General features: G+C 42.4%; 1 protein-coding gene, 2 long non-coding RNA genes and 1 pseudogene across 8 annotated transcripts; 1 reads left to right on the forward strand and 3 right to left on the reverse strand.

The window, feature by feature from the left end:
* Positions 1–32,014: 32,014 nt before the first annotated feature.
* On the reverse strand, positions 32,015–59,454 carry LOC140641171 (uncharacterized). Its single transcript, XR_012037678.1, has 2 exons — positions 57,691–59,454; positions 32,015–35,351 (listed from the first exon to the last, which is right to left on the reverse strand). It is a non-coding gene; the product is annotated as an uncharacterized lncRNA (long non-coding RNA).
* Positions 59,455–65,871: 6,417 nt separating this feature from the next.
* FEM1C (fem-1 homolog C) lies at positions 65,872–91,494 on the reverse strand. Of its 2 annotated transcripts, none has more exons than XM_072840600.1 (3): positions 91,227–91,494; positions 89,685–90,288; positions 65,872–70,616 (listed from the first exon to the last, which is right to left on the reverse strand). In XM_072840600.1, the coding sequence occupies exons 2-3, from the start codon at positions 90,226–90,228 to the stop codon at positions 69,307–69,309; spliced, it is 1,854 nt and encodes a 617-aa protein (XP_072696701.1). In that variant the 5' UTR covers positions 90,229–90,288; positions 91,227–91,494; the 3' UTR covers positions 65,872–69,306. The 2 variants fall into 2 exon arrangements, with proteins under 2 accessions (XP_072696701.1, XP_072696700.1); XM_072840599.1 differs by having other exon boundaries at positions 89,685–90,415; positions 91,227–91,492.
* Positions 90,832–98,245, forward strand: LOC140641170 (uncharacterized). 5 transcript variants are annotated; one of them, XR_012037676.1, is made up of 5 exons: positions 90,832–91,057; positions 92,083–92,306; positions 92,621–92,805; positions 96,364–96,543; positions 97,901–98,245. It is a non-coding gene; the product is annotated as an uncharacterized lncRNA (long non-coding RNA). The 5 variants fall into 5 exon arrangements; XR_012037677.1 differs by having other exon boundaries at positions 90,834–91,057; positions 92,621–92,775; XR_012037674.1 differs by lacking the exon at positions 92,621–92,805 and having other exon boundaries at positions 90,846–91,057.
* A 487-nt stretch (positions 98,246–98,732) lies between these two features.
* On the reverse strand, positions 98,733–99,423 carry LOC140642014 (transmembrane protein 230-like; annotated as a pseudogene).
* Positions 99,424–127,067: the final 27,644 nt, after the last annotated feature.

Consider the following 127,067-nt stretch of genomic DNA (forward strand, 5'->3'; position numbering starts at 1 on the left):
GTCAGGTCTGAGTGCAGAGGCCCTGTACCTGAGAATGCCCCCGCTCCCGGCTCCCATCCATCCTGATGGAACATCTCAGACCCTCCTGCCCCTGGGGAAGGCTCTCTATCCCATAGGGAGGCTTCCTTCTGCAGTCAGGGAATGGCTGGTTGGCATCTCCCCGGAGGGAATGGATCACACATCCTGCCCCCTTGTCATGTCTCCCTGCACAGTTGGACTGTTTTTAGAAATGCATTTCATGGGGCGCCTGGGTGGCTCAGTCTGTTAGGCACCTGGCTCTTGATTTCAGCTCACGTCATGATCTCAGGGTCATGGGGTTGAGCCCTGTGTCTGGCTCTGGGCTCAGCGGGTGGTCTGCTTCTCTCCCCCGTCCTCCCCTGCCCATCCCGCCCCCTGCATGCGTGCTCTCTCTGAAATAAACAAATCTTTTTAAAAATGTGTTTCATCGTTATTTAGCTTTTTATATCTTCTTTCCTGTTCATTCATTCCCACACTCATTTTCATTCAACAGACCCACATTGAGCATATAATAATATGTACCTCAATGAAGTGCTCAAGACCCAACAATAATAATGAAAACAACAACAATAATACAATGGTGAGCAATGAATAATGTATAGAATTGTTGAACAACTATGTGGCACACCCAAAACTAATATAGCATTGTATGTGAGCTACTCTTTCATAATAAAAAAAGAAAATAATAATAACACAGGTATGCCTTATTTTATGGCACTTTGCAGATAGTGCAGATTTTTACAAACTGAAGTTTTGTGGCAATCTAGCATCGAATGAGCCCACTGACACAATTTTTTAAAAGCATTTGTACACTTCATGTCTCTGTATCACATTTTGGTCATTCCTGTAATATTTTCATGATTGTTATATTTGTTGTGGTCATCTGTGATCCACGATTTTGGTTCAGTGAAAGCTCAGATGACAGTCAGCATTTTTTAGCAATAAAATATATACATTTTAAGATTTTATTTATTTATTCATGAGAGACACAGAGAGAAAGACAGAGACCTAGGCAGAGGGAGAAGCGGGGAAGCCTGATGTGGGACTCAATCTCAGGACGCCAGGATCACGACCTGAGCCAAAGGCAGAGGCTCAACCACTGAGCCACCCAGGTGCCCCAACAGGATATTTTTTAAATGAAGGCAGGCACATCAGGTGTTTTTAGACATAATGCTATCATACACTTCCCAGACTACTGCACAGTATAAACATAACTTTTATATGCACTGGGAAACAAAAACATTCATTTTGACTCACTATATTGTGACACTCGCTTTATGGCGGTGCTCTGGAGCTGAACCTGTGGCATCTCCCAGGTATGCCTGTAATGACGCTGATGATGGTGTAATGACGCTGATGATGGAATGATATGACAGGAACAATGACAACAATGTTGACTAAGTGCTATGTTACAGCTTCCATGTTTTCCTCTATGCCAGTTAATTATCACAACTCTTGGAAGAAAGGTATACTCTTATCCCCATTTTACAGATGAGGAAACCGAGGCTCAGAGAGGCTAATTTGCCTGAGGCTACACAGCTTGTTTATGATGAAGTGATCAATAAATCCTCAAAAAGCTCCTGGTTTTGTGAAGAGAGAAACCCATTTTATTTTTATTTATTTATTTTTAAAATGTCCTTATTCGTGAGAGACACAGAGGGAGAGGCAGAGACATAGGCAGAGGGAGAGCAGGCTCCCTGCAGGGAGCCCAATGTGGGACTCAATCCTCGGATTTTGGAATCACAACTTGAGCCAAAGGCAGATGCTCAACCACTGAGCTACCCAGGCATCCCAAGAAACCCACTTTAAAATTCTGTGCCGTACAAATGAATTGTGATTAGCTGGAGCTCCATGAGGGTCATCTGAAAAACCTCTGAATTCCTACCAAGGAGGTAGAAACTAAAACCAGAAAAGGAGAAGGATGTCCCACCAAAATCATACAGACTGTCAGAGGGCCAATAGAAAGCCATGAACGCTGGCAATCTGCTACCCAGTTATATCATTCACTGTTTCCCTTCTTCATGGTTTTAGGATCCTTTCATGTTTACAGCACATGGCAAACTCTCCCAAAAAAGGAGAGTAGATAATAACCGTATCTAGAAGACACTGTTAAAACCGAACAGCAATCGTGGTGCCTGGGTGGTGGCGTTGCTTAAGTGTCGACTCTTGGTTTCAGCTCAGGTTCCAATCTCAGGGTCGTGAAATGGAGTTCTGTGTGGGGTTCCATGCTCAGCATGGAGTCTGCTTAAGATTCTCTCTCCCTTGTTCCTGCCCCCCCCCAGGTACCTCCCCCAATAAACAAATAAATCTTTTCTAAAAAAAACCTTAATGACAATTATTCACCTAGTTTCCCCCTTTCTAACAGAAAGAGAGCCCAAGTATTGATCACTCTCCCTAAAGGATCTATACACTTCAGGGACTGGTTGAAGCATCTGGGAATTGGTTTAGGATGGACAAATGAACCAATGACGGCCAATGAGACAGAGGAAGGCTTCCAGAGGCTTTCTGGCAGTGTTTTCTTCAGCTCTTAAAAAGATGTGAGAGAGAGCAAGAGGACATTTTTACTGTCCGTGTGCAATGTTGATGATGTGTGAAGCCTGGAGCTGTGGCAGCCACCTTGGCACCACAGGAGCCAGACAGACCAACACACTGTAGATGGAAAGGACCTGGTCTTTGATGATACTGTTGAGTAGAGAAAGTAAACAATCCTGGTGATGTCTTTCTGCCAGATTTCATGTCAAATGAGATCCTAAATCCCCTTATTGTTCAAGCTTTGAAGCATTTTGCCAAGAAGAGAGCATCCCCATTTCCCCTGGCTCTCCCTGCCACCTCTCACTCTGGCTCCCAGTCCAGCCCTCAGACCCTGAGGATGAAGAGCAGACGTCTGATCACCTGAGCCTGACTCTTCTCCGATGTCAAGTTGTGGGTTCTCTCCAAGCTTCAGATGGTCTGTCCCTTGCTCTCTGGGTCAGTCAGAGGACACAGAGGTGGGGTGGCACTGGTGTCAATGCTGAGAAAACTGCACGAATTTGAACCTAGGGTTGAGGAGGAAAAAGTCCAATCAACAATGCGGAATTCTTTAGAAAAAGGAAATAAGAAGGTATCGGTACCTGTGCCAACAAATGCTGCTTGCAAAACGTAGGGACTAAGCAGTGAGGAATGTGAAGGGAGAGGACACATGCAATTATAAAATTCACTGGTTTTGTAAAGGGCACCATTTCCTGAGCATTTACCACGTGATGAGCGGTGCGTTCAGCAATGTGCAGACAAGGTCTCCTGTCCTCCTCACAACATCCTATGATGTAGATCACAAAGCATGATCCCAGGGTCCTGGGGTTGAGCCCCACATAGGGCCCCTGCTCATCAAGGAGCCTGCTTCTCCCTCTGCCTGCCACTCCATTTGCTTATTCTCTCTCTCTCTCTCTCTCAAATAAATAAATCTTTAAAAAAAACATCTAAGGAAGGGAATTCTAAGCAACATGGACCCCCAAAGGCAAAGACACTGAGTTAAGAAAGGGTTCCATGTGTCTCAGGTCCAAAGCTGAGTGCGGAGATGAGAAAGGTTTGAGGTAAGGCTGAAGTCTAGGAATCAAAACCTGCAGGACAAGCTAGCCTGGAAACCCAACTTAAACAGGCAATTTTTTGGCTCAGCTCAAAAGTAGAGGCATGGCATGGGACTGAACTGGGCTCACACAGAGTCAGCGGGACTTTCCCACTTGACCTTATAAGCTAGACTGGTGCCTGTTGTTCCAGGTATTCACCATATTTGCAGCCAGCAATCCCTCCCCACTGTTCTAGCAAAAGACCTGGACTTCAGTCTGACCTGGATCAACTCAGGAGATATCTTCATCTCTGAGCCAATTGTTGTGACACAGAGAAAGAGGATGAGGTTACGCACTGACCCCCTGACACAGAGAGTGGAGTGGAGTCAGCCTGCCCAGACCGCCTGTAGTAAGAATCAGGGAGAGAATAATTCTCCAAAGAAAAATAGAGAAGCAGCTCTCAGAAGAAGGTGCGTGGATGCTGAAAAGGCATGCAGTGGCGGGTATCCACAAAGCAGGGCTGTGTAGACCCTGGTAAAGAGTTAGAATTTTATGCTAAAGTACACTGGGAAGCCATAAAGGGTGCTAAGCAGGGAGTGGGGGGCAATCTGCCGGCATTTGACCTGATAACATTTCAAAAAGGTTACTTTGACCACTGAGTGGAGAAAGGATTGCAAGTATCTCAGCTTGGAAGCATTGAGATCAGGGAACTATTCTGGAGTGACAGGCTGGAGAGGTTGGTGCCTCAAACCTGGGTACCTGGGTGAGAGCACTAAGGGTCAGAGAATCATGAACAGATCGGAGATGCTCTTGTGGGAGAGTCGATGCTTCTTGTCGATGGAGTAGAAGTAGGGGAATAAGTGAAAGAAGAAGTCAAGCATAATTCCCAGGGTTTGGGCTTGATCATCTGGGCAAATCATGATGCCATTTACCAAGAGGGGAAAGACATGGGAGGAGGGAGGACAGGGATAAGTCATGAGAGTAAAAACCAAGGATGAACAGGTCTGGAGTATGGAAGAAAGGTCTGTGCTTGAGTTAAAAATGCGGGGGTCATCAGCACACAGGCATTATTTAAATGCGAAAGGCTAAATGAGATCACTCTGGAGCATGAACGTTTGAGCCTTGAACACCATGGGTTTGAACTGTGCAAGTCCACTTACGGGTGGTCGGGAGGGATAAATACAGTACAGTGCTGTGAATGTGTTTTTGCTTTCTTATGATTTTCTTAATGACATTTTATTTTCTCTGGTTCACTTGATTGCAAGAATGAAGTATATAACACATAGGACATACAAATGTGTTAACCTGATAACTGTTGACATTATCAGTAAGGCTTCTGGTCACCTGTAGGCTTAGTAGATAAATTTTGGGGAGTCAAAAGTTATACATGAGTCTTCAACTGCACAGGGGTGATGGTTCCCCTAATGCCCACATTGCTCAAGGGTCCACGAGAGAGAGAGAAAGGGAAGAACTTTTCATATTGGTTTCCCCACAGAAGTTCCACTCTGTTCAAGCTGGTTTACTGAGGTTCTAGGCAAACATAGGCTCTCCCACCCCTGGGTGTGTGCATGTGTCTGTGTCTGTCTGTCTGTCTGTCTGTCTCCCATTCCATCCATTTGCAATGACTTCCTTTCACTCCCCTGGACCTCTGAAGACTCACTCCATAACAATCAACTTAAATACACCCTCTCCAGGAACACCTGCCTTATTAGCTCCATCGCAAATGTCAACCTTTTTGCTTCCTATGACTTTTATTGTCCATTAACCAGACATTTGGCATTTGCAAAACAATGTCTTATGTTCTGTGCATACCTCCTATTGCCCCTGAATAGATTATACGCCCTTAGAAGGCAGCCAGCAAGCCTTCATCTCACCCAAACCAGGCAACTTGCCCCCAAAAGAGTTAATAAAAAAACCACAAAGATCTGTCGATCAGAGACAACATCCGCCTCCTGCTTTCTTGCAGTGTTTTTGTCCAGTGGCTGGGAATTTAGTTCAAACTCCCACACTTGGTGAGACAGGGGCTCAGCACGGGTGTCCCAATCAACCCCCTGAAAATGAGGCAGCAATTGTTCAGTGCTTTTAAAAATACTTGTGGCAAATAAATGCTTGTGGCAAATAAAGAGAACATGACTCAATCCGTATTGAAAAGAACCCGATGAAAGTAATTCCCCACAGAGGAAAGCCAAAGAATTAAAATGAATGCCTACGAGCCACTTCAACTATTTCTGCATCTATCTTTGAATAATATCCCAATCAAATGGAACACATCTCTGTATGTTTGTGCCCTCTAACACTCCCTCCTCCCTTCCAAGCTTGGGGTTCCATAATTTACAGCTTAGAGTCATCCCAAAATGTTTGCAGGTGGTCAAACTGGATTTCCAAGCTCCAGAGGGCTCAGTCTGCACTGGGCAGTCTGGAAAGCCCCCCTATTTTCATTCTCTTTTGGTTGTAGTGAAAACCGCACCCCCCCCCCATTCCACCTCCTCCTTGGACGACCTCTCAGTTCTCTACTGGGACTTGTCTCAACTGAATCCCAGCAGTCTCTGGTTTTTCCAGGCGCCCTCCATCTGGGCTCTCCTTGCTCTGCTGCCCACAACAGATTTCTCCAACCAGGCAAATCACCCTTCAACCCCAAACCCCTTTCAAAGCTACAGCAAGCAAACCCCCAAGTTGGCAAACTCTGATGGCCACGACAATGTTGAAAAAAATCAAACACATTTGATTCAGTTTTGCAAAGCTGACTTGCTGCTGATTGAGTCATAGCTGCCCGTTTTCTAGAGGTCATGTTACTTTCCCTTTCTGACTCATGTTTCATCTCAAAACTAGTATAACTTGAGTCTGCCAGCTGGATGGGACCTTTCCTTTTGCCTCTGGGACCTCTGACTGCATTTGGGTCCTAGGACTCAGCCTGCAGACACCGTGCAGTGGATGAGGACCCCATCTTGGAACAGGATCCCGGGACCTACCGTTTAAAATTGCTGCATGATCTTCTACATGCATAACGTAAACAGTCAATTAACACACATTTCTTATGTGTTCTTTAGACTTATGTTTCTCAGGCTAGTCCAGGATCTCATAACCCTGAGCCTGTTTCCTTCTGTGAAAAAGGAATGTTAAAAACACTCTGGAGTATTGTCGTTATGCTTTAAATAAAATAACATGATGGAAGTGCCTGGAATCAGATCCTGCATCTAAGTAGGAGTTCAGCAAACACACGGTTGAATTGTATGAGATTGCCATTTGCATATGACAAAAGATAGGCAAATATTGACAATTTCATATAGTTCAAAACCTGCCATTAGCCTGCTACTCGAGTGTTGAGGAGATCTAGTGTCCAACTGGCTGGGGTACTGGGTACAGTGGAGGTGGAATTTTAGGGTTGCAACCTCAGAGTTGACTTGTTTAAATCATCAAATAATCAAGGAATGCCAGCACCCTGCTCCAAGCTTTAAATGCTGGGAGATTTTCTTGACTTGGAGTTACTTAAGCAAAGCTCATTTAAGAGTTAGGATAGCAAAAAAAAAAAAAAAAAAAAGAGTTAGGATAGCCATGCGGTTAGGAGCCTAGATTCTGGGGAGAGAATCCTGAGCTCAAACCCCAGCTCTGCTACTCACCAGCTTTTTGATCTTAAGCAAGTTTGTTGGATAATCAGAGTCTCAGTTCTCTACTCCAGGACATAGGCTAATACCGGGTTGCTATGACAACTAAATAAGTTAATATATGTAAAGTCCTTAGAATAGAGAAATGTTGACTGTCATTAACTTGATTTAAAATAGGTAGTGTGGTAGGTGCCTGGGTGGCTCCATCTGTTAAGTATCCCACTCTTGGTTTCGGCTCAGATCATGATCTCAGGGTCATGAGATTGAGTCCCACATGAGGCTCCGCACTGGGCATGGAGCCTGCTTAGGACTCTTTCTCCCTCTGCCCCTTGCCACATCTCTCTCTCTCTTTCTCTCTCTCTCTCTCTCTCTCTATAAAATAAAACAAAACAAAATAGGTGATGTGTCCTGACATGAGATCCAAGGATGGAAATTAGAATTGAAGCAATGGAAAATGAGCCTCCTCTTCTAGAGCGGTTCCAGTATAAGAGCTGAGACACCTCTTGGGAAGCTCAAGGGTGGTGGGTGTCACCACCCAGGAGAGCTTAGGGAGGGTCCTCCCAGCCAGCGGCATTGCATCCGTCCTTCTGGGTGTTTTGAGAGCAGAGCAGAGCACTTCATAGGCACCCAAAGCAGAAGTAACTCGTGAACACCCTACAAAACCCAATGGAGGAGAAATGACAGGAGATGAAAAGGAAGGGGGACAGAACTACCACTCATCACCAAGAAGCAGGCACTGTGATGGGAAATGAAAGCATTAGTTGAACATACTGTTCACTTAGAAACTCAGATTAGGACGAAAAAGTCATAAGGAAAATGATAACCATGTCCTACAGGTTTCGCCGTAACTACTTTCATGTGTATTATCTGACTATATCCATACAAAAACCAAAACAAAACAAAACAAAACCCCAAAACCCTATGAGTCAGATAGGCAAAGGCAGCATTGTATTTAAAGATGAGTGACTGGGGCGCCTGGGTAGCTCAGTCACTTAAGCAGCTGACCTCGGCTCACGTCATGATCTCAAGGTCTTAGGATTGAGTCCCCATCGCACTCCTTGCTCAGCAGGAAGCCTGCTTCTCCCTCTCCCTCTGCAGCTCCTCCTGCTTGTGCACTCTCTCTTTCTCTAAATAAAGAAATTAATTAATTAAATAAAATAAAGATGAGCAATAGAAGGATCCAGGAGCGTAAATGACTTACCTGAGCCTCACTGGACCTGGAATTTGAGCCCCTTAAAGTCAGGGCCATGTTTATCTTTGTCTTCCCAGGCACGAAGCTTATGTTTACTGAGCCAATGGACTCAAATGGGCTGTACCTCGAATATAGATAGACTCATGTTTCTCAGGCTAGTCCAGGATCTCAAGCAATGACTTGATTGCTCATGCTCTGTCGAGTCTCAAACCTGCAGCTGGCAGTCACTTAGAGACACTGAAGGAGGCAAAGGGAAAGGATTTCAATAGCTTGTGCCAGAACAGATTGGGTATCTCATACACATCATCAGCATATGTGCGTCCCTTCTCTATAACCCTGATGACAAGTGAGGCTATCCATCCATGCCTCTCTGGCTGCCATTTATAACCCACTTGCTCATGTGGAAAATGAGGGATAAAGCCCACCTTATAGGGTGATTTTGAGGTGTTTCTCCTATTCATAGATAATATATTAAAATAATTAAAATCGTGTATATATACATATATGTTGTTTCCATACAACTGTTTTAGTTTACCTTAATGGGAGAGTTGGTTTAGCCAATTAAGAGAATTGAAAGTCCTTCAGTTGCTTTTAAAAAAGATCAAAGGTAGTTGTGTGTATGTGTGTGTATGCACGTGTGCACGCATGTACATAAAGGTATATAGAGTTTCTTAGCAAGAACACCATGTGATTTGCCCCACATCTTGTTAGAGACAGATCTGGACAGAGTACTTAGAAATATCAAGAGAATCTTTGAATGAACATATTTTCTTCTTGGACTTTTGAAGGAAAGATAGAGAAATAGGAGATCTGGATCTGAGTCGGCTCAGGTCTTACTCTGGGCTTTTCCCTCATGTAAAGGATATTTCTCCTCCATTCTGAAGCAGTGAAGATTTTTTTAAAGATTTTATTTATTTATTCATGAGCCACCCAGGCATCCCAAAGCCTCCAGTTTTCTGTACCCTCCCTCTTCCTTCATTTCTTTTTTCCTTCATTCCTTTTTTCCTTCTTTCTTCCTTCCTTCTTCCTTCTCTCTTTTCTCTCTTTCTTTTTTTCCTTCTTCTTATGATCTCTCTGCTCAATCACCCCTAAATGAAGCCCACGGGTCAACAATTCCTGGCCCACTCAGGACCTCCAAACAATATTTTAGAGGCTCATTCTTAGATATGATCAGAGTGCCGACTCTCCCAAACAATTGACGAGAACATCTAGCATGAAAGAGAAAAACCAATGTAAGAATAAATGAAAAAAAAGAAATCTCAAGGAAACAAATGGAAGATGATATAAGATTTAAAAATCTACAACAGGGATCCCTGGGTGGCGCAGCGGTTTGGCGCCTGCCTTTGGCCCAGGGCGCGATCCTGGAGACCCCGGATCGAGTCCCACGTCGGGCTCCCGGTGCATGGAGCCTGCTTCTCCCTCTGCCTGTGTCTCTGCCTCTCTCTCTCTGTGTGACTATCATAAATAAATAAGAAAATTAAAAATAATAATAATAATAAATAAATAAAAATCTACAACACTAGTGAAGAAACTGCATCCTTATACTCAGAAATAGAGGTTATATGAAAGGATAAATCAAAGAACAAGAAATTAAAATTTAATTGAAATACAATATTCAATAGGAAGGCTGGAGAATAGTTGAGGAAATCTTCCAAGAATGAGCACAAAAAAACATAGCACTAAAAATTATAAAAGAAAAGATAATAATGTAGAGGATGAATCCAAGAGGCTCACCATCCAACCAGAATGATTTCTTAAAAAAAGAGAAAATATAGAGGTGGAAAATATGAAAGTTATATGGCAATAAAACTTCTAGCACTGAAAATAAAAATCTCCAGATTGCAGCTGTCTTTTCTATAACCAAAAAAGTTGGGTGAAATAAGACCCATAGCAAAGTACATAAATTGTGAGGTGTAAGATTTCTGGGGGAAAATAGATCCTAATGGTTCCCAAAGAAGCAAAAAAAGTCATTTCCAAGGAAAATAGATAAAAGGTCGAAATACGCGCGTATTCACAGCTCTAATGAATAGTCACAGATCAATAAGGCAGAGCCTTCAAATATTTAAAGGAAGATTAAGTCTTAACCTAGCCAAATTATAACTTCAGGGACTAAATAAAGTAGACATTTTCAGAAGGGTGGGAACTCTAAAATACTTTTCTTATTCCTCCTAAAAAGCAATTGGAGTACTTTCAATTCTCTTAATTGCAGGGTAAGTCAACCCTCCCATTGAGGTCAAGTAAAACAGTTATATATATATCTGGAATTATTTTATAATCAATATATTTTAATTTATAACTATTAAATATATTATTTTTAATATACAATATTTAAATACATAATTAAATACATCTTATAAATATGAAGAATACATACTTATTTTTACATTTTTCTTAAAAGCATCAAAAAGTTGATGAGATAGTGACAGAATACTATGCCAAAACTTTGGAGAATCTGAGAAGCAGTCTCTCAAAGCTCGGTTTTCTCTGCATGGGAAGAAACAGCTGCAGTATGGAACTGTGGTATTTGGCCGCCTCCCTGGACAAGAAAGATAAAATGGCCGGGCAAGTGGAGAGTCTGATAAATACCCACACATTAAGTTGAGGTCCTGAAGGGCTTTAGTCTTGGAGAGAGCTTCCCAAATATGTCTGTGCATTAGAATCTTGGGAGAGCTTTTAAAAATTCTGAAGTGAGCTCAGTGGTTGAGCGTCTGCCTTTGGCTCAGGTCATGATCCCGGGGTCATGAGATCGAGTCTCACATCGGGCTCCCTGCAGGGAGCCTGCTTCTCCCTCTGCCTGTGTTTCTGCCTCTCTGCCTGTGTCCCTCATGAATAAATAAATAAAATCTTTAAATAAATAAATAAATAAATAAATAAATAAATAAATAAATAATCCAAAGTGCAAGATGCACCACAGACCAATGAAGTCACAGTCTCTCGGGTGGGACACAGGTAGCAGGATATTTGGAAGCTCCCCAGGGGATTTCAATTTGCAGATGAGTTTGGGAAGCTCCAGTGTGTGAGAGAGTATATTGGGAGTAACACTGTTCTCACATGGGTGACTGGGAATTTCAAGTCTGGAACCTCAGTTAATGTGGTCCCAGAGTATGAGAGACAAAGGAACATTCTCTGTGGAGGTATATATTTTCATCCTAGGCCTCAAATTATTTCTTTTTTAAAAGATTTTATTTACTTATTCATAAGAGACACAGAAAGGCAGAGAAACAGGCAGAGGGAGAAGCAGGCTCCCTACAGGGAACCCGATGTAGGACTCGATCACAGGACCCTAGGATCATGACCTGAGCCAAAGGCAGATGCTTAAACATTGAGCCACCCAGGTGCTCCAAGGCTCAAATTATTTCTACCAAAAAAAATATATATATATTTAAATGCAATGTCAAGTGTAAGTTCTCTATGAGTAAGAACCGATGATAGGGAATGCTCACAAAAACAATCCTACAGACTTCCGGTAGTGAAAGAATCAGGCACAGACTCTGAAACCATGTTTCCTGTCTTAAACGAAAAAAAGGTAAAGCTTGGAAGTTTTAGCTGGTGGAAACCAAAAAAGTAACTGATTTGAAAAAGAAGCAAGTAAAAATTCTAGAACTAAAATATACAATAACCCTAATGAAGAATCAAATGCACAGTTTAACAGTTAAGCAGATAGAGCCAAAGATTAGACTAGGAAACTGGAATATAAATCAGAATAAAATATCCAGAAGCATTACAGAAAGGCCAAAAGGATGAAAGAGAAAACAGAAGAGAGGATAAAAAAACATCAAATAAGCCTTGGCAAATTCTGCTTGAAAGGTCAGATAGGAAATACTTTAGGCCATGCAGGCCATACTGTGTTAGTTGTAACTATTCATATCTGCCATTGTAGCTTAAAAAAAAAAAAAGCCATAGACAAGAAGTAAATAAATAATCATGACTATATTCAGAACTTTGTTTCCAAAAAAAATGGCTGACCCAGAGGCCACAGTTTGTCATAGAATAAAAAAGATCTAATATATGTATGTTATATCTTGGAGACAGATGTCTCCAATTACACCCTAGAGAACAGTAGAGAGGAATAGGGTAAAAGCAATAACTGAAGAAAAAAATTACTAAGAATTTTCAAGACTTGATGGAAGACAGTAACTCACAAATTGGGGAGTCCAATAAATCCCTAGGACAAATATAAAAGAATCCACATTTTGGTTTGCAAGAAAAGCAAAGAGAAAGAGCAAATCTTAAAAGAAACTAGAGAAAAGATTGCTTTTAAAGGAATGACAGAGTGACAGCTGACTTCTCAATATCAGAAAATAAAGTAAAAGGGAGCCTGGGTGGCTCAGCTGGTTAAGTGTTTTCCTTTGGCTTGGGCCATGATCTCAGGGTTCTGGGATCGAGCCCTGCATTGAGCTTCCTGCTTAGCAAGGGGTCTGCTTCTCCCTCTGCCCCTCACCTCATTTGTGCGTGTTCTCTCTCTCTCTCAAATAAATAAATAAATAAATAAATAAATAAATAAATAAATAAAATATTTTTTAAAAAGAAAGGAAAAATCCAGAACACAGGGGAATATTATTTCCAATATATTGAAAGGAAATAACCACCTACCTAGAATTCTACACTTAGTAAAATTGTACTTCAAAAATGAAGGCAACATAAAGACATTATTGGACAAGTAAAAGAATGAAAAGTTTGCCTTCTGTGGATCTGCACTTGGGAATACACTTCAGACATAAGGAAAACAATCACATGCAGAAGGTATACTTGAGACCGGGAAAAGGCAAGCAAAGAAAATGGTAAATATGTGAGTAAATCTAAATGAATATTAACCATGTAGAATAATAACTATCATGTTATTACAGTGTTTAAATATAAAGTGAATTGAAACAAATAGCAATAATAGCATGAAGTTTGGGAAGATGATAAGAAACATTGACATTTTTGTGCTATCTGGGAGGAGAGTAAAGGTATTAATTAACATTTAATAAGTCAAGGATGCATATTGTGACTTCTAGAATAACTGCCAAGAGAAAAGAAACAATGTGTGCAACTTCTAAGCAGAGAGAAAAATTTCCAGCTAGTAAAATTGATGAAATAAAAGAGAAGGCAAAGACAGAGAGAAAAAATCATAGAACAGCTAGTATGACAGAAAGTACAAAATAAAAAGTAAATTTAATCACAATGCACAGAATACCTTTAAATGTAGATAGACTAGTAGCTCCAGTTGAGACTAAGATTGCCCATCTAGATCAAAAAACAAACTCCAAATATACGCTATTTAAAAGCAACATATCTAAAACATAAGGATACTGAAATGTTGACAGCAACTGGAAAACATACTCCAACAAAATAAGGAAATAAATAAGAAGAGAAAGATCCAGGATTAAGAAAATAGGGAATTAGAGGAGGACAACAGAAGGTTCTGGGAAGAAAGCTTCCAGGTAAAAGGAAGGATTAAATAAACTATCTAATGCTTCTGAGCATAGGAGATAATCTGCTGATAGGTATTTGGTTCCTCAATTGAATATCTGGAAAAATTTAGATATGTTTATTTTTTTAAAAAATCACACAAATAAAAACAGAGGGGAATATCACAAATTTTGGCTAAATACATATTTCATGTTTACATTAAGATTGGGCAAATACTTTTAATTGCAGAGTTGATTATTAGTATATATTACATTTCCTTTCTAGGTTTTTTCTCAGGGTTTTTTTTTTTTTTAGAGTTATTCATTGCCAAAATTTGTGATATCCTCTGTTGAAGAGGGAGGGGAGTGAGATATAAGAGAGAGAAATACTTATTAATAGAAGCCAATCAATGGGGGATCCCTGGGCGGCTCAGTGGTTTAGCGCCTGCCTTCAGCCCAGGGCATGATCCCGGGGTCCTGGGGTTGAGTCCCACATCGGGCTCCCTGCAGGGATCCTGCTTCTCCCTCTGCCTGTTTCTCTCTCTCTCTCTCTCATGAATAAATAAATAAAATCTTAAAAAAAAAGAAGTCAATCAACAATGTGTAAAAAGTGATAAGCCAAGTGATTAGTAGTATAATAACATTATTTCGAAATATAAAGGATAATGACAGAATTATCAATTAAAAGAAGTAAAGGTGATTACCTATGAGGAGAAATGAAGAGTATCAGGACAAGTGTTGTTTGTAGTTATAAGCCTTCTCATTTTTTAAATTTTTAAATTATATACATGTGTTATTTTGTTAAAGTTTAAAGTTAGAAGTTAAAAATAAAACCAGAAAATAGAAGCAATTAAAGGGACCTTTTCCTACCAGATATAAGAATTAAAATGGAAATTAAAATTATAAATTACTCTATGCAGGAAGAGGCAAACAGCTGTCTGACTAGATCACAAATCATACAATTTAAGCAATAATTAATTGGCACAGAAAGAAACAAGCAGATCAATGAAACAGAATGAAAGTCCAGTCAGATTCACAGATTCACATTCAAATGGGAATTCAGTTCAAGATAAAAGCAGCATTTTAAATCAGTAGGGAAGGATAGTTTTTGATGACTGGGTGAGACATCAGTCAATTCATTTAGAAAATCAGTGTTCAATCCCTGTCTCATACTATACAAATAAATAATCTCAAATTAAAAGGTTAAATGCAAAAAACAAAATTACAAAAAGAGAATGAGATATTTTCTCATTCTGAGTTTGAAGTAGGTCTATACAATATTTTTGCATGGAAAAGGAAAATAGCAGTACAGTATAATTAGGATGATTATGGGTTTTTGTGTTTTGTTTTCTTTTTAGAGGAGGTGGAGGAGGGGCAGAGGAAGAGAGAGAATCTTAAGCAGGCTCCACACCCAGCACAAACCAGAGCCGGGGCTCAGTCTCACAACCCTGAGATCATGACCTGAGCCAAAATCAAGAGTCAGTGCCAAATCAAGTGAACCACCCAAGTGCCCTGATTCTGGGTTTGTTTGTTTGTTTGTTTTAAGTAGAAATGTATATGAGTGAGTTTGTGTGTGCATGTGAGAGTGTATGTGTGCACTTGTGTGAATGTGGATATGGATGAGTGAGTGTGTGTTTGTGTGAACGTGTGAGTGTGTGTGTGTGTATGTGTGAATGTGGATGAGAGCATATGAGTGGATGAGTCTGTGAGTGTGTGTTTGTGTGGGTGTATGAGTATGTTAATCACAGTGACTGGATTTCAGTGGTGGTGATAACGAGGGAGTTTATAGTTCTCAAAAATGTGGCAAAGTTGGGATGATTATTACTTTCATTTTCTCCTCTTATCATTTTTCCAGTAAAAAAAAGTTAAAAGAAAAAAATTTAAAAGTTTTAGGTTTTCATCCTTAACATTTGAACCTTTCCATCTATTACTTATCAGGGAATTTGTAAAATTGTACTCATATGTAAAGCATGGACGAATAAGTACATATATTTATAATTGCTATGACTTCTCTGATCTTTAAAAAAAAAACCCTTTATTCAGCCTTTGTAAATAGGAAATGTTCCCTTTTAAGCCACATTTCTTGAATGATTAACACTTGCAGGATATATGACTACATAGATGATGTAATTTCTCCTAATATAGGGAAAGTTTTCTAAGTAAAGTTGTGAGCCCAGTTAAAAGAGGGAAATGCTCCTTCTAGCTGGTGATAGGAAATAACTTCAGAACTCCAAAGCAATAATAGCCATTTTAAAAAATTGACTCCTGGGGATCCCTGGGTGGCTCAGCGGTTTTGTGCCACCTTCGGCCCAGGGCATGATCCTGAAGACCCGGGATCGAGTCCCATGTCGGGCTCCCTGCATGGAGCCTGCTTCTCCCTCTGCCTGTGTCTCTGCCTCTGTGTGTGTGTCTCATGAATAAATAAATAAAATCTTAAAAAAATAATAATAAATAAATAATAAATAATTAAATAAATAAATAAATAAATAAATAAAATTGACTCCTGTACTATGGAGAAAGTGAAAGTCCTGAGATGCTATGACTAGCAGCACCCTTATATACTATCAGTTGTAAGAACTACAAAGAAAAAGATGCACCAGGAGAAACTTTTCTGGAAGCATTTAATTAAAAAATAAATCCTGTTTGCCTTAGTCATTTTTAAGCCACAATAGTAAGACTATTTTTTCTCCCCATGTAGTGCAGAAAGCAGATCAACAGAATAAAATTGAAAACAACAGAACGAAACCCAAACAAACAAGAATAAAGGTTTTATATTATCTTGGAGAAGCCGCATTGATGTCTGAGACCTGGAGGAGCACGGAGGCTCGGTCTGGACCTCTCTTTCGCACCTCAGATCATTGCCATCTCTTGGCATCATTTACTCAAAGACGCCCTGGAGGCCTGCTTTTCCCCAGGCACGATGCTGGGCACCTAGGGTGTGACAATCTCAAGTCGTTGGTAGCAGAGGGAGTGGGAGAAACAGGTCAGAACTCAAATGCCAGCCTGGAGGTGCACACAGAGGCCTGCTCCCCGCCCCCCCGGGGGGCTCAGGCTGCCTCCCAAAGCCATCCAGTATCTCCCGGGTGTGAGAAGCCAAGCAGCAAGGAGCAGAAGAGCAACAGAGTCTAAAAGCATCTTCTCTTCTGACTGCAAAGTGAATACCCTGCTGTGATCACTCAGACAGGAGTGGGGGTGGGCTTGGGGAGGTGAGCCAAGCCCCAGGATTCACAGGTGGTTGGAGAGCCTTAGCAGGTGGGTCGGGGTCTGCAATCCCCCTACCAAAGTCCCGGATCTGGCTCTGCCCCCCACTCGGCCCCAGCTCTGCCCACCGCTCCCCCAGCTCCTCCTCCCTCCCCCCACCCCTCATCTGGGCCCTGCTCTCTGCACCCTCACCCCACCCCGGTGATTACATCCTCCTGCCCCGTGTCCTGCCACTGGTTTCAGGAGGTAGCTGTAGCCCTGTGCACAGCTCAGCTCTGCTGCAGACACCCCCACACGCAGCCCCCTACTACTCCCACCCCTCAGCCCTCCAGGGAGGGGATGCTTCTTTCCCACTAGTGTTTTCTGTTCTCATCTGTCCCTTCCTTTTGTTCTCCACACACAGATGTCCACACAGTAGCATTTAAGCAATCTGCACCTAACCATCAGAGGTGATGGATTGGAAGTACAATCCAGAGAACAGCTTCGTGGAAGTGCCAAGACCCAGATCTGCCTGCAGGCTCCCTTCCAGCCCTCGCCTGCTGCCATTGAGGCAGGGGAGGGCTCTAGACCTTTCCCGCCTCAGAGCCCAGGGAGGCAGTATTTTCTCTTATTTCATTCCAGGACCCTAAGAGAGGAGTGGCCATCAGTTCTGGTTCACACCTGAAGTGTTCACATTATTATTAACAGGTTCCCCTTTGGCTCCCGAAGCTGATATCCCAAGTTTGGATGTTAAGTTTCGTGGTCACCTTGCCTGGGAATAACCTACCCTAGGACGGACAGGAAGGACACCCATTCCTTTTGTGCAAATCCCACCCCCCACACCAGGAGAATGAGTGGGCTCCACGGGACCCAAAAGACTTAGCCTCCCTTGGCCTGAAGGCAGCACTTCTACCTCAGTCTGTCTCCTTCTGTCTTACGTTAAGTCCCGTGTGGGGCCTCGGCAGTCCAATCCAGGGTGTACTGTGGCTGGACCAGTACTGTTCCTTTTCAGTGAGAGGGGAGTCCTCTGCTAATTCGGAGTCCAAGTGAAGTTCAAGTGTGGGCTAGTGACATGCCATTCACACCTACATACAAGCCACCTGTCCACAGGACAGTTCATCCAGCATGGTTCACCTTCAATGACAGGAGCCCCGTGTGCTACAGGAGTGAGCAATTTTAGAAAATATGCAAGCAACTAAGTATGTGAACCAACCTCAGACCTGGCTACCAACTTTTTTGGGAGAGCAATATAAACGCCAGCTCATGGGTTCCCTGGGTGGCTCAGTGGTTGAGCATCTGCCTTCGGCTCGGGATGTGATCCTGGGGTCCTGGGATCGAGTCCCTCCTTTTGCCTGTGTCTCTGCCTCTCTATCTCTCTCTCTCTCTCTCTGCCTCTCTCTCTCTCTGTCTCTCTCTCTCTCTGTCTCTCATGAATAAGTAAATAAAATCTTTAAAAAAATAATTAAATAAACATAAAAATAATAAATGCCAGCTCAGAAGCAGGAATCCTTCTGTGGGTAACACTGGGGCGTGCATGGCCATATCCAAAGTCTAGCTGATAAGCAAGTTTATGCTCCTCGCACGGAGGTGCTACATGTCAGATCAGTGAGGACTTTTGCACTGGGTTTTTGCACACGCCCCCAACCCCATTCACACTCAAACCCAAACTGAATGAGGGCCTGCAGGGGGGCCTGTAAAAGCAGGCCCAGGTGCCCAGCTGCTCTGGGGTCTATTTGACTTTTTTTCCCCCCATTCGCTTATTTCAATGCAGTATTGATTCGGCGCCGGCTCTCAGAGCCTGCTGGTACGTGAGATGACTATTGCACGCGGAACATCGATTCCGTCTGGGCTGCCCGAGTGCCTTGCCGGCTGCAAGTGGCTAAGTTTTCAAGACAACCCAGCATTCAGCTCCTGCCAGATTTAAAAACTGCGAGGCCAGCCTCGAGTGGGTGCAGCTACCCCGTGGGCGTGAGACGCTCCGGCTTCCCCATATGTCTGTGTCTATATGGAGTGTCTCTGTTTCTAAATGGAGTCCGAAAGTTTAGACCTGAGTTCTAATTCGAAGCTTTTCTTCTGAAGAGCTGACGTCCACTCTCCGGTTCCTGGGACCCCCACCTGGGAAGTAGAGTGGCCGGGCTAGGGAGCCCCGACAGCCGCCTGCTCTGACATTCTGTGGGGCTGCGTTCGGTGTCAGCTGCCACCTGGGTGGTGCATCTCATCAAATACTCTCTGGGTCTGTATCCCCATTTGCAAAAGTGGTATGATGGCCCCCATTTAATAAGCACCTCGGGAGGAGGTTGTGGGCTCCGAGTGGGACAGGGTACATGGAAACGAGCGGCAAATGGCTGCACACAGCAGGCGCTGAATAAATGTGCTTGCACGGCCTTGCGGAGTCCCCGTCTGTGAGAGCGGAGTGGCGCTTGCCTGTCTATCTTGGCCAACACTTAAAGGCTCTCCGGAAGCCGTGCAAAGGCTGGGGATGAAGGCAAGCAAGGGCCAACCTCAGGAATAATTATCACGCAGAAGTGGGCTGGGATCCGAGGTGAAGACAGAGCCCAGAGCAGAGCTGATGAGCCTGATTAATTTCTTGAACGAGCTAAAACCATAGAGACGCCTGCTTAAAGCCCTGGACTTGTCCCGGATGCCACTCAGAGGGAAGGCAGAGGAGGACTCCCCGGGCGTTCAGGGCTTGCTGGGCCCCCCCAAGCCAGGCCACGGGGTGGAAGGCAGGAGGGGAGGGGGCGATGGTGACAGAGTGGCTGTTGGCCCGAGGAGCCACCGAAGCCCAGGGAGCAGCTGGGAACAGAGGCAGCAGCCGGGCGAGGGGTTATCTCAGAACCTCTCACTAGGGCTCTGGGTAGCAGGAGGGGGCTGAGCTGGAGGGCAGGCGGCTTCCCCTGTTAGGATAAAGGGTGAGATTTTTCTCGAGGAGGGGAATCACCACAATAAATGGTGTGTCTGTTTCTACTGAGGCTGAAAACTCAGACTCTGAGGCGGGAGGTTCTCCTGGGGGCCCAGGGGGAAGCCAGAGCCATGGGCTGCTCAGAGAGATAAAGCTCTGGCCAGGAAACTGGGCTTCGCTAGGGGTTGTTTTCGCTCGCACTTGATTACAAAAAATCTCAAAAGCACAGCACAGCTGAAAGCGCTTCCCAGGGCACCGGGGTCGCTCAGTCTGTCAAGTGCCTGCCTTCAGCTCAGGTCCTGATCACAGGGTCTTGGGATCAAGCCCCGCATTGGGGAGCCTTCTTCTCTCTCTGTCTCTTATGAATTAAAAAAAAAAAAAAAAGCACTTTCTAACACTGGCATCATCCAGCTAGATTCCTTCATGATTGTTTGTATCACATCTCTCCATCCATCTCTCCCTCTCTCCATCCACTATTCCATGTTAATTTGAGGGCATTTCAGAGTAACTTACAAGCCTCAGGACACATCCCCCTAAATATCTCCACATACTTAATGTTAACTAGAGCTCCATGGGTCTCTCTCTTTCTTTCTTTTTTTTTTTTTTTTACAGATCTTTCCCTCCCATGTAAAATGTATATGCCATGAAATGTGCAAATACTAGGGCTCCAGGTGCTGTGTTTTAACAAATACATGCCCCTGTGTAACCCCAACCCCTGTCATGGTACAGAACGCCCCCAATCACTCCAGGGTTGGCTACAGTTGTGTCACCTGACCTCAGACAGGAGGCTTACTTAGGTTTGACTCCAGGATGTCTTCAAACTTCTCGCATCATAGAACGCTTTTTCTAAGTGCCAAGTTCAAAAATTCTATCTTAAAGAAATAAGCCTAGATGGAACACTGAATATTATTTAGTTCAAGTTCTCTATATTACAGTTAAAGAAACCTGAGAACCGTAGTTGTTATTTATCCGAGGCCCCTAAGCAAAGTCACAACAGGAAATTGATATTTATTGAGGTACTGCTCCAAACCAGGAAATGTGCTGAGTGTTATATGGGGGAACCCCTACCACATAAACCCTGCCTCGCAGGGCCATTGTAAAGATGGAAGACAGTTATGTGGGACGCCTGGGTGGCTCAGGGGTTGAGCATCTGTTTTCCTTTGGCTCAGGGTGTGATCCTGGGGTCCTGGGATCAAGTCCTGCATCGGGTCCTCACAGGGAGTCTGCTTCTCCCTCGGCCTATGTCCCTCCCTCTGTCTCTGTGTCTCTCATGAATAAGTAAATAAAATCTAAAAAGAAAGAAAGAAGAAAGAAAAGGAAAGGAAAGAAAGAGAACTGTGTACGTGGAGCCCCTCGCTTGTGCCTGTACCGAGAGGACACCAGAAATCATCACTGACTTTCTCCTCGGTTCCTCACTAACATTTTACTGTGTTCACATGGCTAAGACAGCATGTGTACATGCTTCATTTCATTTCCTTAGTGTAATAACCCTGTGAGGTAGGTAGGAGAGGTATTTTTATTCATGCTTTACAGGAGATTATATGGCTTGTCCCTGATCATTATTAGTAAATGATAGGGTCACCGGGACTTAAACTCAGTCTCCAGACACCAAATAATTTCAGCAGGGAGATTTAGGAGCTTTGTCCATTTTCCTCCCTGGCCATCTGGGCATAGAGTGGAAGGGCAATTTGGAAATGCTAAGAAGGATATATTTAGTTCAGTGACAGGCACCCAACTTGAATTGGCTAAAGAAGAAGAGGAAATCTATTGGCTTCTGTAATAGAAAATCTCTACCCAACCCCCTCCCCACTCTGCCACACTCCCTCCAATTTCCTCTTGTCCTGGCTCCACTCTCAGGTGACAACACCCCCATGGAGGCAAGATGGCCACCACGAGGTATTGGTTTATATCCATTCCAGTTAGCAATCTCAAAAGAAAGGGAGAATTTTCTTTTGCAGTATCAGGCAAAAACCCAAAGAATGGGTTTTATGTGGCCATTCTTTTTTTTTTTTAAAGATTTTATTTATTTATTCATGAGGGAGAGAGAGAGGCAGAGACACAGGCAGAGGGAGAAGCAGGCTCCATGCAGGGAGCCCGACGTGGGACTCAATCCCCGGACTCCAGGATCATGCCCTGGGCCGAAGGCAGGTGCTAACCCTCTGAGCCACCCAGGGATCCCCCTCATGTGCCCATTCTTGAAACATTTTTTTTATTTTTTACAGTCTGTTGACTGGCCACCATGTAACCAGGGGGTGGGGCAGCTCCTCCTGTGCCCTGAAAGGGAGGGAGGGATGGTGTTCTCTGGAAAGATCAACAGGCTGTTATCAGAGGAAAGGGAAAACGGATGATAAACGCCTGGCAACAACATTTAGTTAACAAAAATAAGTTTAACAAAACTAGTGGGAAACCTGGATGAACTTAAATTGTTGGAAGTGGGTTTACCAGTGCTCCCTTGGAGCTTTCTAGACCCAGTCTTTCAGAGATTTTCATGGTAGTTTCCTTACATAGGCACGATTGATTGCACTGTGGGTGATTGAACTCAGTCTCTGCTCCAGTAGAGTGGGGGCGGGGGGGCGGTGAACGTTCTAGCCCTCAAATCACATGTTTGGTCTTCCTGGCATTAGCCCCCATTCTGAAGCCACCCAGGACCCCCTCACTCCTCAAGAGTCACTCGTTAGCATATACTCAGATAGGGTTGAAAGGATCTCACTATGAAAACAAAAGACACTCCTAACATAAGTTCCAGCTGAAGCTCCTGCCACCAAGAAAATGATGAGTTCCCCTATTTTCTACTAGAATAAAGGACTTGGAGTTAGAATGTCAATGTATTCATGTGACGTCCTTCTCAGGAAACCTACCTGATTTCTCACAGAAACTCTCATGCTTAAGCCCGGAGATCCTACAGATGTCTGAGTCACTCCAAGCCCCTCCCAGGAAGTCTTCCAAGAAGCTATGGTCTGTTCCCCTTCTCTATGGATGACAGATACTGTGCCCTGTTCCCTTGTGATGCTCCCTTACTTGCCACAGAGATTTTCAGGCCTCAGTGAAATAAAAAATGACTCCCTTTTGGACAAGACGGGGGGCTGTTGGTTTGGTATTGTTTTCCAAAGGGATCATCATCATGGCAGCCGTTTTGAATGTCAGGCTCATGTGGGCTCTTCATCATGGGCGTTCCCACTGCCGTGCAGCCTGAGAGGTAGGGTGGAAAAAGACATCTACGCACAGCTTCTCTTTCTCTAAGCATAGTTAACAGAAGTCAGAAAAAGTTGTGGCAAAAACTGGACAAGGTCAGCAAAGCCTTCCATGTTGGCTCCCATCCCCACAGCCTTTCTCTTCCCCTTTGGCAGGTTTCCTCCTTTCTAACTCCCCCGCTGGAAGCAACACAAAAGGGGACAGGGACAGAAAGGACATGACAAAAGACAGAGCCCAGGGAAGCTGAGTAGTTGAGAAATGAGAATCAGGACAAGACTATTAAGAGTCTTGTTACATTGGTTTAGAGTCAATTAAATTTGATATTGATGGAACATGAAAATGGGATTGGAAACAATCACTAAAGAGCAAATCCAGATTGTTCAAAATTCATGAAGTGGCAGGAGAAGAACCAAAGATGCAGTTTGGCCAGGTGACATTATTAATACTTAGAGAATCATTTTATTCTGTAATCCCAGCACAGAATCTACATCACTGCCACCCGCGTGCCTCCCAGCCACCATCACCCGGACTCGTCAGGCTCTCTTTCTCCATGTCTTTCAGTTTTTCCAATGACAGCCAGATGGTACCTCTGAAGACATGAACTGAGTCATGTCACCCCCTTGCTTAATTGTTTGACCATTTCCAAGTGCATTTAGAATAAAACCCCAAATCCTTGTCATGACTTAAAAAGCTTCATATCCTCTAGTCTCTGCCAACTCCTCAACCTGATACCTTGTCATTCTTCCTGCTACCGAGTACAGGTCACCAAGGTTTACTTTTAATTTCTTAAAGTACCAGGAAACTGCCCCAGGACCTTAGCTCATGCTGTTATCACTTCTTGGAGAACTGTCCCTGCTTTCCCCCACAACTACTCCTGTTCATTGATAAGACCTCACACTACTCTGATAACACCTCCCTCTTGATCTAAATTAAGTTCCCTGTGTTAGGTCTCCTGTCTCTGGGGACCCCGTGCTTTCCATCTGTTTGCTACTTACATGTGAACATATATGCTTATTTGTTTAATTTGTGCTTCTACTCTCACACCGCAGTAGAAGCACCGTGAAGGCTGGGACCATATTGCTTTTGTTCATTGTCATATCCTCAGTTCCAAGTATAATACCTGGCACATAGGGACACACTACCGACATTTGTTGAACCAATAATGAATAAATGAGCTGCTGTGTACTCATTGCTCCAAGAACCTACCTCCACAAACCCCATTGGGTGCACCTGGACCTTCCTTTCTCCCACCCAAGTCATGTTCCTTCTCCTAAGGCACTAACCAATTTCTCCCAAGTTATGGCTATGTTTTTCCTCCCCGCATTAGACTATAAACACCTTTAGGGCACATTTGTTCACCTTTTTGCAGCCTTCTATAATGTCTAGTATGTGCTTTGCATTAAGCATTTTTTTAAAGATTTTATTTATTTATTCATGAGAGACACACAGAGAGAGGCAGAGACATAAGGAGAGGAAGAAGCAGACTCCCTGAGGGGATCTGATGTGGGACTCAATCCCAGGACCCCGGGATCATGTCCTGAGCCAAAGGCAGAACCATTGAGCGACCCAGGCACCCCTGCACTAAAGCAAATGAAAGTTTAAAACCAGTGTGGATGATTGACATGTTATCTTTTCCTGTGCCTATATTGGTAAACTGATCTTCATATTTCCAGTGAGCAAAGGATCATGGGATGGGGCCAGAAAGAAGGAAATTGGGGGGGGGGGGGAGGGATGATGGGAAAGGAGAGGAAGAAAGAAAGGGAAAGGAGAAATGAAATGGGAAGAAAGAGGGATGGGGATACCTTATGTTATGATGAATGAAATGCATGTGAAGTCCCAGTTACCAGAAACAGTTTACATTTTTTTCTTTACCCACTTCCCTTGTCATAGTTGCATTCGGTTACTTGTATAGCCTGGGCTTTTTGCTAAAAGTTGATGGGTCTGATTTTATATTTTAAGCCTTGCAGCTCCTGCAGATGATCCTAACAGACGTGGAGGGATTGGAGGGTGACAGTGATGGAAGCACCCTGTTTCACCAGATGGAGACACTGGATCTTCAAAGGTCAGCCAGTTGGCACCAGAGAGTGAAGCATCAGCAAGCTCTCCTTGGCCCGTGAATGGAACTATTTCCCACGGGTCTCAGAGATCTCTAATCAATTCAGGAACCTCACAATCTCTGGGTCAAAGTGTATTCTTTAGGCCAGTGTGTTCTCAGGATATGTCTGAAAGAATTTTTTTTCTTTCATAAATGTCTCTGCTCCTTCTATTAATTACATATGATGTCTCAATGGCCAATCATTGTTTCATTCCATTTGACCCAAAGAATAAATGAATTTCCTGTCTATGCACTAAGAACTATTCAGTTGAAATGGCTTTCTTCTTTTTTAAGATTTTATTTATTTATTCATGATAGAGAGGGGAGGGCGGCAGAGACACAGGCAGAGGGAGAAGCAGGCTCCATGCCGGGAGCCCGACGCGGGACTCGATCCTAGGGCTCCAGGATCGCGCCGTGGGCCAAAGGCAGGCACTAAACTGCTGAGCCACCCAGGGATCCCCTGAAATGGCTTTCAAATAAAGTCAAAGTTTAAGTGGAGAGTAGCTCAGAACCCTATTAATACATTGTGGAAAACATACACCTATTTGTAGATGAAAGAAATAAACTGTTTAAGTCAAAGAATAAGTAGATAGTTTATCCTTAACAGTATTAATTTACTTCATAGTATTGCCAGAGAGTAAATCATTCAAGTCTTAACATTTAACTCCATTTTCACATTCATTCACCTGATCCCCTTGGGGGTAGACAGCATCAAAGAAGTTGAGAAGTGTATAAATCTAAAGAGGGAAGAATGGAGTGTAGCCAGAAATATACTGAGACAGGGATTAGAAATCTGGACTCTCCCCCACTCTCTGCCAATAGTGAGTGTGAAGTGAGGTAAGTCAAATCTTACCCTGGATCTTAGTCTCCTAAACTTGGGTAATAATCTCTAAGATTCCTTCTTGCTTTTCTTTTTCAAGATAATAGGCTATCAGGGTTAATGCACGTCTCTCCTTAATTCAATAATTTTTCTTAAAGTACTCTAATGGAAACATATTCTTCTTAGCTGGGACACAAGAGTGATAGGGAATTCTGCTTCCCAAGGCATTCACTCCTAGGGATCCCTGGTTGGCGCAGCGGTTTGGCGCCTGCCTTTGGCCCAGGGCGCGATCCTGGAGACCCGGGATCGAATCCCACATCGGGCTCCCGGTGCATGGAGCCTGCTTCTCCCTCTGCCTGTGTCTCTGCCTCTCTCTCTCTCTATCATAAATAAATAAAAATTAAAAAAAATAAATATGTCCAAGGCATTCACTCCTCATTAGTCGATTTGTGATCTTAAAATGTGTCTCTCTGTAATTTCCTCTCATTGATCTTAGTCTGTGCACCAGAAAAATCCAGAACAACAGAACTTATCTGGCCACATGACTGCTGTTTAAAATTTGAAGGCCTTATCTTGGCCTCTGTTTTCCAAGAGAAACCTCTCCACTTCCTTTCACTCTATATAAATGCTTTCCAGACACCTCAACATCCGCCTTGCTGACAGCTGGCCCCTCTCCATTTTACCAACGTCTATCTTAAAATGTAGTTTCCCAAATTAAATTGTATATCCTATCTGTGATCTCAGCAGAGCTTGAAGCGTGTCTCTCCAGTGATCTAAGAAAAAATACTTCTCCAAGTAGTTTGGTTTCACTGGTAATGAATAAAAACACACACTGTTGATACAGTTGTTGTTTTTGTTTGTTTAAACCATCTACATCACACTGTTGACTTTCATGGCTGTAGTTCCAGCTGGGCCTAAACTGGGATTCAGACTCTGAGAGTATATGATAAACTGGTACTAATGGTGACCCACAGCATTGGCCATTGTGCATAAGGTGAGTTTCATGGAAGAAGTAGCCCGCAGAGGAGGGTTGGTGCCAGTGTCTGGGGATGGAAATGGGAAGTGAAGGCAGGTGTCTACCAAAAATATTGCCTTTGAGATGTCTTAGGTCTAGGGAGAGTAAGGCTGGGAATGATATTAGGGTACACGTAAGACTATGTTAGCAACTGCAGGAGATGGTACCTCCTTATCTCTGCTTGTGACCTAGCAGGGACTTTTTTTTTTTAATAAAATGGATTTTTTAAATTTTATTTATTTATGATAATCACACACACACACAGAGAGAGAGAGAGAGAGAGAAAGAGAGGCAGAGACACAGGCAGAGGGAGAAGCAGGCTCCATGTACCGGGAGCCCGACATGGGATTCGATCCCGGGTCTCCAGGATTGCGCCCTGGGCCAAGGGCAGGCGCCAAACCACTGCACCACCCAGGGATCCCAATAAAATGGATTTTTAAAAAAATTTTAGTTATAGTTGACACATGATATTACATTAGTTTCAGGTGTATAACATAGTGATTTGACAAGTCTATACATTATGCTGTGCTCACCACAAGTAGAGCCACCACTGGCTCCCATGCAACACTATTCCAATACCATTGACTCTATTCCCTATGCTGTGTCTTTTATTCCCATGACCCGTTCATAACATAACTGGAAGCCTGGATCTCCCACTCCCTACCCCCAGTGGAGTCCCGAAGTAGTGAATACTAAAGGAAATATGGCCCTTGAAGACATCTGCCCATTGGAAGGGACTTGGGGTTGCCATGAACCCCCAAGCAGGCAGGAAGCCACAGGCAACAGTAGGGAGGAAAATCTTCTTTTCCAGTAGCACATGGGGGACCTTCTGAGGATTCTAAGCAAAGCTTAAAGGTACTTTGAAGATGAACTGAGATCCTGGCATAGGTCCAGCCAGGGAAATCTGAGCTAGTGAAATTGAATTATTACTGATAATGAGAGCTCACTGGGACCATTAAGCTGATGAAGCAAAGAAAGAGTGGGTTCTCTTGTTACAAACTTAACAATGAACACGATCTCTTTTTTGTTAGCATCAGTCTGGAGCATCCAAGACTTTCCTGAAAAATTCCCAAGTGATGCCAAATCTTCTGGTTTGGCATACTAGACTTTGAGTAACAAGGAATTAGAATGACATGACTGTAGAGCCTCTAAAAAGAAATAGTATCAGGTGAAAAACTGCCCTGAACTAGGACTGTTATATTTGGCTTCACTGCTCCTTGCTGACTCTCCATCTTTCTGAGTCCTCTAAACCTTCCTCTGACTTGTGAAAAATGAATCTCTGCCCTCAATATTGTTGCTGTATTTGCGTGGTCCCCCAAAACAAAGAGAGAACAGCTATTTGCAAAGGAAATGTCTGGAAAGCAAAACTGTCTACTCTTCAGACAAAGAAGCTTCAGGAGATATTAAAATTAATCAGAGAAACAAGATTTTGAACTTTCGTTCTGTTTGGCCTGATATTTGATGTTCCAGAATGACTAGTAAAGGGGAGAAGGGAGAAAATGCTAAGAAGTCATTTTAATATGATTTCTCCGCTCCTTTAATCCCAATACAAACTGCCCAGGGCTCCGCTGAGACTCTAACTCCATAAAATCAAAACGTGTGCTCACAGGAGATTCCCTGGCAAGCTTCTAGATCTTGTGATTATTCCATCGAGGCCCTGTGGTGGTCGGGGGCGGGCGCGGGGGCGGGGTATGGAAGCCACAGGGGTAGGTGAAGGGTTAGAGGGAATAGGAATGAGCTCACTCTAATGACAGACCCTGCACTCAGCCTCCAGCCAAGAAGCTCACTTCTCTTCCTTTTTAAAAAAAAAATATTTTATTTATTTATTCATGAGAGACGCAGAGGAGAGACAGAGGCAGAGACATAGGCAGAGGGAGAAGCAGGCTCCCTGCAGGGAACCCGATTCAGGACTCGATCCCGGACCCCTGAATCAGGCCCTGAGCCAAAGGCAGACGCTCAATCGCTGAGCCACCCAGGCGCCCCAACTTCTCTTCCTTTCAACACTGTCAGAGAATCTCCTCTATTCTCCTTGAGCATCACATTTCAAAATCTCACACAGGAGACCCTTCCTAACAGCCAACCCTAAAACACAAGGCAGACACAGGACGCCAGCAGAAATTTCACATCACGTTCAAGTATAGAGGGATATGTAGCCCTACCATCGCCACTGGAAGGTGGCATCTCAGAGGAGCACCACACTGACTCAGGCTCACCCTCCAGGGCAAGCTCTGTGGGCTCCCCTCTGCCCCCTGTTCCTGTTCCTGCTATGGCCCTCAAGTCCTGGGGCTTTGGCTCTCCAGTAGGAGGACTTCAGTAATCTTGCCCATTCAGGCTCCAGTAGGTTCTCTTCAACACTGTGTGAAGAGCAGACGTGTTCACGCAGCACTTCCCTACAACACAAGCTCTCCAAGCCCTGCATAAGAATATTAACCACAGAAGCCCAAGGGATGGCTCTTTCGGCTGGCCAGGACCACGACCCTGACCGAAATCAAGAGCCAGACACTCAAATGACTGAGCCACCCAGGTGCTCCACCACTTTCACTATTTTTAAGTGTTCAATTCTGCAAACCCCCTCCACACTAGCCCCTTCTATAAAGAGAGAACTTAGAGACATTATTATTTTTCTTGGGGATTATATGTGTCTTTTAAAAAGAGGTAATGAAAAAAAAAAACCTTAAAAAGAGGTAATGATTACCATAGAGGAAGACATGAAGGAATTTCAAAGAGGAGAGATAATGAGACAAAGAACCTTGCATATTTAGAAATAGGTGAGGAATAAAATTTTGTGTGACTTTCTAATGTCCTTAACACAATACTGTCTTTCCCCTCGGCTCTCTTCGGCATGCAGTGAAAGCAACATGAGATTTAGAGGTGCTACTCTGCTGTGTGTTAGTTGTATGACTTTTCAGCTGGTATCTTTCTGCCTTGATGTATTCACCTGTGAAATGGGAATAATAGTACTGATGTCAGTGTTGTTGGGTAATTCAAATGAGATAATACACATCAAGAGGGATCTTAAAATTACTCTGCACAGGGATCCCTGGGTGGTGCAGCAGTTTGGCGCCTGCCTTTGGCCCAGGGCGTGATCCTGGAGACCCGGGATCGAATCCCACGTCAGGTTCCTGGTGCGTGGAGCCTGCTTCTCCCTCTGCCTGTGTCTCTGCCTCTCTCTCTCTCTGTGTGACTATCATAAATAAATAAAAGTTAAAAAAAATTACTCTGCACAACTTGGTTATTATTTATGTGAAATTCTGTTCCTGATTAATATATCATCAGGCTACAATTTCCCTGAGGACAGGGTCTGGGTCCTACTCACTGCTCTGCTGAACCCCCAGCCTGAGCACCTGGTTGGCATTGAGCAAATACTGATTAAATGTTTGGAGGGACAAGAACTCTCCATTTTTTGAAAGTTCTTAATGTATCCAGGATAATGAGAAGTAAAACCTTAAAGACGAAGCACATAGATAGAATAAGAGAGCAAGTCTGTGTGGTTTGGTTTGTTTCACTTACTCTGAGTCCAACGGGGCAAATTTATCATCATACCTAAAGCTGGTGCTTCAGGCATGGGCACTCATGACTTGGCACAACCTTCCTGTACGGGGATTTGGCAAAGGGTATAAAAACCTCAAAAACAATCCATCTTGACCCCAAATTCCAAGTCAAGGAGGTGATGAGAAACATCCAAAGATGTGAGCAAACTTATAACTAAGGATATCCTATAACGGAAAAACCAGACACCACTTTCTTACCCAACAAGAGAGACTGGCCAAATAAATCATACATTTTCAGACAACAGGACACAGCCCAGCCACAACCTTTAAAATGAAGGTATAGAAGTGTACTTATTAACAAGGAAAGATGTCTGGAACGTAATTAAAAGAGAAAAAAATTGCCGAGCAATTAACACAGAATGAAGGAAATGCCTGTCCCAAAATATTAGCAGTGATGACCTTAGGGATTATTCCTGTTTCTGCATTTTGTTTTTCTGAAATTTTCTCCAGATTCTATAATCAGCATGAATTGTTCCTGTGATCTTAAGATAAGTTAACCACAGAAAGAGAAATAAAACAGTCCCAGATAGACTGTAAGGAATTTGGGAGGCTTGGAAAACACTTGGAACCAAGTCCCGTATTGATACACCAGCCAGGCATCTTGAAGGCTGGCAGGGAGCCGACAAGATGCCAGCACGACCACTCAGCTGACTAGTGTCTGTCACTGAGGCATTTGGTTAAAGAAGACACTGATGGCGCTTGCCTCCGGCTGCCCCAGCCAATGCCACGCCGACCCCCGGCTATCAGTGTCGGCACCTTCTCTCTTCCATTTGAGGCCTGGGCATCTGCAAGAAGCAAAGGGAGGAAATGTCCACACTCTGAGTCAGTCAGGTCCCCAGCTGGAGACTCTTGCATCTCCTTCTCCCGGAGGAGGAGGTAAGCCTGGGGACTTCAGGGCAACGACCCAGAGCCAGTGCCACCCCCCTCCAAGCCATGAATAAAGACTAGGGTCCAACAGAGGGACCCCTGGGGATCAATGCACAACTAATTTCCTCCTGCTTAGTGAACCCTGTGAACAATCTGAGGACTGGATTTTTTAAAACTTTGTTCCATAAAAAAAAAAAAAGTGCTCACATAGTAAGAGTGGCCAAGGAAGTATCAGTTCTGGTTTTTTTTTTTGTTTTTGTTTTGTTTTGTTTTTTCAGTTGCAACATTTTCCGGTTGAAAATTGCTTCATTATCTACAATGTCCTCTCTGCTTCACCTCTCTGGCTTCCTTGCTTTACTGAGAATCCTGAAACTCCTCATGCTTCTCAAGTGTACAACCTTGCTTGAAAATTCTTGCCAGACTGTGAAAGTACTGAAAATTCTCCATGGCTTGTCTAGTCTCTGAAAAATGCCTTCTTGTTGCTGTATCTCTAACAACCTTCATGCTGGTCATGTGCCCAAATCCCCCCTCCCCAGTCTGTCCAGAGGCGTTTGGGATGCTGCCAATTCCAGGAAAGACCTAGACCCAGGTTCCCCCAAGAATAAAGACCCTTCAATATAAACATCACACTGGACCCTGGGCTCTGTTTAGTTTTGTTTTATTAAGCATATATTTTTAGTTTGTATTTAAATTCCAGGATAGTTAACATACAGTACACTATTAGTTGCAGGTGTACAATATAGTGATTCAACACTTCTCTATGTCACCCGGTGCTTAACCCCCAACACCTGTATCACCCATCCTCCCACCCACCTCTCCTCTGAGGACCAGCCGTGTGTGCATAGGGTTCTGTTTTACAAACTTCTTGAGAACCACACTCAATTCCTTCTAAGCACGAAAATGCTGTTCTGTGGACAAGTCCAAAGCCAGTGCTTTCAGGACCATATTTTGGTCTCCTGCTTACTTGCCTAACCTCTGTGGGAGAAAAGGAAGAAGACAAGCAAGAATGATAGCATTTGTCATTGATGTTTGGGGATGAGAAGTGCTTTGTTCTAGAAGGCATGGGGTTAGAGCATCAGTGTAACAACACAGTATTAGGAAACGCCACTTGTTGGGGGGATGAATCTGTTGGGACTCCTTGAGTTCTAACTGAGAAAAATCCCAAGACCAGTAGGCTTCAGCAAAGGGATGTTCATTGCCTCAGGGAAATGCAGATGTCAAGGCTGGGTCTGACTGGATGTGTCATTCAGATCAGGTGCCATCAGGAATCAGACAATTTCTCTCTTGCTAACTATCCATCTACTTTCCTCTGGGTTGGGTTCCTTTTTGCTGTGCTCACATGTTGAACTCCCAGAGAATCCTGGCTTTCATTCAAGTAGACTAGAGAGCTTCTGTTCTTTTTAATAGCTCTACATTAGCCCTGGGACCAAGTCATCTTGGACTGAGTAAGCTGCTCTGTAGGAACAGCTCACGGGGTTTGAGAAAGGAAAGCAGCTGATGGGCCAGCTTTGGCCCACCCACCCTACTATGCCAAAGGAAAATTGTGATGTTCCCAGAAGAAGCAAAGGATGGAGGTCAGACAAGAATATGAAATACCTTCCACCAGGTTTGTGGGCAGTCTTGAGTAGCAAAGACACAGGCAAGGACCACTCAAACGTCAGCAGTTCCACGGACAGTCGTGTCAACAGCCCATGAACTAAAAGGCTTTAGTGACCACCCAGAAACAACTTTCAGAAGCAATCCACACTTAGGAGATGAATCCTTGCAAGTCCTAACCTCAAACAGCCCTCAATTCAGGGAAACGTAGAGACTCGCACAAGCACATATGTTTCACGGAGAACAGACTTGCACTGGGTCTTGAAGAATGGGTAGGATTTGGATGGAAAGCTGGGAAGGCAGAGAAGCAGGAACACACATAGAGGCAAGGAGTCTGGAATAGATGTAGGGACCACAGCCTCCAAACAGATGCAGAAACCACAGCCTCTAGAAGAGGCAACACATGGGCGATTCTAGAAAGGAATTTGAGCATCCAGATTAACTCTCCATTACTGAGGCTGACTTTCCCTTTATTTAAAAAAATGTCCTCTTTCTTTTCTGATGTGTCTCAGCACAAGCCAGAGCACAAGCCAGAAACCCATGCTTTCACTAAAATGTCAGGGCTTGCAGGGGGCAGGTGTGTGCTAACATAGAGTTAAGGCACGCTGTCACCAGGAGACACGCCAGATCAGTGGGATCCCTTGTAAGCCAAGATCAGAATCCATTGTCACCCAGGAGAGAGCAAGCGAGTGCCTGGGGGATTGAGGCACAGGACAGGTAGGAGGTGGGGAAGGAAGAGCTAAGGAAAAGGCTGAGAACAAAGGAGTCTGGGAAGGGCCGTAAAATGGAAAGCACACATAGTGATAAAACACAGGCTTGGAATCCAAAAACCTCAGTTTGATTACAAGGTCCAAATTTTTAGTTATAAGATGAGATGATGGATATCTTCATTTACGTGATTGTGGTAATCATGTTGTAATATATGTATTGAATCATCATGTTGTATACCATTAAAAAAAATCATGTTGCAGAACCTAAAAAAAAAAAAAAAATCGCAGTTTGAATCTCACACTTAGTAGCTGGGAGGCCAAACTCGATCTCTTTAAACTACAGGTTCCCCATCGAGAAAACAAGGATAATCAAACCTGTACTTTAAAGCAATTAGTATTAATAAAGATGAAGGAATTATCATTGTTCTGCCATTTCCTTGCTGTGGGTCCTTGGACAGGTTGACTTCTCTGAGCTACAATTTCCTTATCTGTAAAGTAGAAATGGTAGAAATGGATCCAGGATTAAATGAGATAATACATGTTCAAAATCAGCATGATGACTGGCAGCAGTGAGCACTTAGGGGGTGTAAGCAATGGTGGTGGTGATGCCAATGATATCAATCGTATCATGCAGGATGCTTGCAACTCTATGGGACAGAAAACCCAAACAGAAGTGACTGAAACAGTAAGAAAATATTATTCCCATGACAAGTCCTGAGGCCAAGAGGTTCCAGGTTGGGTGATTCATTGGCTCAAAAATGTCATCAAGGGTCTAAGCTCTTTCCTGCCTTCACTCTGAGTTTCTTGGTGTGTTGGCTCTTTCCCGCCTTGGGCTGTCCCCTCATGGGTGCAGGATGGCTGCCACCACTCCAGACATCACATCATCTCCTAACAAACTCCAAAGGCAGAGGAGATCACATCTTTCCTTTTTAAGGGAAAGGGAAATTTTTCTGGAAACCACCCTGTAGCAGCAACCTTTCTCTCATTACCTCATTACTCGAAACAGCATAGACACACTAAGGCCTAAACCTATCCCTGGCCTCATGAGAGGGGAATAGAATCATGGCTCTGTTAGCAAGGAAGAAGGTGAGTGCAGATGGCTGTAGAGACCACCCAACCAACATCAGTCACCTTGTTAATGATGAGGACAACGCTGGACACCAAGCACTGGGAGGGGAGAGAGAGAGGTAACCGGGGTGGAGGGGAAGAGGGTACGTTAGCTACGGAGTTCTCAAGAGAGGAGTCTTTGGAGTCACAAAGTTGGATCCCAGATTTTTGGCTCTGCCACTGTCTACCTGTTGAACCCGGCCATGATTTACCCTCCATGGCTTCTTCCCACAGCTGCTAAAAGCCAGCATCGAGGGATGCTTGAGAGGAACACTAAGCCATGTAGAGTATGTGCTCAATAAAAAATGAAGCTACCACTAGTACCTCCAGCCTGGTGACAAGCACAGAAGCCACGTCAGTTGCTAGGCCAATAATCACTGCAGCCCTTGAATGCAAATGTGTGTGTGTAGACTTTCTTCTCTGTGACTGCAAGAGCATGTTCAGAACAAGGGGGGGACATTAGGAGTGTGGTTGAACCAAACGGACCAGGATCTGCTTCCGTGGCAACATTTGGATGCTTCGTAATCCTGAGAAAGTTGCTGATCCACCTCATGCCTCAGTTTCCCCATCTGCAAAATGGAATGATAGCTCATTACATCACAAGATCAAGCAAGCCCACCCGAGTGCTGCCGTATAAACTGTCAGGAAAGATGGGCTACTGTTGGCAGATTTTCTCTTTTTGCCATAAAGACGCAGCTCTTCATTCTGTCTCTCACTCACTTGGCAAGTTGGCGCTACTTGAGCAGTGGTGAGAAACTTGGCTTTCAATCCTTGCTCCTTCTCTTAAAGCCACGTTGCTCTGAGCATCAGGTGTTTTTTTCAGCAATGTGATCAGCCCACCTATCTCTCCAGAGATGAGACACTCCAAATAAAAAGTTGTGAAGACTGACACTCCACCTACAATGTCATTTCGTTTATGCTTACTTGCCACAGTTCTGGTTTTTGTCTTGTTCTTTCTTATCACGCACACTTTTCTTTGACATCCTGCCTGAGACTTCTTCCTAGGCTAGGGTCACTACTTAGCATCATCCCCCAAATTTCTCTATTTTCCCTTCTACCCAAATCTTTATGCATCATTATCAGTAACCTTCTAAGTGTGCCTCAAACTTTTCATTATAAGACAGTGACAAATATAAATGTATTCTTTTAAAAGATTTATTTATTTGAGAGAGAGAGAGAGAGAGAGTGTGTGTGTGTGTGTGTGTGTGTGTGTGTGAACAGGGAGAGGGAGAGAATCCTCAAGCAGACTCCCTGCTGAGCACTGAGCCTGATGCTGGGCTCCATCCCAGGACCCTGAGATCATGACCTGAGCCAAAATCAAGAGTCAGCTGCTTAACCAATTGTGCCACCTGGGCACCCCATTAGTTATTTTAAATTTAATCTATTTTCCACAGCCCAAAGGTACTGGTACTGAATTAGAATGTGAAAAATGCCAACTACACACACAGTGCTTATTACAAATTCTAAATAAAATATGTGATTTTAGTAAATGCAAATATACCTTGGAGATATTGTAGGTTTAGTTCCAGACCAGCACAGTAAAGCAAATATTGCAATAAAGTGAGTCAAATAAACTTTGGGATCCCCAGTGCATAGAAAAGTTATGTTCTGCACTGTACTGTGGTCTATTCAGACTGTGGTCTATTCAGCGTGCACTAGCATTGTCCCTAAGGAAACAATGTACATAACTTAATTAAAAATACTTTATTGCTAAAAAATGCTAACCATCATCTGAGCTTTCAGGGAACTATAATCATTATGATTATAATGGAAAACTTTGGAATATTGCAAGAATTACCGAAATGTGACACAGACACAAAAATGGTGCCAATAGATTCGCTCAATGTCAGGTTGCTGCAAACCTTCAATTTGTAAAACCTGCAGTATCTGTGAAGTTTGATAAAGCAGAGCACAAGAGAATGAGGTGTGCCCATCTTTGCTGAGGTCCTACTGTGTGTTGCATCGGGCCACAGGATGCCTGAGACACAGTTCCTGCCCTCAGAGAGCTGACTCCAGTTTGGGAGGAAAGACCTGCTGCTAAGTAAACATTATACATATAAACACTTCTAAAATCAATATTCAAGTAGTGAAGGCCTTTTAGAAAGAATGGTGGCTTTTGAAAGCTCTGAAGTGAACATCACTGGAAAAAATAAAACATCAAAAGATGAATTTTCTTTAGCGGCCTTTAGCCACTACATTACATCACAAGATCAAGCAAGCCCACCCGAGTGCTGCTGTATAAACTGTCAGGAAAGATGGGCTACTGTTGGCAGATTTATTTTTATTTTATTTTATTTATTTATTTATTTATTTATATTTATATTTTATTTTTTAAAATATTTATTTATTTATTCATAAGAGACACAGAGAGAGAGGCAGAGACACAGGCAGAGGGAGAAGCAGGCTTCCTGCAGGGAGCCCAACGTGAGATTCAATCCTGGGACCCCAGGGTCAAGACCTCAGCTGAGGCAGACACTCAACCACTGAGCCACCCAGGCGCTCCACCTCTAACATTTTAAATGTCCAAGATTCTATCATTTTCCCCAAACAGATGGATCCTGAATGATGACACACTAAAGGTATGATTACTTATCAGTTTGATTTGTTCAGGTTTTTCTGATCCTCCCTGAGAATGAAGCCAAGGCTGAGTGTGAGTCAGAGGCTGAGGGCCACAGCCTCTCCTTTAGGTGTTTAACCCCATGAAATGGGATGCTAACTAGGGTGGTGCTTTCACTGAATGGAAGGGATGAAATTTCCTTTTAGATTTCTGTTTCAGAGAGCAGTCTTCAAGGCAAAGGGCAGAAACCAACTCTGCCTCTAGTAAAAGCACTGAGAAAGTTATTAGGGGCTCACGGAGTCTACAGAAGGCTGAGGACCAGGCTTGGAAAAAAGGCTGGAATCCAGGGTGTTCCAGAGGTCAAGGCACCAGGACCACTGCCAACTAGATCTTACATTCAGAGATGGAGGCAAGCCCACAGAGAGGGCCCAGGGCCTGTGCCCAGCCCTTCCTCTACACACCACCCTCTCTCCAAAACAGATGCTCTTGGCCACCCCTAGGACTTGGGAGCATAGACACCAGTGGCTTGATCTGCCCTCACAGGCTTGGGGCCCTTTGAGTAGGGTGCCCAGAGTATGGTCTAAAAAGGTTGATACAGGCTCTGGCTGGGCAGAGGTGAAGCCAGAGGGATCAAAGTAGAGCCTTCCAAAACTCAGGGAGCCCTGGTGCCCAGGTCTAGGGGAGATACCACTTACAGCAAAGGTCTATCCCTCTGCAAGACTCATCTGGCCACCTGGCACCACTGCTGGCATGTACTTCCACTCTAATCCAGCCACACCTCTCTCTCAAGAGGCCAGGCCCAGGTGACACCATCCAACGGTCAAGCCCAAGTCACCTGCCTTCCCCAAGGCTATTCCAGATGGTAGGAAGCCCCATCTGGACCCTGGGGCTTCCTCCCAAGGCCACACACACAGAAGTGGAAAGGAAATCTACAGAAGAAAATCTGGGTGCTGCAGGCAGAGATGATTGGTCAGATAGCCCTAAAGCAGCAAGCACTTCTGGCTACCTCTCAAGATGCTTGACTTTTCAACTCATGATAGCCATGCACTCTGTGCTTGATGGAAAATCATGACCATTACCAGTCCCATCCAAAAGAAAACAAGTCACTAGTCAATAGTACATTTTTGTTGGTACCCCAATCCATAATATCAGAGGACAAAAAGTTGCTTATTTAATCATGACTGGCATCACACTAGTTGACCTTCCTGCTTCTTTCCACATGTTCTCAAACTCCACCCCAAAAGTCTCCACTTTCTTGGAACTTAGGTAAATAAGCAAGAGTACTAAGAAAGCTATCATGGACTATCAGTTTAAAAATTCCTCAGGTTGGGGGGCACCTGGGTGGGTCAGATGGTTAAGTGTCTGCCTTCAGCTCAGGTAATGATCCCAGGGTCCTGGCATCGAGCCCTGCATCAGGCTGCCTGCTCAGTGGGGAGTGTGCTTCTCCCCCTGCCTCTCCTCCATGCTCATGTTCTCTCTCTCTCTCTCTCTCTCTCTCTCTCCTAAATAAATAAAGAAAATCTTAAATAAATAAATAACTCAGATGGGCAAGAAGGAGTAATCTATCGCTAGGACAGGATGGTGCTAGAACGGCACTCAAAGCAGACACTTCTACTGTGGCACCCTCCTGATGACAGTACCTGCCTGAGGACACCTGCCTGAGGCCCAAAGCAGGGAAGACAACAGCAGAAAGGCAACTCAGAGCATCAAAGAATCCTTTCAGACACCTTAAGTTTCTAGGTCTATTCCTCTATTTATTAAAAGAGGCATTACATGTGTAAAAAGATTATTTAATAAAACCTTTGCATTCACATGCACAAGGAGGGGAAGAAAACCATCCTTATAGAAACACAGAAACCTATGTGTGCTGACTTGTAGTAATGGCCAAGGCATAGTGTTACATGAAAAATGCAAGCTGTTGAACATTGTAATGGGTTTGGTGCTGAGTGCATAATGAACAGGAATTACATCCACAGCAGACCCTTGAACAACTTAGGGGTTGGGGCATTGGAGTCCCTCCTGGTTGAAAATCCACATATAACTTTTGACTCCCCCAAACTGAACTGTTAATAGTCTACAGTAGACCAGAAGCCTAATGATCATGTAAATAGTCAATTAACACATATGTTGTATATTCTATGTACTATACACTGTATTCTTAGGATAAAGTAGGCTAAAGAAAAGAGAATGTTATTAAGAAAATCATAAGGGGGATGCCTGGGTGGCTCAGCAGTTCGTCTGCCTTTGGCTCAGGGTGTGATCCCAGGGTCCTGGGATTGAGTCCCACATCGGGCTCCCCGCAGGGAGCCTGCTTCTCCCTCTGCCTATGTCTTTGCCTCTCTCTGTGCCTCTCATGAATAAATAAATAAAATATTTTTTTAAAAAAGAAAGAAAATCATAAAGAAGAGAAAATACATTTACACTGTTGAAGTGTATTTATTGAAATGAATATGTGTGCAAGTGGACCCTCAGAGTTTAAACCCAGGTTGTTCAAGGGTCATTATACATACACATTATACTATACTATACCTACTTGTATATGCTTAAAGTGTCTCGGATGGGTATACAAATAACCTAATGAAAGTGGTAGCAGGGACTTGTGTGTGTAGGGGGGGTGCTGAGAATGGAGGGGTGATTTAAGCAATTTGTCTGGTTCAGTTATTCCTGAAAGAAAGTGTTATGAGAACAAAAGAAACAAAAGCAGGGATGCACCGGCTTATGATATTACCCCATAGATCCACAAATGAATTAAACATGTGCATGTACTATTCAAATAGTTCAATAACTGAATAATAATTCAATAATACAGAGAATTTGAATACAATTCTATGGAAAATTGAAAAAGGTAAAAATAGAGAAATGGATTTCATAGTGAAGCAAATAGCAAAGGAACTTGCAGTGCTGAGGGGTTAACAAAGATGATTTGACCCCTTTCAGAGAACACAATCCTTTTACTCCAGCCTCCCAGGAGCGAATCTGTGTGCAAATGGGATATTTTTATTTATTATTATTAGTTTTTAAAGTCGACTCCATGCCTAACATGGAGCCCACTGCAGGGTGTAAACTCACAATCCTGACACTGACATCAAGACCTGAGCTGGAAAAAAAACAAAACAAAAAAAAAAAAACAAAAACAAAAAAAGACCTGAGCTGAGATCATTAGTTGGATGCTTAACTGACTGAGCCACCAGGTGCCCCAAATGGGACTTTTTAAAAGAAAGAAATCATTGAAAAATCCCAAATGGCTTGATTGATGAATGGTTGATTGAGACCTGGAATTTGCTTCAAGAATTTTGTTTCCTTTCTTTCTCTTGCTTTCTACAGACTCTTTCTGTAGTAGAAACATAAGAGCCAGAATTATTTTCTAACAAAGAAACAATTAAACAAGGGCCAAGGAGATTCCAAGAAGCCAAGAGGCATGAGAAAGATAAAGCACACAAATACTTTAGGCGACTTCTTGAAAATTTCTGAAACATGCTCAGAAATGTAGAATTGCAGATTTGTTAGAAAGAAAGGAAATGTGGGAGAAAGGCAAAGGTGAACAAAGACCCTCATGAAAGAGAAACCAAAGTCTACATTCTTCCCAAAAGGGAAAGAGACTAGGAATTCAAATAATTGTTTGATTTTTTTTTTTAAGATTTTATTTATTTACTTGAGAGAAAGAGTGAGAAAGAGCTCAGAGGGAGAGGGAGAAGCAGGTTCCCCACTGAGCAGGAAGCCCAATGTGAGGCTCAATCTCAGGACCCTGAGATCATGACCCCAGCAGAAGGCAGATGTTTAACTGAGTAAGCCACCCAGGCTCCCCTGATTTTCTTTTTAAGCAGGCTTCTCACCAGCATGTAGCCCAATGTGGGGCTTGGACTCGTGACCCTGAGATCAGGACTCGAGCTGAAATCAAGAATTGGACACTCAGTCAACTGAGCCACCCAGGTGCACTTCAAATTGTTCTATTATTTAAATACTCTCCGTAATTGCAAAATAAAGAGTTGCAGGGATGTTGTCGACCTTCCAAATATGTTTAAGCAAATATATTTTTAATTTGGAAAAAGACAAGAGATATCAGTTAATTTGGAAAGAGACAAGAGATATCAGTTATTTGAAAAAACACAGGAGTCCTTCAGCACTGCCTGTAAAAATGTTTTAAAAGATTTGCTCTCATCTGCTAAAAATGGAATTTAAGGAATGAAAGGACCCTTGGGTGCTTTGCTTCAGAAGAAGTCATAAGTCAAGGAGGTCAAGAATGCTTCTAGAACACCACAATGGTCACAGACGAGACCACCCTGACTTGATCTTGAAGCTTCCCCAGACTCCCTGATCACCTAACCATGATTTCTACCCCTTGTCATGGTCAACCAGAACCATGGGATTTTGAGTTCAGTGTTAGCACGTAGCCCTCTTCTCTCAAGGGAATATTATCTGATGCATCCACTCTTCTTCATTCCACTGGAGGAAAATGTGGGTATAGAGAAAAGTGGAAAACACAGATAAAGCCAGCTAGGAAGTAATGCACTCAAGAAGCAAGGGGAGGGAGGAGGTAACGTTCTTTGCCGACACTCCTGTGTGTGGGCACTTCCCAAACATCATCGTCTGATTTAATCCTTACAACCACTCAGGGAGATAGGTACTTTCCTCTCCCTTCTTTCCAAATGAGGAACAGGCATCAGGAGATTAAGGACTTGCCCCAAGCCACTCAGCTCCAGCAAGTGGCTCTGTGGGGATAGGGGGAGGGGGTGCCAAGCAGTGATGATGGGGGGGAGAGGGTTGCAGCTCAAACTCTCCCACTGTCTCCTAACCTCACTTCTATTGGGGCCAACCTAATTTCACACTTGGCCTGAATTCCCTTGTGCCCAAGTTAATTTGTAAGATTGCCCTACTTTTTTTTTTTTAGACAGTGACTCTATTTGAAGGCTCTTCGTCACAAGGGCACAAACATCTTTTCTAAGTGAGTACTGTTTCTACTATTTATGGAAGACTGGAATAAGCAGGAGGGCAGTCTCTGACTCACCCTCTGTGGCTCCATCTATGAAAACAGACCCCGGAGATTCCAAAGAAGAGTGATGGTGAAAGGCATGGCTCAGGCACTACCCTCCAGTTGGCTGCAAACATGTGATCCTGGCTTCTGACTGACCCAGAAATAAGGCTTCTACAAGTGAAATCTGTTGAGACCCTCATCAAAAAATATCTCTGCCTCTCCTCTCTCACAAAGTGCCTTTGGAGCCTCAGTAGATCTCGGCTCAAATATTCCAGAACACCTCCTCCCATTGGCAAAGGAGGACTGAAGCTGTCTAATTTTAGGGTCTAACAGTTGGCATGCAATTAAAACTGTATTTATTATGGGCTTCAGAGGAGAATAATTTATTTATGGGTAAATTAGGATCATTGCAATACAAACATGCTCCCACGGATCAGGAATTCGCTATGCTCAAGCAGGGACTGTGAGAACTCTGCCATTTTTACAATATGGGGCTTACTGTCACAGAGCAGAAGATCCGACACTTCTAGTCTACTTTCAGTATCAGTCCTGAATGCTAAAGCGGGGTTCCAGTCAAGACTATTTTTTAGCATTGCTAAGGATTTGAAGTAATTCATCAGAGGAAACTATAAACAAGAAAATCTCTTCCTCTTCCTGAAACAAAAAAAAATTACGTTAGTTTTAATAGTTCAGAAAAGCAAATTGAGAGCATTTTGGGTTTGATTTGCTTTAAAAATTTTTGCTGACCAGAAATAGGTGAGTCTAATTATGCTGGCTCTTTTGATGATGCTGATTTGCTAAAATAGAGAAAATCATGCTTTATTATTTAAACAATGAGAAATCAAAGAAAAAAATTGATCACACTAAGCTACACTTCCACTGTCCTCCTGAGAACAAGGTTTCTGCATTATTCCTCTCTGTCAATTCAGTATTGCCTTCAATGTCCTGTCTCAGAGTCTTCCAACCTAGAGTATGTCCTCACCTCCACCACTGCCATTTTACAAAAAGGTATAAAGCATAAAAATACACACAAGCATGAGTCCCTTCCAACTCAAAAACTGTATCACACTGTTCTATGTGGCGTAGGGCAGTTTGTTTTTAACTTGTTTTTAAGTTCTGATGTAGAAAAAAGTCTAAACCCTAAAGCTAGGATGTAGTTGTATAGCCTTCCACTATATCGTCTACTTCCTCAGGTTGAAGACAGATTGGTAACCCGGGACTATATATATACCCTTGGGGTTATGTATTTCACCTCCTTCTTTTAGAGAGAGAGAGAGCGAGCAGGTGGGGAGGGGCAGTGGGAGAGGGAGAGAGAGAATGCCAAGCAGGTGCCATGCCCAGTTTGATTTCACCACCCAAAGATCATGACTTGAACCGAAACCAAGAGTCGGACGCTTAAGTGACTGAGCTACCTAGGGAACACTCTGTGTCTTCTTTTCCTGCCCACTCACTACTACATGGTAGCCCGGGCATGAATACTTACATATGATTTGCAACTAGTCCCTGTATGATCAAACCCATTCAGCATGAAGAGAAATGCAGAGCTGATCATCACTCCCAACTGCCTGTCCTAAATGAGTACACAGAAGACACCCTCCCCACTTGGGTCAGTCTTCATCACAGAGCATGTTTTGTTTTGTTTTGTTTTGTTTTGTTTTCATGGAAACATTCATTACTATAGGAAATGATCTTGCTCATTTGATAACTTGTTTGTTGCTGGTCTCTTTTTATTCCAACATGCTTTTCATGACATTAGGAAACCTCTCTTTTTTAATTCATTGCTGTGTTCCAAACACCTAAAAGAGAGACTGGTGCGTGATAGAGATTCAGCAAACATCTGCCAAAGGAATGAATGCCCTAATGATTTTGGAAAGGACGAACAATGAGTCTGTGAGTCCCTAAAGATAGTACTCAAGAACTCTAGAATCCTCTAGATGATAGGTCATTTAGAGTTGGCAAAGTTTTGTAAAAAGACCAGATAGCAAATATTTTAGGGTTGGTGGGCCACATGGTCTCTGCCATGACTACTCAAGTCTGCCATGGTAGCGTGAAAGCTCCATAGACATTCTGTCATGAAAGGGCATGTGTTCCAATGAAGTGGTATGAATAAAAATGGTCAACGGTGTAATTCAAAAAGGTATCTGTACCCCTACGTTTAGTGCAGCATTATTTATAGTAGCCAAGATGGGAAGCAACCTAAGTGCTCACAGACAGATCAATGGATAAAGAAGATGTGATATATGTGCACATATAGTATATAAGATGTGATATATGTAAACATACAGTATGTAGTATATATATACTATGCTGCAGTGCATATAAATACATATATATATATACACACCTCATATATACACCATATGGTGTGTGTGTATACATACACACACCCACTAGAATATTACTCAGCCATAAAAAAGAATGAAATCTTGTCATTTGCAACATGGATAGATCTAGAGGGTATTGTGCTAAGCAAAAAATATTCAGACTGAGAAAGATATACACCATATGATTTCACTTATACATAAAATCTAAAGGACAAAACCAGTGAAAAACAGACTCCTAATACAGAGAATAAACTGGTGGTTTCCAGAGGGAGGTGGGTGAGGGGATGCACAAGATAAATGAAGGGGACGAAGAGGTACACACTTCCAGTCACAAAATAAATAAGTCATAAATAAATTAATTAATTTTAAGTTTAAAAATTTGTATATGTGTGTGTATAAATTTTTTAAGTAGGCTCTACACCCAGCAAGGACCCCAACATGGGGCCCAAACTCATACCCCTGAGATCAAGACCTCAGCTGAGATCAAGAATCAGAAGCTTAAACTAGTACAGCACCCAGCCGCCTACCTTTGTTTTTTGTCTTTTTTTTTTTTTTTTAGTATCTGCCCTTCCTTTTTTTTTTTTTTATCATCAGAACATTTCTTCAAATAAATCATGGTGATACTAAATTGATTTCGTAGTGTTAATACCCTTTTTTGGAACAACAAAAGCAGGCATGCCAAGGTATGCTTCGGACATTTTTCCTCTCCCAGAAATCCCAACAGCTGAGAAGTGCCACGATGCTCTCCCATTCATCCATCGCCTTCCACAGCCAGGGCCTCATTTACAGTCAAGAGAGCCCTTTCTCTTTGGAAGAAGAGGACTTCAGAAGTTGACAGAATCACAGAGATACTGAGAACGAAAGCACCAGGACAAAGCCGTCCCTCCCCACATGAGCGTCCTGGGAGAACACAGACTCCCCACCTGTCTGCTGCACCTCGCCTGCCTTAGCAGGGACTGAATGCCAGAAACAACCTTGTGGGCCCCATAGAACATGCTTCTAGTGCCCTGCATGTCAAAAGAACTGTCCCCTCCCACTCTGGTGCCAAGGCACCGCCTTACTCCATCTCATGCTCCCCTGAGCCTTGCAGAGCCCCCTGGGGTTAGCAGAAGCAAGGTTGCCCACAGAAATGAGTGTTTAGCCCTTCAGCCACTTTAAACAGCAAATTAAGACAGGAGGGGATTATGGAACGAGTGCTGAGGAAGCCAGGAAGCCAGCTAATAGCATCTTCCCTGACAATCCTGAGCTCCAGAGCTCTTTACCTTTCTCTATACACTGGTCCAGACTACTCCAGAGGACAAGGGAGCTCGGGCCTGAGGGTCTGTAGCATAATGACATTTTTTTGGAAGAGAAGTCGCCTCTTGCAAGGTTGCCAGAGGGTTAACATCACAGTGACACATTCAGTCTGTTGGTGAAAGCCACACACGTAGACAAGTGGAGAACTGGGATATAATTATCCAGATAATTCAGAAATCGAAACAACTTTGCCCAAACACTAAGGCAAAAGGTGAGAAACAAAGACCCTCACAATTCAAATGATTGCTTCAGTTATTTTTTTGCACTTGCAGACATGTCTTTAAGCCCTAGAGTTGAGTAGGGTGGGGCTGGGAGTTGCTTCTAAGCACACACTGGCTTCTACATGCAGCTCTCAGACCCGAGCAGTAATGTCAATGAAGCAACTTACCCCGGGTACAGAGAGAGGATTCTATTTAAACAAAACAAACCAAAGCATCACATTAGCTTCCTTTTATCTGTCAGTAGATCACTACGGGGCACCTGGGTAGCTCAGTTGGTTAAGCATCAGATTCTTGATTTCAGCTCAGGTCATGATCTCAGGGTTGTGAGATCAAGCCCTGTGTCGGCTCCATGCTGGAGGTGGAGGCTGCTTAAGTTTCTCTCTCTCTGCCCCATCTCTTCTCTCACTCTCTCTTAAAAAAAAAAAAAAAATCATTGCTTTGAGGTAAGAGCCGGAAACCGCACACTTATACAAGGAAAGTTTGACTTAAATAAAAGTTGTTTGATGGGCTACTTCCAGTAATCCAAGACCTAAGTAAACACTCCAAAATGTCAATAGTGGTTATGTCTGGATAGTGGAATGGCAATGGCATTCATTCTTTCCAAATTTTCAGAATTACGCATATACTATGTATTTAATCCTTTTTAATTCTTTATAGATTTATTTTAGAGATAGAGAGAGATCACAAGTGAGGAGAGGAGCAGTGTAAGAGAATCTTCAAGCAGACTCCCCACTGAGTGCAGAGCCCCACACAGGGCTCGATCTCATGACCCAGGAGATTATGACCTGAGCCAAAACCAAGAGTCGGATGCTTAACTGACTGAACCACCCCGGGGCCCCTGTATTTAATCCTTTTTAAAACCAGAACAATTTACTCTCAAATGGCATATCAGTATATAGGTATTTCTCCTTAATGCATTTTAAGTTTCTACCTCTTCAGTAAATATTTAGATTATCTCTAGCTAGGTTACAACGTAATCACATTAATCACTCACTTAATACTAACTAAATGGAGTGCATATGTACTGACCTAGATGTAGGCTGACCACCCCCCACACACACCAAAAAAAGGAGGCGTGTTTACAGTTGGGTTCAGACGCACACAGACAGGGCTGGCAGCCTTTGGGCTCTGCGAGAAGCCAGCTTGTGGGGTCAGAGAAGCCTCCGAGAGCAGATTCACCATCTAGAAGCAGCCTGGCCGACTTGGCAATAAGGCTTGAGCATCAGGAGATAAAGTGGTTGCAGAGAAACAACACTTGAATCCCTCCCAAACTTACGACTTGGGTGGTATATCTATGCTGTGAGGAGGAAAAGCCTTTTATTTTGGGACTGACAAAGCTCTCCCTTGAGCCCTGCAAGGTTCCAGAACTTTTGGGGTGGGGGTGGCGTGTGGCAAAGTTAGCATTCTTCTCACCTGCTAGGGGAGACTGAGAGTTAGGCTTAGTGGGGAAGACTTTTGTTCAATAGAAGGATAAATTTTTTTGTAATAAATAGAGAATAATATTTATAGAACTGTTTAATCTTACAAAGTAGTGAGCTCCCTAGCACTGGGAGAAAAGACTGAAGGATCAACACTGAATGCAAAGCAGCCGGGTTAGCCTCTGAGGTCCCTTCTGGGGTCCTATGCCTCAAGCTAAAACGTGGGCTGGAATGTGCTGGGATGTGCCATTTTTGTTTGCCATGTCTGTTCAGCTCTCATGCATATGCATGAGAAACTGTTAAGAGCATGCCAAGAAGCTGACTTTCCTACCCCACTGTATTGCTGTGCTGGTTAATTCCATGTCAACTTGACTAGGCTATGGGATGCCCAGATATTTGGTCAAATGTTACTCTAGGTGTTTCTGTGAGGGTGCTGTGGATGAAATTAACACTTAAGGCAGTAGACTCTAACATTTGATTAAATTAAAATTTTAATCAGTAAAGCAGATTTCTCCCTCTATAATGTGGGTGGGCCTCATCCAATCAGTTGAAGGCCTGACTAGAACAAAGAGACTGACCCTCCTCACAGGTGAAAGAGAACTTTCCAGCAGACTGCCTTTGGACCTCATTTGCACCAGCTCTCCTAGATCTTCCACCTGCTGGGCCCCACTGCAGCTTTGGACTTGCCACCCTCTGTAACTGCAAGAGCCAATTCCTTATAAACCTCATTCTCTCTCTCTCTCTCTCTCTATATATATATATATGCAAATGTTACCAGTTTTGTTTCTCCAGAGATGAATACAACTTGCCTTATCAGTCTCCTGTGCTGACCGAGTCTCCGCTTTCCCATCTCTAAGTGTTGGAAGCATTCCAAAGCTCAGTCCTCAGTCATCTTTCCTATGTGCCTCTCTCTGCAGGGGAGACCAGTCAGGCTGTGGCTCTAAATACCATCCCCTATAAACTGTTGGCTTTAGAGCCGGCTCCAACCTCCCTGTGGACATGTAGACCGGACCACACTTCCGATTTCTTCTTGGATGTCCAAAAAAAATCTCAAATTTAACATATCTGAAACAGAACTCTGCCCTCCACTACCCCTTTCTTCCTTCACTCCTCCATCATCATTAATGGCACCATCCTTCGCCCAGCTGCCCAGGCTCAAAACCTAGAAGGCGTCCTTGATTCTTTCTTTTTCCTTCATATCCAACCTTTAGCAAGACGTAGGAGCTATTCCAAAACAGAGGCCACATCTGTCCACTACCCATCGTCTTCACTACAAGACTTTGCTTCTGCCCTTGGTTCCCTCTCTTTCTTTTTTTCTTTTTTTTTTTCCCCTCTTTCTTCTCCTTACAGTCGTAGTGGTATTTTTAAACAATGAACCTGATCACATGACCTCTGTACTCAGCACCCTCCCATGGTTTCCTGTTTTGCTCAAAATGAAATCCAAATTCCTTCCCAGGGCCTCAAACGGTGCCTCTGCTTCTCCCCCTGACTCCACATCTTATGGCCCTCCCGCCCTGGCCTTCCTGCTCTTCCTGGAACACTCAAGCTAGATCTTACCTCAAGGCCTTTACACGTGCCATATCCTTGTCTGAAATACTCTGTCCCCAAACCTTCATGCTGGTTTTCTCCTTCACAGCATTTCTGTCTCAGCTTCCATGTCACCTCCTTGGAGGTCCTCCCTAACCAAGGGTCTATCTCCTTTTCTTCCCTAACTCCCACCCCCAACTCTGCTTTCATTTCTTTACAGTACCTATATTTGGTTGGAACTAGGTTGACCTCCAGGAGGAATCCCTACTGCTCACTTCCTTGATCTGGATCTGGGGCTCCACCTGTAGAGGAGACCAGGCCTCCAGACTACCCAAGACTTACCCAGTGAGTGCCACAGGAAACGGCCACCTCATAACCCTCCCAGATCTCAACAGGAAGGACAAGGAGCCACAGGTCTCCAGAAGGTACATAGAAGTTGGGATCTGGGCCTGACCAAGGCGTGCTTGCTGCACGGGGGAAAGGAGTGTAAGCACAGTGCTCCCATCTTAGGGCAGGCTGGCCCGGGGGTGAGCGGGAGGCCTGACAGGGATGATCCACCAACTCTATCATCAGAAACAATTTTTCCTTGGGAGTAAGGGATGGAGAGAAGGCCTGCTAGTGGAAGATCCTTCATGGACACCCGAGGCCTGGGGAGGAGGGATCCCTCAATGAAAGTAATAAAAATATTATTGGAGGTAATGGGCTGAAAAGCAAGTAAGTTGACTGGTTTGTCTACCAAACAGGACTCAGTGCTGAAAGAGATGTAGGCTCGGTGGTGGCATTCAACACCATAATTTTTTCATACGGAGCATTGCTCACTCTTCACTGGTGCCTTACCGATGGCAGATGAAAGCTCATACCTGCCTTCCTCTCACCCTCAACACCTCTTTTACAGGAATTTGGTTACATAAGTTAATTATCTTCCTACTTCTCCTGTCTTCTCATGTCATTTGCAAACTAACTTGCTTTTCTCTCTAGTGGCTTTATTATCCTTCTGTATCTCTGTGAATATCTTGCTTAAATTGTAGGTTCTGATTTCAACCAAGGAAGCAACATGGAAGCAACAGACTTGCCATGCCGAATGGTACCATGTTGGAGGTGCTAGAGAAAAAAAAAAGGGAAAAAGAAGAAAACAGAACACCTTCTTCTCCCATCCTCCCAAATGCACCCTCATCATTTTCCACGTGTTGAATGCCAGGCTAGGCCCCACTCAGTGACTCTGCCAACATGATCACCCTGGCCCTGGTTTGATCTGGACTTGCAGCATTTCTCCTAACAGCAACTCACAGGTTAAAGAGTAGCATGTTGGGACACCTGGGTGGCTCAGCGACTTAGCACCTGCCTTTGGCCCAGGGCAGGGTCCTGGAGACCCAGGATCAAGTCCCACGTCCGGCTCCCTGCATGGAGCCTGCTTCTCCCTCTGCCTGTGTCTCTGCCTCTCTCTCTCTCTTTCTCTCTCTGTGTGTGTGTGTGTGTGTGTCTCTGATGAATAAATGAATAAAATCTTTTAAAAAGTAGCATTTTAATGAATTGTGAACATGTTTCAAGACAGAAAGGGCAACATAGACTGAATATGGGTCTTCAAAAAATGCACAAGACAGGTAGTTGTTGGTTTATTTTTTACAATTTTTATTTATGTATTCATAAGAGACACACAGAGAGAGGCAGAGACATAGGCAGAGGGAGAAGCAGGCTCCCTGTAGGGAGCCTGATGTGGGACTTGATCTCAGGACCCCGGGATCATGCCCTGAGCCAAAGGCAGACACTCAACTCCTGAGCCACCCAGGTTCCCTAGGTAGTTGTTGTTTTAAAGCTGATACCAAAAAAAAAAAAAAAAAAATTGTGTAGGAAAGAGAGCAGCATCACCTTGAATGGGTATCTGTATCACATCGAGTGTCCATCTGAGAAAGTCATGGGAACGGATGTGCCATCTCAAGCCATTTCTAAATACACAAAATCTCCGCACAATCACCATCTGAAGTCTTGGCTCTGAGTAGTTAAAGAACATGAGAGCTCTTCTATCTTTCTTTTGCTAAATAGTCAAGCTGGAGTTTTACTAAAACCAGGATTTGCTAATAAAAAGATAATTTAACTGTTTCAGCTAGGATTCCTCCATCATAAGCCTAGGTAACTAACACCAACCAGCTTAGCAGGAAAAGGGATTTATTGTGAGGATATGGTAGCTGATGCAAGGACAAGCTGAAGCACTAGGTCTCAACAGGGACGGGAACTGGGCTACGCTGGGGATCTAAGTAATCAAAATCACTAGGGAGTCTCTTCAAGATGCCATTGAGTTCAAGGAGTTCCAGGCATTTTTCCTTTGTATTCAATCCACAGAGACAGCGAATCTGATTGCCCTACTTTAGTCAATGTAAGCAGAACGGTCCCACGAGGGGCGGAACCAGTGAGACAAGCACGGTGGTGCTAGAGGGTGGGGATAAGGGAGGGATGGGGGACGGGTGACCAAAGTCCATTCTAGTGCACCAAGCAACTTACTCACGGAAGATGTTTCAACTCAATCAGGTACTTTCAAGTATTAATTCAATGTCAGTGACTAATTTCATACATTAAGAAAAGCCTCTTTGGCTATGCATTGGCTCAGCAATGAGGAACAGCTGCTCTGCACGGGGACTGTCTTGAATTTGCCCCGGAGGGAATAGGCTAGGTGCCCCTTTCTTATTACCTGGAAAATTCTCTTCATCTGCTTTTCATGGTGGGCGCGCCACATACTTCTTTTGTGTTTCTCTTTCTCTGTTATATGATTCAGTGTACCTAATCCATGCACTCCTTAAAGAGCCATAAGTTGAATATCGTTACTTTTTCCCCCCATTTGCACTTTTGTTATTTTAGGGAGAAAAATGTACTCTACACATGGATGGTTAGACTGCCTTAATATTCCTTCTCATCACTCTCTCAATAGGCCAACTTTATTTAGCTAACTAGCTATCCTCTATCTATCTATCTATCTAGCAGGCCCCAACATGGGGCTTGAACCCATGATTCTGAGATCAAGATTTGAGCTGAGATCAAGAGTCCAAGGCTCAATTGACTGAGCCACCTAGGTGTTCTGGCCAACACATTTTTTAAAATTTTTTTAATTATTTATTTATTTATTCATAAGACACACACACAGAGAAAGAGAGAGAGAGACAGAGACACAGGCAGAGGGAGAAGCAGGCTCCACACAGGGAGCCTGATGTGGGACTCAATCCCAGGTCTCCAGGATCACCCCCTGGGCTGAAGGCGGTGCTAAACCGCTGAGCTGCCCTGGCCAACATTTTTTAAATTGGCTTTTTCAGGGGCATTTGGGTGGCTCCTCGGTTAAGAGTATGCCTCTGGCTCAGGTCATGATCTCAGGGTCCTGGGATCAAGCCTTGTGTCGAGCTCACTGCTCAGGCAAGGAGCCTGCTTCTCCCTCTCCCTCTGCCCCTGCTCCTGCTTGCTAGCTCTCTCTCTCTTTCAAATAAATAAATAAAATCTTTAAAATAAGTAAATAAAACAAATTGGCTTTTTCATTGTGCACTTTATTTATTACTCTCTCCATGAATCAATAGCATTTGCAGTGCCCATTTACTTGTGCCTTTAGGTTTCTTTCTCCCTTTTCAAAGACTCTGACAGCTGAGGGGAGAGTTGCTCTCCCCCTTTTTGCAACAAGACTACAATGGTCACTTAAGAGGAAGCATTGGAAAGCTTCAATTTTTAAGGCCCTGTCGTCACTCCCTGGCACCCAGTGTCCAGCCAGCGGCTGCTGTTGTGTTTCCATGTGAGGGCCTGGACTGGGGAGGAATCATCTGCAGGGGTGGGTTTTGTTTCGTAACTGCCGAGGAAGTGACAAGTCGCCAAGCTCTATGTTTAGAGTCCCCGGGTGAGTTCTCTTCCCCACCCACTCATCCTCCAACCATCAGCAATTCTTTAGGGGCTCCCTGTGAATGTCCGCCTGCACCCTTCTCCTTCTATCTCTGTGACCAGGACCCTGGGCATGGCCACCGCCATCTCCCATCTGGACGGTAGTGACAGCCTCCTCTTTTGAGACCTGCCCGCTCGGCTCACCACCACCACTTCTCAGGGCAGCAGTGCAGTTATCTTTCACTAACACACAGCCTGTCAACAGGAGGTCAGGCCCCTCCAGTGGCCTCCCATCACACCCAGAATAAAATCCAAACTTTCCACCACCATGCCCAACCTGCCGGCCCAATGGCCACCAGTGCACCTGACAACCTCTTCCAGTCCTGGGTGGTGTCCTTGCCATTCCTTAAATAACCAAGCCAGAGCCCCCCTCAGGGCCTTGCTCTTCAGTCTCCCAAGGGCTGGACAGTTCTCCCCTTTCTCTCTCTCTCTCTCTCTCTCTCTGTCTCTCTCTCATCTCAGGGAAGATGGCCCATCCTCAGAGCAGCTATAGTGATCGCCCGCCCTGAACTGCCGGTCCTCCTCACTCTCTCTCTATGTGGCTCTTATTTTTGGGGCAATAATATATATATATAAATATCCATCTTCCACTGGGAGAGGAGAGCCAGGGGATCAGTAACATTGTGCACATTACTGCCGATCCCCCAGCACCTGGGATCCCCCCCACCCCCGATCACCTCAGATGCTCTCGGTGGAGACTTGGGGTAATCGGTTCTCTCACTTCTGACTATGATGGTTTTTCCTATGAGCTACTTCGGGGCCCCATCACCCTGAGAGAAAGGAGAGTTTCTTGGGCTCTGGAAGGAGAGAAGGGATGGCTGACAGCGTGGCGGTATAACAGGAACACCATTGGCAGTCACCCTGGAAGTCCCAGTGAGGTCGCAGTGTGTCCCACCAGGCGGCACTGTCCGTGAGGCTGTTAGTCATTCCCTGCTCTCCACACCTGAAAAGTCCTCAGCAGGAGTGCACCCTCGCTGGAGAGCACTTCGGAAGCCCCTGTTCTGTTCAGCAAAGGAAACCAGAAATCAAGGCCTCCTGAAATATCCAGGCCTGCATGGTGACATGATAGAATGTGCCCTGTCTCCTCAGCCCCTGGGGCCTAACACTGACCCCACTCCAGTCTCTAAAAACGGGGAGGCCACCAGGGGTAAGTACGATGCCAAGAACTGTGCATTTCAAGTCAGAAAATAGAGATTTGAAGTCGTGAGCACTGACATTTCACAGCCTGCTGACTCCAGCCAAGTTTTGGATGAACTTACACCCTTCTCTGCGCAGGGGAGATAATGGCACCTACTTCAGGGGTTATCCTGGGGAGTCGGCAAGAAAGATAGGGCTCTGGTGGACCCAGCCCACAGCCTGTGTCTTCCCATCCTTTAAACTCTGTACTCTTGTCTCTCTCAAAAGGATTTGGCATGCCCTGTATGCTTTTTCAAGCCTCTGTATACAGGCTTTCAAGGTTTGTTTTCTTCACCTCACATAATCAGATGAGTTAGGCCTAATCAGCCGGAGATGTGGTCTTCTTTGGATAGTAACAGCTTTAGATTTTGCAAACACTGCTTCTGCTGCATTAGAGTCTCAGCGCATCACTAAAATGACAAGCTGCTTTCCTCAGAATGTATCAGGAATTCTGTTTCTTAGCAACACCCCTCCCACAGGCAATAAAAGACGGAACATAATTCCCTTCGGGCATTGGGAGCCTGCTCAGAATACTGAAAATGTGGCCAGTTTCCCCCGTGGAGGCAGAATCAGAAATCAGTTCTCCGCCTTTGAAAGACAATGCAGTCAGGACCCTTCAAAGTAAAGCTTGCGAAAAGTTTAGCGCATTTCTCATCTCAGCACCTGCTGTTACGGGGCTTAGTTGTCAAGGTAGTACGGAATTTTAATGTATTAGCTCTAGCCTTGCTCTGCCTGATTCAAAATTAAGAAGGAAGCTTTTCTTTCTTTCTTTTTTTTTTTTAAGATTTCATTTATTTATTCATGAGAGACTCACAGAGGGAGGCAGAGACATAGGCAGAGGAAGAAGCAGGTTCCCTGTGGGGAGCCCAATGCAGGACTCGATCCCAGGACCCCAGGATCACGACCTAAGCCAAAGGCAGATGCTCAACCACTGAGCCACCCAGGTGCCCAAGAAGGAAGCTTTTCTAAATGCTCAGCTCTTTCCTGTTAACTACCTTCAAGTCCAACTTCCTGGAAAGTATAACAACTTACTAGCTGCCAATACCAGCTGCCCTCTTCAGTTTTATATTGTAGATTTCAGAAAATATTTTACATTTTTGGGTCAGGTATACAGTAAGCTCACTGGGCATGTCAAGTTCATTTAAAGGTTAAAATCCAAGCAGATCTAGTATTTAGCTTCTCACCTACTTTTCCACCAGACAATAATATTAGCTACTGCATTTATGAACAAATTACTATGTGCCAGGTGTGCTCCTGGGCACTTTAAGTGCTTTATTGATTCTTTGTAAAATCTTTGTGAGATAGGTATTATTAATTCTCATTAATTGTAGAACTGAGGCTTAGAAAAGTAAAGTAACCAGCTCAAGGTCACATTGCCAGTAAAAGAGACTAATGCACTTAAGTAATACATTAATCTTTACTCGACTATTTTACTCATAAGTTTCCTTTGTGATTTTTGTGTTATGCTCATTAATGCCTTTGATCTAGTTTGCTGAATCTGAGTGAATAAAACCACCTGTAATTTTACATTTCTAGAAAAGGCAGTGTTCAGTCATCACCTAAAGACACGTAAACACATGTATCATTAATACTAACCCCTTTAATGCTGCAATTGTATGCTACAGAGAGGATATATTGAATGAATCCAGGGCAGTAAACAACCAACCAAACAGGCAAAGAACTCCCAATGAGCTCTGACTTATTTTCTGAACAGATAAGTTTCTCAGCCACCAGAGCCAAACTATTTTTTCAGCTGTTTGATGATGGGGGTAATTTACTATGTCTTCTCTGTGTCTGTGCTTCTGTCATGCCCTGTGGGTAGCTAGGAGACTGGCAAAACAAATGTGGTCACAATTATTTCAAGTGTGTTCCCATCTGATGGATCTAATTTTTTCTTAGACACCTGACATTTGAATGGCTATCATATTCTGTGAGTAAAAACAGTCTTGTCATTATCATTTCATAAGCCATCCTTAACTTTAGCAGGAATACTCCAGCAAGTATGTTATCTGGTATGCTGTCGACACAATCTAACAAAGTGCATTTAGCTCTATACTAAATAGTGTCTTGGGAGGGATCTCTCTTTATCTCTCTCTATCTCTGCATATCTATTTAGATATATCTGTAGGTCTCTCTATATGTAAAACATATGTGTGTATATATATTTACATATATATATACATTATATGTAAATTCCAGTATTCTGGCACAAATGGAATAATGAAAGATCCATTAAATGCACATTTCTTTTAGCTACCTCAAGATATCAGTCCACTGTTAGTGGCGTATGACAGTCTCTTAAAGGGTCATGAGACACTAAATGCTTCACAAACATGTAAATAAGAATAAAAATAGAACTTGTACTTTGCACAAGAAAATAACCCATGAGTGAATGTTTCTAGTAAAGGAGAGAAAATGCGCTATATCAAATTTTCACCCTCTCTTTTACCCTGGACATTATAAGCAGGTTTACTTGAGCTGGGTCTACAGTCTGCGACAACAAAATGAAGACCTCTCTGTGGCTCAAAAAGTTCTTAGCCCCAGATCTGGGCCTCATTACGGGTTGTTCTAAGGAACTTTGTTTTTTCTATGGTGGCAGAGGAAAAACAATGTTTACATTCAGAAGTGAATCCCAAGGGCATTCCCAAGGTTATATTTATACAACTTTCAGCACAATTATAATTCTATGCCTTTCTGACCCACTAACAAAATATAACCGAACTCTGGAAAGAATATCAATATAAGAATGACCTTGATTCACCTCTAACTTATAAAACTTAAAACCCTCTAATAACTCTTGGACTTGTGACCCATCAGTTTGAAAAGGAGGCTGGCATCTTGCTGAGTGTGGACTGCTCTCGAATCACAAACACATGGAGATGGACGTAATACCTACATGGATGGGGTAGGAGTATCTCATGGCTGGGGACTCTGTACCCAGAAAAGGCAGCTCCTTGAGTCTCAGTTACACATGACATCAGGACCCCGAATGAGTAGTTCACAAGAAAACCTCAGCCTCCTCGTCCAGAAAGGCAGCTAGGAGCCTTTGTTGTCTGCCCATTACTCCGCATCAGGTGAAATAACTAAATGCTCTCACATGAAACTAGCCAGAAGCCCACACACTGGACATAGGATCCAAATTAATTTCACCCTCTTCCTGTAGGATGATCAAGCTGAAAATTTAATGTAAAATATGAATTCTAGAATCCTTGGAACCCTGATTGCTCTGTAGGGATATTCCCTGAACTCCTAGGTCTCAGTCCTGAAGAATGGCCACCCACTGAGGACAGCTATAAAAATAAAATTAAAGGTGCACCTGGGTGGCTCATTTGGTTAAGCATCAACTCTTGATTTCGGCTCAGGTCATGATCTCAGGGTCTTGAGATCGAGCCCCACATGAGGCTCCATGCCCAGCTTAAGATTCTCTCTCTTCCTCTCACCCTCCCCCGACCCGTGCTCTCTCTCTCTCTCTAAAATAAATAAATTTTAAATAAATAAATAAAATTACAACCTCCAGGAGGAGAGAAGGCTTATCAAGAGGGAGCACCATACACAGGAGGATTGGCAGCCCCTGAACTCGAGACAGCCTGCTGAAAAGGAATCATGAAGTAAGAATATTAGCACAGTGCTTGAGAGAAACTGAAAAAGGAACAAGGCTACTTGTACAAAAGAGAACTGCTGGAAATAAAAACAGAGGCGGTAGAAATTTCAAAACTAAATAGGCTGGACAGCAGGTGTAGGGAGAATTAGTGAAGACAGAGGAATGGTTCTGGAAGATGAGAGTCTAGGACAGAGACAGTGAAGAGTTAAGAAAACAGACAAAGAAGAAACCAGAAAAGTCTAACAGTGGGTCCAACTAGAGTCCCAGAAGGGAAGAATCCAGAGAATGAGGAAGAGTCAACACACAAAGATACAATGGGCGATAACTTTCCAGAACGGAAAAAAAGATGGGAATCCACAGATTGAAGAACCATACTGAGTCACAAGCAGGATAAAGAGATTAGTCGCAACCTAGTCACATCATAAAAGAAACTGCAAAATGCTGAAGATAGAAGATCTCAAAGTAAGTGGGAGAAGAAAAAAAAAACCCAAACTGATCACCCACAAGGGAACAAAGAATGACACAACTTCTCAGCAGCACTGGACACCAGAAGACAATGGAAGAGTAGCTTCAAAATGCTGAGGGGCAGCACTGTCCATAGAAAAGCTGTTAACATACATCTTTGAAGTGTCTTCTGTATGTTAGGAAGAATTTTCCTGGGGCACCTGGGTGACTCAGCAGTTGAGTGCCTTCGGCCAAGTCATGATCCCCAGGTCCTGGCATCAAGTTTAGCATCAGGCTCCCCACAGGGAGCCTGCTTCTCCCTCTGCCTTTGTCTCTGCCTCTCTCTGTGTCTCTCATGAATAAATAAATACAATCTTAAAAAAAAAAAAAAAGAATTTTTCCCCAAAGGAAGAAAAGTAGGCTGCAGGTAATGAACAGTGCTATTTGTGAAACTGGTAAATATAAGTCCCTTGGAGCACAAGTAAAATGAGAAAATGATTCACTCATATGGGAGAAGCGTTAAAATCCGGGGTGAGCCATCCTCTTAGGTGTGTAATGACCAGAAATTCAAGAGGTAAGAGAGAGGAGGGAAAACATCCCAAGGTCTGTGGAGCTCCATCAAGCCGGCATGCATGCTATATTCGTCTTCTGGGTCTACTCCAGTGGTTTACCATAAACTTGGCTTCAAATGACAGCAGTTGCAGCAGGCAAAGTCCAAAAGCCAAGTGTCAACAGGATCAGCTCCTTCGGAAGATCTGAGGAAGAATCTGTCTCCGCACCTCTCCCAACTACTGGTGGCTGCCACCAGCCCTTGGCTTTCTGTAACCTGTGGCTACAACCCTCTGATCTCTGCTCCCATCTTCACATGGCCTCCCTGCAGTGTGGTTCTGTCCTCACGTGGCCGTCTCCCTACTAGTCTCTTAAAAGGAAACACTCTTCATTGGATTTAGAGCCCATCCTAATCCAGGATGACCTCATCTTGAAATCCTTGCCCTATAAATATATCTGCAAGGACCCTATTCCAAATAAGGTCACATTCTGAGGTTCTGGGTGTACATATGTTTTGGGACTACAATTCAACCTGGTATACATGTTAAAAAATGTAAAAGTAGTCACTAACAACGTTTTTTTGTTTGTTTGTTTGTTTGTCTTAAGAATTCTAAACAAATGGAGAGAATAAGAAATAAAGAGAACAATCTCCCTGAAGGTAGGAAAGGAAGTAATATGGTAGAAATCCAAATGAATTAGAAATTACTTTAAATGTAAATAATTTAAAATGCAATTGTTAAAAGACGGAGTCAGATTAGAAAAATGAAACAAACCCAAATCAACATATACCATTGCTGATGAAAACATTTACAGACTTGAGTAATATCCTATTTACCATCTTTCTCAGGGCCATAGCTCAGACAAAAATACCACATTCTTACTGGATTAATGTCCTGAAATCATTTTCACTTGTGTCAACATTAAAAACAGATGATAAGGCCACCTGGGTGGCATAGTTGTTTAAGCATCTGACTCGGTTTTGGCTCAGGTCGTGATCTCAGGCTCCTGAGATGAAACCCCATGTCGGGCTCTGCACTCAGCATGGAGTCTGCTTGAGATTCCCTCTCCCTCCCCCTCTACCCCTCCCTCTGCAAGCTCTCTTCCCCCTTTCTCAGATAAATAATAGACCTTTAAAAAACAAAGACTATAAACAGAGGCTAGAGTACAGAAAAAAGGAAAAACATTGCTTTCAAACCAAATTTCCCCCATTCTAATGGTAGCAAAGAAGTTAATTAAGTTAAATTTTCTGGATAAGTTTCAAGGTTTTTTTAAAAGTAGTTTTAGATGACTTAAAAGATTAACAGAAGGTTAAAGCAGTGAGATATATTTTTTGATCCATCCCTCACTCATCTTTATTCTTCTTTCAATTTTATATCTTCGTTTAAAAAAAAATTCTCTGAAATTCCAGACTTCAGAGAACAGATCTTGTTATGAAACCTGGTAGACTGACTGATTTTCAATCGTGGTGAGCACACATTCTGAATGCACAGTATGGGCCAGATTTAACGAGTTCAGAATACAAAAAAGGTCACTTGCCTGCATGCGCACACACATATTCAAAGGATAGCTCCTTCAATTTTCTGTAAGAAAAAGTACATATTTCAAATAAGATATAAAGTACAAATTTTAACACAATAATGGTGTCAAAAAGATGAAGAAAATTCAGCCAATGGACTATGTACGTTCTAAACCTCATTTTGATAAAAAGATGAAATAGCCAGTCCTGGTGAGGGGAAAAGGTATACAATGTTATATTTTTTAAAAGATCTTATTTATTTGAGAATGAGAGAGAAAACACAAGAGGTAGGAGGGTCAAAGGGAGAAGCAGCCAACCTGCTGAGCGGGGAGCCCGTTGTGGGCCTCGAACCCAAGACCCCGGAATCATGACCTGAGCCGAAGGCAGACATTTAACCTACTGAGCCACCCTGGTGCCCTTGTACAGTGTAATATACAAGAGATTTTAATTTAAGATTGATCTCAATTTTTATTAAACCTAAAAGTCAGAAAAACTCTCTGCCCCTCCAGAACAGCTAAAAAGTGGCTTTGTTTGCCTTTCCCAAAATACTGCTCACTCTTCAAATGGCAGGGTTGTAAGGTTCGTATTTGTAAGGTTTATACCCCTGCCTCACTGTATAGTGCCTGATGGTCAACGCATTTACTGAACGTGTGAATTCATGTGATAAATTGCCCCCAGATTTATTTTCCTTCTGCCATAAAGCCTCTTTTAACTTTTCAGAACACTGGCAGGCTGGAGTTGCTTAAGCTCTTGAGAGTCAGACCTAACTGTGTCCCTTCAAGTCATGGTGTCTACGAGGTATGCATAGCTGGAGTCTAAAGAAAAGCCAGTTCAGTCAATACAGAGCACTATGTGTTACAAGAGTTGCCAGCAACCCTCTTATTTTGGCTTTCAGCACAAATTGATTAAGGTGTGTGAACATGTGATCATGGAGAATACCATCTTAATGCAATGAAAAGCTAATGAAGGACTCTTCCATAACCTTGCCCCTCACCGACTCGTAACAGACCTCGAATCTTACGTCCTCTTTAAGGCCGATTCAAATGGTGAGAAGATCAATTTCGGAACTTGTGATTCTATTTCGGTAATTGCAACTTCTAATTTTAACGTGAAAAAGCTAGAAAATCAGCAAAAGCAGTGAAAAAGATAACTAGAGTCCGATCTGCTGAACCATCAGCTGAGACAGAGAGAGGAGAACAGTGTTAGTTGGCAACAGGTTAAATGTTTATATTTCTACGTGAGCATTTTATACATGATGTCTCTTAGACATTTCCTTGTTTTTGAGGGTGAGCCACAGCTTGCAGTCAGAATCTTCCACCACACTCAAGTTTTGTTGAGCACAAATGGTGTTGCCTTAAGTAACCTTGGAAAATGATCATTTGGATTATTATAAGGCTGAGGATAAAAAGAAATTTAAAAAGAAGTGTATATAAGCCCTGTATTCTGCTAGGTCAATTTCTTGCATGACTACTGGGGTTAGCATTTCTGAAACTACTTTAGATGGACACCAGGGTTGAAAAAATAGGCAAATAAATGATAGATAATAGGAGTCAGGTTTCTTACAGACAGAGAAAGAAGTTGCAAATAAAGCCAAGGGAGAAAGCCAGAAAGAATCCCAGGGGGCTGGATGAAGTGGATAAAGAGTTGGAGGCAGAAGCATGAACTCAGGTTTATTTTCAGCACAACAGAGAAGTAACTGTAGGTATGTGTATGTCCTGTGTCAATATACATTCAACCAGTGCATCCGACCATCAAGCCTTGCGTTCTGAGTATCATTCCCCAATAAAAGGGAACAAGGCTCCTTGGAGAAATACAAGATGAACCTGGAATATTTTGTGGTGTCAGGAAGTAAGGAAGCCTCAAGAGAGAAAAAAAGTTAAAATGATGTGGCTCCCAATGGTGAAAACTAGAATGATCTGAGTGATGAAACATTACTTTACAGTATTCGATTGTAACACACAAAAATACATATCCATAAGCCTATGCTGAAAAATGACCGATGAGGGAGAAGGGGCAAATCTCCCTTCTATTAAGAATTCCAAATAATAGCAGCGCCTGGGTGGTTCAGCCAGTTGGGCATCTAACTCTTGATCTCAGCTCAGGTCTTGATCTCAGGGTCGTGAGTTCAAGCCTCGTGTTGGGCTCCATACTGGTTGTGGAGGCTACTTGAAAAAAAAAAAAGAATTTCAAATAATATATGCAGATACCCCCTCTAGGAAGAGGAGCTTAATTTCCCTTCTCCATGAGCAAGACTTGGGCTTAGTGACTTACTTCCAACAAATAGAATATGGAATGGAAAAATGGTAAGTCTCCAACAGTGAAAGAAACCTGGCAGACACCATCGTAACCAAATGTTCAAGGTTAATATCACCAGGGGTAAGTCACATTGGCATCAGGTATCCCCGGTGAGCGTAGTGAGAACAGTGTACCACTTCTGGTATTCTTCCCTAGAAAATCACAATCCAAATACTCACGATTCAACTATATATCAAATCTCTGAGAGGGCGTGGGGAACATCACTAATGTTCTCTTAACTCTCCAGGATAAACGGGTCACACTCATTTAAATTCATTCTTGACCTAATTCTATTTTCAGCATCTCCTGAATTTTAGCTACCTCCCACTATTTTAAGAATGTGCTTGTCTTGAAAGAATTGAAGATTTAAAACAGAACAAAAGACAGAAAACATACGTTAGCATTAACTGCGTATAACTGGGAGGCAAAGTTGGTGGTCTTCTTTTTGCTGATTTCCCAAAGTCTTCAATAGTAAACGGATATAAAAATCGTCATTTGGCATAGTACCTGGTACAGCAAGAAATTCATTATCAGTTCCACTGAACTGGTATGACAGGTACTGGTAAAGACTCAAGGTGGGGATGGTTCCCAGAACTGTGCCCCAGCTTCCAGCCATAAAGGACAGACCCCTGGGGGTGGGAAAGGTACCATCAGGACTCTGGGGACCAGAGCTGATGATGCTCACAAAGTACAGCAACAAGGGAATCTCTGCCTTCCCTCCATCAGACCATCCCTGCAAATGGGTGGGGACCATCCATGGTAGCAGCTCTCCCTGGGGGTTCCCAGTGGCTGCTGTCACAGTGCGTCAGTGGGGAAAGCCCCCAGGCCCTGCAACCCCAGCCACAGGGACACCACGGTCCCTGGACATCCTGAGAAGAGGGGCCTGCCCTGTGTTAATGTCAAGGACCATCCAGCTCTCCAAGCAGAGCCCACTGGGAGGACCCAACACTGGCAGCCCTTTTGAATACAGGCTGCTAAACTCTAGAAACACAACCTTGAAGTAGCCGCAAGAAACAACTTCAGTGCAGGTGTCCCTGTAAGAGTCCTGACCCTGGCTGTCCAGCCTCACTCTATGTGTTGTCTTTTATTTTTCCCTAGATGGTCTGCACAGGACTCTTGTGACTTCAAGCTATGGTATAATTTTTCTTCTTGGCTTTTTAGTAATCTCCAGTTGAGCCCTTGTAACGAATATATTGAATAAGCACATTTTTAAAAACAGAGAATCAAGGTGTCTGCTAAGTTTAATTTTTTAAAAAGATTTACTTGAGTGAGAGGAGCACATGTGTGGGGGAGGGGCAGAGGCAGAGAGAGGCGAATCTCCAGCAGGGTCCACACTCATGGCAGAGCCGGACAGGGGGCCCGATCTCAAGATCTGAGATCAAGACCTGAGCCCAAATCAAGAGTCCGACGCTTAAACGACCGTACCACCCAGGCACCCCCATGGTGCCTGCTAAGTTTTAGAACTAAGTATCATCACAAATGATATTATCATCTACAAAGACATTCAATGATAAGGATGAAAAGATTTTTAAAAATATCACTCCAAGGATCAACTAGTCCTGGTTATCTGTTCTGTGAACAAGGGAAATCTGCCAGTAACAAAGTTATATTTGGTCTTTCCAAAAAGTAAAAGAGTAAATTAAAAGGTAAGGCTCAAATAGGTCTAAAAGAACCAAGTAGACCTCACATAACAAGAGACTAATTACTGGGAAGTTTTGTATATTTTAATTTTTCTGTAATAGACACATTGTTTTTCCACTTTTGTTTTTAGTAATAATGTCAAATTCTTTAAAGCACTCTACTCCCCGACTCACACCGAAGTATACAGTTGGTTCATAAGTACCTAGGATGTTTCAGGAGAACTACTACTCCTTGAATCCTTCTTCAATATGAATGTGCATCTTAAATGTATCCTTTTTAAGTTTAAATTTTCAATTTCTTAAGGACAGGGAACTGGATTCACTTTTGCAATCAGACAAATATTAGATTAGGAAAATAAAATTTAGATTTCTATTTAGCTAAGTTAATTTTAGGAGAGCCAATCTTATTTAAAAGTACCTTTATAATAAAATGTAACAGGGTGGCACCCAGAAACCAATTATTTTACAACTCTCATGACCCCAAATTACTTAAGGAAACATTCTGGAGGGTATTGTGCCAAGTGAAGTAAGTCAGAGGAAGACGAATACCGCATGACTTCAACTCTACGTGAAATCTAAACAAAACACACAGATTCTTAAATGCAGAGAACATACTGGTAGTTGCTAGAGGCAAGGAGGGTGGGGGTTGGGCAAAATAGATAAGAAGGAAAAAAAGAACAGTCTGATAGTACAGACATGGAAAAAATAAAAATTAAAAAGTATGTTGAAGAAACAGTGTCCTTAGGACTTAAGGCTTTTTCTTGTTCGAATCTTTAAAAATAGAACTTTCTTATCCTTATAAATTTGGAAGATTTCCTCTTAACTACTGGTGTTGGTGGTGGTGGTGGTGGTCAGGGGACATTGAACCAAGGATAAGCAAGACTAAGGTTGAAAAGGGTCCTGTTGGAAAGACAAGTCTGTACTTGTTACTGGCAAGGCAGGTTAATGATTCAAGTAGGGAGAGCCTATACAATTGGTTATTTCAATTTATGTTTAGAGTCTAGAAATTACAGCCAGAGTATTTTCTGGACCTACCAAAAAAACCTACATACAAGAAAAAAACAAAGACTACCCAGATGTTATGATTAAGAAGTGATGGAAATAAATCATGACACCTGCCTTCATAGTAATATAATTATTGACATACTTCTGATACCTAATACCAAACTGGTTAAAATACAAGACTTACAAGCAGCCCCTCTCCTGGTTAAAATACAAGACTTACAAGCAGCCGTCTCCTATGCACTGAATAAGTCTTTCTGTATCTTAGTTTCTGTGGTCCTCACTAGAAAAGAAATTAGAACTGTAGAAAAACCATCTTTGTTTTTAAAATACAAGTATGAACAATGTTCTAACAGTTCTGACCTTAAATTACCAAGTGGGCATTTTTTGAAACAGGAGCACACTATCAAAGTATTAAGATATTATCAATCAAGTATTAAGAGTTAATACAAGGAGTGCCCGGGTGGCTCAGTCAGTTGAGTGTTGGTTTCAGCTCAGATCATGATCTCAGAGTTGAGGGATTGAGCCTGGGGGTATAGAGAGCTCCGCACTCAGTGGGGAATCTGCTTGAGATTCTTTCCCTCTGCAACCCCCCCCACCCGGTATCTTTCTAACAAAATCTTAAAAGAGTCAATACAAATACGCTTGTATTTGGTGCAAATTTAATTTTATTAAACCTTACAATGAATGTTGTGGCATATCATTTTCCATTATGTGACAATTTATTGGCTGGCATCTGAGTACAGTACTTCTTCTGAAAAATACACAATGGGAAGTGACGAAAGGGAGAAACTAGTTGTTTAGTGATATATAAGGGTGGGGGGAAAAAAAGAAAAAAAGAAATAAGAAAAAGGATGACGACCAATTAGTATCTTTAGGATCTAACTCTAAAATGGTTAAAGTTCCAAGCAATAATGCTGCCGTTGCAGTGCATAAGAATATGGTTATCATCTCATCTGGCCCCCACAATTCTGATAATTACAAGGACTATTTTACCTGTAAAATTCAACCTAAGGTTTCAGCCGGGTGATATGATTTTAAAGAGCAATTTTTTCATACATAAAGAGTTTTCTCAAGTCACAGTAGATGGGGGTCTCTTAAATACTATACATTAAGGTAGTCATTTTACAAGTAAGCAATCACTTAACTTCAAAATCGTAATGGGCACCAAGTTACTTTTTTGCTGATTTGGGTTTTATGCCCTTGTCAGATTTATGGATAAGAAAATGACCCTTTTTTAAAAATCTACAATCCACTTGTCTGTATAAAGTAGACTGATATCTAATCTGAGTAAATGGAGTAAAATGACCGTTTCTTCTCCAGGAATGGTCAGTAGTGGAACATCTAAAATTCAGCAGGTCTGACAGGGCATTTTTACAGAAATGGCATCAACTTATAAATTCCAGCCAACATCACTGTGCTAAAGTGGATAGTTTAGTTCGACCCACAGGAGCACAATTAGCTCATTCAGTTTTAAAGGACTCGTAGTTAAAAAAAAAAAAAGTAACACAATTTTTTTTTTTTTAAATTCAGTCAACAATTTTGAGAATACTTTCTAACAAAAGCCTTAACAGTGTCTGGGGTCACATTCATTAACCAACCTCCTCCAAAATAAAATCATGGACAGTTCAGAGCTATCAAATCAAATCACTTGTTAAGAACTAACAGTGTTTGGGGAGATGGCCAATGAAGTAGAATTGTATCCCAACTGAAATAAGACAGTTCAGTTCTCAACACTGACGAACAGTTTTAAGCAATCAATATTTAGTGGTGGAAGATGCTAGATGTAAAGAAATCTTTAGTTCCACTAGAGTCGTACAAGTTAAGTTCACCTGTCAAGTAGAGGGAGGTGCACCTAACCATAAAAACATGAAAGCTTTCTTATTCCCTCCCAAAAAAGGAGAGGAAAATATTAAGTCACTGAAAAACCCAATTGCTCAGCTTTTACCCTCAAATTACTGGGATCTACTAGAGTAGATTTACTGAACTTACAGTTTCCCTTTTTAGAAAAAAGCAGTTCATGCATATGTACTCCTTATATCACAAGGTTAGAGGCAAATGATTTCAAAATCTCAATGTCTGATATTTCTAGAATGTGTGTCTAATCACAAACTCTTAATATATGTGATAACTCAAACGTTCCAACAAATCTGCCCATGGTAAATACAGGTTTAAAGTCTCTTCATCAAAAGGCTGGAGAGTGACCACGACTAGTTACATCCCATTCTACCCTTTTTAATGGTGAAATGCAATTCACAACCTAGCAAAATAAGGATAGTTTTAAAAAGATTAAATCTCAATTATTTAACTAGAAAAGTAAGTCTAACGCTTTTTTTAAATTTACTACTATTCGTGAGTTGGGCTTTTTTTTTTTGTTTTTTTGTGTTTTTTTTTTAACTGAATAAAGATGAAATAAACCTAAGGTGATTCTTTGCAGTGATGACTCTGTAAATACCATGACATCAACCCTCAGGAGAAAATGCAAGCAAAAACCCAAGTGATCCAGCTCATTCAACTCACAGGTAAACTTGAGGTTTTTTTCCTCAAATAAGGAGCTTTTTATTCAGAACAATTTCTTTAAGACATTTGCAGGGCAAATGTGCTGTCATAAATTTTATTCTGAATAACAATAAAGTGCTGAATGATAATTACCTGAATCTTTTTTAGTACTTTTCACTTATCTTTTCTTAAAAGAGCCCTTTCTGTGGCATTAGCAAAGCTGTTGGGAAGAAAAAACAAAAACAAAAAAACCGTAAAAAAAAAAAAAAAAAAAAAAGAAAAGCAGAGTCAAGCTAATAACTTTCAGTAGGGGAATAGGAAGCACTGCGACCTTTTTGTGTTTAACTGTGGTGACAAATAACTGAGACCAAAGTAATTCATGCAAGTTATCTTTAAAGGTATACGTAAGCTGGAAGAAAGGACACTGTTACTGACCTTTAATACTACGGCAGTAAATTGCGTACTAAAATACCTTAATTATCCTAGATGCCTAGATCTGGCTTGGCAAGCATCATGCCACTGACATGCTTTAGCTCTTTTTGTAACTAAAAGTGATCTGCGGTTCAATCACTGTGTATTTCACTGTGACTCATTAAAGCTGTGTGATAAACTTGGAGGTTAAATTTCAGCAAATTCTCTACACCTAATCACATCATCAGCACAAGCAGGACAACGCTGGTGCAGCATGAAAGGTGGGTCACTTTTTGTAAAGAGTCTTCCTTTTACTGCATGATATATTAAGATGACAGACCTAAATTTCAACTGGGTTAATGAGTTAGAAGAGATTTGTTTCCCAAATTTAGCACACAATAATTTCAGTGGATTAGAGAGAGAAACCTCAGAAAGAAGAAAAAAAAAAAAAAAAACAGAAAAGCTTGAGCTCAGGTAGCCAACCTGCAGCTCTAAAAATTGTCATGCTACAAGAGTACTACTTTCAAAAAAATGAGCTTTATAACAAACTTAAGAGTGTTCTGAGTTGAAGTTGACCAACTGCTGCATAGAAAATGTGCTAACATACAACAGTCAAGTTTAAGCCGGTGCATAGAGAAGATAAAGCACTTATGGTAATTGCAAATGGTAACAGGTCCATAAAGGGTGTGCAACCTAGCATGGGTCCGTTAAGAGGGGAGAAAGTGGTAAGTAGAAATGGTTAGGAAAAAAATCAAGTGGAAATAGGGAAGAAGCTTGGACAAGAGAAGCAGGGAAAAAAAAAAAAAAAAGAAGATCTTCAATTGTATAAAATTCACAAACCAATAAAGTATAAAGACACCACTGAAAAACAGTGAACTCTGTCCCAAACACCCAACAGCAAATAGAACCAGAACAGATAAGCCTTTGGCAGACAATTTTAGAAATTCAAATGACATTACATTTCTCAATAATTCACAAATATATTATATGGTATATTTATATTAAATACTGGGAAACCAATCCTGTAAATTTGATGCTTCTAATGCTTTAGCCAATGAGAGCACGAGGATATCAAGCTAAGTGAATGCTGGTGTTCTCACAACAGTGCTCGTTTATGAGGCAACTGTCAGCGATCCGTGCTTTAAACAGTGCTAAAAGATAGTCGGGTTATCATCTGTGAAGTGAAACAAAGGTCTCTAGCTTTTCTGGGATATGCCCTTTATAATATATTCTATGATTCACTATGACACGTGCAGCAAGACACTGCAATGTGGTATGATTTATGGGCTGGATCAAATTTTTAGCGATTTCCTTCTCGTCCAGCAAGTCACTAGCAGTTTGTTTATGCAAGTTTGTGGCATCAAAATGTGCACCTGATTTAATAAGGAGATTCATGATGTCGGGATGGTTGTTCAGAGCAGCGATGTGCAGGGGGCTGTTGTCATCAGAGTCTCTGACGTTGACGTCAGCACCACACTCTATCAGTATGGCCGTGACTTGCAGAGATGGAAATTTACACACAGGGTACCGCCCTACGCAGGTAGTATTCTTGTCCACAGCCAGGTGAAGGGGGCTGAAGTTATTCTTTCCCCTTGGATGCAGCTTAAGAAACCTATAGATAGTCTGCTTTTTGAAATGGTCCTGTTCTAGAGTACAAGGAACTTTTTCTAACAAGCAAATCAAGTGCAAAATAATGGAAAGAGCCTTATTTAACTGTAACGGGTCAGCTGGACACTGAGTTTGTTTGATGGCTCGCTCTATTTCAAGGACACTTTTGCACAGGATGCCCATGAGATCATCAAATGTAACGGTGGTGCCCAGCAGGCCTTTAGCTCTATCCTGGAGCATAAAGGAGAACAATTCAGCAAAAGACAACAAGCTGCTGGCGGTCATGGGGCTTAATGGGTCCAAATTGTTCTGCTGCATATCCAAAGCGTACTTCCAGAGGTTGATGCATCGTTTGAAATTTCCAGAATCCGCATAGACAGCGCCTCTGTATCTAATATAGTAGGAGGTATCAGGATGAGAAGGACCCAGAATACGTTCTCTAATTAATAGTGCCTGCATTCTCATCTCATCAGGGTCAGCGATAAGACCTTCTAGCTCTTCTGCACTATTAACCTCCTTGGCGTAATCATAAGCCATTATTAGCGTCTGTGGTACTGGTTTGCTAATTATGTTAGTCCTATCACTGTACCTCATGTTCATTGCCTTTTTCCAGTATTTTAAGGCCCCAAGTAGATCTCTTTTTTTGTCTACAAATGTAGCTCCCAGAAGCTCTAGAGCATTGATCCGTTCTGTCTTGCTGGTCTGTGCATGGTGAGTCAGAAAATCCACAATATTCGTGTGACCAGTAACACTTGCTGAGAGGAGAGGAGTCATTCCATAACCATCCTTTTCCATCTTGGCACAATACATAAGAAGCATCTTCATGATGTCCAAACTTCCAGATTCTGCGCAATCATGCAATGCAGTATTACCTTAAGGAGAAGGGGGTAAAAAGAAACATACTTTGAGGGACCAGAAGACCACATAGCACATAAATGTCGCTTAGCAATCTCAAAAAAGGCAGTTCTAGGCTGACCTTCATGGGACAGGCATACTTTAATCTGAACACAAATGAGAAAAAAATGATTCTCAGCACCTAAAACTAGTGTGACACATTGCAGGGGTTACATAAGTACTTGTTGAGTTTGTTAACTAAATGGCCAAATTAGGCATATAAGAAGATCATGAAAGACACTAAGTGAAAATTCCAAATGAATCCATGGCCTCTTGGGTTTTTTCAATAACGTTTTCAAGTGTGTATTCTGTGACTAAAAAGCAATGAAATGAAATTAACCAGCTATTCAACTTTGCAGACAGTTACTTAACTTTCTGGGTCAGCTTCCACATTTATAAAAGAGAAATCTAATCTATAATATCTAAGATTCTAACAGTAGTCAGAAACTATTTTTTCAATATTTCTGATTGCCAAATGAACCTCAGCTGTCTTAATCAAAATTCTCAGTGACAACATACTTTCCTCAGAAAGCACCCATAAGAAAAACAAGTCCAGTAAAAAGTGAAAAAATATGTGGGTGGTTCAACTGGAAGTTTAAAAGGAGCCATCTGAAGTATCCTTCCGTAATGGATTATTTCCCTTTGTAATTTAATTTTTTAAACATTCTTTTAAGATGTACTAAATGTTCCAATGCTGTCTTCTTCTTCCCACACATGGATTAAAATGGACAACAAGCTCTGACACATTAGGAAAAGCCCATATGCAACATATTAAGACATTATAACCACCCAAGTATTTTAGCTGCCCAGCTTTAATGCCAAACATTTTACTACTTTTCGTAACAAAAATTATCACACAGACCTTTGATGTTTACCTATGGTGTTTGCGGAAAATGAAAATTTCAACGGTGAGTCATTTTAGGCACATGTGCAGCAAAGAGTTAACACAGCTGGACAACAATGGCATCTTTAGAAAGAGCTACTTGCAGAGAACTCCCAATGTCAACAGATCAGAAAACTTTCCCTCCCATTATAAGGGCAGCCCACTGTTTGTATAAACAATATAGTTTGTGCTGCATACCTGCTTTTCTTCCTGGAGTATGGATTTTGGGGGTATTTCAGCAGAAGGTGCCTATGTGAACGATATCCAATAGAAACCCTGGGCTCCGAGTCTCCTAATGGATTTCCCTGGGCAGACACTGCTCTGTGTAACCTCTTACGAAGAGACAGTGTAAAAAAGCCTGCACACAGATTCTTCTAGGCCCCACCTGTGCCTTTCCCCTTAGGATCCAGCTGCACATCCTTATTATATCACTGTAATAAACATTAGCCATGGCTATAATTATATGTGGACTCACCTCCAGACACGTGAATGGCCTTGGGAGACCCCTGACACAGTATGTGTCCTAGAAACTAGTATATTTTTTTTATTAAATTAAAGAACTTTTATTTTATTATTTTTTTTAAGTTAGCTCCATGCGTAGCATAGAGCCCAATGCAGAGTTTGAACTCATGGCTCTGAGACCAAGACCTGAACTGACATCAAGGGTTAGATGCTTAACCGACTGAGCCATCCAGGTGCCACTAGAAAGTAGTTTAAACCTCAATATTTCACACAACAAATCTATAACTAAAATTTGAAAAAGCCAGTTATTACCCATTGGGGCTTGAATCTCTCCATAGGTTCATCCTGGTTAGTCTCCCATGACACCTACAGGAAGTACATGATTATCTGCATACATTTATTCTAACTCAGGATTTCAAAGGTCTACAACAGAACAGCATCTGATGAAATTTTTTAGCAATTTGTCTATAAGCCAAGCACTAAGAATAAGAAAGCCCAGAACTTCTGACTACTCGTGTTCATTGGTTCAAAATGATTTCAATTAAACACAGACTCTACCAAATGATTTCGATTAAACACAGACTCTACCAAATTAATCTCCTTTAGGAATCCCTTACCTTCTCCCTTTCCTCTAAGAGACAATATAAGAGAAATAGGTTTAGATGGCATTCTTCTCCATTCAGAGTCACATAAAATCAAGGGTAAGAATGCAAGAGAAGCCAGTTTTTTAATTAACCAAACTGCTGTATTAGAATAACCATACATTAGAAAAAAAGTTTTCTTAAGTAAAAAACCTATAGAATAGTTTCACATCTAGTAATGGTTGAAGTATTAGGATCACCCTTCTGGTAATAACTAAAAAGCTGAAAAATTTATTTTTAAAAATCTGACCACAGGTAGAGAGCTAAAAAGACCATACCCAGGAGAAGAAAGAAAATCAGACATGTCCAGAATTTGGGGAAGCTTCCCCCAGTGGCCTCTTCTGATTCTGGAAGCAGCAGCTAAGAAACTGAGTTTCTGACAGCTGGGCAGGGCCAGAGGAGAAAACCAGAGTCCAGAGTCCCCCAAGAAGGGAACTTTGAAGGCCCCCACACATTTGAGTTTTAGCTCTGAGGTGGCTGCACTCAAGTAGTTGAAGACAAACTACAGACAGACCAGCCACTGGAGGAACCAAAATCCAATTTAAGATCATGTTGATATTGAATTAAAGAAATTCAGGATTGCTAGTGAAAGTAGTCAAAAGGCAGGAGCAAATACAAATATTATTTACAAAAAATAGTATCTAGATATTATCTATTTATTTACTAGGGTTCAAATTACTGTTTTACATTCTTTATATATAACACTTGGTATCCAAACAAAGGAGCCACAACACAAAAAGCAAATAAGAACTGATGGGAAAGCCCTACAGAAGACCCCGATAATACAGTTATTGGACTTTAAAATAGTATTGTGCTTAGCAAAGTAAGAGAGACTAAAAAACAATTCTGAGAATTAGGCAGAAAACTGGAAAATACAAAAAAAGAAGAAGATGGATGTTCTAGAACTGAAAATCTCAGTGGGTGGCTTTACAAGCACATTACACACAGCTGAATAGAGAATGAGTGACTGGAAAATCAGTCAGATGAAAATACACAGAAAGAAGCATGGAGATGACAGGCTGGCAAAGCAGAGACAGTGAAGACTCAGAAGGAAACATGTCAGAAGACTAATGCTCTCAAAGCCAGAATTCTAGAGGAAGAAACTGGGCCCAAAGCAATACACAGAAGATAAAATCTAAGAATTTTCTGAAGCTGGTAAAATATTAAAACTATAAATTTAGTAAGTTTTACAAACACCCAGAAAGATAAAGTCAAAGAAAACCACCTCGAGGCAGACTACAGCAAAACTGCAGAGTGCTCAAAGAGAAAACTATTACAGGCAGAGAATGACCTGCACAAGAGCAACAGCTGGGCTGACAGCAAAGCTCTCACCAGGAACAAGAAGCCAGAGGACAACACAATGGCATTATGAAAGCACTATAGAAAAATAACTGCCAACTGAGAATTTTATATCCACAGCAAGAATACATGTGAATGAGGGGCTGTTTCAGTTAAGAACAAAACAAGAAAAACCAATGTATTTATTACCAGCAGATCTAATACTAGAGGGTGTTCTCCAGGCTAAAAGAAGAGGAGTCACATGGAAGCACGGAACTATGATCATAAGCATCAACAAAAGCAGTAAATTTGGGAGAAATACTAACTTTGAAAATAACAAGTGTCTCACAGGGCCTGAAATTCATATAGAAATAAAATGCATGACAGCAAGAGCATAAAAGTAAGAAGGGGAATTAGAATTAAAGTATTCTAATGATTTTTGCATTGCTTGGACAGTGGTAAACTCAGAAATGTATGTTACTCCTTTGGCAAGCCAAAGTAGTATGGTAACCACTAAAATAATAGAGGGATGCATACTCTGTTACTACAGTGAAAAAATGAAATAAGGAAAAATAATCCAAAAGCCAGCAAAAAGTGAGAGACAAAGAACACAAACCAGGTAGAACAAATAAAAATCAGAAAGTAGGAGGTAAAAACCCAAATGTATCAGTAATTACATTAAATGCAAGCAAACTCAATGTTCTCATTAAAAGACACAAACCATCAGACTGAAAATAGAAATACATAAAACTCAACTACATGCTGCTTACAGGACACACATCTTTTCTTCAAGACAGAAAAAGGCTGCAGTGAAAAAAAATAGAAATAAATGTATACCCTATGTAGAAATGAACCATAATAAGTAAGGAAGCTGTCTGACAGTTAAGGCAAGAAGTATGGTTAGAGTAAAGGAAAACATTTTACAAGGATATAAAATTCAAAACAACATAAAGATACAGTATTTCCAAATTTGCTTTTACTGAAAAGCATAGGTCTGAATTATATAGAGCAAAAATCAACAGAACTACAAGGAGAATCAGACAAACCTGCCATCATGTGACTTGCACACCTCTTTCAGTAGAGAACAAAACCAATCCGGGTAGAGAAGATGTGAACACAATTAACAAACTTGATTTAAACTGACATATATATGGGAACACGTGTAGAATACCGTTTTCTTTCCAGGATATATGAAAGAATACACATACCACATCCTGGCCATAAAGCAAGGTTCACAGAAATGTCAAGGGACTGGTATCACTGATTATGCTCGAAGTCCACAATGCAAGTTAGAAATGAAAGAAAAGAAAGAAAAGAAAGAAAAGAAAGAAAAGAAAGAAAAGAAAAGAAAAGAAAAGAAAAGAAAAGAAAAGAAAAGAAAAGAAAAGATCTCTCACACATACACACACACACCAACAGCAGCAACAACAAAACATTAGGAAAATCTCCATAAATGTGAATTTTTTTTAAGATTTTTTAAATTTTTTATTATTTTTTATTTATTCATGATAGACATAGAGGGAGAGAGAGAGGCAGAGACACAGGCAGAGGGAGAAGCAGCCTCCAAGCCGGGAGCCCAATGTGGGACTCGATCCGGGGACTCCAGGATCGCGCCCTGGGCAGGTGCCAAACCGCTGAGCCACCCAGGGATCCCCAGATTTGAATTTTTAAGTACGTACTTCTAAATAACCCATGGGTCAAAGAAGAAATCCCAATGGAAATTTGTGGCTGTGTGAAAATGAAAACCTTAAGTAACAAATCCTGTGGGACGTGGCTAAAACTGTGCTTCAAACGTGCACAATAGAAAAGAAAGGCTTTAAAAAGATGGCTCAGTTTTCATCTCAGGAAACTAAAGGCGAAAAACAGTAAAATTGAACCCAGAGAAAATAGAAGCAAATCATAAAAGCAGACATTAATGGAGAAGAAAAAGGTAGCCATACGTTAGCGCAGCATTTCTTCTTTTCCTGAATGTTACTTATTAGCGATTGCCTCCTTGTGATCTTATATTTGCAATTCTGCAAAGTAGAGAAAATACTTATTCTACAAATAGAAAGCAGGGAAATTGGTAGTAAAACACAAACCCATGTCTCCCAACGGCAACTGCAGTGTACTGCTCATTCCTGGGGTCACATTCTAAATGTTAGTTGTACTAGAATCTGATGAATAAGTTGTAGCTAATATAAGCCAAACCTCATAATGAAACTCCCCCGATCACGTTCCTTTCCAACTCCAACACTTTCATGCTTCCTCTGAAGAAACCGTTGAAAACCTTTTAGATGGCTTTCAAAATGCTACAACACTAATTCCCAAAGCACTATCCGTGGAAGGTGGGAGGGCAATGAAGAAAAATCCATAGTTTCAGAACATGTTATGTGAAGTAAAGCTTCATCTTGGTTACTGAGAACACACAGAAAATACACTATGAGAAATGGATTTTTAAAAGACTGAGATATTATTTGACTCCCTACTTGTCCAGCTTCATTTCTCATCATGTCCAATGTAAACGCCACACTGGGAGTTTCACCAGGAGTTGGCAAACTTTTTCTATAAAGGGCCTGATGTATTTTTAGGTTTTGCAAGCTGTAATTGTCTCTACTGTAACCACTCAACTCTACCATGGCAAGAAGCGTCTGTTGACAATACATTAAATTGAGGCAATTGCTTTCCAACAAAACCTGACTTACAGACATTGAAATACGATTTTCATGGCATTTTTATGTATCACTGAGTACTATTCTCCTTGAATTTTTCCCCTATTAAACTATTTTAAACTATTAAAATACAAAACATCTTAGCTGTCAGACAACACAAAAACAGCAGGTGGGCAGGATTTGACCCCTGGGCTAGTTTGCCAACACCATTGTCAATACCTGCCATTCACATGGCAGAGACCCTACTTACGCTTCATATTATGCTATCCTAAGTACTGCTCCTAGCACCAGGAACCGTCCTGCTCACATCCACCTCCATGCCTCTGCTTTTCATTTTTCTCTAATACATTCTCTCTTCTTTACCATTTTAATCTCTTGTCCTTCAAGTTTCTACAGAAACTTCAGCTGCCTGAAGACACTTCCTTGTTTCTACCATACCAATGTGTCATTGTGAGGATGCCTGGTGAATGAACGTGTCCCTCGTCCTGGTAGGTATTCCTATTACACCTACTATTATGGTATTATGTAACACCTTGTAATAGTCCAATGTTACTGCCACACAAATCTGTTTTCTTACCTAAATGGTCTATTCCTAGAGTACCAAAATCCTATATAATATGCCAACTAGCAGCACACTGCTAAGGCTAATGTAAGAATCTTAAATTTTTAATACTTGATTATCATACAAAATGATTCAAATTTAGCTTCTGAGGATAAGTTTAAAAAGTAAAGTCTTAGGAGAGGATTTTAACTGCTGTAGCAAGTGTATGAGCATCACACTTTCATGCCCTAGAGGCCCTAAAACAGTGCTTCTGAATTGTAGCCTAGACCTTGACTCAAAAGTTTAGATAAGCTTAAAAAACAAACAAAAACATCATTTTAAAGCAATGATAATTTTTGTCTCTCTATATAGAGGTTTTGAGAAAGTTGTAAATCAGTCCATATAAAACCGTTTCCTGCTTTTTGCCTACATCCTGGGCATTTTCTCACGTTAAGTGATGAGTACAGTCTACACAAACTCCAGATACTACAGTCATTCTCAGTGGCTTTATGGTGACAGTTCAAGTAAGGAGGCATGTCCAAGTTTACATACACACTTCCCTGTTGACATACATGTGCACTGCTTCAGAATTTTCACTATTCAAATTAATGCCTAAAAAACTAATGGTAACAGATGATTGCTGGGGCGGGGGGATTCTGGGAGAGAGGCTAACTACAGAGGAGCATGCAGGAACTTTCCATTCTATCTTTATTATACTGGTGGATAAACTATAGTGTATGTTTACCAAAACTTACAGAACTATATACTGAGAAGGATGGATTTTATGGTGTATAAATTTTACTTCAATAACTGAATGACAAAAAAATTAATGCCTAATTTAAGACAGAATCACAAATGTGTGAGAACTTAAAATACATCTTTAATTCATCCCAAAGGAATTAGGTAATCTTTAAAAGATCTACTTTTATTGTATTCCTTCTGGTACCAGAATTAATTTTTGAATTTTAATTTATATTACTTCTGTACCAAGGCGTATAGGACATTTTTACAGGTCTGTTCACAAACTTTATTTTATGACAAGTCTGTTTACCTTCCAATTTCTGGGCTTCTTAGTCTGACTTTCTCCATGCATTTTATAAAATGACAATCAGTTATCTGCTATATTTGCTCTATTAACTGTTTCATTCAAGAGAAAGATGCTTTCAGGATTAAATACAGGTTCTTGTGAAAAAATATAACAAGCTGAATTTAAAAATCAAGTTACTATGTTCTTGGGACTAGTCTGTGCTAAGTTACATGCCAAAGACCAATAAAATCACCTGAAATTTTTGCTAGGTAACATCAGTGTTAAACTTCTGGTGCACAATATCACATGCCAAGTACTACTGAATATTCAACTCAAGCATTTTCCTGAGGTTATATGCCTCTTAAAAATGTTTCCATAGTGCGATGGAAGATTTGGTATCAGTACCTCATAATGTCTTGATTTTCTATCCTCCAAGTGAGAGGGACAATTAAAAATAGAACACAAAATACAAAAATAAATACTTATTAGGCATCTTAGATGAAATTAAGGATATTTAGCATTGAAATTTAATTAATTTACCTTTAACTAAAGAAAAAAAGTAAATAAACAGTGTTCTATACAATTCTCAGTGCCTGACTCAGAACACGTTCATTTGAAGAAAAAGTAAAATTTCTTTTTTTTTTTTTTTAATTTTTTTTTTTTTTAATTTATTTATGATAGTCACAGAGAGAGAGAGAGAGGCAGAGACACAGGCAGAGGGAGAAGCAGGCTCCATGCACCGGGAGCCCGATGTGGGATTCGATCCCGGGTCTCCAGGATCACGCCCTGGGCCAAAGGCAGGCGCCAAACCGCTGCGCCACCCAGGGATCCCTGAAGAAAAAGTAAAATTTCTGACACTGAATTCATTATGGAAAATTCTCATGATTTCTTAAAAGACATGTTTGTTAAATGGACATTCCTTAAAAATCAAGCTAATGGGGGCGCTTGGGTGGCTCAGTGGGTTAAGCTTCTGCCTTTGGCTCAGGTCATAATCTCAGGATCTTGGGATCAAGCCCCCCCCCCCCAACATGGGGCTCCCTGCTCAGCAGGGAGTCTGCCTCTCCCTCTGCTTGTACTCCCTCTCTTTCTCTCTCAATAATTAATTAATTAATTAATTCTTTAAAAAATCAAGCTAATGGTCCATGAAGTGTTAATTCAGTTCAAGTATTTATACAGAAAGTTAAAATAGTAAGCTCTAAACATATTAATTTTCAACTACTGTAACTTAACCTTGAAACAGGGCTAAGAAAATCTGGAAGGATAAAAAGTAGCCATATTCCTTGGAAACAATGCAAATGCTCCTGCACAAAAATATGGTTATGAGGATGGATGAAATAGGTCATGGGGATTAACCAGTCACTTGTGATGTATGAAAGTGCTGAGACACTATATGGTACACCCAAAACTATTATTACACTTTATGTTTGTACTGGAATTATAATAAAAACAATAAAACAACAAATAAACAACATGGTAGTCTTTCTCAAGAAGACCTAAAAGTGCCAATCTTAAAAAGAAATAAAGGGGGCAGCCCGGGTGGTTCAGTGGTTTAGCGCGGCCCTCAGCCCAGGGCCTGATCCTGGGGACCGGGGATCAAGTCCAACGTCGGGCTCCCTGCATGGAGCCTGCTTCTCCCTTTGCCCCTCTCTCTCTCTCTGTGTGTCTCTCATGAATAAATAAATTTTAAAAATAAATAAATAAATAAATAAATAAATAAATAAAGGAATGAATGAATGAATGAATGAATGAATGAATGTGCCAATCTTAGTTGCTGTTAATTCTAAAGAGACCTGTAATCTTTTGATAGTAGGCACATAAAAGACAGGAATTCGTGCTCAACTGTGAAAGTTTAGGTGCCTAACAAAGGAGTCAAGGGTTTAAAAAATCCAAAAATTTACTATTATTTTGAGTAATAACTAGTAGGAGCCCTAAGAGTGCCCAGGCTACACACAAGATGTTTTGGATTTGACTAAACAGTAAGTGACTGTTTGCAAGAAATTGCTACCAATCAACTAACTACTTAAATCCTACAAGACCTTCAACACAGAATTTATAAATATCTCAATTTGAATAGGATTACTCAGGTTCTCCAGGATCAGAATTTAGTCCATTTTTAAACCACTCCCAATTTATATTTTTTAATGAAATAAAAATGTTCTTACAAAGTCTGTAAAATATTTTACAAATACAAAATGTCTATTATAATTTAAACGTTTTCTAGAAATATCAATTCAACAGATTCTGTTATTTTGTAAAGTCCTCACACAGGTCAAGTTTTACTGTGTTTTAGTCAAATACAGTTGTGCTTATCAAACACAGTCTGACCCACAGAAACCTTCCTGTCTATGTAGCAAAGGGTATCAGTAAAACCCCCAATTGTCTTAAGTCAATTCTAAGTGGTCTACAGTTGAATATTTCAAAAATAAGCTTGTAAAATAAAATCCAAGTTGCTATAAATAATATCATCAAAAGAGTGGAAAAAAAACAAGGCAAACTGGTACAACCACTGTGGAAAAGAGTATGAAGTTTCCTCAGAAAGTTAGAAATAGAAATACCACACAACCCAGTAATTCCACTTCCCCCAAAAAATCCAAAAACAATAATTCAAAAAGATACATGCACTCCTGTTTATGGTAGTAATATGTAATAGTAGTAATACGTCCAGATATGGAAATAACCTAAGTGTCCATCGACAGACTAACGGATAAAGGAGATATGCAGTGTGTGTTTGTGTGTGTGTGTGTGCGCACACATAATGAAGTAATACTCAACTATAAAAAAGAACTGAAATCTTGTCATTTGTGACAAATAGATGGGCCAAAAGGTATTACGCTAAGTGAAATAAGTCACACAAGCAAAAAACAAATATATGATTTCACCTAAATGTGCAATCTGAAAAACAAAATGAACAACCAAACCAAAACAGAAACGCATATATAGAGAACTGATGGTTTCCAGAGGGAGGCTGGGAGAGGGGATGGGTGAAATAGGCGATGGGCTGTAATAGGTACAAACTTCTAGTTATAAAATAAGTCATGAGGATGAAAACTACAGCATAGGGAATACAGCCAATAATACTGTAATAACATGGTATGGTGACAGATGGTAACTACACTCATTATGGTGAACACCGCATATGTTTAACTCAAATTACTATGCTGTATACCTGAAACTAATACAATATTGTATGTCAACTATACTTCAATAAAAAGGAAAGAAAAGAAATGGAAGACATTTTATAATTACTTCAGTTTTTACAAAAAAAATTAAGTTTGTGATCAGCACTCATTTTACTTGCTCCTCTTATTTTTACTGGTATACCTGACTCCCTTTTTGTTACTCTTAACTTCCCCCATTTTCTTAAAAAAAAAAATTAAATTTACTTAAAAAAAAAAGTGAAAAAACAATGTACAGAATGGGAGAAAATATCTGCAAATCATGTATCTGATAAAGGATTTGTATTCAGAATATATAAATTACTCTTACAACTCAGTAATAAAATAAATAACCCAATTTTAAAACATGCAAACAATACAAAGACATCTCTCCAAAGCCGATCAACAAATAGCCAATAAACACATGAACAGATGCTGAACATCACAGCCCTGAAGAAAAAAAAATCCAAACCACAATGAGATACCACTTCATATCCAGTAAGATGGCAGTCTCAGGGAGGAAGAGTAATACCAAATGTTGGTGAGGGTGTGAAAAAACTGGAACTCTCCTGCACTGCTGACAGGAATGTAAAATGGTGCAGCCACTTTGGGAAACAGCTGAGCTATTCCTTAAAAGGTTAAACAGAGGGATCCCTGGGTGGCGCAGCGGTTTAGCACCTGCCTTTGGCCCAGGGCGCAATCCTGGAGACCCGGGATCGAGTCCCACATCGGGCTCCCAGTGCATGGAGCCTGCTTCTCCCTCTGCCTGTGTCTCTGCCTCTCTCTCTCTCTGTGCCTATCATAAATAAATAAAAATTAAAAAAAAAAATAAAGTCCTGGTTGACCTGTGTTTAAAAAAAAAAAAAAGGTTAAACAGAGAGTTGCCATGTGACCTAGCAATTCCACTCCTCCATATATACCCGACAGAAATGAAAACGTACATCCACACAAGAGCTTGTAAGTGAACATTCATACCATTCTTATTCCTAACAACCAAAAAGTAGAACCAGTCCAAATGGCCATTAACTGATAAATGGATAAATGTGGTCTATCTACACAAGGGATTATGCAATGAAAAGAATAAATCAATAAAGTACTGACGCGTGCTACAAATGGATGAGCCTTGAAAATATCACACGGAGGCAAAGAATCCCAACACAAAAGAGCACATATTATGATTCCATTTATATGATGAAATGTCCAGAACAGACAAACACTTAAGGACATAAGGATTAGTGGTTGCCTAAACTTCCTGCATGCAGGCTGGGAGAGGAGGGGAAATGGGAGTGAGTAGTACTGGATATGGGTTTTGGGGTGGTGGTGTGGTAACGAAGAAAAGGTGGCGGTGGTGATGGCAGCACTGCTCTGCATACACTGATTTGAACACTTAAATGGGTGAATGGTATGTGACTTGTGTCTCAAAGCTGTTTTAAAATCAAAGTACTTGTGTTTTTGATAAAAGTATAAGTTTTGACTTTGAGAAGCAGCAATTAAAGGTCCCTTACACATTTGTTGGAAATGCACAGAGAATACACAGAAACAATTCTCACCTCTATTCTTTAGCCTCCATTCTTCAACTCTGTAGCTGGTACTCATATGAGGCCCACGTGCAAAGATGGGGAAGGGCCTGCAATTCAACTGTGGAACAATGCTGACTCCAAGTACTTTATTCCTGGGATAACTAAATGGTATGAGTTAAGGGAAGAGGTGAGAAGGGGTAGAGACTTCAGGATTCTATGGAGCACTAGAAGGTTCCTCTCCTCAGGATGCTTCCCTTCCCCCATGTATATTCTAATACCAGAGATACTCAAGGACAGGAATTTAAAAAAAAAGAATCAAAACAGAATCAAATACAAACTGTGCCAAGGTTACCATGTACCCTCCCTTCATGAATTCTTTGTATAAGGCACTGAGTTCAGAGCATAAGGATATTTAACCATAGAGATCCCTAAAGATCACAACAAAGTTAAACACTAAAAACATCTGCATCCAGAGTTAGGACGAATTCTTTTAACTCAAGGAGAATCAGGAAAAGCCTGGGAGATGGGTCCTGACATCTAGTAGAATTTTAAGGCTAAGAGGGCCTGAGCTAAGGGATCAGGATGAAAAGCAACCAATATCAGTGTAATCTGATGAAAATTATACAACATCAGCTGCTAGAAGCATCACCATTACAATTCAGACTTCCTGAAAATTCCTTTTCCTGGTCACTCTTCCCAAAGCACTGGGGACAAGAAGAGGAGATGTTTTTGGCAGATGTGTCCCCATGTGACTTCTTTACCTGGGCCTTTGCCCACTTCTATCTTCCGTTACATACATTCCTAATGTCTCTCAACGGCGCTCGTCTCCAGAATGCCAAGGGCTCCCTGAATTTTGTTTTTAAAGAAACAATTTGCATCCAGGGAAGTCTGATAAAAATGAACTCAGCAAGGGAACCACTGGTACCCAAAGGTCAATAAGCAAAACAACCTCTGCTGTTAGTTAGTTCGTGCAGCCGCCCACAGCCCAGAAAGGGCAGTAGAGTTCAGGATGTACTCTTCTTCCCAACTTCAGTTCAGCTGTGAGGACTTGCAGTTCAAAATCCAATTTCTGAGCCTAGAGGAACACAGTGGCTCTTTCCCCACTGCACTCAACCTACACACTTTCTATAGCTTCACTTCTCCAACTGGGTACCAAGTCTCTATGGGGACACAGAGAAGTGTGCCAGGGGACCCAAGAGGAAAAGGATGAACGTGCGACAACTTGCAGGCGCAACCCAATGAAGTGGAAACAAAATGCTCATGAATTCAACCAGTAAGTCATCTGAACATTACTGTTAAATCAAAACCAATACAGATATGCCACAGAAGTTTTAAGTCCCTCTCTCCAACTCTTCTCTGATAGTAGGTGTTGAGGTTACCAACAGCTGAGAAGAATTTTGAAAAATCAAAAAAGGATGGACAACTTCTGCTTCCAACTGGCAGAGCTTACCACCCCGCATACCAACTGCATAAGGGTCACTTTCTTTATCCCTGATCCTAACATCAACCTTTCTGAATTTATGGGGGAGCTTTTCTTATCTGAGATTCCTCTGCACTTGCAATGGGTAAAAAAATATATATAATAATATAACTTATTTTTCACACTTCCTTCATTAAAATACATCTACACCACAAATTGCCTATACGAGGCTATGGCAGAGAACTAATATAACATGCTTAGGGTTTCCTTTAAACTATTGCAGAGAAAAAAATAAAAATAAAAAAAAATAAACTACTGCAGAAAACAAAAGGAGAGGAGAGAGAAATACATTTTTTAAAACTTTGGCATATGTGGATGATGGCTGAAGAAAGGTGGTTAAGTATAAAGTGGCTCAAATCATATTCTTCTCTCCCCTTATGCAGGAATAAGAACATTTCTCTAGCAATAAGTCAAATAAAACTGCTTGAACAGGCTCTCTCTCAAACCCTTTTACAGCCAGCTATACTTATGAGCCTACATTAATTTCTTCCATTTCTGAACTCCTAGAGTTCTACCTATACTGCTCATTTTTCACAATTATGGCCTCAATGTCTTACACTGTCTTCACATATGTATTTATTTCCATAGTGAAAGAACAACACAACAGTCAACAGTCCTGGCCATCAAAGAGCTTATAATCCTCTCTTAAATCCAACCTATTTTATTCATTTACCAACTACCCACTATGGGCCAGACACTCTTTCTAACATATGGACACAAACACCAGGTCTCTAGCTTTAAAGAGCTCACAATATAATAGAACTAGAATGCACATAGGTGGGTTTCTCTAGAAAGAAAGAGAGGGAAAAAAATCTCAGTTATTTCTCAACTGGAAACTTTCACTAACTTACCACTGCATAAAAAATAAAAATCAAACGCCTTTACCTAGAAGTCAGTCCTTTATAATCTAGTCCTGAGTGCCCTCTGATCCAAATATGCCTACTCTTCTACTTCCTGGACTCTCCAAGCATATTTCTCAATGTGCTTTTCCTTATGTCATTTCCTAAGCATTAAAAACTTTATCCAATGCAATCTACAGATCTGAACCCTGAGAACCCCTTCAATGTCTCCGAGTTCAACATCTCCATGACATGTCTTCTAAAATCCATCAGCACAGGCTCACACTATTCCTTTAGCAGTTAACAAATATGCCATCCTGTATCTTCTTAGAGGCCTCCACAATGTCCCACACAGGGTCTTGCCTACAGAAAATGCACAGTGATTATCTTCTTACCAACTTACCTAATTACCTTGGGTATTTACAAGATTAACCTATGTAGGAGGAGAGCCTGTATTCTAGGGTCAGTCTCTCCAAACCCAACTCAGAGAAGCTATACTACTGGTCCGTAGCACTCAAATCACTCTCAGCTGTTCAATTCCCAGCAGAATCTGGGGTATAAAAGCAGAACTGAAGGGCTAAAGTAACTTTGCCATAGATTCTATTCTGAATCCAACAACATAAAACAAAACAAGCCCAAGATGACCATAACCAGGAAGTGCTGAAATCAATGTAGTAGCTCTGAGATGGGCTTGTCTAATCAAGCAAGAAGCAATGTAGTAGCTTCTGATTTGGGGTCTGTGGTTTTTACACAGCAACCCATTCTCCTGTTTCAAAAATCACCTGCTGTGTTAAATGGGAAAAGTATTCCTAAACATCTCAAAGTTTTTCTCCTCTTTGTGAATGCCACCGGAAAACAAAGAACCCACAGGCTCCCGGGGAACGATCTGAGTGGGGATAAAGTATTCACAAATATCAAATCAAGAAAATACTACTATTGCACTTACCATACTGTGGCTCAAGTATCTGCATATGAGCCTGTCTCTCCAATCAAACCATGAGCTCAAGAGCACGGAGTCAAGGACAGGCTATCTTGTCTTAATTAGCTCTGTATATTCTAAGGTCTAACAGCCTAGTACACTGAGGGACTCAGTAAGTGCTCTCTCAATTAGGGGATGAATTCCACCTTAGGTTAAAACCTGTTCAAAATGCCAACAGTCTGTTAAAAAGTAATGAAAACAAAAGTTAAGGAATATATTCAAATGCCAACTGCCTGTTAAAAAGTAATGGAATGTAGAAGTCATGTGCATTTGGTATTTAAGAAGACCAAACATAATCTACCGGGGTTTTCTTTCTTCACAACCATTTCCAACAGCTGACACATACCATTTCCTAAGAAGTTATTCCATTTTATCCCTAATCTCATCACTCTTGTCTACTTCTTGGATAGGGGAAAAAATGTTGGGGCAGGGGGAAGGGGTGGCATCTTTCCTTGATGCTGTATCACATAGATCCTTCTCCAATGTTCCTGCCTCAGTTTCAAATGCTTTTTAATGACACATTAACCCATAAAAAAAAAAAAAAAAAAATCTAGAGTCAGAAAAGAGTGATTATCAAAGAATGGAAGCTTCAGGATCAGAGTGGGGGAGGGGTACATATACACTTTAAGCTGCCCCCAATTTTCATTAAGAATCACTGTAAAAATTAAAAGGCACTATAACAAATGTACTGCACACAAATATATAAATACACACACACATATGACATACATCTGTATGTATATAAAACTGAGAATACGTGAAAACAATTTCTGGCATAAAACTGTTTTCTTGGGATCCCTGGGTGGCGCAGCGGTTTAGCGCCTGCCTTTGGCCTAGGGCGTGATCCTGGAGACCCGGGATCGAATCCCACGTCAGGCTCCCGGTGCATGGAGCCTGCTTCTCCCTCTGCCTGTGTCTCTGCCTCTCTCTCTCTCTCTCTCTGTGACTAAAATAAATAAATAAATAAATAAATAAATAAATAAATAAATAAATAAATAAATAAATAAATAAATAAATAAATAAAAATTTAAAAAAACAAAACTGTTTTCTTGTGTGTAATTTTTTTGAAAGGCACAAGTACTAGATACTGATAAAGGGGCGGGGGTGGGACAGAACTACTCTAGAATTAGATCATTTGACCAAACCAACTCCAGAATTAGATCACTGGACCGTATTCTCACATACAAGGCTGTATGATGATAGTGATAAAAGAAACATTCTTCTGAAACAGCAAAGGTTATCAAGTTATATACCATTCAGTTCATCAGGGGGAAATGCTCACAAAAATATGAGCTACTTATAGTGAAGCTCTCTCGTACGTTATATCTCCAGAAGCATGGAAAGCAATTTTGAAAACCATAAGGGAAGCAGTATCAGTACTTATCTCTCCAATGACCTGAGTTTAAAACAACTTCACTTAGATATGTTAAGTTCAACAATCTGTGCATTTGGCTAATAAAAAGCCCAAAACAAAGAAACAAAAAAATCCAACAAACCTAAAAAGGTAGACGTAGATTTAACGCTTTTTCTGCTAGTTAATGGATTGCAAAGCATTCCCAATGGTAACATGGTCATGTAAGCAGTAATTGCTCCCTTTAAACAGGCATTCTTTAAAGGAATGAATGTTTTAAACAAACAAAAATGCCACGCTGTCCTCTGAGCCAACAACCCACCTCAAAGATAATCAGGAACAAACAAAAAATTTTCTAAGAATGTCCACAGAAACATTCCTTTATCCTACTGAAAAGCCAGAAGCAATAGAAAACTCTATTAGGAGAGTACACAGCTACTGAAGTTAAAGGACTATAATTAATGTAATTAAAGATATTACTGATTAAAAAAAGGTTATAGAAGAGCATATACAATAAAATTACAAATATACATAATAAATTCAGAAGTATTTTGGAAGGATTATCTCTAAGTGGCATTTTGTGAGATTTTTATATTTTCTCTAAAAAATAAATTTACAGAAAAATCAGTGAGCCCACACGATTCTAAATTAAACCTTTAAAAAAAATACTAAAATCAGTCAATTATGTCCAACAACTATGTTGTGTCTCATAACCCGTTAGCCTTTCTGAAAGGCAATCAGACACCATCACAATGATAAATACACACTTTGATTCAGCAATTCCATTTATAGGTTACCTAGCATATAGCTGTTGTCACACAAGTGTGACACACTTCTGTTCGAGAATATTTACAGAAGCATTGCTTATATTGGATGTGACCTAACTGTCCATCAACAGGGCCTAGATAAATTATGTACATTCGTACAATGAAATACTGTGTAACCGCTAAACAGAGTGAGGCAAGTTCTGTGTGTTGCAGTTGAATGACAGCCAAGATAATTTAAGGTTAAAAAAAAAAAAAAAGAAAAAAGAAAAAAGAAAAACCCAAACAGTATATATCAACCAACAGAAGGGAAAGAGGGAGGAAGAGACATAAACAAGTGTACCTGTCTTTGCACAGACCATCTCCAGAACACACAAAAGCCCATAAACAGCAATCAAACAGTGGCTCCCAGTGGGTGGGAGGTCTGGAAATCAGAGGTGGTTAAGATTTCTCATTGTAAAAACACTGTCCACCAATTTGTATTGTTTGAATTTTTTTACTGTGTAGGTAGGCTACTTTTCAGTTTTAATAGTTTGGTTTTTGTTTTTGTTTTTTTTTTAATGGGGCAGTGAATTACTCTGTTGTATAAATAAATATGCTGAAGAGAAGAGAAAAAAAAAAAGGTTTCCAAGTATCAAAATACGCGATCAAAAGAGTTGTTTTTAAGAGTTTCCAAAAAAGAAATTCTCAACTACCATTTGCTGCGTTAGGTTTATTACAATCCCTGAAAATTACACACGAGAGTCAACCTGAGCTCCTCTTTTGGACAAAAATGTTTATGTTGCTAGCCACCAAATCCCCATCTGTTTAGCCTAGTCCTTGTTTGGCTCTCAGGGCTGTAGCAGCTTTTAAAATCTCTTTTCTCTCTTGCTATGTTTAATAGGTGTTCTAGGTGAAAGGATTTTTCTACTGGCCACACGATCAATTAAGAACAAGAGGACAGATTTTCTCCTTTCCCACTGATATTAATCCTTCCAGGTCAGTGTGGCCTGGCCTTCCCTGACTGAACAACAAATGAAATGCCTAACTAAGACACATAACACAATGACTCACTAAATATAGTAGTTTCTATTCTACCAACGCTCTTAGAAAAAAAAAAAAAAATCAAAGCTAAGACAAATACATTACATTGAAGTATATTCTCAAATGGATTAAATGCAAGCCTAAGGGCTCAGATTGACTGCTGCTAACATCCCCTGTAACTCTGGGGAACCCAGGAATTGGAAGGTACTCGAAACAAGTGACAGAAAAATGCTCCTTAATGTCGTGACTGAGGTCTTTTCATCACACTTGTTCACTGTGTTATGGGGTATCAGAGAAACGACCAGCAAGGTTAGGATGGAAGGGACACATAATCAAAACAGGTCTGTCGGTGTTGGCTGACTCAGCGCCCACTGTTTATATAGTTAGGGACCAGACTTCCTGAAAAATAATGGTAAACACTTCAAAAACCGCAACGAAGAAGGTGAACTCACCTTTAACACTTTTTCTATTAACATCTGCACCCTTTTCAAGTAAATACTGAGCAATCTCTTTGTGTCCTTTGTAGCACGAAATCATCAGGCACGTATGCCCGTGGCGGTTGGACACTTCCAAATCAGCTTTGTGTTCCACGAGGTACTTCACTATTTCCAAATGGCCATCGAAACAGGCCGCTCGCAGAGGAGTGGAGTTGGTCAGAGTTGTGTTGTTGACAGACGCTCCATGATTTAACAAAGACTGCACCACCTTCAGATGTCCTGCTGCAGAGGCGGCCCACAGCGGGGGAGCCCCCTCAATGGTTTCGCCATCAAAGTTGACAGAGCCCCCCACTTCTATGGAGGCGCTGCAGTGCTCTAGGAGGAATTCCACCATGTCAAGGTGCCCGTACCTGGCGGCCATCAGGAGCGGCGTGGCTCCATTTGTTTTTTCAGAGATCAAGGAGGAAACCTCCTCTTTGGATTTGCTTGCCAACAACTTGGTGAGAAGCCGGAGTTTGCCATCCCGAGCTGCGTTAAATACTGCTGTCTTTAGATCCATTTATGTCCGGTGGAGAGGCTGCGCTTTCTTTATCCTTCAAAGCAAAGCTCCAGCTTCACTCTATCGACACAGGCAAGAGTCACAGGAACCAAAGTTCAGTGTTAATCGCTGCACCCCGAACGGATATAAAACCACGAAAAGTATGCTGTCTTACCGCCTCCCGACATCTGACAACCAGAGCACCAAACTAGAAAAGAGAGAGAAGGGGGGAAAAAAAAAAAAGTGGCAGTTTTGAAATTTCCATAGGTAAGGGCAAAAACACTACTTAGGTCTCCTTAATTTCTCCTCCTCCGCGGCGGGAGTCGGCAGGGGGAGGAGGGGAGAGGCATACTCCAGGGACTACTCAAGCCCCCCAGACACCAGACACGGCGGGAGGAACACAAAGGGTGCACACGGGCCCTAAGGGTCCGGGGGGAGGCAGTCTCTCCCCTGCACACGGTCAGCGTAAACACTCCCGGCAACCGGCTTTCTCGCCTCCTAAGCAGCCAAGCTTTGTTCTAGTTTCGGCTTCGCACACGCCCAGAGTGAGTACAACCGAAAAGAGGCAGGAGACGCGGGTTCAGAAACGTTCCTCTGGCTCCCAGCTGCAGGGGAGAGCGGGCCAAGCGCGAGGCTGAAGGCCTCACGGGGGCCAGAGGGGGTTTGGGGACGGAACAGAAAGGTCGGACACCACAGACCCGGCCGGCGCACGCACAGCGGCCGCCCCAAGGCTGCTCTGCGCTTCGCAAGTCCTCGAGCCTCTCAGGAAATCCGGCCGCCGTCCGGCTTAGCCAACTTGGCCCGCCCCACTTGGATGCCCCGGCCGCCCCCAGACCGCGGCCGCCCCTCCGTAAGCTTCCCCGCCGCCGTCTCCAGGCCCGGGCGGCCGCCTCCCCGAGCCCCCGCCACCCCCGCCCGGCCAGCCGCCGAGCCCGCGGCCTCGGCCCGCCGCCGCCTTCCCCTGCCCGCCCGCCCGCCCGCCCGGGCCTCCCCGCCGAGGGCCCCGCCGCCGCCGCTACCTGCCCGGGGGCCGGGCCTCCCCGCCGCCGCCGGCCGCTCACGCTCGGGCCGCCCCCCTTAAATGGAAACCGTTGTCCGCGCCGCCGCCGGGGCCGGCCTGCTCCGCCTGCAGCCGCACAGCTCGTCCATGCCCCGCGCCCCACAGGAATGAATCCGGCCGCGCCGCTCGCCCCGCCCCGCCCCGCCCCGCCGCGCCGCGCCGAGCCGCCTCCCGCCCTCCCCGTCTGCGCGGGCTACAGCAGCTGCAGCGGATGCCGCGGCGGATGGTGTAATGGGCGGCGGGCCGGGGGCCGGACGAGCCGGAGCGAGGCTTCACATCACTGACGCGGCAGCCGCGCCATTGGGCCGGGGGAGGGCGGCGGCCGCCGCGAGCAACCGCGTAGGGGCGGGGCGGGGCGGGGCGGGGCGGGGCGGGGCCGCGAGCCCGGCGGAGGACGCAGCGGCGTGAGGCACGCCGGGGGGCGGGGCGCCACGAGGGGGCGGGGCCACGCCGCGGCTCGGCTCGGCTCGGCTCGGCTCGGCTCGGCGGCCCGGGGGGGGCGGGGGCGGGGGCGGGCGCGGGCGCGGGCGCCGCTCCGCGGCCTCGGGTTCCCCGCGCACGTGTCGGGAGGCTGGTGTGCGGGACCTCCGGGTCCCACGGCCAGAACTTCAGGAGCGCGGTGGCTGTGGTCACTCCCTCGCACCCACCGACGCTCCGGGAGCACCCTCTTCTCTCCTGTTAGTGGAAATACACCGAGCTCTCATGGTTAGATGTCGGAAAAACAGAACAAGAAAAAACACGGGAAATCTCAGTAAAAGATTAGTGTGGGGCGCGCTGCCAGTCATGACTTATGCCTTTTTTTTTTTCTTTTAAAGTAAGGGCTCTAAAAAACTAAAATGTTATGAAGAGTGCTAAAATTTCAGAGCAGTAAGTCAACAAGGTCAAGCTCTTCAACTCTTTGAACAATAAAACCAGAAAATGAAAGAAAGCCAAAAAGCTAATCTGAATGAAGATCACATCATACCGCAGGGAAGGAAACGTACCAAATCTGTGACGTTAAGGCAAGGGATGTATTAAACGAGATTGAGGAAAAGTGTAGGTATGTTTGGGGAAGAACACCCAAGCGAATCATGAGGAGGAAATAGTGTTTGAAAAACTGATCATCAATCTTGTGAATACTTTATTTTGTACCAATTCCTTGGGTACCACTGGGGGAAAGACTATTAGGTTAGACGTTATCAGACCCCGCCTCACAAATGTAATCATTATTTTTAAAGTCAGACATTTCACACACGCCCCAAAATCACAACTTCATGTTTGCTTCTTGACTTATAGTTTTGTCTAGAAGTTTATGTAGGTTTGTAGTTGATGTAATTTTGCATAATTGAAGTCCTAATTTTCTTTTTTTTTAAGATTTTATTTATTCATGAGAGACCCACAGAGAGAGGAGATACACAGGCAGAGGGAGAAGCAGGCTCCCTGCGGGGAGCCTTATGGGGAACACCATCCTAGGACCCCGGGACCCCACCCTGAGCCAAAGGCAGATGCTCAACCACTGAGCCACCCAGGTGACCTTTGAAGTCCTAATTTTCATACAAGTACATACTTTGTTTTGTTTTTCCCTTACTGTCCTCTAAAGATTTATTGTGTCCTTATAGTCTTAATAATCCTCTTTTATTAAGTAGTCAGTATACAGGTTGCATCACAGAACCCCAGAATTGAAGCTCAGGTTACTGGCATTGAGAAGAAAATACAGAAGAACAGAATATAAAGGATCAGAGTAGTCATTTTTAACGATCCATCAACCGAGAGGTTGAGCTGCTTTATCCTTAGTGTGCAGGTCACAGGTCTATACTCCCAAGACACAGATGCCACTGTACAGAGTCCTGACCAAAGCCTAGCCTGAGCTCTTAACAAATTCAGTAAGACGACGTGAAAATTTTTATCAGTGGCCTGCAAACTGAGATGTGCACCCTCGCATTCCCTCCAAGGGATTTTCAAGGGGTAGGTGCCTACTTAAGATCATTTTAAGGCCACTTGTTTCTGAATCTTCAACTTGCATCTATACTATTTCCTGAAACTGATTTGCTGGTTTAAAGAATGCAGTCAGTGTGTCTCCCTGCTTCATTTCCCAGCCATGCCACCATAGCTATATATTTTCCAAATTGCAAGAAGAGAGGGCATAACTCATTCAATGAGATCTTAGAAGGGTGCATTATTCCAGCGTGTAAAAACTCGAGGAAACTTTTGTCAGTTTTTTATCAACTTAAAATATTGGGCTGTATTGAGAAAGTGTATACTTCTAATGGCTCTGTAACAAATTCTTCTGCAAGTCATATGATTTCCAAATAATTGCTTTCAATAAAGGATGACCTGAAGATCACTATATGAGTCTATAAAGTAGGAGTTCAAAGAATTTTAAAGTTCAAAACCTTACAGCCCCATCTACTTATTAACGGTAAAAACATTCTTACAATTTACTAAAATGAAAAATAGAAAAAACACTGATGCTAAACTATATCTCTTTCTTCTAAGAAGTAGTATTTAACAACAAACAAATGCAGTAATTGTAAAAAGTTACTTATGTCTAATACTTTAAAAGCTTTGTAATATATTTTATATTATTTTGAATAATTGATTATTTTTAATATATCTCAATCTAGAAGAAAATATTTCAGCACTTATAGTCTTTCAGACACAGGAAATGTAAAATATTAAATTTATTTATTTATTTTTTAAGATTTTATTTATTTATTCATGAGAGACACAGAGTGAGAGAGAGAGAGGCAGAGACACAGTCTCAGGGAGAAACAGGCCTCACGCAGGGAGCCTGACATGGGAATTGATCCTGGGACTCCAGGATCATGCCCTGAGCCGAAGGCAGGCGCCAAACCGCTGAACCACCCAGGCATCCCCCAAATTTATTTTTTTTTAAGGATTATTTATTTATTCATGAAAGACACAGAAAGAGAGAGGGAGTGGCAGAGACACAGGCTGAGGGAGAAGCAGGGAAGCCAGATGTGGGACTCGATCCTGGGACTCCAGGATCACACCCTGGAATGAAGGCAAACGCTCAACCGCTGAGGCACCCAGGCGTCCATCCCTAAAATATTAAATTTAAATGTATATATCTTTTCATTGCAGAGAAATATAATAGGTGATAGATAAAACACATTCAAACACAGAAATATGTGAAATTAGGATATAATCCTGAGGGGTGAGAATGTGGAATGGAGTTACAGTGTAAAGAGAAAAAATAAGTGGAATATACTGTAGATAAACAAGAGTTTTTTCATATATTTTAAAAATGGTGAATGGTAGGCATAATTGCTATGGTGTTTAGATTTCACTGGATTCATTTAAGAGAGTGACTATTCCATTTTAAAGTGTGAATGTTTACGGCATGAAGGAAATTACATCCTTTGCAAAGACTTAAACTTACGATGAAAATTTTTATTTTTTATTTTTTTAAAGATTTATTTATTTATTCATGAGAGACACAGACTGAGAGAGAGGCAGAGACACAGGCAGAGGGAGAAGCAGGCTCCATGCAGGGAGCCCGATGCAGACTTGATCCCAGATACCCGGATCATGACCCAGGGAAGGCAGGCGCCCAACCGCTGAGCCACCCAGGCATCCCTATGATGACAAATTTTAAATGTTAACCTAAAAAATATGCAAGAGGGTAAATAGTACTTCATGTACTAAGCAAAAATGTTTGAGGACCACTAATTTTAGTCATCAATCCCCTATTGGAATTTGTCTCCATTTCTAAAGATTTTGGCAATGTTTGTTCTTCTAATCCTTTTTTTTCTTAGTCTTTTCTTTTCTTAAAGAACCTCAACTAAAATTCCTGCTGTTTTTTTGTTAAATGATCTTACATTATTTTTCTAAATTCCTGCCTCCTTTCTACCCTCTCTGAATGGGAAGGAGAAGGTTTGTGTTTGGCTGGGTTGGTTTGATAGGGATTCGTTCAGTTCCTAAGGCTTTGGATTCAGGTTGAATCAGCAATTATTGTCTTCCTAGAAGCCTCAGAATGCTCTGGGGGGTATAACAAGACAAACCATGGACTCAAGTCTAAGAAGTCTCTAGATGGTCCAAGTGGGAACTAGCAGACTGGAAAAATGAGGAGGGGCTGGAGAAATGGTACACAAAATGAGGAAGCCATTGCCAGGAGCCAGGGTGGATACTTGGTCTGCTCTGAGGGGAGCCTGGTGTCACTGTATCCATAGCTCTGATTGATCGGCCTTGCTTGAGACCCAAGGCTTTACCAGTACCTGTGAGAGGACCTCCCTGCGAGGCCCCCAAGACACTGGGAGCCCAGATGCACCACTACCCCATGCCTGAAAGGGTGGTAGGGACCAACTGGAGTATCAGAGAGAGGACACTCTTATGATGAGAACAACACACGTTTTCAAGCATATGCATTTTCTTCTTTTCATGTATTGCCTTTGGATAAATTTCCAGGTGTTGGATTACAGAACTTCTTTCTGGTTTCTCATACATATTGTCATTCCACTTTCCCAGAGAGTTAGGTTAGTCTGCTATACTAGCAGCAGAAGGGTATGCTGAATTCACCAAACCATGCGCCCACTGGATATTACATTTTTAAAATTCTCGCTGGAATGTGTAAAATGATGCATCAAATTTTCCCAAATTTGCCTGGCCACCCTTGTGATTTTTTTTTTTTTGTCTACATAAACTCCTGTAATTAGTAGGGTATTCTTTCTACAGTTTTCCTCCTGGGTTTTTTTTAAAAGTTCATTTATTTTTTAGTAACGTCTACACCCAACATGGGCCTCGAACTCATGACCCCAAGATCAAGAGTTACCACTGACTGAGCCAGCCAGGCACCCCTCTTCTAGGGATATTCAAGTATTTACTTCTTGCTGGTCTCTGCTTAAACTAGAAAGCTCAATGAAACAGTCTGCTTGCATGGTTTGGTAATCTTCCTTAACTTGGTCTGATTTGGGTGGAGGAAATGTTTTTGTTTTTAGTAACTAACTGGGCAACAGTTTAATTTAGAAAAGTGGGAAAGGACCCTCCTTTAATGAATACAAAAGTGACACAAATATAGCATGTATACTCCCCATGCCATTTAGAAACGCCTTTTTTGTGTGAGAAACCTATTAACACTGATAATTTGTTTCACCAAGGTCATGTCAACAGTTACCGAATCCGATTGTGTCCTGTATTAAATGTTAAATGAATATATGATCCCTGCTTTCAAAGAATCCATGGTCTGTGGGAGAACTGCAGCTATAAACAGATCAGAGTGAAATATGTATATAAACAACCACAAGGGCCCAAAGAATGGAGCTGCCAAGGCTCCTTTGGTGAGTCTGGGAAGGAGGTGTGGTTCAACTACATCCTAAAGAATGAGTGGGTGTAGGCCTGGCCAAAAGGCAGTGGGAGAAGGGAGGGAGCTGTCAAACAGAGGCAGATGGCTCCTCCCTTCTTCCCCACTTGCTCCTCAGACACAGGGTGGTACCTAGGCAACCTTTTGATTCTGCAAAGCCCCCATCCCCCTCCCTCAAAGTGCATCATAACTCACCATTTCCTATTTCTGCAACTGAACCAGAATTCACATTCTCTCCTTCAGCTGCCCTCTTGGAGGTTTTAGGAGGAGGGCACCCCCCCCACTCCATCCTTGGTGGAAGTAATCTACTTAAAGCAAGAAAACATCTTGGGGATACTTGGCATTTTACAAAGGAAACCTGTGAGCTCCAGAGAATCTTCCAGATTCCCCCTGTGTGTGTTTTGGCCTAGCCTCTCTTTGCTTCCCCGAACAATTCAAAATGAGGGAGCAACTCGGTCACCAACACCTGATCGTTTTCTCTTGGCAGTCTCCCTTGTTGGTATGGTGCCAGCATTTTACTCATCACGTTATCACAAGCTAGAAATCTGGCATCATCGTAAAAGTATCTGGTTCTTTTCTTTGTTATCCTATTTCCTGAAGTTGTCAGGGCCCTGACTCTAGGTCTCTAGGAGCAATAGATGAGAAAGATTCTGAAGCTTCTTGGGAACTGCCTTCCACCCATTGGCAGTCTCCCCTGAGACATTCCAGCCCAGCCCACCCAGTAATGTCCAGCAGTTCCGGCACAGAAGCCTACATTTCTCGAAGACATGAGGATGTGATTGGTCACTCAGAGCAGGAGATCTGTTCTGAGATCTCGAATAGCTTAAAGGAGTCTTCCAGGTGTGGGGAGAAGAAAGAGGCCAGAGTCAGCCCAGATATGAGGACACCGTCACAAGTACAGCCCAGTTGACACATCAAGCGCAGATGGCAATGATCCCAGTGTGTTCATGACCTTTAGACTCAGCCTTGACCTTTGTCCCTGTGCCTGACTGGCTGCCCATGCCTGTGTGGGTGGCCATTAATCAACAAGGAATAGCTGCTATCTCACCAGTAATTCGTTGGCCTCAGCCCCAGTCTTTCTGACGAGTCTAGCAATTATCCAACCTGAACATTTATTCATCTTCTCTTTTTTCTTTTTCCGATTTTGGCATTTTAATTTCTTCTGGATATCTGAATATCTCCTCTTTTGCAAGCTAGACAACAGAATTAAACTCAGGTGTTCTGATCCTCTGGGATCCAGACCGAGTCTGGCTGTCTTCAGCATAATACGAGGTGCTAACAACAGGCTTCAAATCTGTAAATAATAACCACTTATTTACATTTTTTCCCCTTAGGAAACAACAAAAAGTTCGGTCCTAAAGGCATGATATACAGAACATCTTGATTTACAAAGAACAGAATGACCCAAATTATATGCTGGCTAATTTAGGGGCGGACCAAATCAACACTGACTGAGGACTGGTGAAGAGAGAAAGTGTTTACCCTTGGGAAACTCACTCTGAGGTTGAACAAAGTCCTGGCTGCTGTTAATAAGAAAGCACGTAAAAGAATAGTATAGATCACCCACACTGACACTTGATTTTGCAGACGTCTTCCACTACAGTGCAAAGTTAGTGATAAGAGTGGGGGGGGAGATACTTAGATTGTTCTGAAAATAAATTACTGGTGATAGGAAATAAGACCTATTGAATTCTTCCATTTGCCACCAGAACAAACTGACCATGAGGATGCTGTAAAAGAAATGGTGCACTCTAGGGGCACGTGGGTAGCAGGCTGACTCTTAATTTCAGCTCAGGTCATGATCTCAGAGGTCTGGGATAGAGCCCCACACTGGGCTTCCTGCTCTGTGGGGAGCCTGCTTCTGCTTCTCCTTCTCCCTCTGCTCCTCCACCACTGCTCCTGCTTTCTCTCTCTCGCTCACTCTGCTCTCTCTCTCTCAAGTAAATAACCACTATTTTTTAAATCTTTTTAAAAATAAAGAAAAATAGAGCATGTCCCATTAATTAATTTGTAATTGTAAGCTCAGTTGACATCTTGAGGATGGACCCATAAACTCTGGCCATTCTTTTGTTTAACATCAGCAAATCGCAGAATTCCTTAGCCCTTCACCGTGGTTCCTGCTCAATATCTTCCACCTGGGCGCAGTTCCACCTGTGACTCTCCTCCTCAGGGTTGAAGATGGTGCTTGCCATCAAAACCTCGACTAGCGTTGTGGGAATAACCCTAGCCGCCTTTGGGTGCATAGCAGGCAATGCCCAAGTGGTAAAATCCCGGCAGGAACACCAACATGCCAATGATCAGGATGGGAATGGCCGGGCCTGCCTCCTCTTTGCTGATATAGCCCCCCCAGCAGAAGGGAGCCAAAGATAATGACAAAGGTACCAATCAAAAACAGCAGTGTAGCAGGAGCAGTGGCCTTGTATGGGATCTTAGGAGGGCTCTTCTTTTCTTTTTCAAAAAAAGATCCATATAATAAAAAAAAATTTTTTTTTAATTTAAAAAATCTATTTTTTATTTATTCATTTATTTTAATTTAAACTTCAGTTAGTTAACATACCGTGCAATATTGGTTTCTGGAGTAGAATTCAGTGAGCTGCTTACATACAACACCCAGTGCTCATCACAACAGGTGTCTGCCTTAATGCTCATCCCCCATCTAGCCCATCCCCCACCCACCTCCCACCATCAACCCTCAGTTTGTTCTCTATCGTTAAGAGTCTCTTATAGCTTCTTTCCCTCTCTTAGGAGGGTTTTTCTCAAATTGAAGGTCCATGTAGCTATGGTCTGTGCTGGAGAGTCTTGAGTAGTTCACTTTCCTATTGGGGATTCCAGTAGCCAGGTTGGTAGGAGGTAGCATCCTAACACAGTGACACAGCTACAATAGGAGCCCCACACCAGGGCCCTCATGCTGACAGCTCACCCATGGTGGGCAGCAGAAGCGCCGGGGGCCTCACAGTGTGCCTCACCTAACTGCTACCCCACCCCTATCCATCTTATCTCATTTTTATCAATTGTCACACAGTATGATGACCACATCTCTCCAAATCTCCTTATAGCCACATCCAGGCCATTATGAGTGAGCCAAACACAGGACAGATTTCATCCAGGCCTCATAAGATGAAAAATCCGTCTCTACTTGCTGCAGCACAATGGGCCTCTACATCAGTGTTTCATAGAATATGGTGCCCAGGTCTTTTTTTTTTTTTTTTTTTAAGATTTTATTTATTCATGAGAGACACAGAGAGAGAGAAAGGCAGAGACACAGGCAGAGGGTGGTGCCCAGGTCTTAAGAATACGAACCACCAAAAAAAAAAATTTAAATTAAAAATAAAAATAAAAGATTACGAACCACCTACAAAGGTTATTCAAAGTAAAGATTCCTGGAATGCATTCTTGGTAATTCAGATTCACTAGCTTCGATGTGAAACACAAGAGTCTGCATTTTTGACAAATCCATTAGATGATTCTTCTATCCTCTAGATTTGAGACTGTGGTCTCAAATGAGTTCTTGTCCTCCAATTTTGGAAAGAGAATGTGACATCACCAGTGTTATGTCCTGGCCCGGTTTCTTCTGATTACTTTAGTGTCTGCTCAGTAGGACTCACTGGACAGGAAACCCAAGACAGCCATTAGCCAAGAGCAAATTCAGCCCAGGCTCATGGATGTGGCTATATGACTGACCCATGACCCCATCAATGTTGTAAGAATTGCTTATTGAAGAATTTACCAACCTGGTTTACATCTCCATGAATTAACCCCCTGGTTTACGTCTCACCTTAAGTGAGAAATCCTGCTGTTGAATCCTGGCACTGCCCAAACTGATGTCAGATAGACAGGTCAAGTTCTTGTCAGTTGTAAACATATGAGACTCCACCCAAAGTCTTAGGAGCCACACTTCATTAGAGAGGGAGGAGTCAGACAATTTCTCATCCAGTAGTCTACCTAGGTCCCCTACAGCCACCCCACCCTGGGTCTAGAGCAACTCCAACTCCCTCTCCCAGCCCCAGGAACAAAGCCACCACTCCCTAAATGCCTGCCCTTAAATACCCAAATGATTTCTGGTACCTTCCCTCTTATAGAACCTTGGAAATTAATTTGGCTCTCACCACCCTCACCCCTTTGGTGTTTTCACATCTCGCCTCAGTTCTAGACTCCACTTCAAAGCTGCCTTCTATCACACTCACGGATGCACCCCTACACAGGAGCTCTGGGGTGCCTCCTTGGACACTCAGCTGAAAGGCCCTCTTCCTCCATGCATTGGGATGACTCATTAGTGATGATTCTCTGCCAAGGTAACAACTCAAATTCCAGGGTATCTTCAACACCACCAGGTGCTCACAGCTCTAGAAACCACATGCCATCTGTCCCGCGGGTGGAACCTGCTATGTCCTAGTGTAGAATTCTGTAAGATGATTCTGCCTTAGAATCCGCCCCACCTCATTTCCTATCCCTGTGAGTGACCATGTCCACTGATCCTGGGTCTGCCACTCTGTCTTTGGGTCCTTCCTGCATGGGCCTGGATATTTCACTGCTGACCTCTCTCTGAAGAGGCCAGGGCTACAACACAGTCACTTTCCCTGACCCATCCCACTTGTTTCTGGCTTCTTTCTCCTGCCACTTACTGGTAGTTCCAACATGAACTTGTACCTACCCAAACCCTGAACTCAGCCTGGAGGCCAAGGATTCTGTTTCTTTGACTCTTGCTGAAGCCACTCATGAACACACCTTGGAAACACCCTGGCCATTGGCTGCCTGGATTGTAACCAAAGCTGCTGTGTTTCCTCAGAATAGCCGCCCCTGTCTTGCTCTCCTACTGGCATTACTCTCTGCAACGACGTTAGTTCTTCAAAGCCTGGCCCATGCCGCTAGGTAGGTCCTGTGCTAAGTTTCGGCCAGAGTAGCCTACTGTACTTACAACCCAATCTTGGGTTATGTTTCCTGGTCAGAAGGGGAGAAGGCCCTATGTGTCAGTTTTGTGAGCTCAGGGCTTTTGTGGAGCAGCCTTGAGGAACCATCTGAAGACCACATTGGTAGTAGATCTGTGCTAGAGATGGAAGTTTCTCCCATTAAGAAGTACATGTTGAATCCTCAGGAGCAGGCTGGCAGATGTGTCCTTGAAGCTGAGTGCTACTGGGCATCCATCCTATTTAGGCTCATGACAATCAGTTCTCTAGGATTTATTTTATTTTGGCTAAAATTGGTTTATAATTTATTTTATTTTATTTTATTTTATTTTATTTTATTTTATTTTATTTTATTTTATTTTATTTTATTTTATTTTACCTACATGTTCTCCCATGCCTTTTGGACAGGCTTCAATTCCTTAGTCTAGAACAGTCCAAGAACACCCACACACCCCTCGTCTTCTAGGTCCTTCCCTATTGAAAGTAACCCTCTGATCAGTCATTCGTGGAGGATAGGTATATTTTGCCCATCCATTCATTTATGGCTTCACTCAGTCTCTTCTTCTCTCAAGATGTATTTTTTGCTGATAAGCACTATGCCTAGTGACAAGTTCTGGGAACAGACTGTGGCATGAATAAGATCATGTCTTATGCGTCCTCCTGGAGCATCTAAAGCATCTCACTTGGGCTAGGGGTGGGCTTGGGGTAGAGCTTTCCAGAGGCAGTGATGGCTAAGCACAAGTCTGCAAGGTCAGTTGGAATTTTCACAGATGAAGAGGTGAAGAAAGTTCCAGGAAGAGTGAAAGATTCAGAAACAAGAGAGAACTCACAGAAGTTCCATATGGCTAGGAAACAACCCAAAGGGGAGTGGTGAAAAGTGAAGGTAACATTTTGAAAGAGTCAAGGGCGTGGAGCAGCTTGGGAAACCACGCAAGAAACGCTGAACCTGATGCTGTGGCCATGCAACTCTCCTCAGGGGGAAGGCAGACCTGAGCAAATTGGGTGCTGCCATGTTTAGTTTCTGCTAGCCTAGTGTGCCAGGTAACAACAGACTTCTGGTTTTTCTCAGAGCAAGCTGGACACGATGATAAAAACACTGGGCTAAGTCACTGGCTCCACAGCCAAGGGGTTGTCCCAAGTCCAAGTGGTTCACCTAGATTGGTGCTTCAGAAAACCCAATTTTTCCATATTCCACATCTCTCTCAGTCAACAACATGCTGATAACAAGCCCCCACCCAAAAGCATTTGTTCAGTAGGTTCTGGTGCTAGAATCCCATATTACTCCTGCCCAGAAGAGCCTTCTGCTTCCAAACTCTGCCTCTTCTGACCTTAGAATAAACACCAATATCCAGGGTGTGGGGTTTTGGGGTAGGGGGAAATCAGCAGACTGGGTCTCCTAGTTATAACAATGTAACTCATCTGAGTCTGAGTCTATTTCTACAGTAGGTACTGGCTGAACCATGGGCAAGGAGACCCAGTCTTGGCCCCAGTTCCCAGCCCAAACCAGATATGGGGCAGGCGAATCCAAACATCCTCCACTGAATCATCAGGAGAGGGCAGGCCCTGACCACAGGGAAGGGAAGGGACGTGGGAGCGGACATGGGAAGTAGGTGAGGAAGCTGTAGTCACGCCTGGAGAGGAGGCTGCTTCCAATGAGTACTATGGTTCGGTGCCGCTGCCCACAATGGTGGGCCTTTGTTTATTGTGTCTCAGTGTAAGGGGCTGGCCAGAAAAGCTGGCAGATGGGTGCTTTATTGGTTTTCCTAAAGCTGTAAGCACTGTGACACAGATGGGGAATCAAGAGGTAGAGTAGCTTGTACGAAATCCCATGGGCAGGAGCGCCTGGGTGGCTCAGTCGGTTAAGTGTCTGGCTTCGGCTCAGGTGATGATCCCAGGCGCAATGAGGAGCCCATTTCTCCCTCTCCCTCTGCCCCTCCACCTTCTTGTGCTCTCTCTGTCTCTCAAATAAATCAATAAAATCTTGAAAGAAAGAAATCGCATGAGCAGTCAGCCATTGCATCAATTGGCAGGTGCAATTGATTTCCGGACAATCTGATTTCCAGATTGCCACTCTCCCTGGCCCCTAGGTGGTGAGGTCCTGGGCCTGAGCACCTGCTTTTGAGGACTGCTTCTCCCACCCCTCAGGGACTCCACTGTTGGGGGCACACCAGTGAGAACTGGCCCTCCATCTCAGTCTTGCTTGTGCTGACCCTGTCCTAGCCTCTCTGTTATGTGAACCACTGCATTCCTACCTGCCACCTGTTTTGTTTTGTGCTTCAGCCAATGTGAGCAAGATTTCATTCATTTGCTATTGAAAGAGCTTTGAAAAACAGTAACAAATACATATAACGTATGCAAGTGGAGATGTGCGCTAGGAAGGAGAAACACAGGATGTCTGTGAGTGGAGTATGACAAGGACCTGACCTATTCTCAGGTGCCAGGGTGGGCTGCCAAGGGGAAATGACATTTGATGAGAAAGCTGGAGGAACAACAGCCAACTAATGGGAACAAGCAGAGCAAGGAGCAAGAGTGGTCTGGGGGCAAGTAAACATCATGTATTAAGGGCCTGTTGCAAAGTTAAAAAAAAAAAGAAAAAGAAAGAAAGGAAAGGAAAGGTGGGAAAAGAAAAGAAAAAAAAGAAAAGAAAAAAGAAAAGAAGAAAAGAAAAGAAAAAAGAAAAGAAAAGAAAAAAGAAAAGAAAAAAGAAAAAAAAAGGAAAAAAAAAGAGAAAAAAAAAAGAAAAGAAAAGAAAAACTCAAGACACCAGTGAAAGTCAAAGGAAGTCAACATGGGTGGAACATGGTGGAGGAGAGAGTCTGGAGGGACAGGCCACAGGAGTGGGCAAAGCCAGCCTGCCCACCACCCACCTCATTCCACTCTCAGGCGAAAGTGGCCAGACTTGTGATGGATGCAAAGTAGGTGTTGTCTGGCAGAGAATTAACCTGGTGATGAATGTGGTCCCATTAGCCCTCCCAGACTGAGGCATTTGTCCCCTAACCCCTAAAATGGCTCTTGCCTCTTTCGACTTATGCTCCACTCAGCTGCCCAGAGAGGCAGGCACGTAGATTAAACTGCTCCTCTATGCTCAGGAGCTTCTCGCTGCTCTTAGGGAGAAAGCTACCATTGGTGACATGGTTGATGAGGCCTCCCAGGATCCCGCCTCCACTTGCCCCACATCCTTGGTTCTCCTCCAAGTGTCCCTACCTGTCATCTTAGTATGGGGACCCCGCCTCTCGGGCGCACTGTTGCTCACCATTTGGCTTCAGGCCTCATACACAACCCTTTTCCAGTTCAAGCCCACTTCACCATGCTGCCTGTAGGCCTCTTAATTGTCCTTTGTGCTTTCTCTAACTTGAAAGACTCATCTGGAGTGGGGATTCCCACACACACTCCTCGCCGTTGGCAGGCCTTCGTTACCATCTGCTGCTAATCAGTGCCTTCCGTGGGCCTCTGCCCTATGCCCTTCCATTACCTGGTGCCAAGCAGCAATGGCAGGAACATAGAACACATGCAATAACTATTTGCCCAATTTCTCTTGTTATTCTGTGTGCTCTGGAAGGGGATGGGGAGAGGAAGCTAGAAAAACAAAGAATTTCTATGATGGTGTCTCTGAATGGTGTTCATGCAGTCTAGTTTCTCCTCATCAAGAATTTGCAGGGAAGAGGGGCACCTGGCTCAGTGCTGAGCGTCTGCTCAGGTCGTCATCCAGGGGTCCTAGGATTGAGTCCCTCATCAGGCTCCCCGGAGGGAGCCTGCTTCTCCCTCTGCCTCTGTCTCTGCCTCTCTCTATGTGTCTCTCATGAATAAATAAATAAAATATTAAATAAAAGAATTTGCATGGATGAAGAATTCTGAGAATGACATCCTCTGAAGAGAATACAGGTCATTTCTAGAAGGCTTTCTAAAACTGTGTGCTCTGCTTACCTCCAGGCCCTAATGGTGTCCCTGCCACATTTGTACAATATTCCTACGGCTACTAAGTTTGGGAGTTGGCACACCTGCCAGATAACAGGAGCACAGGCTTTACAGGCAGACAATTCAGTTTTACACAAAATACAACAGAGTCCCCCTCCTGGGGACCTGACAGTCTAGTATGGGTGGCAGACATATAAACAGGTAATTTGAATTTAATGGACAAGCTATGAGAAAACCACGCAGAGCGCAACACCTCTGACTAACTGTGGGTCCTTGGGCCCAACAGCAATAGCTCTCAGAGTGTCAGTCTTTTCCACTGTACAATGAAAATTCCTACTGCCAAGGGATTGTTTTGAGAACTAAATGAGAAAACATTTGTAAAACACTCAATATAGTGTTTTTCCCATGGGAGGGACTCAATAAAGAGTATCCACTGGATTATCTAAGAAGGCCAGACCCAGAGTTCTTGAGCTGGCCGTGCTGGCTAAATATGTGTGCATCTCCAACCCCACACCACATCTTCACGGAACCCTATGCCCTCTCATAATTGCAACAATAACTCACTGTCACTCTTGCCCCTGTTCATAGGAGACACTGGACCAGAAATGACGGTTATGTTAGCACCAATCCACAACTGCTACTTGAGAAATGCGTCAGAGAACATTCTGTGCTGACAATGGGCCCAGATCATTGTTTTAATATGCGAGAAACAAAATGTCCACGTTATTGCTGTCTCCTCCCCCCATCCTCTCACTCCGTCCACTGGTCCATTTTCTGCTCTGTTGCTAATGTTATTTCTGGCCTGTTATTCCAACATCATGATGCTCTCTATTCTATTCAGAAATTGTGAAGATTCCCTCTAAATCAGAATCAGATTCATAATTATATTCCAGGTTTCACTTACTAGGTGGTTCTTTCCTTCACTCTGTCTGCTCCAAATCATTAGACTAAATATCTCTCTTTTTTTGCCTGTATCAGCCTTCTTGTGACTGTGTCCAAGGGTTCCACCCAAGACAGCTTTGCATGGAAGTGCTTTCCAATGTTATAGGATTTAAATTAATGCCACTGCCAAAATTCACCCCGAAGAGCCTTCCACGTGCTGGACACTGTGCCTAGATTAGGTCTTGATGATTTGTTATTTTATGTTAAGAAATTAACTACCCAAACTCAGATGAGAGTCAGTTGGCTTTTTCTTATCGATAATATTTCACTATTCTAGAGAAACCCTGGCTTATAGAAATGTGGAGTGGACTTTGTTTAAAGCATTTATTATAGGGACGCCTGGGTGGCTCAGTGGTTGAGCGTCTGCCTTCGCCTCAGGCCATGATCCTGGGGTCCTGGGATCCAGTCCCACATCAGGCTCCCTGTGGGGAGTCTGCTTCTCCCTTTGCCTGTGTCTCTGCCTCTCTCTCTCTCTCTCTGAATATCTCATGAATAAATAAATAAAATCTTTTTAAAAAAATAAAGTGTTTATTATAAACTTTTTTTTAAGTCTTTGATTTCCTTATGTTTCATTCTTGAAATAATAATCATCTATCAGGTGACCACTCCTGATGGATGTTCCTTACTTCAAGTCATCATCTTATGAGTATGAGCTCACTGCTGGGGGAATGACTCATAACCTGACATGGTTAATATCATTGTACTTAAAAACTAGAGTACCAGTTTATTAGCTTTATAAACATCTAGGTTGTATTCTGCTTATCACTATATCATATGTTCCTATGTCCCTGGATAAATTCCTCAAGACACCTGAAATGTGGGCTACACAAAAAATCAAATCATTGCTATGGGAGGCATCATTTCAATAATGATCTCCAACGACCCTCACCCAAAAGGGCAGAACCATGAGCCAGAAGGGAAAAATCCAGAATCTGGAGAGTGAAATAAAGTCAGGGAGGATTCCTTCCAACCCTTGAAACCCAATGAAGTTGATCAAGTTGGAAGTCAGAACTGCTTTAAACTGGGTGCCTTGGTAGGTCAACTGGTTAAGCACCTGCCTTCAGCTCAGGTCATGATCTCAGGGTCCTGGGATCGATTCCTGCATTGGGCTCCCTGCTCAGCAGGGAGTCTGCTTCTCCTTCTGCCCCTCCCCACCCTGCTTGTGCTCTCTTTCTCAAATAAATTTAAAAATATTTTTTAATTATTTTTTATTGGAGTTCAATTTGCCAACATATAGCATAACACCCAGTGCTCATCCCACCAAGTGCCCTGCTCAGTGCCCATCACCCAGTCACCCCAACTCCCCACCCACCTCCTTTTACACTACCCCTTGTTCGTTTCCCAGAGTTAGGTGTCTCATGTTTTGTCACCTCACTGATGTTTTCACTCATTTTCTCTCCTTTCCCCTTTATTCCCTTTCACTAATTTTTATATTCCCCAAATGAATGAGACCATATAATGTTTGTCCTTCTCCAATTGACTTATTTCACTCAGCATAATACCCTCCATCCAGTTCCATCGACGTCAAAGCAAATGGTGGGTATTTGTCATTTCTAATGGCGGAGTAATATTGCATTGTATACCTAGACCACATCTTCTTTATCCATTCATCTTTCGATGGACACCGAGGCTCCTTCCACAGCTTGGCTATTGTGGACATTGCTGCTTTAAACATTGGGGTGCAGGTTCCCGGCGTTTCACTACAACTGTATCTTTGGGGTAAATCTCCAGCAGTGCAATTGCTGGGTCGTAGGGCAGATCAATTTTTAACTCTTTGAGGAACCTCCAGACAGTTTTCCAGAGTGGCTGCACCAGTTCACATTCCCACCAACAGTGTAAGAGGGTTCCCTTCTCTCCGCACCCTCTCCAACATTTGTGGTTTCCTGCCTTGTTAATTTTCCCCATTCTCACTGGTGTGAGGTGGTGTCTCATTGTGGTTTTGATTTGTATTTCCCTGATGGCAAGTGATGCAGAGCATTTTCTCATGTGCTTTTTGGCCATGTCTATGTCTTCCTCTGTGAGATTTCTCTTCATGTCTTTTGCCCATTTCATGATTGGATTGTTTGTTTCTTTGCTGTTGAGTTTAATAAGTTCTCTTCACAGATGACATGATACTGTACATAGAAAAACCAAAAGACTCCACTCCAAAACTGCTAGAACTCATACACCAATTCGGCAGTGTGGCAGGATACAAAATCAATGCCCAGAAATCAGTGGCACTTCTCTACACTAACAATGAGACTGAAGAAAGAGAAATTAAGGAGTCAATCCCATTTACAATTGCACCCAAAAGCATAAGATGCCTAGGAAAAAAAACCTAACCAAAGACGTAAAGGATCTCTACCCTAAAAACTACAGAACACTTCTGAAAGAAATTGAGGAAGACACAAAGAGATGGAAAAATATTCCAAGCTCATGGATTGGAAGAATTAATATTGTGAAAATGTCAATGCTACCCAGGGAAATTTACACATTTAATACCATCCCTATCAAAATACCATGGACTTTCTTCAGTGAGTTGGAACAAATCATCTTAAGATTTGTATGGAATCGGAAAAGACCCCAAATAGCCAGGGGAATATTGAAAAAGAAAACCAGAGCTGAGGGCATCACAATGCCGGATTTCAGGTTGTACTACAAAGCTGTGGTCATCAAGACAGTGTGGTACTGGCACAAAAACAGACACAGAGATCAATGGAACAGAACAGAGAACCCAGAAGTGGACTCTGAACTTTATGGTCAACCTATATTCGATAAAGGAGGAAAGACTATCCATTGGAAGAAAGACAGTCTCTTCAATAAATGGTGCTGGGAAAATTGGACATCCACATGCAGAAGAATGAAACTAGACCATTCTCTTACACCATACACAAAGATAAACTCAAAATGGATGAAAGATCTAAATGTGATACAAGAATCCATCAAAATCCTAGAGAAGAACACAGGCAACATCCTTTTTGAACTCAGCCACAGCAACTTCTTGCAAGATACATCCATGAAGGCAAAGGAAACAAAAGCAAAAATGAACTATTGGGACTTCATCAAGATAAGAAGCTTCTGCACAGCAAAAGAAGCAGTCAAAAAAACTAAAAAACAACCTACAGAATGAGAGAAGACATTTGCAAATGACCTATCAGATAAAGGGCTAGTATCCAAGATCAATTAAAAAAAAACTTAAAAAAACAAAAACTGCTTTAGGGATGCCTGAGTGGCTCAGCAGTTGAGCGTCTGCCTTTGGCTCAGGGCGTGATCCCAGGGTCCTGGGACTCAGTCCCACATCGGGCTCCCTGCATGGAGCCTGCTTCTCCCTCTGCCTGTGTCTCTGCCTCTCTCTCTCTCTCTCTCTCTCTCTCTCTCTCTGTCTCTCATGAATAAATAAATAAAATCTTTAATAAATAGATAAGTAAAATTTAAAAAATTTTATAAACTGCTTTAGACTAATAGCTCCTATGTGCCTTCATTTACCTCCTTGTTGAATAGAGATGCCTGTAACTGGCATCTACTGCCTGTGTCACCACCAGGGTGTGTGGGGGCACATTACTTGTTTTTTAAATTTCACAGATCCATCAATACAAAGGAATTACACTCAGAATGAATTACATGCAGGAGGTTCATCAGCATCTGATTTAAATGATGATATTTTGGGCTTCTGAGTTGGCCTTTTTTAGATGGGATTTTGGACTTTGAAGTAATGTGTAAAGGAAAAGAGCCCCCAAAACCCTTCGAAGGAGGTACATGTATTTTGCGTGTGGGATGGACGTGAAGGACTGGAGGTTGGAGGGTGACCAAAGTAGTCAGAATTCCCACCACCCCTGCCAGCGTCCCCCAACCTTGCATGACCATCTCACCTTTGAGCGTGTGTGGGGGACGTGAGTATGATGAGATGTCATTCCCATGATTATGGTGCTTTAAATATTGACAGGGGGATTATCCAATGGGCTTAATCTAATTGCATGAGCCCTTTACCAGCTGAGAGTTTCCTCTGGCTGGTGGAAACCAGAAAGATTTGGAGTTCGAGAGATTCAAAGCAAGAGAGGATGTGATGCCAGGAAGAGTCTTGCTGACCTCAAAGGGTTCTATTGCTGCTACAACTCCAGATCGCCTGTGAAAGGGAACGCCAGCGGTCCCAGGGAGAGGAGAGTAGCACCTGGCTGACCACAAGAACGTGAGGATCACAGTCCTACAGTCACAGGGCAGTGACTTCTGCCAACAACCTGAAAGAGCCTGGAAGCAGATTCTTCCTCCAGGGAGGAAGCATGCAGCCAGCAGACTCTCTGAGGTCAGCCCTCTGTGGCTCTGAGCAGGGGACCCAGCTCCCCAGTTGGGAGCTGACACGTGGGTGTTACTTTCAGACACTCAATTTGTGGCAGTTTTTTATGCAGCAAGAGAAAAGTGACCCAATTCTTAAATACGCCTCAACTCTGCTCAGTGTAAGTTTGCCTTTGTAGAACGCAAGTCAGTTATTACTCAAATCATTCATTGCTCACTGTCCTGAAGTTATAATGATTCAACAGCTAATAGTCACACATCCTTGCATCCAAACTCAATCAAATCACACATTTCTATTTGCTTGAAATCCCCCAGGAAATTCTAATTCATTATAATAATCCCCAGAGTGGAACTGAACAGAGTCAGAATTCGATAGATGAGAAGCTCCGTGAAGGACTTCAGTGACAGCAGAACATGGCAGGCCACACATGGTTGATGCCAACAGAAGAGAGAGTGGCAGGCACCACAAGTCACGTGGGTGCAGGAGACAGGCTGGAGGTTAAGGCCAAGGGAAGACAGTTCAAGGATCCAGAGCTCCAGGGACGCCTGGGTGGCTCAGTTGGTTAAGTGTCTGCCTTTGGCTCAGGTCATGATCCCAGGTTCCTGGGATAGAGCCCCACATCGGGCTCCCTGTTCAGCAAAGAGTCTGCTTCTCCCCCTCCTACTCTCTCCCCAGCTCGTTCTCTCTCTCTCTCTCTCAAATAAACAAATAAAAATCTTAAAAAAAAAAAAAAAAAGGATCCAGAGCCCCAGCTAAGAAATTAGAGAAACAAAGGGGCAGGACATGAGCAAAGAGCCTGCAAAACCAATCAGGAACCAGCCTGTGAAGCCTGGGATTTGGGACTCAGCCTCTAGCCAGGAGGTCCAGGAAGCCGACCCAAGGACCAGTCCAGCAGGAGACTTCACACCGGTCACCCCGAAGTGGTCTCATCATGGGGAAAGGTTAGATTAGAAAGGAGGAACATATTGCTCCCCCCCAGCTGGGGGTTTCAAGAGATGGAAATTCACCAAGGCCTTGAAGGTTTCCAAAGTGTGATCCCTGTACCAGTAGTCTCAGTACCACCCAGGAACTTGCTGGCAGGGCTACCTGCCACCTAAGGGATCAGAAACTCTCAGGTGTTGGGCTCAGCAGCCAGCATTTTAGCGCACCCATTGGGGCATTCTGATGTGCAACAAAGTCTGAGAACCACACAATGGTGTCCTCACCCTTACCTTCCACTGACAACCGACTTGAGGTCTGCAGAGCCAAGCCATGTGCCAGCTTCCTGTGTTTTCCCACTGAAGGCTTTCTGTCAGGACATGTGGAAGCGGAGGATAGCAGTCGGAGGCTCTTCATTTTGCCTTTCATCTTGGGCATATCCTAAAGCAGACTGCTGTTGAGCTGCATGCATGCATATTAATTCAAGACAGGTTTATAAGGGCTTATAAATTATTACTGCAGGGACAAGTCTAAAAGGAAGATGATCCAGAAGAGAAGGGGTGGGGGACTGAACCATCAGCAACTTACTAGATAGCCAGGCACAAAACAAACAAACAGAGCAATGAGACAGCTCGAAGATAATCCTCACCCTTGAGGATCTTGCATGAAAAATAGAAAGATTTTATAATATGGGTGTTCAGGTTTTCTGAATGAAGAAAATGGTTTTCGCAACAAAAATGAAATAAGAAAGGCGGCTGGATGGCTTAGTCGGCTAAGCAACCGATTCTTGATTTCAGCTCAGGTCGTGATTTCAGGGTCGTGAGATCGAGCCCCACGTTGGGCTCCATGCTCAGCTCAGAGTCGGCTTGAGAGTCTCTCTCCCTCTCCTTCTGCCCCTCCCGCTGATTGCACAAGTGGTCTCTATGAAATAAATGAATCTTTAAAAACAATTGTCCAAGTTAAAATCACATATATTAGGAGTGCTGGATGTGTGTGAGAGAGACAGTTTGTGCCTATTCTGCAAATATCAACTCCCTTTATTATCCAAATACCATCTTAAAAAATTTTTTTGTTCAGAAATGACATTGACTAAAATGCTTTTATTAAGGGTCTCCTTGAATAGTTCCCAACTTGCAATCCAGAATCAAATCATAGCTTTTATTATAACTATTACTCCCATGTCCTCATCGTTCACTCTCTGTTTCCAAGTGGCCATGTGGCACTGAAGGATTACTAGAACTGAGAACTGAATTCACATCGATTAAAGCTCATCTGTGACCCATAATACCGTTCCCTATACATTAACTAACAAATTACTACTATCGGGATCCCTGGGTGGCGCAGCGGTTTGGCGCCTGCCTTTGGCCCAGGGCGTGATCCTGGGGACCCCGGATCGAATCCCACATCAGGCTCCCGGTGCGTGGAGCCTGCTTCTCCCTCTGCCTGTGTCTCTGCCTCTCTCCCTCTGTGTGTCTACCATAAATGAATAAATAAAATCTTTAAAAAAAAAAAAAAAACAAATTACTACTATCTTTTGTCATTTTTGTTAAATATGCAAACAATAAAAACAAAGAGCAGTCAAGAACAGGCAAAGGATTTTCAAAAAAAGTAATGGATTTTTTAAAGATTTTATTTATTTATTCACGAGAGATGAGAGAGAGAGAGAGGCAGAGGCAGAGGCAGAGGGAGAAGCAGGCTCCTTGCAGGGATCCTGATGCAAGACTCGGTTCCAGGACCCCGGGATCATGCCCTGAGCCAAAGCCAGACGCTCACCCACTGAGCCACCCAGGCACCCCTGGATGTTTTTTTTTTTTTTTAACTATGAATGACAACTGAGATTTGATTGCCAAAAACAAAGTGTGGATGCATAACATACAAATTGGGAATTCTTTTTTTATCTTTTGTACCAGGATGAAGGATATGGCCAGTCTGAGACTATACCCTTCTGAGAAAAGATCTTCATGCTCTTGTTGGGGTATTCCCAGCCTCACCTCTTTAGATCAGCCAAAGAGAGTTCTAGAATTTCCCCAGCAGGAATCAATAGAAACAACATATTGTTTCCTTTATATTAAAGTATCATTGTTTTACTGCCTTTCGTTCTGAATTTCAAAACACAGTATTACATAAAGAATGGCACGTGTGTGTCTTCTATTGTTGCACTTGGCACTGAGAAAAAAACACAGAAATGACAGCCCCTGACATTCAGAAGCTTGCCTGATGTTCACTGAGGCCAGGCTATTCCCCTATGAGACATAAATCATCCCACAGAACATCAGCCTCAGACAATGTCATTCTAAGATCATGATAAAGTGGAGACAAAATATAACCCCTCCATAATTTTGTCTAAGCACAGACAAAAATAAAGTCAGTGTGTTGCCTAGAAAATATCAAACATTGGGGTGCCCAGGAGGCTCAAAGTGCCTCCAGCTCAGATCATGATCCCTGGGTCCTGGGATTGAGCCTCACATGGGGTTCTCTGCTCCACAGGGCAGCCTGCTTCTCCCTCTTCCCCGGCTTATGCTCTCTCTCTCTCTCTCTCTCTCTCTCTCTCAAAAAAAAAAAAAAAAAAGAGAATAAATAAAATTAAAAAAAAAAGAAAAAGAAAGTATCAAACATCTCCTCACCTGGCTAAGATGGCCCAATTGCTACTTATTCCAATTGTAAGTTTATCCTTGTATTAACCTCTCCTCTCTCCAGATAAGATTTATTGATTCCCAATTCTAGAATTAGCTCTGCTTTCTTACAGCATCAACCTAGGACAAACCCCTGCTTTTTAAAAAATTCTCCACTTCTTGCATATTACCCATCCCTAATCCCAGTCCTATAACAGATTCTTTCCTTTTCTTTTTTTCTTAAAGATTTTTATTTATTTATTTACTTATTTGAGAGAGAGAAAGAGAGAGAGAGAGACCCATTAAGAGAGCACGAGCAGGGAGAGGGGCAAAAGGAGAAGCAAATTCCCTACTGAGCAGGGAGCCTGATGCAGAACTCGATCCCAGGATTCCGGGATCATGACCTGAGCCAAAGGCAGATACTTAACTGGCTAAGCCACCCAGGCACCCTTAACAATTTCTTTCAAATACACTTTTACTGAATGAAATGCTCCATCATTCCCTAGGATGTTCTCCCTCTCTGCGGCAAGCAATAAATACAACCTAACTACAGGTGCATTTTTTTTCTCATAAACAATGCAAATTTATTTCTTACAGTTCTGGGGGTGTGAAGGCTGCTGGGGGGGTGCCAGCATGGTGGAACTCAGGGGAGAGACCTCCTCTGAGTTGTAGACTGCTGATCTCTCACTATTTCCTAACTTGACAGAGAACAGAGCTACAAGTGCATTCACTTTTGTTTTTACTTTTAAGGATTTTATTTATTTATTCATGAGAGACACAAAGAGAGAGGGGCAGAGACATAGGCAGAGGGAGAAGCAGGATCCCTGCAGGGAGCCCGATGTGGGACTCCTAGGATCACACCCTGAGCAGAAGGCAGACGCCCAACCGCTGAGCCACCCAGGCATCCCTACAAGTGTGTTCCTGATGGTCAACTAGGATGTCCATTATCCTTTAACACCAATCACAGAATGAGTCTGGAAAGCAATTAGGGATTGATGCAGTGATTCATCTCATAGTTCAATACTCCGTGCCAACTCACCTAGTTGATACTGTGCACTGTTTAAGCCTTAAGAAGTCCATCAGCGTTGATTATTTGCTTCATACATTACCTACATGCTTAGATTTGGTCATTTAGTTATTAGGAAATATTAGAAACTATACTAATGGTCAAATGCTATGAAATAAAAATCATGCTAAGATAACTTTGACCAAAAAGAATATAAAAGTCTCTGTTACTGAGCACTTACTACAGGCAAATGTTATACTAAGCACTTCATACAATTTAGCTCACCTAAAACTCAGAAAAAATTTGCAATATCTATGAGTAACAGAATGCCCAAGTAGAAGTGGGCAAAAAGTTTAAAAAATGAAGAAAATGTTTTATTCACAGAGTCCATAGAGCTCCAGGATGTCAACAAGGACTGCTTTGCTTCCCTGCTTTTCTGAAGCTTTCCTCAGTGTCAGTGGCATCCCTCTTTTTGACCACAAGTTGGCTAGAGTAATTTTGGGCTTCACACCACAATGAATGAAAGGGGGAGAGACAGAGGGTGAGAGAGACTCCCAAGTAGACTCTGTGCTCAGTGTGGAGCCCGACTTGGGGCTCGATCATGACCCTGAGATCATGATGTGGGCCGAAATCAAGAGTTGGACTCTTAACCAACTGAGCCACTCGGGTGTTGCCCTAGCTTTAATTTTTATTAAAGAGAAACTCTTCCTACCACTGATGTCCCCCTCAGGTCCCACTGGCCAGGATTCGGTCATGAGTTACCCCTAGTGGCACCGGGGTACCTGAGAACATGAACATCTGGAATTTTCAGCTTTAGTGATGGGAGGTAGGCTCCATCAGCAAGGGAGGGAGAGGGAAGAGGGGTAGGAAGGGGCAGCATTGTTCATGGGTGTTATAATTATCTCCATTTTACAGAGGAGTAAGCTCAAGCTTCAAGCTTCAAGCTTCAAGAGGTGAAGTGGTTGACCCTTGACCCACAGCAACTGGGTTAGAACGTGCATTGCTAGAATTCAAATCTAACTCTGTAGCATTTCATAGCTCTCACCCTACAGGCTGGGATGTCATGTCAGAAGGACCCAGGTCAGTCGCTCAACCTTGTGTCTTTTGGTGACTTTGTACTACGATTATTGTCCTAACCTACTTCATTGTCTGTGGTGAAGATTAAGTAGATGGTGTCCAACATGTTAGGCACAGTGTCTGGCCTTGTCACCACTGTCATCCTCCTCACCAGGCAGCAGCAACATTATTACCACAGTGCACCGAGGATGCACCCCACTGAGTGTGATTTCTAGGTGGTCATTCAGAGCCCAAGAAGTCCTCTTCTGAAGTTTTCCATAGTACTGGTACATGGCATTTACTCTGTTACTGTGGTCATACTTCCACTTGGCTTGTATTTCACTCCTACAAACATTCCTTGAGAATAGAGACCACATTGTATTTATCTTTCTATTTTCAGCCTCTGGTATAATGTTTGGCACGTAGTATGTGCTCAGTAAAAGATTCTGAATATAGGTGAGGGTAGGAATAGTTTTCTATTACAACAACTGGGAGCTCAGAGTCCTATTTCTCAACCTTAGAAAAATCATCATTGGGGCACCTGGGTGGCTCAGTGGTTGAACATCTGCCTTTGGCTCAAGTTGTGATCCCAGGGTCCTGGGATCAAGTCCTGCATCAGGCTCCCTGCAAGTAGCCTGCTTCTCTTTCTGCCTGTGTCTCTGCCCCTCTCTGTATCTCTGTCATGAATAAACGAATAAAATCTTTAAACAAAAAAAAGAAAACGAAAAATCCTCACTTCCCAGAAAATATGTGATTACAAATATCTTGTACAGGAACGTCTAAAAGACAGGCTCAGCACCGGATGAAACTACGAAACTACATATGTTCAGAGAAAATTTTTATCCTCCCAAATCCACAAACAGAAGGGCTACTGTTACATAAATCTTCTTTCATTTTAAATCTTGATGTATGTTCATTGATTAAAATTTATAATGATGCGTCAACAAAATTTTAGCTCAAAACAGTCATTCAAACTTTTTTAGGAAAAACCATGTGTATTATAAATTGAAATTATTTTTTTTAAGATTTTATTTATTCATGAGAGACAGAGAGAGAGAGGCAGAGATACAAGCAGAGGGAGAAGCAGGCTCCCCGTGGGGAGCCCGATATGGGACTAGATCCCAAAATCCCAGGATCACGACCTGAACCAAAGGCAGACGCTCAACCACTGAGCCACCCAGGCTCCCTAAATTGAAATTCTTAGAAAAATTAGGAAGAACACTTAAAAACTCAGCAATGAAATACTTTTGGACAAAGAGGAAAATGCATTCTAGAAATATTTCAAGGAAAACCAAACTTCAGAGAAATGTTCATTTTTTTTTTTTTTTTTTTTTTATTTTTTTATTTATGATAGTCACACACACAGAGAGAGAGGCAGAGACACAGGCAGAGGGAGAAGCAGGCTCCATGCACCGGGAGCCCGATGTGGGATTCGATCCCGGGTCTCCAGGATCGCGCCCTGGGCCAAAGGCAGGCGCCAAACCGCTGCGCCACCCAGGGATCCCAGAAATGTTCATTTTTAAAAAGATTTATCTATTTGAGATAGATCTCGCACATGAGTCGGGGAGGTGGGGGGGCAGAAGGAGAGGCAGAAGCAGGCCTCCTGCTGAGCAGGGAGTCCTATGCGGGTCTCGATCCCAGGACCCTGGGATCACGACCTGAGCCTAAGGCAGATGCCTTACCAACTGAGCCACCCGATGCCCCCAAAAATATTCCTTTCTGAAAGCTGAGTTTGAGTTCTCATGTTTCCCTGTGTCTGAGGATAGCAAATGTAATTTCTCAGCACAGGAATGAGTAGCAGACAGTTTACAACACTCAGCCCGAGAGCACAGAGACACTATGGGAAGCAGATGCTGCTCTGCATGGGATCGATATATCAAAGGTAGTGAAAGGAAGGCGGACCTACGGGTATCCTCACCTGCTCATGATGCACATCACAATCAACATAATTAGCCTCTTTCTCTTTATGGATGGTTAAAATTTTCTTTGGACAGTAAAACTGTAGCAATAATTGATTTCTCTTTCTTTGTTGTTTTGTTTTGTAAGAAATACACAGAGGAGCTACTAGCAGATAAAATTGCCTAAGGGTTACTTTTCATTCTAATTATGCACATTTAATTTTACTACAGTGTTTCTTGAAAAAAAAATTTCTGTAAGCCACCATATTTAAAACTGTGATTTGTATGTATCGGTCATTAATTAATGGCACCATGATCTCAATAAGAGTTCATTCAGGAAGGACAGGTGTGTCATGAATAAAATGGAGGGTCACCCAGCATTTGTAGGCTGTTCTGACTTTAGAAAATACCTTTCAACCAGCAAAATACCTTCTGTGGCTGTTATCAACCACATTATTGTTATGCAAGAAAATTGTTAAGAATTCCATTAACAATTAAAACATGTATAAAATTATACTGCCTCTTACAGGAAAGTTGGAAAATACAACAAAACTTTACCAAGAAAAAATTTTAAATGATCCGCAATTCAACCTTGGAGATGGCTCATACTAACATTTCAGTTTATTAAATTATTGTCTTTTTTTCAAAGTATATATAATATACACACAGTTGACTTTTCCCCCCATAGTCAACTTTTTAAAACAGAGTAGAACCATACTAAATATACTTTGATTTCTTGCTTTATAACTTAAAATTATAACTGGGATTTTTAGGTTAATAAATATCTGAGAAGAAAAATTTGAATTACTGAATGTACTTCAAGATAAGAATTACCATAATTTAATCAAACTTCTGCTGTGCATTTACATAATTTCCAATTTCTGTTATTATAAATATATTATAATAAGTGTTTTCACACTTTACAACATTTTCTATAGATCTCTATATTTTCTTGCTTTGGAACATAACTATTAGAATGGGAATTTTTGAGTTTTTTAATACATATTTATTTTTTATTTTATATATATATATTTTTAGAGACAGAGTGAACAAGTGAGAGAGCAAGCTGAGGGCAGAGGGAGAAAGAGAATCTTAAGCAGACTCCATGCTCAGCACTGAGCTCAAGACAGGGCTCCATCTCACAACCCTGAGATCATAACCTGAGCCAAGATCAAGAGTTAGATGCTTAACCAACTGAGCCACCCAGGAATCTCTTAATACATATTTTTACATTTAAAATGATAACTATTAATTTTAGAGACATAATCACAAAACACAAATTTGAAAACTTTTCCCCAAGTCCTAAAGTAAAAATTTATGGTGCACTAGTCCAAGACCTGCTTTAGACTCTGATATACACACTGCATATAAAACTTTGGCATTTTTGCTAAAAGCTCCCAGGATGCTATATCCATGTTGCTCTTTGGCATAAGATGTTCTTAAATGGGAAGACACACATCAAATCTCCTTAAACTAACCCATAAATGTAATGAGGTCCTAATAAAAGTAATAAAAGGATTTTTGCAGGATGATAAGCATATTTTAACATTAATCTACTAAAATTAATCTTTCACACTTAGATGAAAGAGTAAATATGCATGTATAGAAGAAGAAAATTCTGAAAATGAAGAGCAGTAAGGAACTTTTGTAGTCTTATCAACATTTACTCTAATCCCTTAGCATCAGCTAGCTCTTCCCTAAAGAGTATCTGAGTTAGGATTTGCAGCATTAATGAAAGCAGGTAACTTGTATGTAGTGGATATAAGGTAACTTAAATTTGGGTTCAGGAAGCAGGGAATGCAACTGTTATATTAGAGCTGCTATGCCATACACACAGTATCTTTCTGTATCTTAGCTCTCTCAGATATTAAAGCATATTATAAAATGACAGTAATTAAAATGGTGGAATGAGTATGCGTGAATAAATTGACAGATTAACAGCAAACACTATGGAGTCTAGGAATAAGGCCCAAATACATCTATGAACACTTAATAGGTGAAGGGATAGCATTTAAAACTATTGGAGAGAATGGGGGTGCGCCTAGCTCGCTCACTCAGTAGAGCATGTGACTCTTGCTTGACCTTGGGGCTGTAGGTTCAAGCCGATTGCAGGGTGCAGAGATTACTTAAAAACAAAATCTTAAAAAAAATAAATAATCAAAATAAAACTACTGGGGAAAGATAGATTATCACAAAAGGATGTTAGAGCAACTGGAAAAAAGTTATTATACCAACATTTCACACCTTATACCAAAATAAATTCCACAAGAGTCAAAGACTTCAATGTGAATGATAAAACCCTTTAAAGGGACTAGAAGAAACCAGATGACAATGTTTTTAGTTTTTATTTTTTTTAAGATTTTATTTTTAAGTAATCTCTATACCAAACCCAGGGCTCAGACTTACAACCTGGAGATCACAAGTCACATGCTCTTCTGGCTGAGCCAGTCAGGCACCTACAGAGGATAATTTTAATAATCTTCATATGGGGAAGTTCTTCCTAAGAATTAGAAAACAAAATAAAACTAAACAAACCTAGGGAGAGAAAACTCAGGGAAAAAAATAAAGGAATAAATAAAGGAAAAAACAAAGGAAAAAATGATAAATTCTATTACTTACAAATAAATGTTTACATGGGGAAAAAAATGACCATAAGCAAAGTCAAAACCTACACTGAGAAAAAATATTTTCAACTTCAGTCACAGACAAGGGCTAATTTTTCCAACACATGAAGAGCTTCTACAATCCATATGAGAGGCCAATAATCCAACAGACACTTGGGCAAAAGGTGTACACAGATAGTTTACAAAAAAGGGAATACCCAAGACGCTTCTTACACATGGAAATATGTTCAACCATTTTTTAAAAATACAATTAACACTTCAATATGACAGTATTTTTAAAGATTTTTTTAACCTATTATAGACTGGCAAATATCGAAAAGTTTGTTGACATTCTTAGAAAAATCTGGGGAAATAGACCCTCTCGTATACTGTTGATGAGAGTATAAATTGGTGCAGCCTTTGTGAAGAGCACTTTGGCAGCATCTGTAAGAATTCCACATACACATGCTCATTAACTCAGCAAGCCTACTACTAGGCTTTTATTTTACTGATACACCCATTCATACATGTGCAAAATTTCACATGTATAAGATTGTCAAAGGAGCATCAGAATAGCAAAAGACTGGAAACAATTTAAAAGCTCATACATAGGGCCTGGCTAAAATAAATTCTGATACATCGAAACAATAAAATATTAGACAGTCAATAAAAAGAACAAAATCTGGAAGCTCGGGATCCCTGGGTGGCGCAGCGGTTTGGCGCCTGCCTTTGGCCCAGGGCGCGATCCTGGAGACCCGGGATCGAATCCCACGTCGGGCTCCCGGTACATGGAGCCTGCTTCTCCCTCTGCCTATGTCTCTGCCTCTCTCTCTCTCTGTGTGTGACTATCATGAATAAATAAATAAAAATAAAATCTTTAAAAAAAGAAAAAATCTGGAAGCTCTTTGTGTATTGACATGGGATGACTTCTGAGCTGGACTGATTGATAGCTATGGGTAGATCCATGTGTGATATCTGTAGGCATGTACATGTGTTGATGGTGTATGCATAGAGTATCTTTGGAAGAACTCACACAGGGCTAGAGCTGGTGATATTAATTGGCTTCAAGAATGGAAACCAGATTGCTTCATTGTACTCTTTGCATTTGGAAGCATTTGAATGTATTATCTATTTTAAAAATTAAGTGGAACTAAAGTAAACTTTTTTTAAAGAGTTTATTTATTATTTATTTGACAGAGAGAGGGAGAGCACAAGCTGGGGAAGCAGCAGGCAGAGGGAGAGGGAGAAGTAGCCTTCTCCATGGAGCAGAGAACCCGACCTGGGACTCGATCCCCTGAGATCATGACCTGAACTAAAGACAGATGCTTAATAGACTGAGCCACCCAGACACCCCTAAAGTAAACTTTTTAAGTTGAATAGGCCTTTGTTTTTTGTTTTGTTGTATTGTGTTGGGTTTTTTGTTTTGTTTTGTGTTTTGTTTTTTGTTTTGTTTTGTTTTGTTTGAGTAGGCCTTTGTAAGCAGAGAAAATAGCCTGGGTTCTAACAAGACAGCCCAAAAAAGAATAAAAGAACTATCTCAGCAACAGGAAATTGACCAGGACCTATTGTTCCCCTAAGTCCCTAAGTGTTGGGTTGTCTGAGTTATCTACTGCCCATGCCAACCATGTAGCAGGACAATGACCAATGCCTGAATGCTCCTGACAGCTGAAATCAGGCCTACGGCTGCCCTCACAAACCTCTCCTGATTTGCCAGGAGAAGCTACTATAGTACACACTTAGCCGGACCCATGGATGAATGGCTGGGAGCCTTCCAGGCCTTTAGCAAGTATAAAATCCAGGGAAACAAAGAAAGTGTTAGAGTCCCTGGAATCAGTGACTACTGATTCTTCTGATTCTTTGGTCGCCTCTCACTTTAGAGCATGGCCCCTAGGTTCTCTCCCTTCGCTCCGCTCCAGTGAATGGATGTCGGGACTGCATCAGCCACTAGACCCGGCAGCATAGATGAGGCCCACAATAAGGGGGGGCTCATCTGAGACATCTTTTTTTTTTTTTTTTAAGTTAAAAGCAATAAATCTGTTCTTGTTTAAGTGGCAGATGGATTGTTCCTTGGCTTTTGGCAAACTTTTCAGAGAAAAGTGAGCCCATATGGTCTGGAAGGGGGAAAAAATAAGGCCTCAACCAAGATCCAGATCTAAGTGCTTAGCTAATCATTTAGCAGTCAGCCATAAATAATGGGCCAGGTCAGGATGAAAAGTGACTTCCTAGAATGCCTCGCCCACCCTGAGCTGGGCGCTTAACCTGCGTCGCCTCACATACCTTTCACAGCAGCGCTAAGCCCCATTCATCACTATGATATCCATCTTACCCATGAGGCATCTGAAGCATAGGAAGTTGAACTCATTTGCTGGAAGTCACCAAACGAGTAAATGGCAGAACTACACGCAAACCCAGATAACGTGGCCTCACAGGCTGTACTACCATCCCAACACATGGGCGTTCTGGGACGTGGCAGTTTTACCTACAGTGTGATCTACTCCTGAAAAATAATTTGTGTTGAAACTAGCCCGGCTTGCAGGACACCTGCACCCCAGTCGGGACACCTGCACCCCAATGTTCAGAGCAGCAAGGTCCACAATAGCCAAACTGTGGAAGGAGCCTCGAAAGATGACCGGATAAAGAAGATGTGGTCTATGTACACAATGGAATATTCCTCAGCCACCAGAAACGACGAACACCCAGCATTTGCTTCGGCATAGATGGACCTGGAGGGCATTATGCTGAGTGAAGTGAGTCAACTGGAGAAGGACAAACATCATATGGTTTCACTCATACGGGGAATATAAGAAATAGTGAAAGGGATTATAAGGGAAAGGAGGGGAACTAAGTGGGGAAAATTAGAGAGGGAGACAAACCGGGAGACTCCTGACTCTGGGAAACGAACAAGGGGTGGTGGAAGGGGAGGTGGGCGGAGGGGGGGGGGATGGGGTGACTGGGTGGCGGGCACTGAGGGCGGCGCTTGATGGATGAGCACTGGGGGTTATGCTCTATGGTGGCAAATCGAACCTCCCTAAAATCTACGCGCATATATACACAACTAGCCCTGCCTGAAACTCACAGATGATCGTCTACGTGAACGCCTCTGTTTCCCCATTCAACGTTTCACGACACTGCAAAAGCACCTTTTCTCCCGAAGGGCCCCCCCACGCCGCCACGGGCGCCGGGATCCCGGGGTGAGCGCCGCGGCCACTGTCTCCTCTGCCATCCGCCGCGTCCAGCGGGCGCAGAGAAAGCAAACTAGACGAGGGAGGGAAGCAGGAGTCCTAGGCCAAACCCAAGACAGCGTCTCAGCCTGATGAAGACAGAAGATGAAAATGCCAGCAAAGACAGTTCTGTGGAGTCAGGACACTATTTCCTGACTCCCAGTCATGAGTTACTCCCAGTCGGCAAAGAAGACTAAGAATAGGGCAGCCTCACCGCACACAGACACCGGGTTCTAACTCAGAAATTTCTAAAAAAAAAAAATTTTTTTTTTTTCCTTCGCACCACTGACCTCTCTCCTGAGATTCTCCAGAGTGAGAAAGCAGGCAGATCCAGGGCAGAGAAACGGTTATGGAGCCTAAGAACCACCAGGCTTTGGAACCAGACGGTGGGACATTTGAATGACTCCATTGTCTTCCAGCCTTGATTCTGGGGCTTAGGACCTAATGTCTCCAGCTTCAGTTTTCTGGGATTCATATTGCATATGATCAGACTAAGCATATAGAGGCTACAGAGTATTGCACATAAAGTAAGTTAGGTGCCTGACATAGTAGGTAATAAAAAATGAAACCTATTGTTACCAGCAGATATTTTTCTAAATTACCTGTTGAGTCTTTTTTTCTCATTCCTCAAATCATTATATGTGTAAGGAAATTCCTGTAACAACATGACCACAAGTGCGTCCTAACTGAAAATAATGAATACTAGCTTTTTTCTCTTTTTATTTATTTTTTTCTCTTTTTTAAAAAAGATTTTAATTATTTATTCATGAGAGACACAGAGAGAGAGGCAGAGACACAGGAAGAGGGAGAAAAAGACACCCCCCCCCAGGGAGCCTGATGCAGGACACAATCCCAGGACTCCCGGATCACAACCTGAGCCAAAGGCAGGCGCTCAATCACTAAACTGCCAGGTGCCCTGATTACTAGCTTTTTCAAACACGCAGGAAAACATGGAAAATAACATACCATCACCTATGTGTGTAACCACTAAGAAAAATTATCATCTTGTGTGTTTTGAAACTTTATATAAATGGTTATTAGATGCTCCGTTATTCTATAGCTTGCTGCACACTCCCTACAACTGTTTTTGAGACTTACACATGTTGATATACGTCGCTTCGTTAGTTATTTTAAATGCTCTACAGCAGTCAATTGTAGGAACCTACCATAATAGATTTCTGAATTCCCCCACCGTTGGACATGTAGATTGCTTCCAGTCTTTCACTAGTACAAAGAATATTGGGCTGAGTGAAGTAAGTCAGTCAGAGAAGGACAAACATTATATGTTCTCATTCATGTGGGGAATATAAATAATAGTGAAAGGGAATATAAGGGAAGGGAGAAGAAATGTGTTGGAAATATCAGAAAGGGAGACAGAACGTAAAGACTGCTAACTCTGGGAAACGAACTAGGGATGGAAGAAGGGGAGGAGGGCGGGGGGTGGGAGTGATTGTGTGACGGGCACTGGGGGTTATTCTGTATGTTGGTAAATTGAACACCAATAAAAAAATTAAAAAAAAAAAACAATATTGGAACAGACATCCTCCTTATATGTGCTTCTTTGAGTACCTGTGGGAGACTTTCTCTAGGGTGCAACTCTCCAGCTCCAGGGGAAAAATTGCTAGGTTCATGAGATAACCTCATTTTGAACATCACTCATTACTGCCAAACTGTGTTCCAAATGGCCATAGCATTTTATTGTTGCAATTTGTAGGCGTTTTTGTTTGCTTTTCATTCTTTATTAAGCTGTATCTCACACACCAGAAAATGTATGAACTCATGTAAAGTGTACAAACTCAGCAGCTTTAGTATATTTGCACAATTGTGCAACCATCACCACAATATAATTTCAGATTCATGGGATCGTGTTTTTAATGTATAAATAGAGTTGAGAAATCTGTAAAGTTGGTTATTTGTCCCAGCCAATGTAGCCGCAAAAAAATCTCCTGGGAGGAGCTAGTCCGTTGAGATTTCCTTGTTTTAAACCTGTCCTTTGAGGAGGTAGCTGGCGGGGACATTCCTAATTAGATTACAAAAAAAAAAAAAAAAAAACCTCTTTAAATGCAGGTTCCTGTTATTTGCTTTAAAAAAGCACTTCTATTTATTCACCTCCAGTAAAGTGACTCAGAGTTAACTCTATTTGGAGACAAGGAGCGGAGTGCTACACCAGATGAAAGCTTTATTCACCCCCCCAACCCTCCCCCCAACAATTCCTGCTCATGTCAGGAAGGGAAGGAGGTGTGAGCCGATTATGGATGTTGAGTAAACAGTTGTGAAAGCTCGTGCACCGGCAGAGAAGAGGGCAACTCTTTTATTTCTCCCCACAGCTTCACTCATTTGATCAAATAGTTGTCCATGCTCCGCGCTACTAGTTAATGGCACTTTCAAGTACTATTTACTCCCACTAGAAAATAATGTATTAACAACACGGATTGCCCAGTATGACTTAGAACACAACTTACTTTTTTTTTTAAGATTTTATTTATTTATTCATGAGAGACACAGGGAGAGAGGCAGAGACACAGGCAGAGGGAGAAGCAGGCTCCCTGCAGGGTCCCCGGGATCACTTGGGTCAAAGGCAGACACTCAGCCACTGAACCTCCCAGGTGTCCTAATACACAACTTTCTATCAGTATATTGTCTTACCGGCTGCGGAAAGTTCAAAATCGAAAGTTTCTATCCGCTTGGCATCCTGGGGTTCAAGGGCGTCGGATTCTCTTGGGCACGTTCATTCCTGTCCGTCACTGGCTCAAGGATGTCAATTCTCAGACGCTCTGGTTTCACTTCATCAGGTGCTTGGCAGCTTTCTGCAATTCCCCCCTGGCCCCTTCTGACCTCCCTGAAGTACAGAGGGACAGTCACGGTTCTGGGACGGTCCCCACGGCAGGTGGCAGGACACCAAGACTGGGGCACAGACACAGGACAAAGGACGCCAAACCCCACCTCCTTGTTAGTGGCAGCTGTGGCCGCAGCTTCTCACATGTCCTGCCTGGGCAGCCCCGGCCCAGCCTTGGGTGAACAGATTTGATACCTAAAGTGGGAAATAGCCGCACTCAAGACGGTGACGTTGACTTGGGGCTTCTTTACCTGCACCAGGACAGTGCCCCGCAGTTGGATATTTTATGCTGAGCCACCACCCCTCCACCCAACTCAGAT

The sequence above is a fragment of the Canis lupus genome, chromosome 10 (genome assembly GCF_048164855.1).
Source record: "Canis lupus baileyi chromosome 10, mCanLup2.hap1, whole genome shotgun sequence".
Lineage (NCBI taxonomy): Eukaryota > Metazoa > Chordata > Mammalia > Carnivora > Canidae > Canis > Canis lupus.

Excerpts from the sequence above, each read along its gene's own strand:
- FEM1C (XM_072840600.1), bottom strand. The coding sequence starts at position 90,228 with ATGGATCTAAAGACAGCAGTATTTAACGCAGCTCGGGATGGCAAACTC. Across the intron at positions 70,617-89,684 it reads TAATAGAAAAAGTGTTAAAG|GTAATACTGCATTGCATGAT; the intron begins GTGAGTTCACCT and ends CTTCTCCTTAAG.